Source organism: Pagrus pagrus (genome assembly GCF_965226575.1).
Source record: "Pagrus pagrus genome assembly, chromosome: 2".
NCBI classification, from domain to species: Eukaryota; Metazoa; Chordata; class Actinopteri; order Spariformes; family Sparidae; genus Pagrus; species Pagrus pagrus.
This window is the reverse complement of record NC_140186.1, coordinates 34052825-34169094: the sequence shown is the minus strand read 5'-3', so window position 1 is coordinate 34169094 and position 116270 is coordinate 34052825. Positions and strand designations below refer to the sequence as shown.

Genomic DNA, 116270 nt, shown 5'->3' with positions numbered 1-116270 from the left:
GCATCTGCCATACGCATTTTAAACAAGTTTTGAATAAAAAAAATCAACTGCAGACTACTGCTTATACTATCTCTACTTGCTGAAAAAGATAAAATGTCCCAACTACAAGATAACATGACAGACACTGTCTACTTCTAACCTGGGTTATTCATTTACTAGTTTTTGACTTGAATGCTGGGTCATCTATTGTGCCCATCCACATGAGGATAGGTGTAGCCCACTTTCTTAGTCATGTTTCCAGAAGGCTAAATGTAAACTAGAACATCATAATAATCTTATTATTAGGATTTCTTACTTTTTAAAATAAGAATTCCTGAGTCTGAAGTGAGGCTCAAAGGGGGAAGCTGGAAATGACTGGTCAACCATGGTTCAATCAGCACTCGCCATTCTGTACACCTTCATAGCTTGTGTGACACATGTAACTTAATGTGATTTTGTGTATCCTTCCTTCCCTGCTTACATTATTTAAGGCCTGATACGTTGTAGCGATTTATAAGAGAAATTATTCTGTTGTGAAAAACGACGTCTTTTGTAGTTATGTCCCCTCTTGACGAAAATAAAATGAAACTGTTATTTATTTTGCCTTTAAGTCATTAGTTACATTATGTTTCATTTGTAGTGCGCGTCACAGTTTGGCATCTTCCTCTCGCTCGCCGTATTCTAGCTGTACGCGTTTGACAGACAAGTCACGGCTACCAATCACAAGAGCTCTGCAACATCTTCCAGCCAATCGACAGTAGTTTGGTCACAGTGCACTTCCATTTATGGACCTGCAAGCACTTCCTTGTTAAGGTGAAGGCTACAAAACGTGTCCCTCCGCTGCGAGCCGTTTGGATTGAAAACACACGACAGAGAATACGTCACACATCTCGGATTACTGAAGGCGTGTGTAAGTGGACGGGCCTGTGTAAATATGGGGGTAAGCATTTTAAAACGTATTATTTTTTTTAGCTAATTCTTGTTATCTATGAGTGATGACTAGCTATATTGGGAATGGGACGGTGGTTAGCGCGTTGTACAATCGTGTGATTGGCCTCTTCTCTTGACTGACTGTGTGTTTGTCCACTGATTAACGTTATTGGAAAATATTGACCAATGAGGTATAAGCTCGTTTTTTGATCGCGCTGTTATTGGTGGCTTGCCCGCTGCTATATGTGTCTATTGGTTCTTCTTGTCCAATCACAGTTTAAAAATCGTTCAATGTGAATGACACTGCTGTAGTCCAATGAATGCCTCGCCGGCACGTCTGCGATTGGTTCAGTGTACGTTTGTGGGCGTGACATTGTGTTGTTTTGTGATGGGATGGAAAATGGCGGCTGTTCGGAGACCGCATTAACTTGAAACCATACTAGTAATAACTACAGTAACCATATACGCCCTTATCTTGCAGTGTATCAGAAATATTTAAATGTTCTTATTTTAATAAGACTGATGAGTTTTCTATCGATGTAAGTAAGGCGCCTTCCAAAAAGGTGACATTAGCTGGACACGACTTGGAATGGTGAAGGCAAGGAACAAAGCTCGAGTATTCATGTAGGCTTGATTTCATGATCATGATATAATTTTTTTAATACGTTTTCAGTTGTATTTAGTGTAACGTCAGTAAGAAGCTGCAGTTTCCCTCTTTAAATCATTGGGGCTGCACATTAAGCTCCCCATATCCAGCCGACGGTAGTTCACCAAACCCAATATGAAGTCAGTGAGTGTAACGTTTAGGAATCGTTAAACAAGAAACTATTAATATTAACGTTGGATGAACACTCCAGAAAGAATATACTCCTCTCAGTCCCCTTTGCCTAGACACTCGTAAGGTGGTAGCCTAACTTTTTCTGTGGGAACTCAAGCTAGGTGAACTGACCAGCATGCTACCGTTGTGAACACACGCCTTTCAGCCGCTTGTTTACTATCCGATGGAGCCAAGTGGCGCCACGGTACTGCTGAAAATGTTTGTCTGATGGGTCCACGGTAATAACTCTCCGTCGTTATATATCTGCATTTAGTTAGACAAAGCCTGGTTTTCCAGTGATAATGGATGACTCGAAGCCACGGTACAGCAAAAGGCTGGTAAGTTTAAAGAGAGTTTGGCCATACTTTCACATTTTCTCTTGGTGTAAAGTTCTATATATGTTATTGGTCCATATATTCTCATAATCAACACGGTCGAAAGGTGTTAATTCACCAGCTAATGCCATGTCATATACAAAAAATGGACGTTTTCCATTGGTTTAAATGCTAAATCGCACAAAGTTAAGCCCCTGGCTGAGTATCTGTGGTTTCATACAATACAGTATTGTACACAGCTTTCATTTTTATTTACATGCTGTCCTGCATTTACCCAAAGGGACAAAGACCCATGTGTACACACCATGTCTGTTAAAGAGAGTGAAATTAAGATGGAGATATTATTATTATTATTATTATTATTATTATTATTATTATTATTATTTATTGATGCTGTTCAGATGGAGTTGGAAGTGAACCACTAAGTGTAAAATGTGATTCTATCAATTGCTATATGATGGCCCTAGAGAAAGAGATGGGTAGGAAAGTGTGATGTGTTCATGATATTTCTAATGCCTAAATTGGCCAGGCAGATATATGTTTAAATAGTAGCACATTGCAGTCATTTCAGTATCAGCATGTAACATATGGCTCATGAATGACAAGAAATTGAAGTACAGAAATGTAAAAAAAAAAGAAGTTTTGCTACAGTGTAACCATACTATAGTTTCTCTACCTGAGAGGAGACAGAAGTTTCTTTGATAACTGTTAATTGTCCTGTGTCCAAGTGTAACTCTTTAGCTTTGTTTTCTGTGTGGTTTGTCTCTTTTTTATAGGAAGGTGGAGAGTTTGTAAACATAACTGTAAATTAAAAAAACAAAGTGTACAAAAAGAATAATTACCATCAACTCAATTACTAGTGAAAAGACAACCAGATGAACTCGTACACAAAAGACGCACAAGGCCCAACAACTAGATTATCCAAATTGGATTGAATGGATGGATTATGTGTTTTATTACCACAATGTTACGGTTATTGTGAATATCGCGATATTGCGACACCCCTAGTTCAGACTAAATATATTTCCCTTATCAGTGTGTGATTGCAAGTGGAGGAAACAGCTATTAAATTAGTTCTATGTGATCTCAAAGTCATAAATTAAATACAAGCTTTCAGAGGTTTAATTGCTAATACAGGCTAATACATTGTACAGTGTGAATCATTTTTCCCATGTTAATTTTTTTTTTTTTTCTCAATATGGCTAGTTTTTCATCACTCAAATCAAGGGTATAAGGACAAAGGATGTCGCTCACTCTACAGATTGTAAATTTGATTTTGGGCTATATAAATAAAAATGATTTGATTTGAATAATGTTTTATCAAATCCTGCACTTTAATTTCGATTATTAGTGCACCACTTCAGACCGTCATTACAGACTGGCCGCCGCTCCACGGGTGTAATGGGGGGGTAATTTATTTATTTTTTGTCGTTCCCTTAGACACTCAGTGTTTGGCATTATGAAATCTTGATAGTTTGAAATCTGCATGGGTGAGAGCTGATATCTTAATGCATTATGACAGTTGAAATCCACACTGACTGGCAAGCTGGCGCTGAAGTACACGTGGGCGAATGTGACAGCAGTGTAATAAGAAAACACGGTATTAAGCTAAGCTTATTGCATGGTTGAGTGCCGATGCAACTAAAGAGGTGGCAGAGATTATGGAGCACAGGGGGTTGGGGGCTCTGCCTGGGATTATCCCTGCATCACCTGCCATGACCTGGGGCCCACTGAAGCAGTATTCTTTGACCATCCATCAGGAATGTTAAGATTTGAAGGAAAGCACACTTTATGATGAAAAAGAATTAATATACTTTGTGACATTTTAATCTACGGTTGTTGTTATTAAGTATACAGTGGTATTTAGAAATATACACTGTCTAAATGTTTTAGAGTATTCCTGGTTAAACGGAATGTCCAGTTTAGTGTAAAATCGGCCTTCAATCTATGTGTTTTACAGACTGTAGTTTGTAGACACATCAGTTGTTTTGGGAATACTAGTAGGAATAATTGACAGATTTGGTTCTGGTCCCAGTTTGATTGTCTCATCCTTAGATCGTTTGTCCTTTCTCTGTCATATGTCTTTTCCATGCCTTACCCATCCACTCTTTCAAATTCTCCCTAGCGGGCCGGCACACGGCGCCGTTACCATGATGACGGCATCTCAGATGAGGAGATTGATGGGCGGAGAATGTTTGACCTGGAGGAGAAAGTTAGCAGTCAGAGGTTCAGCTCTGACCGAGTCATACGCATGGAGGGAAAAGGTAGGCAAGCACAGTCATTTCTCGGATCAACATGGCAGACATATCTGGTTTTCTGCAGTGTCATTTCTATCACAACAACCATTTTCAGCCAGGAATCATACATTTTGATAAATGAAACGTCACTTTTTGTTGGCAATGTTTTTTGTATTTTTTAGACTTGACATATGAGTACATCCAGAGATGTGGCCTGAGGGACCCCATCATCCTTGAAAAGCCTGATGGACTGGGACTCAAGTAGGCATCTTCTTTTTTTTGCTTCTCATCTGCACAGCAGCTACACACTACTACTATTTAATTATAAGCTTTTTGTGAATTTGCTTGTTCTTTTTTTCTTCATGTGGGGGGAAATCACTTGCATGAGCTGATGTTTAAAGCGAACAAACAAGATGAAACTTGTAATATGTCACCTCTTGTTCTGTAGGATGCCCGATCCTGATTTCAGCGTCAATGACGTCAAGATGTTTGTTGGTAAGTCTTCAGACATCACGTTTCCTTCCTTTATTGAATTAGATGCTACTGCAAGTCTTGATTTAGTACTGACAGCAGCTGTCTGTCCTGTCAAAATGTCTCGAATAAGGTTTTTATGGGAGCAGATAGACTAACGAATGGTCTTCAATTTTAAATAATACTGAGAATAATTTCTTGAGAAATAATTTGGTCAATAAAATATTTAAAAAAATATTACAATTACTTTTTTGTTTGACTTGCAGTCAATACATCTAAAACCATAAAGTACTCAGTTACAGTAATACTTGTGTTTTATGTTTTAAGTTGATAAATTACTTCAGGATAAATTGATCATCAAAACTGCCTATGTTCAGTTTACTGTCAATCATCTAATTACTTAATTAACATATTTCCTCTACTTAAAAGTGAGGTTAATTGTTTATTTCCTTTGGGAATGGACCCATGTACACTGTTTGATTTAGGACAGTTCAAATTGTGTTTTCTATTTAATGTCCTTTTTTAATTTTACATGTACAATTTTGGTCTAACATCAAATGAAAGCTTTTAATGAGTTGATGGAGTGTCAGCACTCCATCTGTTTGCTTAGTGGACAGCCAATGAGAGAGAGTAGTCTCAGTAGCCCCATTCACACTGCCCTTTGAGTGCGGGGATCCTGCGCCAATTCTCCCCATCCTCCTCCGTGTGAAAGTTTCAGATGCAGTGAAGGGTGAAAGTTGGCTGCGCCTCAGGATGTAGCATCGGAGGTAGCGTTGGAGGTAGCATCGGAGGTAGCATCAGAGGTAGCATCAGAGGTAGCATCAGAGGTAGCATCAGAGGCGCAGTATTGGTGAACAGAACCTGTGTGAATGGATAAGCTGGCGGTGCGGAGCGGGGGCGTGTCGGTCTGACAGTCTGATAACTAAACAGATCCTCCACTCAACAAAATAAAGAGAAATGTCCCACAAAGCAACGTTACAGGGCCAAACAACAGTATCATAGTAACTGGTAGTGTCTGTGGCAACTTATGTGAGGAAAAAAATACAGCAGTTATACGTGGAGAAGTGTCTGTCCTCCTGTCTGTCCTACCGACTCTTCGTCACATTTCTGCCCGAAAAACAGCGTCTGTCCCCGGCAGAAAACTTTAACTCACCATGTGTTTGTCTCCTTCCACTATTGTGTTGCTGTAGTTACTGTCTCATGGTGACGGTCAGCCCTCCCGACCGAGACTTCAGTGAACTTTCCCCCAGAAAACAGCCTCCCTCCCCGCGAGTGAGAGAGTCAGAGAGCGTCCTGTTTACTGATGGCGATTATGTAATTATGTAATTTAGAGCGAAAAACATAACTTTGTCACTTTCCAGGATGTTTGGTGGGTCAGGATCTCAATCACAACACATTATAACAGCATCCATATGATTATAAACAGTCAGTGGGTACATGTTTAGATTAACAGGAGGACACCAGGTGAAACATGTTCGCTTGTTCACATCATCATGACGTGTACCGTCACGCCTCTTTTGGATCAGCAGCGCCAGCTTTCTGTATGAACTGACACACTGGTTCGTCTTTACGCCGGAGCTGCTTGGCTCTGTGTGAACAAACAACGGTGGAGAATTGGCAAACTTCCGCTGTGGCGATAATGCGGTGACTCTGTGTGAAAAGGGATACTGACTCGCTCCCCCTCCGATTCAGCATGCTCAATCGGCCAAAAAGCCGCCGACACAGGCTGACTTGTGCAAACTGTAACACAGACGGCCATGACATTGGCTGATGGCAGACTGTCGGCCTGGTGTATCAGGGCCATTAGAGATAGGGTGAGGAGCCGAGACACCCAGAGGGAGCTCGGAGTAGAGCTCCTGCTCTATTGTGTCTAAAGGAGCCAGCTAAGGTGGTTTGGGCAATTGATCAGGATGACTCCTGGGCAACTCCCTGTGGAGGTTTGCAGGGCCTGTCCAAGTGAAGGGGGCCCTGGGGAAGACCCAGAACTCACTGGAGGGGACTACATATCTCATCTGGACTGGGACTGTCTCGGGGTTCCCCAGGAGGAGCTGGAAAGCATTGCTGGGGAACGGGATGTCTGGAATACCCTGCTTAGCCTGTTGCCACCGTAAAGCAATCAGATCAGCGGCGGAAGAGAATAGATGGAAAACTGTGTCCCAATGCTGTTTTGACAAGATTTATTTGGCATGCTGTGACTAATCATTGCCAACAAACCCTTTTTCAGGTAGCAGACGTATGATAGATGTGATGGACGTTAGCACTCAGAAAGGGACAGAGATGTCCATGGCTCAGTGGACACGTTACTACGAAACCCCTCCGTCTCAGAGAGAGAAGCTCTACAATGTCATCAGCCTGGAGTTCAGCCACACCAAGCTGGAGAACCTGGTCAAGAGACCTACCACAGTACGTTTACACTCCATGAAGACTTCATGTTTGTTTGTATTATCAGAGAAACAGTAAATGTAGCTTCTCTCTGTGTAGGTAGATCTAATAGACTGGGTGGACAACATGTGGCCTCGTCACCTGAAAGAGAGACAGAGAGATTCCACCAACTCCATCAATGACATGCAGTACCCTAAAGTTCAGAAGTAAGTTCTCCCTGTTTTCTCTGGAGTAAAATTTGTAGAGGATGTGGTGGGAAAAATGACTTCAGTATTCCATGTAATTGTCTTCCTCTAATTCCTGGATTGAATTGACCTGACATTTTAAAATAACTGTTGCTGATGTTGGTGTGACTCTGCAGATACTGTCTGATGAGTGTCGAGGGCTGCTACACAGACTTTCACATTGACTTTGGAGGGACCTCAGTGTGGTACCACATATTGAGAGGAAGCAAGGTGGGGCGAGAAGTGGTTCAGTCTGTTTGGGAAACATTGTCTCATCTGTTATAGTCTCATAGCTTTTGATTCAGGGGTATTTAAAGAGTGGATTTTGAGCCAAATACATGAATGCTATTTTATGTTGCAGAAATAAAAAATAATTAAAACATGCACAGTCCAGAAGATGAGGGGCACTTTAAATGATTTCTGTTCTTCTCTGTAAACAACTAGAAGGTGTCATTATGTTTTTTGAATTTGCAGTTGTGTGTTTTCAGGTGTTCTGGCTGATCCCTCCCACCCCTCAGAACCTGGAGCTGTATGAGAACTGGGTGCTGTCGGGGAAACAGGGAGACATTTTCCTCGGAGACCGAGCATCTGACTGCCAGAGGATCGAACTGAAGCAGGGCTGCACCTTCATCATACCCTCAGGTATACATTTCATTTCTCTCACTGTAAGATGAAGGATATCATTGATGTGACAGAAAAACATGATTAGTGTGTGTGTGTGTGTGTGTGTGTGTGTGTGTCTGTGTGTCTGTGTGTGTGTCTGTGTGTGTGTCTGTGTGTGTTACACTCAGGTTGGATTCATGCCGTCTACACCCCGGTGGACTCTATGGTGTTTGGAGGGAACTTCCTGCACAGCTTCAACATCCCAATGCAACTTAACATTTGTAATATAGAGGACAGAACGCGGGTAGGTGCAAACACGCTCTCTAAGCTGTGTAAGACAGCAAGTGTTGGATCTTGTAACGGTAACGTGACTTTTTTGCCTTCCCTGCAGGTTCCAGTAAAATTTCGTTACCCCTTCTATTACGAGATGTGCTGGTACGTGTTGGAGCGTTACGTCTTCAGCCTGACCAAGACCTCCTACCTAACACCAGAATTTCAGAAACACTCCCTGGGCATCGGTATGAACCCAGATGTAGGCAGTAGATGTATGAAGAGAACTTTTTCATGATCTTTCTTTTATTGTTGTAGATTGGTTGTAAATGGAAGGTACGACTCATTCTTTCTGCCAGGTCTGAAGAAGCCGCCTGGCGCTGAAGCAGCCAGTGAGCAGGTGAAGGAGGAGGAGGAGTCTCATGGCAGTGATGAAGAGGCTTCAGAGCAGCAGGCTGACAAGCCTGCAGTTAAAGTTCATCTGACTCCCCTTGAGCTGGAGGGAATTTGGAACCTGCTGGGTAAACTGGAGGCTCTGCCCTCCAACAAGAAGTGTGTCCCAGCAGGGATACACAATGCCCCGGCCCTCATCACACACATCAAGGTATGACTTGTGTGTCTGTCTTTTGTCTTCTTCATACATAATGCTGTCCTGTTAACAGTGTTTGTCCATTCCGCTGCTCTCTCCCACCACTCCTGTCTCTTCTGCAGGCTCTACTAAAGGAGCACGCCAATGACAATCCCAAACTGTCCTACACAGGAAAACCCATCATCAGGTGGCCAAAGAGAGTAAGCATCTTCACTTTGAGACACACAGCACATTATTAATGATGATAATGGTTTGTCCAGAAGTGGTAAGTCAGAGGCAACTGGACTTGCTCAAGAAATCCTTGACCTGGATGACTGGGAAAAAAACAAACTTTACTTTTTTTGTTTCCTTTTAAAGGTAAAAGTAATGAATGTGCTCATGTGGAGCAGCCGATACTGTATAATCAGCAAATACCATATGAAAAAATACATTTCACAACCATTATTGCTGTTAGAATACCATTTTTCTGCTTGCAGTTCCATAATTTATGCAATATACTTTATATTTGGACCCAGTGTTTCTAACAAATATTGGATGTTCTACTATTCCGTTTTCTTCTGAGCCATTGTCTCTTCTTCACCTTCTGCTCCATTCCACCAGCCCTCGTGGTACCAGCCTCCTCCACCTCCACCGCCTCCTCCTCGCCCTAAATTGGCCACCACTCCCATCATCCCACGACCACAGAAACCAGCCTCCTCCATGTCTGTGCTGAGACGGCGCAGGGTCAGGTAAAACCGTGTGTGTTTGTTTGCATGCGTGGGTTTTTGTAAATCTGTGATAGGTTTTAGTTTGTTGTTGATGTTTTTGTTAGGTTGTAGGTTAGTCAACACCAATTATATTCCCCCATTTTTGTTTTATTGAAATAAACGGTGTAATGTTATGTTTTCCTTCTGTGTAGGTGTAAGCGCTGTGAAGCCTGTATGAGACCAGAATGTGGAGACTGTAACTTCTGCAGAGACATGAAGAAGTTCGGAGGACCAGGGAAGCTTAAGCAGACCTGTGTGCTACGACAGTGTCTCTCTGTAAGCAGCTCTTATTCATTTCTTTAATTCTATATGTTGAATGTGTCTGTTTTGTAACTCCCCCTCTGTCCCCTCCAGCCGGGCCTTCCTCTGTCTGCAGTGTGTGAGATCTGCAAGGAGCCCAATCAGGAGGAAAGTGGAGACTCCTCCCTCACTCTGATGGAATGTTCCAACTGTGCACAGATAGTCCACCCTGCCTGCCTCACGGTAATACACATACACACTTTTGCCGTGTCCAAAAATAGTCCCCGTTTACTATACAGTGCACTTTATTTACTGTCTGTCATTTAGTGTCTGATTCCTGAGTGTAACATAGCTCTACACAGTGCCTTCACAAATTCCCACAGTGGAACTAAAAAGTAGTGTTCATGGGAAATGATAAGACAAATCAGCTCCACTAAAACTAAAGCTCTTTCAATAAAAGAACAAAACAACTACAGAAAAAATACTACACAACCTTGAAGTTTTTGTTTCACTTCGGCTCTTTCTAACTAAGACACAATTGGCTTTTCATTATGGGAAATGTAGGATCCAGTCTTTTCTTTGACCCATACTAGAGTCTCCATTGGTCTGCAGGTTCAGGGTGAAGGACTGGTGAATAAAGACCTTCCCAGCTGTTGGGAATGTCCAAAGTGTGTCCAAGGGATCACTGACCCAGAGGTACACACGCTTGCATGCACACACACACACACAAACACACACACCTACTTCTTGTATGTACTTATATTGAATACACTGCACACTGCACACACTTGTGAGTGTCTATGCAAACACATACGCTCTCTCTTGAACTCATTAACCCGGCCTTCTCGCACAGAAACACCCACACACTTGGTTGCAGTGTTAAAGCTAACGGGTAATGTGTATCTCCTGTGTGGTTTTTCATTATTTATTTATTTTTTGTTTTGTTTTTTTGGTTTCTTTATTTTTCTGTTTTCTTTGAATTTAATTTAACTCCGTCAGTCATCAGGCAGTGATGAATCGTTGGCTGCAGGCCACCAACAGCACATCCGTCCCCACGGCCCCCTGGTCCTCAGGCTGGGCCCCGGGCCCTCTGCTACCATAGGGGGTCCTTTGGGCTCCCAGCAGGACGGGGAGGTGATCCGCTGTGGTTTCTTCCCTCCTCCTCCTCCTCCTCCTCTTCCTTGCTGCTCCTCCTCCTCAGCGTCACTTCTATTGGTGGCGGCCCCTCTGCCTTCTCAGCCAATCAGCTCGAGACTGGTGAGAGGTGCCGCCTATTCTGCGTACATCCACCCGTCTGTTGCGTGCACCCCACCCCTTTTTTCCTTTCCATCTTTTCAAGAGAACAGACACAACTCTTGTTGTAAAGTTTAATATTTAAATCATCTGGTCAGTGATGGAGAATATTTTTCTAAGAGGTCTGTTTTCACAGTTCCTACAAGAGTAGTGCCTCTTCTCTCCGACTGTCTCTCTGACAGCTGTTTTAATTTTGGAGCTGCCTTCACAGCTCACTTAGTTTCTGTCCAGTTGTCCCCTCTCCATACTCTCTAAATTATTTTTTTCATGGCTCATTTTAATGGACAGTGTATAGCCTGGTTTACACAGTTCAGAAAATAAGCTGTTGTTTGACAAAACCACAGTTTGGGTCACACTCAGAACTTTTGCTGAATTAAGAAAAAAATATGTTTTTTTTTGATTGCCTGTGAACACAGCATACATTATTTGCTGTAAAGTTTTGTGTTTCATTTTAAATGCGTGGATTTAAGTACCTCTTTTAAAAAATGTATAATCAGTGCACAACTGGACACGATCTCCCCTTCTTCAGTGGTAAAAAGGATGTTAGAGAAGCTGATATTGTCCCACTACACTTAACTTGACACTTGAATCCCTGGATGAACCACTTTTGTGACACTGTTTGTGCCTCTTGTTCATGTTTTTTTTTTTTTTGATTGTTTGTTTTTTTCATCATCACTGCAGTAACTGACTGAAAGTTTGTTCAGTTGTTAACAGGGAAAAGGTGTGTGTGGAGAAAAGGGGTAGAAAGATTTCTGGTCGTCGGATACAGCTGTTGAGCCAGAGTCAGTCCTAAATATTGAAATACACATAAAGGAAGCTGTTTCTCTGACCACAGCCATGTTCCACAAATCAAATATTGAACTCACCGCTAATGCTTGTTTCACATGTCCTAGTTTAATGTAATTCAACAACAACGAATATTTTCATGTTCAAGATGTACAACTTTTGTACACTGCTGAGTCAAAAAGCTTATTTTGTTTCAGGCTCCATCTTGTTATTTCCTTTAAAAAGTACTTAAATGTACGACAAGTTTTCATGATGGCGTTCAGATTCTGATGTTAATCATATGCAAATGAATGTTGACCAAGTGTCTGTAATTCAGAACACTTTACTTTATATAGGTTTGAAGAGCGCTGGCAATGAAATGAACTAAATCTGTGTAGAATATATAGACTTAACTACTCAATTCATATACAGCATCAGTATAGTTATTATGGTTATCAGTTAAATGTATGTTCAACTAAAAGTTAGACCAAAGATGCTCTGTATAAGCTTATCACTTGTCTTGTTTTGGTTTGGTGCATGGTTCATGATGATGCACTATGAGGAAGATACACTACATGACTTTATGTTCACTCCCTTCACCTTGTTTTGTGATGCTCTATACAAACCTTACCATGAGTAATGCTGCAACTATACCTTTACTGATGGATGCGAGTAGATGATAGCAAGGCCTTGAGTTTTGGGTAACCTCTTCCTTCAATGAGACACAACCAAAAGTATTATCATGGCTTTCCATGGAGAAGTGTATACAGAGGCTTCTCCTCTCTGGCAATGCAAATATTGCTCCTTTTGTGTTTTTCCTTTTGGATTACATATTGATTGTGCACAAGAACTTGTATTAACACAAAGCCAAAAGAAGAACTGACAAGAAAGTGTTCTTGAACTCTAGCAGTGAGTTTCTGATTTTTCCTCTTCCTCCCACAGTCGAAAGGAGACAAAGGTGAAGGCCTTCCAGTGGTGAGTGTTCATTGTGGAGCCTCTACTCAAAGATGTTGGGTTTTGTTTCAGAATACACTTTTAATTTAAGGTTCAATAACTTCCTTTATGCATCTACATATGTCTCCATCCTCTCCCTCCCCCATTCTCTTTCCCCCCTTTCCTATTTCCCTGTATTTCCAGAAGCGGAAATCTTCCTCCTTGCTGGATGCTCGAATGGCTAAGATTTACCGACGTCAGAGACACAGCCGAGATGGAGACGACTCTGCCAGTGATGATGATGATGAAGGTTTGTCTGTGCTGAAAGATTAACTTGAAGCATTTTGTTTGCATTTTCCAGTTTGTCTGCTTACTGCCAGCCAATGACAGCTATTTAGTTATTGTTCAGTCACAAAGACACAGAATGAGAGAATGTTTCTCCCAAAGAAAAAAAAGAAATCTACTTGAAGTTTGACATCCACATATCTTAAGTTGTGGTTGTGATCGCTTCAATCTGACCTGATCGTCTGTCACATTCATGTCCTCAGCCTCTCAGAGAAGAAAGATGGTGCTCCATGCGCGAGGGGGGGCCCACTCTTCTAGGAGGGGGTTTGGTGCCAACAGGAGAGGCCTGCTGAGAGGAGGCTCGGCCCACAGAGGAAGCAGAGGAGGCCTCATGACTCCTGGCTCCTCCTCTGTCCTCAAGCTTAAGCGAGGGATGGGCATGAGGGAGAGTGGACGAAGGGGACGAGGGGTGAGGCTGCGGGGAGGCTCCAGGATGCAGCGAAGAGGAGACGAGTCCGAAGAGTCAGACGATGATGACGACGACGACGATGACGACGATGAAGAAGAGGAGGACAGTGAAGAGGGAGGCAAAGACAGACGGCATCGTCAACGTAGGAGGAGGCGCAGGACTGATGACGATGAAGATGAAGATGAAGATGAGGACAGTGAGGGGCAGGAGTTTGACCCTGAAGAGGAGGAGATGGACACGCTGGAAGATGACGAGGAGGATGAGGAAGTGGAGGAGGAGGAAGGGCACTGGGATTCAGACCCAGAACCCCCAGTCCTCCTGGTGTCTGATCTGAGTGATGACCTGCTGAGTGGCTCCTATCTGACTGTCACACTACAGCGCCCCCACAAGGCCAAGAGACAATCTGGTAAGACTTCAGATGCCAACAGTTACACTGTAATCACTTTAAAAAGTAAAGGATATATTCACTGTACAGTCGAAATGAATGAGCTAAATTCTGATCGACATGTCGTCACTATTCAGGCTCCATAGTTCCAAAGCTAGAAGCAGCGATGGGTCCGAGGACGGCTGCAGTGGGTGCTGGTGGGCAGCAGGGCTTCATCCAGAGAAAGACAGCCCTGTCCAAACCATCACGTCTCAAGAGTGCTGACACTACAGCTGACAGTATGACCCCGAGAGGACCTGGCAGGTAGAGCTACACACATGATCCACTTCACTTTAGTACAGTGCTACTCATGATGTCAAATGTTATGGCCCAGTGTGAGCTGAGAGACTTTGGATTATTTAGACAAAACATGACCAGTCAGTCTGATTGAGACCAAAACTGCCAACAAACAGACCAGCCACAATAGAGGATGTTTTCACTTAACACTGCACAGAAAGGATGGGTTCAGTATGTCCACTTTTGTGTTTTTGTGATCACAGTCACATAAGTAAGCTTAAGGAAATACGTCACTATAACTCCAGTTTAAAGTACAACAAATTTACAAATATCACTGACTAATCATATATCAGTATGTCACCTGATGAATAACAAACTTGAATATGCCAAAGATTTGTTTGAGTTAGAGACCGCATCTCTGCTCATTCCCAGCTGCCGGAATGACTCTCCCAAAAGCTTTCTGTAAATTCCTGTCCTATAAATGCTCTGCCCTTTCCTTCATAAGAAAGTGTACTGAACATCTAGTACCATGCGCTGTCACCTTGACTTTTTACAGTTGGGAAATAATTATTTAAAATGTGAGTATGTATGTATGTATGTATGTATGTATGTATGCATGTGACCTCATTAACCCAAACACCTTTTGATATTTTTTATATTTTAGGCCACGTCTGCGGGGTAACCATGGCGACAGAGGCACTAGAGATCGCTCTGCATCTTCCTCAGAGGAAGAGGAAGCTGCTGCTCCTTCTGCACCCTTCTCCCTGTCTCCTCCGTCTCTGCTGTCTCTGCCGTCTTTTAAGGATGTAGGCAATGAGAGAGGAGGAGAGAAGGAGGTCTGGGTGTCTGTGTTCACATACTTGAACAGAGCCGAGCTGCTGGCCTGCATGACCGTCTGTAAGGCATGGTACAAGTGGTATGTCTCACACTTTATTCTACAAACAAAACACTCCAACATACAGTATGCGAGCAGGAAGCAGAGCTCTGACAATCATGTGTCACTGTCCTGTGCAGGAGCTGTGACAAGCGTCTGTGGAGCCATGTGGACGTGAGTCGTTGCAGTCCGCTCACTAACCAAGCGCTGGCAGGCATCATCAAACGCCAGCCCACCTCTCTGGATCTGTCCTGGACTCCTCTGGCCAAGAGACAACTCAACTGTATGCTCACCAGGCTCCCAGGTACACACACACACACACACACACACACACACACACACACACACACACACACACACACACACACACACACTCATCTCCCTGTCCCTACATGTCCGGTTACACCTCCTGTCTCTGTCTTACTGTGTGTCTCCAGGTCTCAGGGAATTGAGGGTGACTGGTCTGTCCTGGTCCTGTCTGTCAGCCCTGGTCTCTCCCACTCTGCCCTGCCTGCGGCTGCTGGATCTGCGCTGGTGTGAAGGCCTTAAAGACGCCCAGATCAAAGAGATCATCAGCCCACCTGGTCAGTAGCAGCAGACATCACACAAACCCTTTTACTGATGTCTTTCCACTTTAATTCTACCAGCCGACATGTGTTCATGCAAGAAACACAGTTTTATTCTGATTCTGACATTAATGAGTGATTCTTACAGCTGTCTGATCTGAGACAGTTATTAGTTTACACTGAAAGCCTTTTCTTTACTCTGCTGACTCTCTCCAGCCACCTGAAGAAGGCAGGTATCTGTTCCGTCTGCACACACCCACTGGTTAAATTCTTTGCAAGTTGCAGCATACTCTTGTAAAATCACCACTACGCACATCAAACTACTGCTGCTGTAAAATCAAATAAGACTTCTCTCTCTGATAATAACTTACGAACTTATGATGGTCTGTTCCTGCCAGTCACCACCTGGCAGTCCAAAATACTGGGTAACCATGGTAACGCCTGGCCAAAGTGTGACACTATGGTGTTTAACTTCAGTTGCTTATCGTATGAATCATGTGATTACAAATCAAACCGAGCACTATTAGGAATGGAGAACATGACGACAGAAGGCTCATCAACATGACCAACAACAATACGTTTCCTCTGAGGGAAAACTCTGCACAGGAATCCTAAACTGTTGGTGCATCATGACAGGCAGAATCATGTATGTAAAGAGGATAAAAGTAGTGACTGTTACTGGCCACGATTGTCACAGCCTCGATCATGTCAACCTATAATGTGTGCAGGGTGTATGTGGGGTCTTTAAAAAAAAGTATTATAAGTTAAAAAATCTATTTTGCAAAAATGAAGGCCCTTAAAAAGTATTAAAGTCTTACAAGGTTTTACAAGGTATTAAATTGTATAGCTTGTTTTCAGTGTTTATTTATCCCAGTAGGTCAAGTTTGCCTGAATTTAATCATTGTGTGACTATGAGTTGTTACTGTTAGCTTACAGTATACTGTTGTACTGTTCTAATATATTCTGTTAGCCAAATATCAGCCTGTATGGAAAAGATACCTTTAATTGTGTATTGGAAGTAAGTGGGAACTTTAATTGTGAAGGAACCAGAGGTTGTGTGACTGGCGATGTTCGTCAATAAAGGAGTTGTTGAGCTACAGTAAAAGTTTGTATTCATCCAGTAACAGTTACCAGACATTTCCCCTCTTAACTCCTCATATGGTTTAATTTAAATAGATATCTGAGGCTCTTAGAGGTAAAACTCAACTTTCACAGAAAAGACAAAATCAGACTAGAGAAGTTCCAGAAAAATAATAAAATTTGTGTGGCAGAACCTTTTTTCTTGTTTTCTACCTCATTAACAATCTCGGCACCCCTCAGATTTATCTTGTGAACATTAGGAGGGGCCCGACCCCGAGGTTGGGAACCACTGGATGGAACTACCTCATAGTATATGAAGTAATTACAGCTACAACAGAATTGATGCAATTATGATAATCAAATGATAAATGATCAAATAATATATCAGTCACAGGGCCAATTTTCTACAGAACAAGTTTTACTTTTGATACTTTTAGCAGGTAATGCAGGACTTTTACATTGTTGTATTGCTGCTTTGACTTGAGTAAAAGATTTTAATACTTCTTCCACCACTGGGTATTTGTGAGGGAGTTCCTACATTACATGACCCTCCTGAAGCTCACCAGAGTTTAAAATATTTCATTTTAGTTTTGTCATTGTTTCATTTATTGGTCAAATAATGTTTTCTAATGTTTTTGTTCTAATAAACCTTGCATTGGGTTAGTCTCTCAGTTCATTCTCTTATGCTTTGTTTCCACACCGCCTATTTGAATTTTGTTGAATAATGTAATGAAACTAAGACTGTTACGACTGTGCTATCTTACAATCAACATATATAGTAAATGTAAGTTGAAGTGTGTCACTGAAGTAACCGGTTAGAACTCGAAGTGGCAATGAGGCCTTAAAATGTATGGACAAGGTCTTAAAAGGTACTACATTTAACTTGATGATTCTTGCATATACCCTGGTGTGATAACATATTCTCTGATCTCAACATGTATCAAAGTGCTGCTGGCCACTGCCCCACTGGTACAATGAAGCTCATAATCTCTGCATTGACCTTTCCAGCTCAAGTGACCATTTCTGCCATCTGTCTCTCCCTGTAGGTTCTGAGTCGTCTCGCAGCAGACTGAGGAACATGGTGACGCTGCGTCTGTCCGGCCTGGATGTCAGTGAGTCCACTCTAAGGCTACTGCAGCGCCACATGCCACAGCTGGAGAGGCTTGACCTGGCGCACTGCAAAGACATAACAGACTCGTCCATCGCCCTGCTGGCAGCAGCTGGGACCCACACCCGCAACAACCTCACTGAACTCACACTGGCAGGTGGGTATTAGAGCAAAATCACGGTCCCACTGATGGATCACATTGCCTTTCATCTTGCTGGTTCTCTGTTGGAGGTTAAAACAGTTTCTGCTTCTTTGCACAGGCTTTAACCTCCCGCCTGGGCTTTTTTCCGAAATCATTACAAAGAGCTGCAACTTAGAATGATCTCCTGTCAGTACCGACTAATTGATGATTCATCAAACCAGTCATTTTACTTTATAAAATAACAAGCACACGTTTTATTTTATGCTCTATAAAAAAATGTTTAAATTATGTCTCAAAGCAACCTATTCAGTATGAACTGTCAGAAAAAAGGTTTTGTTGATATGGTTAGTTATTAGTTCCAGTTGATGAGAACCTTTTTTAATATTGGATATCTACTGATACCAACTCTGATCCAGTCCTTATATTTACACAACAGCAGACAATGAACTATGAAGTAAACGGTACATTCTTCTGACTTTAAACTACCTTATTTTTCATGAACTACTTTATCCACATTAACTTGACATGAAGCACTCTGCTTGAGAGGAAACCCTTCATTCAGTTTCATTTGTTGGAACTAACAAATTGCTCACCTTTTGCTTTTACCTTTATAATAAATAATCTTTGTAGTTTGGAGTACAGACACCAGCCAGCCACCAGCACAGGGTACTTTAACAAGATAACAGCAGAGTTTTATTCAGGATGAGAGCAGTTCCTGATATCTGTCTGTCTGTCTGTCCAGGTTGCAGTGAGCTGACTGACGGCTGTCTGTCCTACCTGAAGCGTCTCTCCTCTCTGACTCTGTTGGACCTCAGAGGCTGTAAGAGCATCAGCAGACGAGCCTGTGACGCCTTCATCTCTGACCTGTCCCACGTTGCCCTCTTCTGTATGATGGAGGAGAAGCTCATCCAGCGCATAGACTAACACACAGCTTGAAATAGCTGTTAGAGAGGGGAATGTATTTTTCTATATGCTCAGCCTGTGTATCTTGTTCTTCCAAATATGAAGAAACATTAAGCTAAATAAACTGGACCCTAAAGCAAACGGCTCCACAGGTCCTTAAGTCATATCTTCTGATTCAACATGTAAATAAAGACCTCTGTGGAGTTGTGGGAAGGTGTGATTTTTTTTCACTGATGATGGAGCCATGCTAGCAGTTTCCCCTTGCCTCAAGTCTTTTTATTTGCAAGACCACAAAGATTTACCTTTGAATATTCCTTTCAAAGGTCTCAATCACATGGACTCCAAAGACTTTTGTGACCTCGGACCTTTTATTTTATACAGACACAGGATGGAGAATTACTTGTAAAAGACGTCTTGTAATTGTTTTTGGAGTATAATTTTGAAGAAAAAAAATAGAACCTGTTTGTCCACTGAACTTGAACAAAGTGGGCGTTAATGTATTATTCAGTGCTATTCTGTGTGTGTACAGTGATTTCCACGTGTGTGTTCATTTTTTTATGTTCCAAAACTGAGTTGTTGAACTTTGTATTTGTTTAGTAGCTAAAACATTACGTTTACCACATAAAGTCATTTTAAATATAATATACTGTGTGCCTACCTTCTCAAAAATTATTAAGTGTGTGAGCAGGAATTACCGCCAATGATGGCCATACATACCATGAACTGACTGACTTTATAAAAGCTTGTAAGGTTCACAGTGGGATTAAATTAAGTACATACGTAAACAGAAGCTGCCAGTGTACATTAGTACTAGTAAATCGTTGGTGAAATCAATGCCAATGATGTCCATGTAGGATAAGTGAATGTTTTTATGATTTGGGTGAACTGCTCCTTTTATTAACAGCTTTGCTGTTTAAAAATCCTGACAAAAACACAGATGTTCCAAACTCACCTTTTATTACAAACCAAAAATTCTTTTACATCTATGAAGAAACAAGTGTACAGTGTGCCTGTGCTCATGTCATGTCATCAGTACAGTGTGTGCTGTGTTTCTGTTGGTCTAGTAGCTCCTGGTGGCCTCATATGAATCTGGAAAAGGGAGGCTGACGTGTCCACTTCCAGCCACCAGAGGCAGGATTCCAGCGTTGGGAACAACATTCCATGACAGTGTCAGAGTGATGTTCTTATTGGCCCTGGAGACAACACAGACATGACATTAGCCAATCATATTAGTAGCATGCTGTATTTTTGTGAGCTAACCAGGATGTGGTTCCCTCCACCAAAGGTTTATGGGATTAATAATCTGTGTGTCAAACACCAGTATATGATCCTTACACATTTTGTTCAGCAAGATAATCTTCACAGATGAACACCACTTTAAGGATTTTTGAGACATAAATGCAATCACCAGAGGTAAAAAGCTAATGTTAGGCTTTAAATGTGATTGCATGACAAACATCACCACCACTAAGCTTCCTACTATACTATACACATTTTACTATAAGCTGATCAACGTACAAGTTGTAAAGTCAGAGTTAGAATAGTTTGTAACTGGAGTCGGCCTGTAAAGTCGGACTAGTGAGTAGATGAGTCTGCTTGTTCGCTGTAATGACATTTAATGTCCCCGACAACCTCTGTAGTCTCATTGAGACGCTTTGTTTTTAAAACAATGAACGCTTTATAATTCACATGTGGGTCACTTATTGACTTATATTGTAGAACAAAACATGAACATCTCTTAATCTTGTATTAACCACAAGAAAATAACACACACAAAAAAGAACTTCAAGACAAGGGAACCAGAGGTGCAAAACTGCCAACTTAATTCTGGGTTTTATGACTCATTCTTTCAGAACACTATATAAGATGCAGATGCATATTGTATTGTGGGAAATGTAGGATTCAGTATGTTTGGAGATTGACCCATATGAGGGACTAAAAGTCAGGATATGTCAGCCTCTGTCCTCCTTGATTTTGACCTTAAAAAAAAACAACCTCTACTGTCAGTCCCCCAACTTTATGGAGTGACAATATTCAATTGCTGGATTATTCCTTTAAACTTGGCGGTTTTCAAGTCTGCGTAATGACTGAACAAAACTCCTACTTATCTTTTTTCTGTCAGAATGGAAACACCTTTTGATTGTTTTTTTTTCAGATTTCTAAAGACAGTCTGATTTTGCTAGCCTAAACTATTCGGAGGTAATATTGAAACGCCATCTGTATAATCCAGTAAATTCAAATGTTTCCTTTTCAATCAAACATCAGGGCATGTCACAGGCCATCATTACACCACACATATTGTTTAATTTGGAAGAAGCTACAAGATTTTGCTGCACAGGTCATGTGGATATCACTTTGGGATCTGCACAATTTTGTCAGCAAGAAACATTTGTAATTTATAGAATGATCAAGAGTTTAAAGCATTCACGGATATTAACTTAGAGATCTCCCCCAATCAAGTGCCATGGTGAAGTAACCTCTAATTCAGGAGTGTGTGTGCATGTGTCTTACCTTAGTCCGTTCCCATCATCGAAGAAGAAGTATTTGGATTTCATGTCTCTGAGGTTCAGTTTGGTGTTTTCACCTCGAAGGACAATCTTATCCCAAAGCACCACCTGGTTCAGAGACTGACACACACACACACACACACACACACACACACACAAACACAATGTTCATTGATCAACAGAAACAGAGGCAGCTCATTTTCTTCTGTTGTCCCAAACAGCCACGTTGAAAATAAGATAACATTTACTGCAAGCACATGCATCTGTTAATGAATCCTGATATATACTACATGTTTTATTACAATATTATTACATATAGTAACCCATATACTCAGTGCCCACTTTATTAAGTACACCTGTAAAATCTAATGCAATCCAGTAAAGCAGCTTGATTTAACACTGTCAGAGTTGTCATGGGGCATTTCTAGGGTTTGTCCACACTAGCAATACCTGTGTGTGTGTGTGTGTGTGTGTACTATGACTTACATTGCTCTTTGTTGCGTACTCGGCAGACAGATAGAGAAACAGCTGTTTAACGTTCCAATCAAAAATTGGCTGCAAATGTGGGAAAAGTTGAGGAAGAACAAGAGAAGAGACATTCCCCTGCAGGAAGCAGACCTGCTGGGTGTGACTCTCATCACACACAGATCATGTCAACACCACACAACCACAGTTTAACCTCAGGATTGCTGTAGAACACAGAGACAGGCACTTCTGCAAACAGAACTGACACTAAAATAAGATTTCTTTCCTCTTTTTCCACGTGCCGTACACTAAAGCACATGTCATTTTGAGTAGCAATATTTTAAAGGATATCAGCTGAGAGGTCAAAGGTGATGAAGCCCAGATCACTGCGCTCTCTGGGTCCTGTGAAGTCATCAACATTCTTCCTGTGAGACAGAGAAAGGAGGAGGATTAAGCACTCTTCATAATATATATCACAGAAAAGCAAAACATCCTATTGTCCGATTTTGTTCCAATGTGGTGCAGCTCTAGTTATTATTACCATAACTCTGTTCAAAAAGGTGGAAAAGCTAGAGCAGATCATAAATAAACAACACCTTTAAAGCTTTAGACCATTACATCTGATGTTGATTCGTTTTTATGCTCTCCACATTGATTTTACATTCATTTGACTTGGGTGGGTGCTGTGCCTAAGTCTTATAATGGTTAGGAAAACCCAGCCATACGTACAGACACTCAGTTCATCTGCTAACATGAATTTCAGTAATTTCAGGTTAACGTAATGTTAACTTAATGTTATAATGAACCAGTGTATGTAGTTTCATAGTTTAGGCTGAGTGCTATATATATATGTCAACATGATTGAACTAATTAAGCTTTTTCTATATACAAGCTGTCATAAAAAAAAAAGTTGACCAAAATGCAATATTGTGAAAAATGTATAATACAGTGATCGAATTCTGGAAATGTGTCATCACAAAGTAAGTAAACAAGAATGTTACTGAGCAGTCAGTGACAGTTGTCAGTGCTGGACAGTTTCCTGTACAGATGGATTTCCGTGTGCCATGAATTCATCAGCAGGTGTGAGATGTTCATTGAAGCAGTTCAACAGTGTTCCTCACTATACCAACATCAGTTTCTCTGATTTCACTCTACATTCATAATACAAATTGCTAAAGCTGTCCGCTGGGTCTATATAATTCCAACTCCAACAGTCACAAATGTTTCAAACTGTTAAATCGACCCCAACACCAGCAGCAGGCCCCTCAAGCTGCGTCTGTATACACGATTAGCATCCGAAAGCACCGAGCACCAGCTGCTCTTTTACCGTGCACAGTTTAGCGTTGAGGGTAATAAATGGATCATCGCTATAATGCAGTAACGTAACATGCACAGCAGCACACTTAATGCTAACAGCTGTTGAACGACGATGACTCTTACAGCATGACTTTAGCGACGTGGATGTCCACAGGAACTCTTCTGTCTTTGAAAGCTGTCGTGATGAAACAGCCGAAAGTTAAGGCCGCCATGACGCTCAGAGAGAAGGCGAACAAAGAGTTAGCTCTGGAAAGTACCGTATTCATCTTTCACTACCAGCTACAGCTACAGGAATGATAAGAATAACTGATTCAATAGCAATTGTATTGTACGCGGTAGCTAGCTGCTGGGTAAAAACGGAAGTGTCGCGTTTCTTAGAATTACCACGTACTTCCTGTTCATGCATTTCAAAATAAAACTATTTTTTTTGGCTCTGACCGTTTTTGTCATCGAAAGAAATATAGTGAGGAAAAAGAAAAGATATATCTATGAAGCAAATGTTTGCAACAGAATCGTCAAACACCACTGCTGGAGGAGCAGCTCGAAAAGAGCCTGCCGCAATGAAAATGTATTGAATTCACTGCAGTGGTAGTTAGTGTTTTATTGTCCTGTGGGTACGGATGTACTACCATTTCTGTGTGTGTCACCGTGAACTTGCGCAACAGCAAACCAAAAGGAAATTTAAATACGAGCGATGAGTAGGCGGAAGTACAGACAGATATATATATATATACATATATACGTTGACTGGTCACTCGCTGCATTGTACGCTGATCGTACGTCGACGTCGCCGCCATATTGGATGTGGCAGGCTGGAACGATGCCTCACTCTTGTGCTGCTTGGGGCTGTGTACACCGTTGCACTATCCAAACCAGATCCCGGGGAATTACCTTTCACCGGTAAGATCTTTGTGGTTGTATTTCGCCATTATAACAGCATGTAGACAAGTACATTTGCCAACGTTGTGGATAATGCTATAAATCCAAGCGGTCAAGCCAGCCTCCAGTCAACATTTTGGCTAAACTTATTTTGACTGTTTTCATAAGTGGAGCCTGGCCGAAGTCTATGAAATTACAGATTTTATAAGAAATTAGCCATATTAACCTTAATTGCCCTGAACTAACTACTCTGATTGTTGCTAGTTGTTTAGCTCACTTTTCTCACACTTTGAAGGTTTCCCAAAGATCAAGAACTGAGGAAGCAGTGGGAAGAGGCTCTCAGGAGGGAAGGGTTTTGTGCCAGTCAGTCGTCCACGCTCTGCAGTGAGCACTTCAGACAGGAGGACTTTGACAGAACAGGTCAAACGGTCAGGATCAGAAATGGAGCTATTCCATCTGTCTTCAGTTTCCCAGCTCATCTACAAAGGGTAGGTATAACACTAGGCTGTACACTTAAATCTGTTCAAGTTGTTTTTTTAAAGTATTTTGTCTTTCACTTTAGCCAGTGGCAACCAGGACATCCCAGACCTCAAAGAAGGCTCTAGAGAGCCCATCAGTGGACAGTTCCCAGCCTGTCCAAGAGACTGAACCTCTTCATGTGCCCAATGTTGTGAGTACTTGGTATTAGCTATGCCCCAAACAGCTGTGTATCATGACCCTGGTCATAATCAAACCTCTTGTCAGATATGCGGGCCTCCTGACAGCACATTGTGCTAGCTATGAATGGACAGGCTGTGACTGTGAGTGATGTGATATAAATATGACTCAAAATATTTTCATCCTTGTTTCTACTAGGACCACTCCTACGCACTGCCTACATCCCCTGATGATCTAAGGGCCAGACTCACTGAAGCCTTGGCTAGGGTAGAGAGTCTGGAAAGAGAGAAGAGGAATGCGAAGGATCGAGAACGGAGGGCAAAGAACACATTGCGTGGTCTTCTGGAGGATCTGAGGGGGAAGAACCTCACAAATGATGAGCTGAAAGACAGGCTCGATTTAAACTCAGGTAAAATAAAAGTACAAATTTGGAGACATATTTGATGAACTTAAATGTAAAACACTTTCCCATCTTTGTTAAGACTTCATAGTTATTTTTTCAAGGGTACTTATTAATTAGCCTGTGCTAACTGAATTTCAGATCTTCCAGTACACCTCCTGTCAAAACAGGGCCATGAGTACACAAAAGACCAGAAGGAGTTTGCCCTCACTCTCACCTACATGGTCCGAAAGCTTAGTACTATCAGAGAGTCTCTTCATCTTAATTTCCCACATCCACACACATTGCACTGGTATTCTTCATGTCATTTGAAATCTTTTTTTCTATCTAAGCTGTGCATATTATTTTATCCCGTTATCATGACTGAACAGGGTGAAAGGCGGACATAGCTACACTTATCATTAATACAATAAATAGATAATGATACACAATAAATAGAAGGCTTTTAATAGATCCCCCTCTCCATGATCAATTGGTTGCCGATTGGTATTGACTGGTACTGCTTCCAGTGATTAGTGATCAGCCCCAAAAATCCTGATCAGGGCATCCATATTAAATAACTGCTTTTTAATTTTACTAAGGTGGATGCGTTCTGTGGATGCCAAGCCTGGCCTCAACATGATGATGTTGGACATGTTTAAAAGAAGACAAGAAGAAGACCCAACAATAAACACTAAACAATTCCTCATTTTGCTGGGGACCCCCTGGAACCACTTCAATGACCCCTGGGGGTCCCTGGACCCCACTTCGAGAACCACTGCTTCAAACATGCCGACAGTAGACAGTGACATGTAGTAACACTGGTACTGTCCTTTAAACACGCTGACACTTTGTCTGTTACTGCACCAAGTGTATGTATTTTTAATGTGGCAGCTTTTATGTCCGCTAAAATTCCCTCGGGACAAATAAAGTAATGTTGAATTTTGAATCAGTCTGTTTAGTATGAATTATTCCGGTACTTTTCATCCCATATCCCTTAACTTGTTTAACCAGTCTAGGTGTCTCAAGCACTTAGTCCTCATATGATATTGATCAAACAAAGTATGGCCAACTGACTTGCATAATATATTGTGGATATTTATAATAGTACCCTCCTAGCACCCTAAAAAGTTTACTTTTTTTTAATTATTTTTTTTACCATGAATATTATTCTATACAATAAAATAAGTGTCTATAATTTTGCTGTCATGGAGTATGGACAATTATTTTTAATCATTTTAATGTTTTTGCTTTAGATCTGACTGTTTTTTCAAGTTGTTCGCCCACATTGTAATGCTGCAGTGTATTTTAAGCTCCAAAATGTCAGAAATATTTTACAGTCCTTAATAACTCCATAAAATGAAATTATGCATTTAAAGGGGGAAAATGTGTTAATCCGTCTGACTGAAATTGTTAGGCTACTTGGTATGACACCTAATGAGTTTCCTCATTCATTTTGTTGGAGCTTTGAATTGACAATGAATTTCTTTAGCCTCTGTACATTACAAGCCCATGGTGCAGTGGCTCCTTGATTTTTATCATGAAGTTTGATTTAAAATTTTATTTAGATTATTCAACAAATGGCCACTACAATAATAATAAAAATGTTGATGACAGTAGTAGTCGAGCAGGGCCACAGCAGCAGGGCCGACCATGGTCCATGGGAATCTGTGAGATGAGAGAGCACAGAGACTCCAGGGAAGAAACCAAGTTAATAACATGCTTTAATGAGATGCTTAATGTATGCAGATATTATGGCTATTTATGTAGTTCAAAATGAAGTGAGTAATTCTATCAGGTTGTAAATTATCAGAATGGAATATTGTATCTATAAAATGAGTTTAAAAAAAGATAAATCATTGTGTCAGGCACAAAAATTCTGTCAAAATTGCAACTATGTCTATATATATAGTTTAAAATAGGCTAGGTCATTGTGTTGGGCACAAAATACCTGACACAGTCGACTACTATGTCTATATACATAGTTCAAAATAGGATAGGATTCAAAATACCAATTACAAACAACTACAATGTCTCTATATATTTAAATATAGGACAGTTCATTGTGTCGCGCACAAAATACCTAACACAATCGACTACTCTGTCTATATAATTTAGCTAAATATAAGAGAGATCTTTGTGTCTGGCACAAAATATCTATCATAATTGACTACTCTGTCTATATAATATAGCTAAATATAAGAGAGATCTTTGTGTCTGGCACAAAATATCTATCATAATTGACTACTATTACTACATATATAGTTAAATATAGAATGGATCATTGTGTCAAGCGTAAAATATCTATCACAATCGACTACTGTGTCTGAACATATAACGTTAAAAATAGGATAGATCAATGCGTCGGACAGAAAATATATCATAACTATGTCTATATAATATACCTAAATATAAGAGAGATCATTGTCTCTAGCATAAAATACCTATCACAATTGTCTACTATTACTACATACATAGTTAAAAATAGGATAGATCATTGCGTCGGACAGAAAATATCTCGCAATCGACAACTATGTCTATATAATATACCTAAATATAAGAGAGATCATTGTCTCTAGCATAAAATACCTATCACAATCGACCTCTTTGTCTATATACATAGTTGCAAATAGGATAGTTCATTGTGGCAGGCACAAAATACCTATCACAATTGTCTACTATTACTACATACATAGTTAAAAGTAGGATAGATCATTGTATCAGAAGCAAAATATTTATCACAATCAAGTACTATGTCTATATATACAGTACTGTGCAAAAGTTTTAGGTAGGTGTGAAAAAATGCTGTAAACTAAGAATGCTTTCAAAAATGGAAATGTTAATAGTTTATTTTCATCAATTAACAAAATGCAGTGAATGAACAGAAGAGAAATCTAAATTAAATCAATATTTGGTGTGACCACCCTTTGCCTTCAAAACAGCATCAATTCTTCTAGGTACACTTGCACACAGTTTTTGAAGGAACTCGGCTTGTAGGTTGTTCCAAACATCTTGGAGAACTAACCACAGATCTTCTGTGGATGTAGGCTTCCTCACATCCTTCTGTCTCTTCATGTATCCCAGACAGACTCGATGATGTTGAGATCAGGGCTCTGTGGGGGCCATACCATCACTTCCAGGACTTCTTGTTATTCTTTACGCTGAAGATAGTTCTTAATGACATTGGCTGTATGTTTGGGGTCGTTGCTGCTGCAGAATAAATTTGGGGCCAATCATACGCCTCCCTGATGGTATTGCATGAAGTATCTGCCTGTATTTCTCAGCATTGAGGACACCATTAATCCTGACCAAATCTCTAACTCCATTTGCAGAAATGCAGCCCCAAACTTGCAAGGAACCTCCACCATGTTTCACTGTTGCCTGCAGACACTCATTATTGTACAGCTCTCCATCCCTTAAGCGAACCAACTGCCTTCTGCTACAGCCAAATATTTCAAATTTTGACTCATCAGTCCAGAGCACCTGCTGCCATTTTTCTGCACCCCAGTTCCTATGTTTTCGTGCATAGTTGAGTCGCTTGGCCTTGTTTCCATGTCGGAGGTATGGCTTTTTGGCTGCAACTCTTCCATGAAGACCACTTCTGGCCAGACTTCTCCGTACAGTAGATGGGTGTACCTGGGTCCCACTGGTTTCTGCCAGTTCTGATCTGATGGCACTGCTGGACATCTTCCAATTTCGAAGAAAAATAAGCTTGATGTGTGTCATCTGCTGCACTAAGTTTCCTTGGCTGACCACTGCATCTGCGATCCTCAACGTCGCCCGTTTCTTTGTGCTTCTTCAAAAGAGCTTGAACAGCACATCTTGAAACCCAAGTCTGCTTTGAAATCTTTGTCTGGGGGAGACCTTGCTGATGCAGTATAACTACCTTGCGTCTTGTTGCTGTGCTCAGTCTTGCCATGGTGTATGACCTGTGACATGAAACGGTCTTCCACAACCTCACCTTGGTAGCAGAGCTTGGCTGTTCCTCACCAAGTTTTAAGCCTCCTACACAGCTGTTTGTTTCAGTTAATGACTGTGTTTCAACCTACATGTGAAATTGATGACCATTAGCACCTGTTTGGTATAATTGGTTGATCATACACCTGACTATAAGCCTACAAAATCCCTGACTTTGTGCAAGTGTACCTATAAGAATTGATGCTGGTTTGAAGGCAAAGGGTAGTAACACCAAATATTGATTTGAATTAGATTTTTCTTTTTTTCCACTCACTTTGCATTTTGTGAATAGATAAAAAATAAACAATTATTATTTATATTTTTGAAAGCATTCTTAGTTTACAGCATTTTCACAATCGACTACTATGTCTACTGTACATTTATAGTCGAAAATAGCATAGATCATTGTGTGGGGCAAAAAATACCTATCACAATTGACTACTTTGTCACCATATATAGTTAAAAAGAGGGTGGATCATTGTGTCACAGACAAAATACATAACACAGTCGACTAGTATGTATATACCTATATAGTTAAAAACTGAATATATCCTTGTTTTGGGCACAAAATACCTATCACAATCAACTACTTTGTCTATATTTCAAAATCTTTCTGTATTTTAAAAGAAATTTAAAATATGTTACTCTGTACTTACCACCTACTTACCATAAAATGTGCACACCTGGGAGATGAAGTATTACCCAGCATTAATTGAAATGCATATAAATACAAGATTAACGTTAAAGAGTGATTTCAATCATCTTGAAAACGGCCCATCTCAATAGGACAAAAGCAGCCTTTGTATTTCAAGACGAATGAATTGCAATACTGAAAAAAAAAAACCTTGAACAAAGATTGAATGTAGGATACTTGCGAAAGTTCGTTATCCTGAGATCCACTGTCGATCAAGGGGATGAAGGCATCACTCTTCTGTGTCTTCTGAAGTTAAGGGTGTTGATCCATTCCCCGGGTGGACGACCTCACAAAACCCAGTCAGGTGCGATCAGCATTGTAGTTTGTCTTTAGTTTTCTCTGTGAATGTCAGTGTTGATGTGTTCACTTGCCTTTGATTTGAGTTAACAGTGTGACTGTAGAACACTAGTCATAATGGAGTAGAACTCCTGATTTGTATTTGTAAAACAACAGAGTTTTTTCTCATATATTGTATATTTAAATGCACACACACACACACACACACACACACACACACACACACACACACACACATTCATAAACATTAAATTGCATTACCTTAAATATGTTCTTATCAGCAGATGATGAGCTTAAATTTTTTTTTAAGTTGAATTTATGTTTCAAAACTGAGATTTCTGTCCATGTGCAAAAACAGATATATGCCTGCACTGGGGGAACATAGTCACTTATAGTTCAATAACATATTTTTGCATTGGTTGTATCGGTTGCCATGTTTTGTTGTCGTTAACCTGAAAGATTACAGAGCTTATGTTCAGTATATGCGTATGCACACATTATATTGCATTTATTGGGAGACTTTTAAGCAGCATCACTAAAAACTAGTTTGTACTTTTGCTGAAAACAAAGATGTTTTCACAGCTCTGTTGGAGCTCAGCACTCCTGCTGCTATGTGATGGCTACTCGTATATAATGTGACACTAAGTGAACATCAGGAACAACAATTTCCCAAAAACTGTGTTTAGTTATATTTCAGCTAGAATCTGAATTCAACTCCGCTTTGAATGCATTATAAGTTGTATTGATCTACAGTCTCCTCTGCAGTAGATGAGAAATTATAAAGAAAAGTGAAACAGGCCGAACTTAATAAACATTTAAGGTATTTTCGATAGGTCTGTCATCCTAAGTTATGCAAATTGCCTATTTTGCTGTCTTATACACAAGTCTTGGTAAATACACCTCTACTCTAGGATCATGAGGAGCTAAGGGACATAGACTGTAGTAACCATAAATTAAAGTACATGGACAACAACGTCAGTTGCAAAATGTAATTTTTAGTATTCAATTTGCAGGTGATCATAAGCATTTGAATAAAAGATGAATGAAAATGAAAAGTCTTTAGTCTTTCGGTTTGTCAACAGTCTTTAAAGTCTGTGTGTTCTGTGATCACGTTCAGTATTTGTCTTGTCAATCCATTGTCTGTGGTTAAATGTTTGTAACTCTTCCTGTGACAGTTTCTTGAAATGGTGTGTGTAGCAGTCCTGGCAACTGGTATCGCCCTACCACCAGGTGGAGTGTTGGATGAGTCAATTCTGCGTTTGAAGTACACTGGGAATAGGATTGGATCTTTAAAGGTGGTTCTCACTCTTTCCATAAGACCTGACATGTTTTTTGCAAACAGAACTTCAAGATTTCATTCTATTTGTTGTACAACAATCATACTAAAGCGTAACAACAGAGTAACACCAGGTGTCACATACAGTATAATACTCAATGATAACATCTTCAGGCCTAGTTCAGAAACTTTCAGTTTAGTGTGAGTTCAGCAAGCAGAGTTCCAGTGTGTGGGGTCTGACGGCAAAAGCCTGATCACCCTTTGTCACTGACCGTGACCAGGAGTAACCCGCAGGGCTCCATACGTAGGTCTCAGTGGGCGTGAGAGCACATACCAGGTTAGTAAATCTGAAATGTATTTAGGTACAAGGCTGTTCAAGGCTTCAATGGGCAGCCAGAGTAGGGAGGCAAGCCGTAATGTGGTCATTCTATTTTGTCCCTGTAATGAGCCAAGCAGCAGCTTTTTGGATCAATTTTGGTAGGATCTAAAATGAGAGTTAGTGAAATGGCAAGAAAACAGAACACATAATAGAAACGGAATGATGAGTTGGCTGGAGTCATGGCAAGAAGAAACTTAAGTAGACACTGTTGGGTGCAAGTGGTTGAAAGAGACCTGTTAAAAGAATGGCAAGTGGTCAGATGGACATATACAGGGTCAGATAAAGTCAGACAGTCTTTTTGGTCATTTTCTTACAATAAACAAAGAGATAGTAAAATGTTTTGTGCTGTATGTTCTCCCACTTAGCCACTACGTTTGTCATTCCACTGTATTTTGCCTTTATCACAATTAGGTATACACATCTCAATTAACCTTATAGATGTAATAACAAAACTAAATCATTAAGATCAAGGCGAGGTTGGTGTCGAGCTTGTTCACCTGCCAGAGAGAACTTTTTGATCGTTCATCAAAAATAACAAATGGGAACCTGTTAGATCCGAAATAGATTCCTCTTCTAGAGAGTCACAGTGCTAAAGAGGTGAGTTGTGATTCGTGATTTAAACGTGGACAGGCTGGAGTGTTTAGGAAGAGAGCTCCAGATATATCCATAAGTACAAAGAGCACTGCCTTTAAAATAAATGGGAAACAATTAAGAGCACTTATGGGAGTTAAGCTGTTGTTTTTCAGTGTGTTCATGACATTCAGACAGAGGCTGCCACAGTTTGACCTACTTTAGAAAGTGGCAGTCAGTAGCTTGAGTCTATACAGCAGCTGCTGCTCAAGTTACACTGCTATGTTGCATATGTGTAGTGGGTGGCTACACCTACTACGTACCAAGCCTTTCTGAAAGAGAGGCTGTTCAGTTAGACTGATATGTAGGGCTGATGGTTGCTGTTGGTTATCTGGTGTGCCTGGTCCACTCAGTCCCATTTCATTTTGGATTAATTTATCAGAGGCAACTGATGTGTGTAGATATGCTTTAAATGTGTAAGCTTTGTGGGGTGATGTGGTAACATCACCTGCCCCTGAATGTGGCCACGACCAAGGGGAGGTAAAAAGTGGGGAAACAACAGACCTTAATAAACCCAATTTCCATTCTAGGAGAGGAGGTGGAGGTGTTGGAGGGCTGGAGCGATGTACTATAAATGTCTCAGAGTCAGTAGAATAAGGATGTTCACAGTAATGCTAGACTGTACTACCTGAGGAAACTCAAGTTCTTCAATGTGCGCAGCAAAATATTGCAGATCTTTTAGTCTGTTGAACAACAGTTTTTGCTGCAGTCTGCTGGGGCAGCAGCACCAGAGCCACTAGTCTAAATACTTCTATTTTGTCTCTAATGTGATACTATTTTTCATTACAAAAGATAATGTCAGATTACGAGTGAGTAAAAAGGTGAATGTTTGAAAAAAAAAATGTTAATGAATGTCAGATTATCTCAGTATTTGATTTGTCCCCTTTTTGCTTTAATGACAGAATGAACTTGAGCTGCATGGACTCCACAAGTTAGTGTAAAACCTGTGACTCATGTCATCCCAGCATGATCTGACAGTGTTCCACAAAGTGCCCCCTTTAATGTTCAATGGGGTTTAGGTCAGGTGACTGTGGAGGAAAGTCCATGACGGTCAGGTCACCTTTAAAAAGTTATGATGACACACAATATTGACTATATGAAAATTCAGTACAAAACTAAATGTATGTATGTGGTGTATAGTTCAACTGGAATCTGATCATTAGTCAGATTTGATGAGATTCAATCCTATGATCCTATGTGAAACACAAAGAGTTAAATGGGCACTATGTAGGGTGATCTGGGACATTGGGTAATGTGGGACACATAAGCTCAAGTATTATAACTTTCTGTTTTAACAAAATGAAATCAACAGGACTTTTACTACAAGTTAAATATGGATGCCATGTGCATGAAATCACATGACTTTATGGAGGTGATGTCACAGAGCACTTGTTAATCACAAAGCATCCCAGGGAATTGCATGACAAGGTCATGAAAGATTAATCTCAAGGATATAAATCTCATCATAAATAAAAATGATCTGTTTAAGAAACAAAATATTCATTAAAATGTTGGAAATATGTTTTAGTTTTTATTTTCTAGTTGTCCCACTTTATCTAATGGGAATGAAAATATAGGACAGCATGGTTCAGGTAATCTGGGACAGTCATTTAGCCCTCATTCTACCAACAGACAACATACAAGGACTACAAGAAATGTTAACTTATTTCCTCCCAAATTTGTTATTAATAGTGTAATTATTGTCATCAAATTAAAAAATTATCATTTTAGGAAGGTACTGTTACTGTTGATTTGCTTATTGTGTAAAAGAAAACATACTGAGAGAATTTAAATGAAAATCCAAATTAATAATAAGGTTATCTAATTGTCTCTTGCGATTGCTTGATTTTTTGTGTGTGTTTTGAATGGTATGCGGCCCCAGGTTCAAGTCCTGGCCTGAGGTCCTTTGCTGCGTGTCGCTCCCCCTGTTTCCTGTATCTCTCAAGCTGTACTGTCAATAAAAAAGCTGTATAAAGGCCAAAAAATAAATAAATGAATAATCAGTTAATCTAATTGTTGCTTCCTATTGGTAGAATTTAAATAGATTATTTAAAATGTTATGAAATTGTATTGTTTTTTTGTGGCATCTGACGCTCTCTGTCCTGACTGAATGCGTTGACTATGTGCGTCTGTTGTCATGGAAACACATCATCTGTACTGGAAAGTTGTAAAGAAATAAACAGAGAAAAACACTTTCATGATCATTTATTCAGGCAAGAATATCACAAGTGTTATTGCTGTAGAGAAAATACTCATGTGATGGTATCAATAATGTTTTGAAGACTCTCTTTTGCCCTTTTAAATTACTGTAATTTTGTACAGAGAATGGCGAGCAGGTCGACGACCCTGACCGTAAACGCCTCACTCGAGATTCGCTGAGCCCGCCTTCCGGTCGCCTGCACTTCCTTGATTAGCTACAACTTCCTCCAATCAGCTACGGCGGAGCAGGTGTCGCTATGGTGACGGCGAAAACCGGCCATATGGTCACATGACTCATGACTGTCAGCTGACCACGTGCAGCAGAATGGAGGAGTTGTAAACATTCCTCTGTAACTATTCTCTGACTATTTACTCGGGACATTTCTTTTCATTGACATTGACTCTCTTTAGTGTGTTAATAGTCGTCAGGTTGGCGCCATTTTATGCACGCCCTCTAAAGAAGTCAGCTGAAGGAGCCCAAAACGTAAGAGAAAAGTACTTTCTTTAACAGTGGGGTCAGTATTTAATGGCGTTCTTGCCAAGTTTGCTACATTAAAATGTAACCGACGTAACACTGCGTTATAGCAGATGTCATGTTTCAGTGTGCTAGCATTAATTTCATCACTGTAGTTTGTTCTTTTATATTACGACACTCAAAAATACTAAAACAGCATCAGTGTAATAATGCTACATGACTAAATTTACAGTAATTGTACTACATGTGACGTTTTAACGCAGCCACAGTGCAGGCAATTCGTAACTCTTTGCTTTCGTGACTGAATAAACTGAATAAACAAGCTGACCTTAAAGGACAACACAGTTTCATACTGTTTTAATTTGTTTATATGTGGCGGACCCTGCCACCTTTCTAGCTCCAAACAGTGTTCTGGGGACCTTATTTTCTTCTGAGAACAGCTTGTTTATTCAGTTATAGAGAAATTAAATATGTCTGAGTTTGTATTATTACTTCATTAAAGGTACCTTATGTAAGAAATATAGTTGAAAACATTCAAAGCATCACTAAGATTATCAACAAATGATAAGGAAGAACAGTTTTGACGTCATGACGTCTGTGTATTTTGTCAAAGCACATTCAGAAAGCTAACCAGCTAGCCCCATTCCAGTCCAATACGCCAACACTTTCCCGGTGCTTTGAGCTCCCAGTCCGGGCCGCTAGCTGCACAGCTAAATGAGCTAACTAGCTAAAAGCAGCTTCAGTTGTTTTTCAACAGGTCACTAATTCTTACATCTTGCACCTTTTTAATATTGTAATTATGAAAAAAATACCTCTCTCTCTCTCTTTTTAAAAGTGTTGGGTAGGACAAATAGTCCAAACAAGGAACCAAGAAGAGGAAGTGCCTTACAGAAGAGATGTCCTCCTCCTCCACTACACCTTCTGTCCTCCTAAATACAGGGGTTCAGATGCCCCTCCTGGGTTTGGGGACCTATAAGTTGCGTGGTGCTGAAGATGTCTACCGGGCTGTGGATGCAGCACTGGCTGCTGGTTATCGGGCGTTTGACAGCGCAGCCGTCTACAGGAATGAGGCTGACTTGGGCCGAGCGCTGAAGGAGCTTCTGCCCAAACATGGCTTAACCCGAGAGGATGTGTTCATAACCAGGTGATACATACAGGCTGATGTGTCTTCCCGAAGAGCACATCACTGTGTACAATTCTTAATAACCCTCCTCTCTCTCCTGCAGTAAGCTGGGCCCTAAGGATCAGGGTGAGAAGGCCATGGAAGGAGCCCTCCACAGCCTGTCTCAGCTGGACTTGGGTTACATTGACCTCTACCTGATCCACTGGCCTGGCACACAGGGTCTGTTGGTGTCTGACCAGCGCAACCCAGGTAAAGATTCCAGATTGAGTCATGCTTTCCTTTAAAACATCACTTGAAGTAACTCTTTGCCATGGCCAGGTGTATCAAGTGTTTTATGAATAAATAAATACATTCAAGCCGTCTTCTCACTTTCCTCCTCCACTATGTACTTGAGTAACAATGATGACGAGGTCCTAATTAATATTTGATTCCAGGCAACAGAGCTCAGAGTTGGGCCACACTGGAGGAGCTGCATGCTCAGGGGAAGCTGAAGGCCATAGGAGTGTCCAACTACACACCAGCACACATAAGAGAGCTGATGAAGAGCTGCAAAATCCCTCCTGCAGTGTTACAGGTATAATGCATGAGAGTGAAAGGAGGATAGATAACATACTAATATACACAATAGTACACAAATCTATTAAAACAAGTCTTGTCTTGTCCTGTTTTGTTTTTTTCCTTCAGGTGGAGTTTCATCCTCGGTTTTGCCAGACAGAGCTGAGGAGTGTGTGTGAGGAGTATGGAGTGTGTTTTCAAGCCTACTCCTCCTTAGGGCGAGCAGAGCTGTTCACTGACCCTGTGGTCATGGAGGTGGCAAAGAATTGTGAACGCACACCCGCACAGGTAAACTCTCTAACAAAGCATCTTGACTAACGATTTTTTGGGTCATTCTTGCGAACACTCAGGTCTTTTGTTTTCCTGCAGGTCTTGTTGCGCTGGGCTGTGCAGCAGGATGTCCCAGTGCTTCCCAAGTCCTCAAGTCCAGACAGAATAAAGGACAACTCCAGGATTTTTAACTTCACACTCAGTGGTACAGACATGGACAGACTGTCAGCTTTGGACTGTGGGCACAAGTACTGCTGGGATCCATCCGAGGTGGCTTGATGGAGCACTAGCAGAAACAGACTTTGTCTACCATGCTGCTTGTTTAATGAACACTGTTTGAAGCTAAAAAGGTGGCAGGGTCCGCCACGTATAAACAAAGTAAACAGTATAGATTGTGCTGTCCTTTAATGTCAGTGTGTTTATTCAGTCATGAAAAGGAAGACCGTTTGTTTATTTAGTCTGTTTAGGCAGAAAAAAAGGCAATTCCAATCTTTCTTCTCACTAACATTTCTTCACCTAAACTACTGAGTGCTCCTATAAAGATCAGACTGTGTGTGTGTTTGCAGTCAGATATGCTTTCCCTGCTCCACAACACGCACACACACAGGGCTGAAAGCTATGTGGAGGCCAGCTTTTGTCCACTTGAAGGACGAAAATAGTCTCCGTCTTCCACACGTGGGGGCGCATGTGAGATGGTCATGTGCGCTGAGCACAACAACAACAAAGCCGTTCGGCCAATCCGGTTGCTCCGCTCGCACTCAGCCCTGCCTCGCGCCGCTCCGCTCTGCTGCAGTCGTGTTATTTGAGCGATAAACGCGTGAGGTCCGGCCGGGGGAACATGCCAGAGGTTGCGTCTGGAGCTACGGAGATGTCCCGGAAAAGAGGCGCTGAGCCCGGACCACTGCCTGAGCACGTCCCGGAGAGGAAGAAGGCCTGCTGGGGTATTCTGACCAGCCAAGGTCGGTGCACTGCCGTGCTGTGGTTAAAGCACACGCTGTTTATGATGCAGGTAGAAAAGATGGTCAGAACTCGAAAATATTGTGTAGTTGTAGGCCTATATATTCTAATAAAGTAGGCTACTGGAAGCGTGTAAATAACACCACATTGTTTAGTTATTGGCAGCTGTGTGGGCTGAAGCCTCCAGTGTGTCTGACATCTGATGCTGGGTCTGGGGGCTGCTGACAGCCTGATTCTTCACCAAGCTGAAAAAATAGAGTAAAGATCAGGCCTTTCAACTCTGTCAGAGCTGCTTCTGATATGTCCTGTCTGGCGTTACAGTATTAGAGCAATTGACGATGCACAGTGAAATGCTTTCTCTTTTGAATGGTCGTTCTTTCAAATTGAATTGGGTACTTTTTAATCATAACATTTATAGTTATTAAACTTTAGTAAATAGTTATTTCACTGTTAACAAAAATGAAATGCTTTATAAACCATTTATTAAGCAGTTGTTTATTGTAAAGTTGCAACTGATGTTCATAATACTTTACAATTGCTTAATAAAGTAAACAACATTTAATTGTTAACAGTAAAGTGACTATTAACTAAAGTTAAATTAAGTGTACATTTACCATTTATGAAAGATGGTTACTATTGAGCGTTAGGAATGCTAAAGGCATGTAATAAATGACTGAGCCCTCATAGTGTGAATCATGCTATGCATTGTTCTCGCCTAAAATAAAAACAGGTTTGTGAAACTTTTTCATTGTGTATTCAGGATGGTCTCGAACCAAAAGCTTAGTACTGGAATGGCATGGGTTCTTCTGACTGCTAATATCTGTGTAGCACTCCCCCTGATCATGTCACTTTCTGTTTCTCCTTGAGCATTTAAAGTCCACACTATCTGCAAGCACTATCTGTTGACCTAGTAGAATATCATGATTAACAGAGGCACACCTTGACCCTGCTGAAAGCTCTATAATAGCAATGTTGACTGCTTTTCACAATGTCTGACAAAGTTGTAACGCATCTTCGCAGATTAGATTGTGGTGGGGGTGCGGCCAATATATTTGATTCTCAAAAGTGTCCGCAGCAAATTTTCAGGAGTGCCTTGCCTGACAGGGGGCTCTGAATTGCCCTGCAGTGCTGTAAAAGTTAATTCCTGATGTATGATGTTTAATGAAATGTGGTCTGCAAAAAAGCAGATTAATAAGGTTATAATTATAGATTATTATAATATTCAGGATTTAAACTGGACTTGAATATCATAATATGGTCAGTTCAGGATTATTTATCTTAGACAGTGATACAGTTAAGAAGTAGCTAATTAGGATGCTTTCACATTCCTCATATCAGAAGTGGATAATAATGACAAAATCATATGTGACTTTTGGGCAATATCAAACCAATCCATCAGCCTGTATTCTTTACCTTTCTGCTGTAAAGGCTTGCAGCTCACATGTTCTGACCAAATTATTCATGAACAGTGAGAGAAAAGGTGTGGGGGTGGGTTAGAGACAGAAGCGTTCACTTGGAATAAGCAAAAGAGGAAAGTAAAGAAGATAAGGCTGGGCTTCATGCTGCTGGAGCCCATTTGTAGATTATATTCATGTATAACTTGGCACATGGTGTTAAGTGGGCCCTTACTGTCAGCTTGTACGGGAAAGTTAGTTGGTCTTCTTTGTGCAATCGTAGATCGGAACATTGGTACATTTTTTTTAAGAAGGCCATATTGCATGAACTGCCTCCACATTTGTGTCTCTACTGAATACCAGCAGCTGCAATCTTCAGTCTTGTGGACAAATCGTATATGTCAGTCCTCAAACCTGCACTGTCTTTGGTCAAAGTGCTTTTAAAGATTTTGCACCTTCCTCCTGGTGTAAGTTACAATAAGCATGGAAGATTATAAGAACAGGATTAAGGGCTATTTGAGCACTGAATGCACATGTCCTGTTACTGAACGCTGCTGAATTCATTGTCTTAATATAATTTGCTTCTCTGCTTATGTGATTTTTTTTTTTTATGCTGCTGTCCTAGCCAGGACCCCCTTGTATAAGAGATTCTGAATCTCATTGCTAATATTCCTGATAAAATAAAGGTAAAATAAATACAAACTAAAATAGAGTTTATTTTACAGTTTGTATCTGTCCATATAAAAGTGTAAACAGACTTGTGTTTCCAAGTGGTATTGTTGTCTGTGCTGCTGTTCCTAAACATCACATCACTTTCATTTTTAATCGAAGTAGCAACTACCAGGAACACAGGAAAAAACATGAGCTTATTTATGTATTTAGTCTATAATGGAGGCGTAAAAGCCAATAGAAATGGTGCAAGGCTGCCAGCCTGACTGGATCGCCAGTCAACCTTCATTTTCCCAGGAGATCTCTTACCTTGTGGTAAACAGGATTGCGTAACAAAAGCAAGGGAACCAATCTGAATGCAGATGGAGTCATTATTCTATAGCCATTAGTTTTGCATTCAACACTTACTTTCTAAGATACATTAAAGCAAATGACTTGTGTATTGCCAGTTTAGAAGAGCAGCCTGCTTCACAGGTTTAGCATTGCACTTGTATAACGTTGCTGCTGTCATGATGCAGTTTAAGACAGAACCAGAGATCTTCTGTCTTTGTTCCACTTTCTTCTTCCTTACCCACAATCCAATTTGGGAAATTGGGGTGTGCAATTCTAGTAGCGTTTTTTGGCCTACAGCATAGGGTTTAGGGTGCCAATCATGAATTGCAATGTCCCTGGTTTGAGTCAAGCTAGGAGCCTTTGTTGCATGTTACACCCTGTCACTCTTTCCCTCACTCCTCTTTATTGTCAGCTCTAATACAGTTGTGAAAATGCCCTCCAAAAATACAATATCTCTAACACTGATCAGCTCTGAATTGTGCTTATTTTCACAACATAACTACATAATATAATAATAACTACAACAGATTCAAAGGGTGTAAAATACTTGCAGGTATACATGTGGGTTGAGAGTTTTAAAAGGTGGAGAGCAAACATCCCCTTGGTGCAGTAAATACATGTCAGGCTCAATCTATTGTTAGTTGGCATTTTCTAAAATATAGCCCAATAACCAATATTGAATTTTCCCTACATAAACATTATTAACCAGAATGGCACTCAAAAGGGAGCATACCTCCACCAAGGCCCAACAGTCCCCTTTAATTCAATCAGTACAAAATCAGATAAAACATGTTTAAATCTGTTAAATCCAGATTTGTATTGGGATCTGCGTCAAATTGTAGTCATTCATAGAAACCAACTTCTTAAATACACCAGATTTGTTGCATTATTCCATGCATTATTCCCTGAGAATTACATGAAACTGTAAAAACAAAATTAATTAAAAAAAAACGCCAGATCTGACAATGATAAAGAAAGTGAGAAAACATTCCTAGATCCATCTATTTCTCCGAATCTTTCTCTGAATCTGGTCTATTCTGGGCCGAGACCCATTCTCCATCCGAGCTTGGTGGAAATCCGTTCAGTAGTTTTTCATGGACACAAGGGAACACATGACTTTCTCTGTTGAGGTAATAAGGATCCCTTAAATTAGTTTTTTTGAAGAATTGTATGTACCATGTTGAGTTTAGTAAGAGCAATGCAGACTGATGTAAAACAAAGCAAATTGAAGGACACAGTAGTTGACGTTTGAGGTAAAAAAGGGAGAAACTTTTCTGTGGCCATCAGTGTTGTTGTTGTTCATGACCTTTCCAAAATGGCTGCCGGCATGTACCATCCAGAGGAGGCCGAGGACGCCAAGGACCTCACAGACCATCTAAATATGGCATCCTGCCTCTATAACTGTACACTCTCAGCAGATTAGATGAGCATGAGAAGGCTTTCTAACATGTTCTCCCTGGTAGCTTATAGCAGAGTCAGTGACTAACAGATAGGTTAGCCTGTTAGGTTTAATCTCAATACACTGATAATATTGTTCTCCCTGCGGCAGAGGCAGTCAGTCAGTTATCCAGCTACTTGCTCAGTTAGCTAGTAAGCTAGCTAGTAGCTATTTATAGCATTTGCAGTGTGTTGTCAGTGTGGCTGCTGAGGTGGTCTCTGACAGACGTAGGGACAGCAGAGGGTGTGGAGGTCCTCTTACTTCCACTTCAATCAAAATGTCTTATACTTACCAGTGGCTGGATGTGCCATGGGGAGACGGAGATATGGGTATGTTATAGATAAGACGGTGTGTGTCTCTGTGGTGTATACTGAGATGCAGCTACTGCTGCCACAGAAGCTCATAACACTAAATATAACCACAAGGAGCAATGCTGAAGGTCTGCCACAGATTCTGTTTTGAGCACATACTTTCCTTTAAGTAAAAAAGAGTGTGGCTACAGCTACTACAAGTAAATACTAGATTATTTTACTTCTTTACTTACTACTAGCTAATATATGTACAATTGAATGTGATGAAAGCATCTCTCTGTTTTGACTTATAGAAAAATAAGAAAATCCAGGTGAAAATGAGTTCACTCTGTGTTTTGCTCTCAGCCCATTCATCTCAGTGTTAGGATGCCCATAGCTGTTTGCCACACTGTCTTATTTGATAATACTCCTGGGTGTCTGAACTGTTCACACATGATTCATAGCAGTTGTTATGCCAGAACAAAATTGACTGTTCTTTTGTCTCTCTCTCTTTTTGTCTTTGTCTATATGTGTGCGTTCGTGTGGTGTCCAGGGTCCTGGGCAGATCGCTCCCCTCTCCATGAAGCAGCTTCCCAGGGTCGACTGCTTGCCCTGCGCACCCTGCTGGCCCAGGTAAGGCCCCAATATACTCTGATCTTTTTTGCTTCTTTTTTGGCCTTTTCAGCACAAATGTCAGCACATTCACAGTGTACGCTGCTGGTTGCCATCCATGTTTGTTTATGGTACGAGAACAAATGACGGTGTATTGTCCAGTGTATTTTCTCAGTCGCAACTTTTGTGCTCCTAGCTGACAAAGAAGAATGTCAAAGAATAAAAAAATCAGTGCAAGTTGGTAGAAATGTTATGTTCACCTTTGTACCAAGCTGTATGCTTTATGCTTAAGTGATGTTTCCTCTGACTTCTTAAGTTGAAAGTGAAGCGCACCATTACATAAATATGACACCAGCTCAATCCATTCATCAGCACCAGGTATTTCTGGCCTACTTCCTCCATCAGGTCCATCAGCTTTGAACTGATAATAATCTTGGTTTGAAAGCTCGTTTCCAGGATGCTATAACTCCAAAATATAATGAAAGCTGGAGACCATCTTGTGATGGGATCACACCAGCCACGACACTTGTCAACATGTTGAAATTCTGACCCATGACTAGTCAGTAGTCATTACTACATTGTTTCATGAGTTAACAGACATATAAACACAAGTATCTAAACAGCTTCTGTGGTTGTTCCTGGCTGCTAGAATGGGTGGAGCAAGCTGTGTGCTTCTTAAACAACTAAAGTCATAATGTTGTGTACTTTTCTTTTAAGGGATATCATGCCAACATCTTCACCATTGACTATGTGACCCCTCTCCATGAAGCCTGCCTGTCAGGACATGTAGCTTGTGTCAGAGCATTAATAAATGCTGGAGCTAATGTAAGTATGCTGCTTATCACCACCTTTATTACATGTCAACTGCGTGTGCGTGTTTAAACAGCTGCTGACAGTGTCTCTTGAATTTATACGCAAATATGTGTGTGTGTTAGTAGAAACACTGACTGTATTGTGTCTCTCACCTGTATGTTCGTGTGCCTAGGTGAATGCTGCTACCATTGATGGTGTCACTCCTCTGTACAACTGTTGTGCCTCTGCGAGCAACAGTTGTTTGGAACTGCTGCTGCAGAATGGAGCACACACACACACGCCACACACACACTTCCCCTCGGCCCTGCACGAAGCCTGCAAGAGAGGTAAAGACTGTACACAGAGCAGGAACCTTGTATGTAGTATATGATGTCTGTCTCTTATGCACAATATCTCAAACATCACATCACCAGAATTGGTGGACTTTGGCTGAATGACTCAACTCACATCTGCATGTTAGTGTTGTCAGCTGGAAATGATCTGCTGAAGGCTGCGCCACTATGTATGGTTCAAGTTGTAATGTTTAACTACAGTTGCAAGGTCAAGTCCTGGTGAAAACATCATAACAGAGAGCACGAAGGCACTGCTTACTAAGATGTTACATTGAAACCAGCAGGGTATAAACTACACTATACAACCACACTTCAGTTCAAACATCTTACTTAAACATTTTTTTATTAATGTCTCTCTCTCTCTCTGTGTGTGTGTGTGTGTGTGTGTGCGTGCGCGCAGGTAGTAGCCAGTGTGTAGAGTCCCTGCTGTCTCATGGAGCTGATCCAGACTATGAAGTGTCCCACTTGGGCTCTCCTCTCTACATGAGCTGTCTCCACCAACACACAGCCTGCTCAAAGATTCTGCTGCACAGAGGTAATGCAACTGTCTCCCATTTTAACTTGTAGCACACCTGTGTTACCTCCTGTACTGGGAGCAGGTGCCCACAGTTTAATCTGATTCGCCATTGTTTTGACCTCTCTGGTCCAGAAAGTTAGCAGTTTTAGCCAGAATTCTCAAAGCTTTGTAGAGTTCATGCTGTAAAGTGGGCCAGTCTGCACCACTAAATCCTTTCAATTAAATGTTTTGATTCAGTGTTACGGATTGATTTTGAATATTTGAAATAATAATAATATTAATAATAAACTTTATTTATATAGCACTTTTTAAAAACACAGTTTACAAAGTGCTTTGACAAAACAAAACAAAATTGTAGTGGACAAACGAAATAAATGGCATTTATAGTTAGGCAATTTGAAAGAAATAACTGGAGAACAGAAGTAATGAAAGAAAATGAATGAAATAAACAAAATAAATAAATGGAAATAAATCAAATAGGTAAAATAAACAAAACAAATAAATGAATATCATAAACTCAAACAGTAGGAGCAAAAGCAAAAGGACGACATCACATAAAGGCAAGTCTATACAAATGGGTTTTAAGAAGTGATTTAAAAGAGGTTACCGATCCTGGGTGCCTTATCTCCTCAGGCAGGGCGTTCCAAAGCCGAGGGGCCCTGATGGCGAAGGCACGATCACCTTTGGTTTTTAGACTCGACTTTATAACAGTTAGAAGGGCCCCGCCCGAGGATCTAAGGCTGCGAGCTGGCTCATAGGGAATTAAAATGTCTGCTATATAGGTCAGAGCCAGGCCCACGAATGCTTTAAAAGTGATCTGAAAATCTTAAAATCAATTCTAAAACGGACAGGGAGCCAATGAAGGGAAGTTACGACTGGGGTAATGTGATGTCGTCTGTTAAAACCAGTTAGAAGCCTAATGGTTTCAGTAGTCATTTTCCACAGAATCAATGAACCAGTACCAGCTGTGCTTCCTTGCTCTCTCTTCTCTCCCAAAGTGGGTTGACACACACTGCTGCAGTGTCAACGTAGCCCTCACTCACAGTACTTGTCTCATTTGCTCACAGTGTTAGCTCATTAAAGATGGAAAGTCCAGAGTCTCCGTGCTTGGTTTTGATTGACAAAGAAAACAGCAGGAATGCTGTTTGGAAATACTTAGCATTTGAGACAAATGAACAAGGAAAGGCAAAAGATGCAAGCATGTCCATATGCAAGTGATGCTACAGAGCAGTGCTATGTAAACATGCTAACACAACAAGTTTAGCGAAGCACCCGAGGGACAGACACACCAACATTTAAAAAAAAAACCTTTTCAGCATCACTCAAGAATTAAATAAAATGACCCAGTACACTGTTGCTGATCATTGTGTGGTCCTGCTGTTGGCCTTACAGTCATTCCCCTCAGAGCTGTCAGGCCTGAGTCTCAGACAGCAGAGCTTCAGTTGATGGGAAACAGACTACAAACAGAAGTAAATCAACTTAGAAGCCGTTGTGCTTTACACACAGCACACAAGACATCTTACATTTATCTTTAAATGTTGCATACATTTTCGCTGTGTATATCGAACATCAATATTTTTCAAGGTATTGTATCAAAGTTAGAATTTCCAGTATTGTGGCAACACTAAAGTGTTGATATAGAAAGTACTGCTTAAAGATACAGTGAGTGGGACATAGTGTCATCTAGTGGTTCAAGAGATTCAAGATTCAAAGTGTTTATTGTCATATGCACAGTAAGGAAACATGTTTCTCTGTACAATGAAATTCTTCCTTTGCTGTCCAAAGAATGCCAACAATGTAAAAAGAAATATATACAACAAAAATATACAAAATAAAGCAGTTTTTACAAGGCACATGTGATAAACAAAGAAAAAAACAACAACAATAATAATAATAATAATAAACGAGTGCAAATCTGAGCCGTGCAATTATGCATGTGCAAAATGTAAACAGTTATATGAGGTAGAATTTTTTAACCTGGTTGTAAACTCCTATCCGCTGTTTAGGAGTCTGATGGCAGTGGGAAAGAAAGAGTTCTTTAGTCTGGTGGTCTTGGATTTAACACTTCTGTACCTCCGGCCTGAGGGTAGAAGTGTGAACAGTCCGTGCTGGGGGTGGGTGGGGTCTTTGAGGATGGAGGCAGCTCTCCTGTGGACTCTGCGGTGGTAGATGCTCTGCAGAGAGGGCAGTGGAGTCCTGGTGATCTTCTCAGCAGTCTTTACCACTCTCTGCAGGTGTTTGCAGTCCATAGCAGAAGTGCTGCTGTACCACACGGTGATACAGCTGGTCAAGATGCTCTCAACAATGCAGCTGTAGAAGTTGCTGAGGATCCCAGGCGAAATGCCAAACTTCCTCAGCCTCCTCAGAAAATACAGCCGCTGTTGGGCCCTCTTTACCAGCTGTGTGGTGTTGAGTGACCAAGTGAGGTCTTCACTGATGTACAGTGGTCGATGAGGTCTTCTCTTTTTCCTCGTATCCACTATTATCTCCTTCATCTTGTCCGTGTTGAGGGTGAGGTTGTTGTCCTCACACCATGACACCAGACTGGCCACCTCCCTCCTGTAGGCCGCTTTGTCCCCACCAGTGATGCATCCTATCACTGCGGTGTCGTCCGCGTTCTTGAGGATGATGTTCTCCTTGTGGGAGGTGACACAGTCGTAGGTGAACAGGGTGTAGAGGATGGGGCTGAGGACGCACCCCTGTGGAGTGCCAATATATGTAATAATGCTGGCTGAAGTCCTATTACCAATCCTGACAGACTGGGGCCTGCCAGTCAAAAAGTCTAGGAGCCAGTCACAGAGGGTGGGGTGCAGACCAAGTGTAGACAGTTTGTGGGTGAGTTTGTAGGTGATGACTATATTGAAGGTGGAGTCTTTATTTTCCAGGTGGGAGAGGGAATAGTGGAGAACAGCAGCGATAGCGTCTGAGGTGGACCTGTTGGGCCGGTAGGCATACTGCAGGGGGTCCAGGGGGTCTGGTGTGCTGCTCTGAATGTGGGTCGGCACCACTCTCTCTAAACACTTCATGATGATTGGAGTGAGTGCTACTGGTCTGTAATCATTCAGGCAGGTGGGTGGGCTCTTCTTGGGAAGGGGGACGATGGTTGTGGTCTTGAAGCAGTAAGGAACGGTGCTGTGGCTGAGGGAAAGGTTGAAGATGGAGGTGAGAACATCAGCCAGCTCGTTGGCACATGCTCTGAGAGCCCGCCCAGGGATGTTGTCTGGTCCAGCTGCCTTGTGGAGGTTGATCTTCCTCAGGACTTTGTGTACCTGGCCTGATGAGACGGTTGGTGGAGCGGGGGGTCTGTGATGTGCTGCAGGCCTTGCCACATCCGCCCAGAGTCAGCAGAGGAATAGAAGCCGTCCAGCTTCTCTCTGTACTGCCTTTTGGCTGCTGTGATGTCTTTATTCAGTCCAAACTTCGCAGCTTTGTACTCATTGCCTGACCTAAATGCAAGAGAGCGAGCACGCAGCATGTGATGTACCTGACTGTTTATACAGGGCTTCTGGTAGGGAAACTTTTTGACTTGTATGGTGGGCACTATGTTGTCGACACAAGTGCTAATAGTGGTAAGGTTGCAGATTACAACCAACTATATACCCCTCTACTCACCTTCCTCTTCCAAAGCCTGTATGTGAACCTGTGGTGTCCATGAAACATGCAGTTATTGCAAAAGGCCCTCTCTAGAGTCAGTGTTTGGTTTGTCTGTTCTGGGCTAGTGTACTCCCTCTGTAGATATAAAAGGCTCATTCTTAGACAGCGAAAACACAATGATGCTTAGTTTCAGCTGGTTTAAATACATGAAAACATAATTATGAGTATTATATTCCATTCCTGTCAATAGATCTAACTAAATCCTACACACTGGACCTTTAGTGTAGCCTCACATTAATACTAATCTGGTGGTTTTCCTGACCATCAAAAATCATCCCTGGATTCTTCTCATTCTATTCCAGATTATTGCAGAGATTCCAAAACTCATGGCCAGTTGTGTGGAAGTCTTTTGGATTGTGACCCCTTTAAATCAAGCTATGTTTATTTGTGAACACTCATCACAGGTTGTGATCAGGTCAACCACAGAGCATGCTTTTTCCTTCAGGGGTTGTGTCATTTGATGAATTTTTAGAGGCCTGAAGAGATGAAAGTATACAGTTATTAACTATGTATCCCTGTAATCATCTTGTGACCTCTCAGGAGTATTTAAGCACCCCATTGTTGACTGTGGCCCCTAGGTTGGGGAGCACTACTCTAGGCTGTCCACTGTGATGTTTCATCATATTCCTCTGAACTCTGTGCTGTGGTATAAAGGGTGCAATTATGTTTGTTCCACTGAAAAGAGATCACATTCTGTGATAGTTCTTTGATTTTCTATCTACACTATGACTACATTTATATTCAATCTAATTTATTACATTTCCCTCTCCTCTGCTCCTGCCCTGTCCTCTCTCCTCGTCTTCTCTAGGAGCCAATGTCAATGCAGGCAGAGGAGGTGACAGTCCTCTGCATGCAGCTGTCAGACAGGACAGTGCAGATCAGGTGTCAGTGTTACTTGACTATGGAGCTGATGTCAACATCAGAGACAGTAACAATCAGCGCCCTTTGGAGCTAGCCCCTCCTGGTGGAAAAACACAGCAGCTGCTACAGACATTTGAAGGTACTGCAATATTCTCTACTGTTGTGATTCTTAATGTGGATGGATGCATGGAGCCACTGGAAGCTTTATCAAACAGTCAAAGGAAATTACTCTGTCTTTCTGTAGTTTCTCCGAGGAGTCTCTGTCAGTTGTGTCGTATCCAGATCAGGAATCTGATTGGTCGATCCAGACTGAAGCTGCTCCCCGTCCTTCCTCTCCCTTCCCTGCTCACTAACTATCTGGAGCACACGTAGGATGATGGGCACACATGCAGCATGCCAGTGAATTCAGATGCCATTATTTCAACATTTTGAATTTGGATGTGCCAAATTAAATACATTTCATGTTAACATATCACCATGGTTTGAACTGTATGGTCGAGTTTGTCTACTACAACATCACTGCATCAAAATACACTCAAGAATTTCACACTGTACAAAGTACAGCCCTGATTTAAAATGTTTGGACGCTGTGTAATAATCAAGTGTGATAATTAGCTAATGCATTTTGGCAGAATTGAAAACAAGGACAAGGACAATATATTTAATGTAATGTGTAATACTCCAAGAACACCTGTTTGGAACATTCCACAGGTAAACAGGTTGATTGGTAACAGGTGAGAGTATCATGATTGGGTGTGAAAGGAGCGTCCTCTGAAGGCTCAGTTGTTCACAGGCAAGCATGGGGCTGGGGAACACTTACTGATTTATGTTTTACTCAGCATCCAAACTGTTTTGGAATCAGCGTTGTACATTGTTTTTGTTTTGGCATAACTAGCACAGTCTCTGTAAACCTTATGTTTATTCAATGGCATTCAGTGCTTCCTCTCAGATGATTGTCTGGGTGATAATGATAGCTGATCCACACATTGAACAAATTTTGTTGGTTAAGCACAAAATGTAATTTTGTAAATATTGAAATGTATTTTCCATTGGCATGTGCTGGCTTTCAACTATTTGTATGTATATGTAAATACCAATAAATGATCCACAACATGACCTCAGTGACCTGTCCAATTCACCCACAGCTGTTAGCCTGGAGGAGGGTTACATTGTGAAACTGGTACTCTGCATTTAACCCATCCTGAGGGAGGAGTGGGCAACTCCAGACGCCACTCCTGTACCTTGGTCGAGGGCACTGACTGGAGATTTAACCTGGTGTGCGTGTTTTTTGATGATGGGGAAAACTGGAGTACCCAGAGAAAGTCCATGCAAGGAAGGGGAGAAAACATGCAAACTGAGGCAGTAACCACTGTGCCACCAAGTTAGTTTGCTGAAACCTTAAATGGGGACAGTAGACTGTTAACTTAAATGTATCTGAGTTTCCATGATTATACTGTTTGCATATTTTGTCAACATTAACAAATAATTTATCAAGGGTTTCATTACATGAATAATCACTTGTAGTTGACTGCAGACTTAAAGGTCCAGTGTTTAACAAAGATCATTGTTGAGTCTTATTCCTCATTGAATAGCCCTGGGTTTAGGTTAATCCCGGGTCAACATTATGTGAGTGAAAAGGGGCTAAATTATGCTGGGGACAACTGTTAGCCCACAGCTAAGAATATGCAGTCAGACAGTCTGAGTCAAGTCATACTTTGTATAAATAACCAAAAACCTGTTCTGTGGTGGTGCTTGACAATGTAGTACTGTCTAAGGCCAGCTAGGTGATAAATGACTCCTGAGGTGATGCTGTGAAAATAATTACCTGTGCACACCTACAGTATGATCCACAACTACCCTATCTGACGATTGGGTTGAAGTGGATTGTCACAGAACATATATAAACACTCAAAACTCATTTATTAGTTAGCAGTGTTTTTTTTTTATTTTTTTAAATGTTTTAATTAATACTATTCTTCCCTGCGCACTGCCTGTGGGTTCTCCTTTATTCTATATTCAATCTTGTGCAGGCTATAATTGTCCTAACACCGGCTTGCTGTTTTCTTCCCTCCACGGGAGTGACGGAGGAGTGTTAGATGTACATTCCTACAGAGGTATGGTCTGTGGAGGTACAACAATGAACCACAACCCCACCTAACTCAACTGGACAGACCTGTCATATCCGTGAGTGCATGAGCGAGACATTCTGCACCCTAAGCCACGGATGGGAACTGATTGACACTGAATATTAACAAGTGGGATGTTGATAAATAGACTGAAAATGTTACAATAATATATCAGGCAACACGCTGTTCAGTGGTGAGCTAGAGTTCCGCCTCACACAGCCACACCGCGGGGGACTGCTACGCTGGAGCTGGAGCAGTGTCAGCAGTAGCAGGTCAGGAAGACCAACTGTCAAGGAGGAGACAGGGATCAGAACCGGAAAAGAGCAGTTTTCGGCACCCTGGTGGAATACAAAATCAATTTTTTGACAGAGTCGCGGCAGTACCGCTGCCTGTCGTCGAGTTGGCACCAACCTTGTTATTTAAACTTGCAACATCAGCAGATAACAAGTCGTTAACGTTAGCTGCCCTACCAGCCGGTTAGCCGTTCCTAGGTGTTGTAGCAGCTAAGCTAGCTTAGCTGTTGGCTGCACGACTACCAGCGAGGAGCTTCCAAGATGAGGCTGAAAGTAGGATTCATTCTACGGAGTTTGCTTGTCGTTGGGACGTTCCTTGGTCTAGTGGTGCTCTGGTCTTCTCTGTCCCCGAAACCCAGCGATGAAAACCCTTTTGGAAAACGGGTGAGTTGACAACAGCGAACAGTTAACCCTCAGTGTCAAACAGAGGGACGCACAGGGAACAGTTATCAGTGCTAGCATATCTCCAACCCTACACGCCATAAATGTATGACAAATTTAGCAAATGTGACTGGACACTGAGGGGGTCGTAGTAGCACATTAGCATCTTCATCATCAAAACCATCACTCCTAATGTACCTAAGTACGAGACACGCTTTCATTCAGATGTTGGGCTAGCTTTACTACATTGGTTGTCATGGAGATTGGTTCCTAGCTAGCCACAAACGCTAGGTTAGCTGTCTTGCTACCGTATTTGAATGGATAGACACATTTGGATGTAAGTTACAGTTGTATCGTCCCTCGTGTGTCACCTGCATTGTTACTATTAACAATACAAATCAAATCAAAATCATACACATCATTCCAGGATACATATCCGCATATGTCAGCACAGGGCGGAACTGTGTTGTAAGGTAACAGCTCCATGAGGGAAACTTTATAAAGACAGTTTTTGAATGATCAGTTATCATCAACAACTTTCTTGTTATATAAATGAGACCGTCAGATTATGTTTCCTCTTGTTTTTGCTACGGAAAACATGTCGCAACTAACATTTACTTGAAAGCAATGACAGCAACATGATGAGGAACCCTTGGTAAATAGCCTATTGGTTTGTGGTGTGGGTATTTTCTGAAGAGCAACTTACTGTATTTATAATGGATGTTGTGCTACCCACATCTGAAAATGATGCTATCATTAACACTAGCTGCTTCTAATCTGAAAATATATTGAAATCATATTAAGCCTATTGTATTAAAGATTGTGACCTAAATGCTTTGCAAGGATAGAGAAGATTGTTGTCTTTTCTCTACTCTATCTGTTTACTGATCTAGACATCAGCATTGATGTGTACATGTCTGTGAGTATGTACAAGAGAGTTAAAGTGTGTGCCTACAAGCTCTCTCTTTCTTCTCCACATATCATACAATGTCCAACAACAGAATTTACATTATATTTACATTTATTTTGTGCTTTCTTGTACCCAATATTAATTTATTAGGTTATTGACATGCCATCTGGATAAACAGTTCATTTTGTGTTGTCACATGTAACTCAGGGTATTTGTGAGCTGGTGGAGGAAACTTTAGGAGGAGCAACAGAGCAGGAATCTCTCTCCCAGGACAGACGGACAGACATGCAACAGTTGTATGTACAGAGCAGTCCAACATAGTCAAATTAAAGTTGTACAATCAGGACACAATAATTCATAGAAGTCACACAGTGAGCCCCCATAGGGTTCAAGGTTTACTGTTTTTTCAGGAATTCAACGGTGGTTCACTTCTTAGGAGGGTACACCACCAAAGTAACTTCTGCTGCACTTCTAACCTGCTTTGGAGCAGGTTATTTTCAAAATAATGATCAGTGCATATAAAAGCACCTGGAAAATACTTTGTCATTGACAGAAGATCAAATGAAGCTCAGTGTGCAGAATGTTAGCAGGTACTACTGGCTTCTTCATTTAATTTGATTCCTGTCAAAGCCATTTCATTTTTCTTTTGTATATTGGTAATCATCCTACAACAGACTGATTGAATCATTAAAGCCTTGTTGCAAGATCAACCTTGTGTTATGTTTTTAGGTTGTGTGAGATTGGGTCAGACTCTATTCAGCAAAGGTGCGCCCTTTCAAACACATAAATGAAAGCAAAATGAGCCTTTAAAAGTTCCATAGGCTTGTTCATGATTACAAACCCACAGAACACGATGTGCACTCACTCCTTCTGTGGGGTACTGCTTGTCACAGGCTCATATCTCTCTAATTAACCTTCCCAAATGATACATGTAGCTGCTTTGTGCTAAACCAAGTGTGTTGTGTTGTCATGCTCACTGTAACTTCACTTTTATTATTTCTCATTCATTTCTTTGTCCCAGCAAATTCTAACCATGGTATTATTATTGGATTAATTGCTGTTGTGTATCTGTAGGACCCTAATACCCTCTGTTGTAACCCTCCAAACAGGATGACAGTTTGTTGCCCAAAGGAGACCTAGTAGATCAGTTTAAGCCTGTGGTGCCATGGCCTCACGTGGAGGGGGTGGAGGTTGACCTCAACTCCATCAGACTCAAACATGGTGAGACACAGTTTCATTTCTTAAACTGAAAGGAAACTGTAACGTAATTGTCCTGAAAAAGACTTTTATTGACAGTGGCTAAAGCAGGTGCAAGTGTACAGGTGAACTGCTATTTGATAGGTCTTGATACACATGCACATGTTTTATTTGTGTGACTTTTACCAGCAAAATGGGTTGGCAAGCTAGTTTTTGGGTAAACCTTTGTTTCTGGTTATCATCTTCAGGAGGTGCCAACAACCCACAGAACCCTGACCAGCAGCCCAACCAGAAGCAGGTGATCCAGCAGCAGTATGTGACATTCAAACCCCACACTCACACCTACAGCAGCCCTGTACTGAAGAAAGGTATCCTGGGAAACCTCGAGCCAAAGGAACCGGAGCCTCAGGGCGTTCCTGACGGTCCTGGAGAGGGGGCCAAGCCTTTCATTCTGGGTCCTGAGTACAAAGATGCCGTCCAGGCTTCCATCAAAGAGTTTGGCTTCAACATGGTGGCTAGTGAAATGATCTCACTGGACAGAACCATCAATGATATACGCCATGAGGAGTGAGTTCATACTGACAACAAGTTCACCTCATTTACCTGATATCAGCCCTAGATTAGAACTTTATCCTAACTAGTTAAAAATGTGCTGTTTGACACAGATGATCTGGTAATGTGAAGGTTTTACAGGTCCACTCTTAAGTCTCCTGAGGTGCTAGCAGATGATCGGGGCTGCCCTGATCATATAAAGCACATTTGATATTTGCGATTCAAAATCTGGATGACATCAATATTTTCGGAGCTGTAACACAGTAACCAATGAAAGAGGCCTCCCACAGCAGCTGACGGTGCTGCCAAAGAAAAAGGTAAATATTGTAGCCCTTGGCTAACGTTAGCTAGCATACTACTGTCGTCAGAAACATAAAATCTCAACTCCAGTTCTCACTGAAGAATAGAAAACCTGTGTTGACCTTGTCTCCCCATTCATCCAGACTTGTTTAACCTCCTGCCTTTTCTTTTTCAACACTGCACAAAGCAAGTATTTCCAGGCTTATTTTGTGCAGTGTTACATTTGGTGTGGTTTGGTTAACAACATGTTCAATATTAATACATTTTGAATAAACATTGAACACCGCTCTGTGTCGCAGTAGGTGCGTGGCTTCAGCACTGGGGCTTCATGTACTGTAGTAATGCATTGCGGTGAGAAAAAATAAAGGAAGAAGGTTAAACGAGTCTGGATGAATGGGGAGACGAGGTCAACACAGGTTTTCTATTCTTCAGTGAGAACTGGAGTGGAGATTTTATGTTTCTGTCGACAGTAGTATGCTAGCTAACTTTAGCCAAGGGCTACAATATTTACCTTTTTGTTTGGCAGCACTGTCAGCTGCTGTGGGAGGCCGCTTTCAAAAACAATTAATGAATTCTTCTTCCTCACTTTGATTGAATCTGTCGTTTCTCAAATAACTTCAATCAAAGTGAGGAAGAAGAATTCATTAATTGTTTTTCAACGTTTAACTCATTAATCTGCAAATACACACATACACACACACACACACACACATATATGCAGTCACTTGCTCACCTATTGTGTAATATGTGGATCCACACCAGCCCAATTACGTGGTGGTTAACTTGTAGTTTAAGCACACCCAAAGACACACAGAAGCCACAAAGGTGTGACTCCTACACACCCCACTGAACAAACTAGCTTCATCTGCTTTTAAAGAGACAGAGTAAACAGGACGATCTAACCGGTACTTTGGATTACAACATCATGGATGCATTGTTTGCCATCACTTTTCTTCACTGATTCCCACCCAGGGTTATCATAAGCTGTAAAATAAGAGGGCTCAGTCCTCAAGTGACTCCACTATTTTTTACCATTGCTTCTATGTTAACATCCAGCATTAAACACAGAGAATATCTAGCCTAAAAGGAAAGGAAGGCATAAAAAAACCCCTCATTTACCCTCCAATATAAGAGCACTGCTTTTCATTGCATTGTTGAAAACAAAAAATGAGCACCGACAAGTCATTTGCACAACGTGTCTCAAGTAAAGTCATGATTATTTTACATTTCAAGTCCAAGTATGTTATCAAGTAACTTATTTTCTGGCAAGTCAAGGTGAAAGTCATCAAAACAGTAGCTGTGTCCCAATTCAGGGGTCCTTCGGAGGTACCTTTGAAAGCCGCGTCAACCTTTGTTAAATGGGACGGTCTAGCTTTCGGAATATTTCCTGGTTGCGTCACCAGATGTTCCCGCCCTTACCCTTACGTCACGATTTCTGCCGCCCCCGGCCTGCGTAGGTGAAAATACAAGTAGAGAGTTTGACTGAAAAAAGTTGTAGGTTTTAAGGTCCCTTGAAGTTTAATATATCTGGCGATGTTCAAATGAGTAAAAACTGAGTATAAACCCAATTCCTACATTTAAATGTCAGATCTGCACCACTTGACGTCGCCATTTTCTCTTTCTTTCTTCGTTTTCGGGATTGAGCAGCTGTGCGCAAAGAATCTTGGGATACGGGAGGCCGCGAAAGATAGTAGCGGTGCATTCTCCAAAAAGAGGGAAAAGAAGGCTGCATTTGGAGGAGCCTTCGAATTCGGACAGCCTTCGTGCAGCGTTGTGACGTAATTGGCCTTCAAATGCGTCCTTCGAAGGATGAAGCCCCTGATTTGGGACACAGCCAGTGACTTCAGTCATCTCAAATCTATTCACAATGACTCAAGTCCACATTTCTACCCCCTACAGGCAAAACGCATTAGACAACAGCAGTGTACATGCTGTGTTTTAAACATTACAATGCTAAGAATCCACAAGTGAATGACACGTGAAACTGTATGTCCAAACACACCTTCCACTACAAGACTAGCAGCCAGATACAAATTCATTATCATTGTGTATTAAGGGTGTGTCCATATCTATGATGCCTTACAAAATTGTGTGTTCTGTTTTATCACATCACTAACAGTGTGCTGAAATGAGTGCACTGACAGTTTAGCTTTATGAGGGCAGACAGGTGATCTTCTGTGTCAGTAGTCTGTCTAAGCCCAACTTAATGAGTTAGTGGATGTTCAGACTGGAAAAGGATTTTTTTTTAATTAAAACTCTGGAAAATTATAACAGCTCTAACAGAAGCATTTAACTGTGATACAACTTCCGCCTCTCATGGCAAGTCTTGAATTAAGTAGTAGTAGTTTTTATACAAAGCAAATCCAAAGAGAGCCTGGTTCCATATCTCCAGTTTGTTCAATGATTCAATTATGTAGGTCTGTTGTTGTGATCATAGACGGCTGTTTCCTCCAGTTTGAGAAACAGTCATCCAATCAGAGCTTTGAAGAATAATAATGGGGATATCATCTTCCTTCATAGCTAGTAGCTTAGTATCCCGCTGTACTGATGAGAAGTAACAACAGAAAAATGGAAAGAGAAATGGAAAGAAGTGTGTATGTGATTAATTGTTGTTATAAATCAACTTACAGAGATGACGATTCTTAGGTAACAAAAAACAGCGATTGTTGTTTTTAGGTGATTGTAAATTAATAGAAACATCTAACTATAAAGCAAGGAATGTCTGTCTGTCTGTCCGTCCTGAAGTGTGAACTGTTCATCCAGCTTCACATTTGGCATGTTTGTTGCTGAGGACCCAAGGAAGTGCAGTGTCAAATTTGGTGCAAATTTGTACATGCAATATTCAAAATTAATATTAATGTTTATATAAATATTTTGAATTAAATGTGAACACTGCTCTGTGCAGCAGCGGGGGTGTGACTTTAGTGCTCTGCAGAAGACTGTGTTCACACTACATGACTTTCAAATCTGAACCGATTCCAAAGATTATCTTCCTAACCTTAAATATGCATGCACTACAAAATTTTAAAATATTGGCACATCACACTCTGCAGAAAGGTTATGGCACCAGAGGGAGTAATGCTCCACCTCACATAATCTAATGGGGAGGCAGACGTAGACAAAAGAAATATTGTGGTGCAACAACTTACTGCAGTAACACAGATTTTCTATTCTTCAGCAGGAACTGGATTCAACATTTTACGTTTCTGTCAACAGTAGTATCCTAGCTAATGTTAGCCTCAAGGGCTGGCATGTCAGCTGCTCTGGGATGCCTTTGGCTTGGAAAAGTTAACTAGGCCTCATTGAAGTTCCACTTATTTCTGCACAGTGACATCTGGTTGCATATTTGCACTTTTCAAATGGGAACCTGTAACATTTCAGAATGAATGTAACTGATGTACTCTTGGCATTGTGCCCCACCTCTCTAGGTGTAAGTACTGGCATTATGACGAGAATCTGCTGACCTCCAGTGTGATTATAGTCTTCCATAATGAAGGCTGGTCCACACTGATGAGAACCATCCACAGTGTCATCAAGAGGACTCCCAGAAGATACCTGGCTGAGATAGTCATGATCGATGACTTCAGCAACAAAGGTGAGCTTGCTTTCCTCCATACTGTGTAGGGGTTGGAAACATGTAATAATTTTGATTATCTCTTGAACAGTTCAGCATCAATGCAAAAAAATAAGTAATCAGTTGTTAGAGGGCTCCTTCAGCACCGGTGTCTGGCTAACTTCTGTCACTACTGCTCAGTTCTGTCACCATGGTGAAGCCACATTTCTTTGCAAGGTTACTGTGGTATTTATCAGCTCCAGCTTGTTTGTGCAGTAAAAAAGAAACGTGTTTCATCCTGTGAACCAAGACAGAAGGTCAGAGTCTGGATATGATTTTGCTTGTGATACATGAAATGTCAAGTTATATGCACACTTATTTGTTAACTGTGTTGTTGTCATCAGTTTCTCACACTAATAAGAAGATGGATATATATACTAGTAAAGCAGAGTTGATGAAGACGAGTTTAAGACAGTGAGATAAGCAGAGATAATCTGACCTTGTTTAAAGATTACAACTTGACTCATTGTACTAAATCCAAATTTTGTCAGGTGTGAAATATATACCTCTGTTGGTGGTTTACAAAGTGAAATATAATGGTGTAACATGTAGTGTTCACAAGCATTTTCATCACAGTGTCTGTCTCTCTCTTTGTCTCTCTCTCTCTCAATTCAATTCAAATTCAAAGGGGCTTTAATGGCATGAAAGTTTAACAACGATGTTGCCATTACATTTTTCCCCCTATACCACAGTGTAGAAGCCTCTAATAGAGCTTTTCATGCCAAATAGAGTCGAAAGCTTTCTTGAAATCAATGAAACAAGTGAATATTTTATCATTTTTTGTTTGGTGTACATGTTTGTTGATTAAAGTGTGAAGGGTATATACATGGTCGGTGGTGCAGTGTTTTGGGAGGAAGCCAATTTGACTTTTACTCAAGATGGAGTGTTCCTCAAGGAAATCTAGTATTCTTTTATTCAGAGTACTACAGAATAATTTACCTAGACAGCTGCTGACACAGATGCCACGGTAGTTATTAGGGTCTGATTTGTCCCCACTCTTATGAATGGGGGAAATGAGCCCTTTGCACCAGATGTCAGGAAAACATCCCGACTGTAATACAATATTGAAAAACTTTAACATTGCACCCTGCATCTCTGGGGTGCTGCATTTGAGCATTTAGTTTTTAATGCTGTCTGGACCACAAGCTTTCCTCGGCTGGAGAGATTTTGTCTGTGTGGTCAATTCTTCCCAAGTAATTGGGGAATCAAGGGGGTTTTGGTTGTCTTTAATTGTTTCTTCTAATGTTTGGAGTTTTTCTTGTGTAATACATTGATCTGAATTGATTTAAATTTATTGGTATGTCTTTGTACAGATTTTCAAAATGTGCTCTCCAGATGTCACCATTTTGGATGGGTAATGTCTGTTGCTTTGTGTTGAAATTGTTCCACATATCCCAGAATTGATTTGATTAATGGCATTCTCAATATCTTAATAATTTTGCTTTTTGTGCCTAATCGTACATCGTACACAAAATTTCATTGTATCTAATGCCTAAGGCTGGGTTGTTTGGTTGGCGATGTTTTTCATTAGCTATTTTTCTCAGGTCTTTTCTGACGGTCTTGCATTCTTGATTAGGGATGCACCGATTGCCATTTTTTGGGCTGATTCCGATTTCCGTTTTTTAATGGAGTTTCACCTGCCGATACCGATTTTAGCCAATTCCGATTTCATTTTTTCAAACCACTTTACAGCACACAGAGATTTATTTTCTATCTTTTCTTTAATAGAACATTTTAACATAGAAATACAATCAACTTTTCAGTAATGTAATGTTTGTTAAAAGAAATGGAACAGGTGAACAGACAAATTCTTCAAGTCTAACTTAAGGTGCAATATCAAAATATTATGCTTCCCAGTGTGGTACATTCACACACTATTAAATGCACTGTAACTGTAACACTATAAAATAGACCTTTATAAATTATGGTGTGGGAAATTCACACACATCTTAAAAGTGCAGTGTTATGGAACAACCATTTTCTTCAGTTCACATCCAATATCCAACTAAAAATACAAAAACGATTGTCATGATACAGTTGAACATGCTGCCATCGAACATAATTTTCAAATTTGGAAAACTAAACTAACAGTAATGTGTGACATTTTTTGAACAAATAATCGCTAGAAAAAAGAGCTATGTAAATTATGGTTCATTAATTAATTCATCCATCAATAAAATAAGCTTAATAAATACATAAATAAAAGTATAAATAAATAAAAAACCAACATGGGGTTAAGAACTTCTCGATGTCACTAAACCTTCTCCGTACTGTCTCCAACAAGGTGGCTTTTGTAGTGCCTACTCCGAAGTCTGTATCAGCTCTTTTCTCCAAAAACCATTTCAGCACGGGGATGGCTGGAATGACGTCTGCAGCTGTTGCTGTCGATGAACTTATTTCCTTTGTAAGTTCTTCGAAAGGAGCGAGGAGAGTGGTCATGTTCTCAATTAACCCCCACTGGTGCGTAGTGAGAGTGACAGATAGCTCATGATCCGTAGCGAAAGCCCCTAGCGCACATCTCTGCTCAATCAGCGATTGAGCGATATAGAAAGTGCTGTTCCATCTTGTGGTGACATCTTGCTGCAGGCATTTCCTCGGTTGACCGAGTTGATCCTGGATACCAAGAAGTAGGACGTAGGCCTGTGGTGAGTGTTTAAAATAGGGATGCACCGATTGTGAAATTCTGGGCCGATACCGATACCGATGTTTAACATAACAGCTTGGCCGATTGCCGATGCCGATGTTTTTTCTTTTTGTGATTTATTCCTTTTTTTGTGCCACGGAAACATACAAGTCTTTCAGCTCTTCATCACACTATCCTTGAATGAGCACAAATCCAATCAGACCAATTTATGAAACAAAAACAACCTTTAATGTCACTTTCTTGTTGAAAGAAAGATAACCTTAGTTCACATGACAAGTTCTTTTCTGAAAAATAACTTTCAAAAACCCTCTTGGACTGCTAACTAATCAATGAAAAGATTGTTTCAGTACTTACATTGCCAAACAGAATTATGTGGTTTTAGCCTGATTCAGATTCCGAAAACCCACGTCCTCCACTACAGAGAAAGGCTGGTCATCTAAAGTGATGAACTCCATCACCTTGTTCGTTATTTGTTTCGCTTTGGCGCTGTCTGGAGGCATCTGTTTGGCTTTCTCAAACGCCGTGTCAATTGAAGGCTGAGTCTTACCGGAGGTGGTTTGTGCTTTCTTGGTGGCTTCATTTTTCTGTTTTTGGTCAGCTTGCAGGCTGTACACCGCCTCGTGCCTGCTTTTCAAATGTCCAAAGAGATTTGTTGTGTTAAATGACTTTCTAGCAGTCCCCCCTCTTGAAATCTCAATGGAGCACGTATTGCAAACTGCATAACGCTGATCTTTCTCCGAGACTGTAAAGTATTGCCAAACGACCGCCATCTTCTTAGTTTACTCTACTGAGGAAAGTGCGCGGGTGCCCTCTTCCGTAGTTCGGCAGACTATTACATCTCAAAAAAAAAAAAAAAAAAGAGTTTCTCCATGAGCACAGCGTTCATGCCACATGTAAATCAAGATATAATCATCAGCCACGGCCATCGACGAATGTCATTGTTATTTGCCGATGGCCGATGGCAGTAAACGAGGCAAACATCGGCTGATACCGATGTTCAGCCGATAAATCGGTGCATCCCTAGTTTAAAATGCCCAATCATTTTCCTCACATTTTTCACTAGGTCAATGATGCTTCGTTGGGACCCTCGTTCACTTCCAACTGTAATGTGTGCGCCATGCAAGGCAAACTTGCCAAGCTGACTTGTCTTAGTGCTAGCTGTAGCTTGGCGTTTACCTTTAGCCCCTGAGTGTTGGCCTTTGCTAGCTTCGTCAAACTTTGCAAACTCCGCCGGGTGATGTTGTTTTAAGTGTCGGATGAGATTGGTTGTGCCAAAAGTTTTTGTTGTTGTCCCTCCACGCCCAACTTTGTCCTTGCAGGTGTTGCATATTGGATACTTATTGTCTTCTTCACTCACGCTGAAGAATTTCCATACAGCTGAAATGTTGTAATCCGCGAGGTCTGCTCTACTACATGTGCGTGCACATGTGGTGCTGATGCTGCGCGATTTTGATCATGCAGCGCGCGAGTGCATTAGGACCGGCTTACAAAAATCGGCCAATTCCGGTCACCGGCCGATCAATCGGTGCATCTTGATAAAAACCATTTGTCAGCGTTTTGCCTTTTAACAGGCTTCCGTTTTTGTTTGATGAGGTCAGCTTTAATAGCTGCCTTATGAAATATCATATTGATATCCTCAATGGCCTTGTTTACACCATCTCTGGTAGAGACATATTGGTATTGGTCATATATTGATATGTCATTCATCAGATCAGGTGAGTTCAAGGCCATAATGAATTTGTCTCCACCGTCTGGGGCCCATCTGTAAGTAGGATTCAGAGTCTAGGTTGTTTCGACGGGTGACGGTTGGTGTGGTAAACAGGGGGGCCTGACCAAATACATGGTTGTTGCCCTGTGGGTCCATGACATCAGGTTCGATTCCTGTTCGTCCATTCAGATCTCCAGTTAGAAGCATGTTTCCCTGGACCTGAAGTAGGCAATTTCTGAATGGAGAGTGTCAAAAATGTCTTCTTCAAAATAAGGAGAATCTACTAATCTACTACTAATATCTCTCTCTCTCTCTCTCTCTCTCTCTCTCTCTCTCTCTCTCTCTCTCTCTCTCTCTCTCTCTCTCTCTGTGTAGTCCATCTGAAGGAGCGTTTGGAGGAGTACATCAAACAATGGAACGGTCTTGTTAAAGTCTTCAGAAATGAAAAGAGAGAAGGACTGATCCAGGCCAGGAGTATAGGAGCCAAGGAGGCCACTAAAGGACAGGTATCTTATGATCTTACTGCTGCTGCTTCATGACCAACATACAAAGTTTCACATACAGTTTCTACCTCTGGGCCCTCAACTTGAACCAGATGTGAAACACTATAATCATCAGTAGTTGATCATTATTATCATCATTGCTGACGCCATCACATTCTCCTTTAACAGAGAACATCGACATCAGTGTTTATGTGCGCTTGTTTTCTAGGTACTGATTTACCTGGATGCACATTGTGAAGTTGGAATCAACTGGTATGCTCCTCTGATTGCTCCTATTTCAAAAGACAGGTAACACGCGCGCACACACACACACACACACACACACACACACACACACACACACACACACACACACACACACACATAAAATTAATCGGTAACAGATCACATTTATTTTACTTATGGTACACTTTCTCTATATAGTTGATTAGTAATCTACTGTGGATGCATGTGGATGACAGTTTTTACACATGACATTATCAGTCTGTATCTGTACTCAAACACTCAAATTTGTTTTGTGATCTTACCTTTATTCAAAAACTAATGGGTCACTGTGCAGCCCATTAAAGACATGATAATCCCTATGTTACATATAGTCCTGATCAGTAAGCGATTTGCAGGTTGCTTGTATTTTACAAATGTCTACACAGTTGTTCCAGATGTTTCACTCAGTGAAAGTTTGTGACCAGTTGTCCGTGAGTGTATTCCACGCCTTGTGGCCCACCAGGCATAAGTTGACCCCTCACCAGGCCTACGCATTGGGAATTATGGGCAAAATGTTTTTTTGTTTTAAATATTGCTTCAGGTCAGGTTTTGATGATGGAAGGAGAAAGGTGAGGGAGTGCAGCATGTGGACAATGTACAAAGTGCACACGCTAGATCTGGCTTGTAATTCATCTTCAAAAAGTATTGTGATACTTTTAAATTGTGAAATAAGTGTAACATAGGCCTAATTTTTGATATGTTGTTTTAAACTACACTTACAGTGGGGCAGCTCAACTGAAAATCTCCCCAGCGACATCTGTACGTTCAACCCACACCAGTCCCCCATCAAACGATACTTGCCACTGGGCTGAATAACTTTTCCAGGGGAAAACCTGTCTTGTTTCTTATTACTACATTAAATCTGCTTTTGCTTGCAGCTCTGAAACCTGAAACATTTTTCTGCCGGCTGAGCGAGAGGTTTAAAGAAAACATCTACATTGATTTTGTTCATACATGTTCAGCAACAGTGTTTTAGTACACCTGTGCCGTTCTATAGCATGCATACAGTGTATTTATGGATGAAAGGGTCAGATCACAAGTGCAAATAAGCATCATTCATCAAGACACTTATAAGAGATGTCTCCACTATCAATATACTAATAATATTTATCTATACCACAGCATTGAGTACTGTATCTGCTGAGAACATTTAAGGTATTGTATATTCTTCAGGAATTATCCTGTGATATGACTTGCACCTTAATTTGCAGTGCATTTACCACCTCCTGAAGGGCTCTCTAACAGTGGTTTCAGTCCTTCAGTAGTGTATGAGCCACAGAATTGTAAGGTCTGCAACACTTCTTATCATAATACAGAACAAAAATGATGTGCTGTCAGATTTAGTAATGACTCAAGATATGTCTGAGCTCTATCTTTTCAACAGGGCATCAAAAGGAATTCCCTCGTGTGTAGTGTTCAACTCATCATCACAGCCCAATACAGACAAAAGTGTATGTTTTTTTTGTGTGTGTGTGTGTGTGTGTGTGTGTGTGTGTGTGTGTGTGTGTAGGACAGTGTGTACAGTGCCACTGATAGACTATATAGATGGTAATGAGTACAGTATGGAGCCTCAGCAGGGTGGAGATGAGGACGGCCTGGCTAGAGGAGCATGGGATTGGAGCCTGCTCTGGAAGAGAGTACCACTTAGCGAGAGAGAGAAGGCCAAGAGAAAACATACCACCCAGCCCTACCGGTACACACACAGCAGTCAGCATGCTAACATTCATCCCTGTTCTGTTTGTGTCTCCATCTCCCATCCCTTCATCCCACCTGTCCTATCTCCACTGTGTCTCGCTCTGTCTTGGTCTCAAATACCCCACCCCATGTTTTTGCGTTTTCACTGGCATTGCCATCCGTATTTGCCTGTTCTTTTTCCTGCATGTACACCATGCCTACAAATCCCCCCCCTCCCCCATGTATCTTGTATGCATGGTCCCACCCCTACTCTGTCAGAACGGTGTGTACGGTGCCTCTGATTGACTCCATCCACGGCCAGAAGTTCACCATTGAGCCCCAGGGTGGAGGAGACCAGGACGGCTTTGCTAGAGGAGCCTGGGATTGGAGCATGCTCTGGAAGAGAGTTCCTCTGGGAGACAGAGAAAAGAGACAAAGAAAAACTCGGACTGAGCCATATAGGTACAGATGTCTGACTAATCTGGACAGCTTCAACACAATAGACAAACACGTCCCAACTAACTGTGATAGATGCTAATGATGTATGACAATACCTCAACTAATTTAAAGAACTGCTAATCAAAAACCAAGTGGTCAAAAAATACAGAAAATCATCTCATGGCAGCAATAGAAATATTAATAGATGTTCCTAAATAAAATTATTAAATATTAATAGATGTTCCTAAATACAATTATTAAATATTAATAGATGTTCCTAGAACATCTTAATTAATGTTGCTCCAGGAATCATTTTAACTTACAAAAGAGTGACAAAGTCTTCTTCAGAGGAAGCTGTTGTGGTTGAATGGGTCAAATACAGGACTCTCACCCAAGGGACCGGGGTTTGTATCCCATTTGGAACAAACTGTTCCACTGCTCACTTACTGTTTTTACAGTAAATTCACTTATCACTTCTCTTTTTTCAGTTGTCACAGGCTTAGGCACCAAAAACACTTTGTTAGGTTTAGGCAATACAATTTCTTGGTTAAGTTTAGGCAGCAAAATACCTGGTTAAGTTTGGTAATATGTAAATGTAATTGGTCAGCTGCTATGACAGCCCTGGAGCAACATTAATTATGATGTTGCTGGAAAAACACCAGCAGAGCAATATCAGACCGTGCATATGGGTACCACCAGTTGATCTTTAATACCAACTCTTATTATATTTACATTTGGGAAACTTCACATATATAAACAGTCTAATGCTTGCTGCATAACACACCTAACCAACTAAACCAACTAAATGTGATGGGGAGTAGCTTACTACTGTCCTGTCCACTGACTGCCTCTGTGCTTTAATGTTCCTACTATTTGGAGTTAATATTTGTTTTGTGGGCCCAGTTTGTTTCATTTAGTGTGATTTATGGGTGCTGCTTTTAGTCTGACATTCTGATGTTTTCAGTGTAAACTATTAAGGGCAATTTAGCTCATCATTTCCAGTGTTTCTGTTAGCCTGCTTGAACCACAGGGAGTTGGTCTATGACAACTTAAAAGCCTCCCAAGAGAAATGACGGGTCCTACTCTAAAAGCTGTAGGAGTGGTTGGTTTGTGTTGGGACATTTTTTCGGGTCTACAGGGGTGCTTCTGGTGTGAATCGGGTTCGGAATGGGGCACCCTCATCCCCACCATCCCCCAATCACTTTCTCATTCATCATGTCTCCCTGTCAGTTTTTCTTTCTCAGCGTTGCTTTCACTAATTTCTCATCATGCTTGGACTTTGTTTCTCCGTCAGTCTGATCTCATGTGCTCCTTGTTCTCATTGTGGTTATTAATACAGTAACTGACTGACTGAATGCTGTATGTAAAGGCAATGCCAGTGTTTATGCAGAAACAAACTGTTAAATGTCTGATTTTATGACCAAGCTGAAAAGAATAGACGAGAAGATTATTGACTTTTACAGATCCCAGGAAAACAGAGTAACCTTTAATGTGAAGAATTATGTTGCAATGATGCACCTGTTTTAGTGCGTTTCTTTTATGTATGTTTCTGGGTGTGGATGTGTGTGTCTGTCTTTATACCTGTAGGTCTCCAGCCATGGCGGGTGGTCTCTTTGCTATAGAGAGAGACTTCTTCTTTGAGCTGGGTCTGTATGACCCTGGACTGCAGATATGGGGAGGAGAGAACTTTGAAATATCATACAAGGTAGGCAAGGAGTAGTCCAGTTTGTACACTGTGAGACTGAATGATCTCACTCACTGTTTAACCATTAATGTACATTTCTCTGTGTATATATAGATCTGGCAGTGTGGTGGCCAACTGCTCTTTGTACCATGTTCTCGTGTTGGCCATATCTACAGACTTCAAGGATGGCAAGGCAACCCTCCACCTGCACATGTTGGATCGTCACCCACTCTGAAGGTAGAATAGTTCACGACTACAACTCTGCGTGTGACTAAAACACTGTGTGTAAGCATTGTTCTATCTGTGCCCACTTATTCTGTTAAGTGGGCATGTGTACAAGCAGTGTCTGAAATTAACTTTTTCACTCACCTGCCAAGTTGACTGGCAGATCAAAAAAAAATCACTGGTTAGCAAATGTTTTTTCTGGCCAAAATAAAGAATGTTTTGTTTGTGTCATAAGTGCACTAATTTCAGTACGTATCGTTCAGATAGTATGTAAGTATGAGTAAGGAATAATGTTGGATACAAACTTAAAAAAGAGACCAGAGCTAAATTTGAAGCAAAATTATTTTCAGAAATTGATCAGAAATTGACCACAAAAAGTAATCAATCAACAATACATTTATACATGTTGCTCTGATTGGAATGTTACAAATCTCTGTGTAGACTGCAGTAAAATCACACTCTCAGTGAAGATGGTGATCAGCCCAAATATTTTATTAGTACATTCCATCTCTCACCTTACTTTCCGTCTTCATGTTACTCTGTCACCCCCTGTGGCTGTAGTAGAAAAAGTCTGCATGGTGGGAAATCTGACTGAGGTGTGCACACATTTTTTCATAAATATCACTTTATGTGTGGATAATGGTGTATGTATGGATTTTGTATGCATCATCTGGTGTGCAGTTACAGAGCCACTGCAGCACCAATTGGGTGTACTGTAACATCTAACATGTAGGCCAAGTAAATGTAATTGGTTATTATAGCATATTTGTCATGCAGTATGAAGCATAATACTGTGTGTGTGTGTGTGTGTGTGTGTGTGTGTGTGTGTGTGTGTGTGCGTGTGTGTGTGTGCGTGTGCGTGCGCGCGTGTAGAACTATGTTCGAGTGGTGGAGGTATGGTGGGATGACTATAAGGACTACTTCTACGCCAGTCGTCCTGAAACTCTCACTCTAGCCTACGGAGACATCAGTGAGCTTAGACGCTTCAGGTACAACACACTGTACATACAACTACATATGCATGCTTTGTGTTTTATTTTTGGTAGATATTTGGACTTCTAATCCTTTGTCATACCTGATCACACTTTTCCATGTCGCTGACATTTTCATTTTACTACTACAATTACCCATCTAAAGGCACCTGTACACTGCCTCAGAATCAGCAAAAATCGTAGGATCACAATATCACACTCGAAGAAAAGTCCACAGACAGCTGATTTGGAGCTTTGGCAACCAAAACTGGACTGTGTCCAAATTCTGACAGTATCACAAAGTTAGGGCCAAATCTTGACAATGTGAGTGCTGCTACGACCTACATCTACAAACCCACCAATCAGAATATTGCATGAAATAACACAGAACATAAATACAGATATACTTGCCATGACCAAAGCTTGTTTAGTCATTTAGATACATTTTCAAAACATAAGTGGTGGAGATGGATGACACATGTTGATGATATGTCTCTGCCTACACTTACATTTACACTATAGTCCACCACATAATCATTGCACAACCTGACATGCCTCGAAATTGATGTGATACAGTCTGACACAGCCAAAACTTCCCAAGATCTTGCTCTTTATGACGTTGAATGGACTTTGAAGAACTTTTAAGTGTTGGACAACACAGTGAATAAGCTTCACTTAATGTTTCGTAAGGAGAAATGTCTGCAACAACGTTAAGTTTTTATACTTGAGCTCCTTAAAGGGTTAGGAGAGTCTCAAATCATCAAATTATCAGTTTTAATGTTTCAGAAGAGACATTCACACATGAGCGAGCGTTTATATTTGTTTTTGTTTTCCTGGTCATATCAGTTGTGAAATTGTTTCGCACTGAAGTTTCAACATTTGAAATAATAATTAAATAAGCAGAAATTTCATGCAATTCCTTTGCTTATTCTTTAGAAATGGTTCTGAAACTCATGTATTATTAGCTCACAATAAAAATGTAAATGATTGTTTTGCTGTTTGTTGGCTGAACTTTTTGTCAGGGAGGACCATCGATGCAAGAGCTTCAAGTGGTTCATGGAGGAAATAGCTTATGACATTCCAATGCACTACCCTCTGCCTCCTAAAAATGTAGAATGGGGAGAGGTAGGCACTCACAGACACACACACACAAAGACACTAACACACACACACACACACACACACACACAGCATGTTGCGTAACTGTTTCTTTCATGGTTGTTAGATGAGTCCTTTTAATCATTTTGTGTGTGTGTATCCTGTCTATGTGTAGATTCGGGGCTTTGAGACAAGTTACTGTATCGACAGTATGGGACACACCAATGGAGGCAATTTGGAAATAGGACCTTGCCACAGGATGGGTGGTAATCAGGTAATGAAACAATGGGGCTTCTGCAACAGCATGGAAGTGGGTCTGGTCCGCGCTCCTGATTTTGAGCTGTTTGGAGCATTCTGACCCAAAGCCTGTTGGTTCTTAGCTGGAATTAAAATATGGCAGCTTTACCTTGACCTGAAGTATGAACTGAAATGGACAGTCATATCCTTGATACAAGAGTTCTGCTCAAACCTGGTGGAAAAGTTCACTAGCCCGTTGTTCCAAGATTCTTAATCAGAGCTGGTTTAAGAAGCTAATTATGTGGAAAAGGGTTATCAGTGTCTCAATTGGTGCATTGCTTTATCTCCCGTAGCTCTGTTCAGTGCAGATGAAGATGATCTTGATCTGGTTTGGTTCAGTCTTTAGCTTGTAGGGCAGAGTATAGTAAACTATATGCAGCCTGTCTGATGTACTTGAGACAATAAAAGTCCTTTCTTTTTCTGCCCCTGTCTTAATTTGCCATGTTTAATCAGAAATGAACTTTCCTTCCTGGTTTAAACACTTACAACTATTTATTGTAAGAGTGTAAGAGTAGTATTTGTTTTTATCCGACAGGTTATTTTCTTCTTCTCTCAGGTCAAAGTGTGCATAGCTGTCTACGACCTAGTCTTTCTGTTTTACTTTTAACTACCACTAGGATTCACCACAGTCACAGTCCTTTCTTTATCTTACAGATTGCAGCATTTCAAGAAACATGTCAGTGAGCAAATTATCTAGCAAAACCTAAAACAGACAGATTTTTTGCTTAGTTTGTACAAAACAAAGCAGCAACCAACTCTGACGCTCTGTCCGAATCACTCCGTGTTTGCTTTATGGCACACTACATTCACCAATGGTTACCATTTAGCTGTTAGAGTTAACGTCATCTCTAATATGATACGGTAATTATGATAGGAATGTTCCATCAGTCACAAATGTCCATAGACACGAAATGAACAGAGGTTTTGTTCTCTCTTTGTGAATGTGAACCTCTGCAAATGAATGCACTTTTATATGGACTGTGTGTCTGACAGCTTCTTCTGCCAGCTAGCAGGTTGGGTTCAGAGTTAAGAGGGAGTTTTCACCATGACTTGGCTTTCAGTAGAGTGATGGTTGCTTTCTGGAACAGACTCCTGACAATGTTACAGAATCCAAAGAATGCAGATTTTTCCAGTTTTTTCGTGGCTGTGGTCAAGTTTTGCCTGATTTCAATGAAAACACTGACCCAATTAACTTAAGGTTGGGTTGTGTGTGTGTGTGTGTGTGTGTGTGTCTGTCTGTCTGCATGTGTGTGTGTGTGTAGTTGTTCCGCATCAATGAGGCCAACCAGCTGATGCAGTATGACCAGTGCTTGACCAGAGGAAGTGATAATTTAGCTGTCATCATCACACACTGTGATCAAAACCAGCACACTGAGTGGAAGTACTTCAAGGTGAGACACGCACGCGCACACACACACGCACACACACAACACAACACAACACAACACACACACAGACAACACACACTACTGATCAAAACAACAAATCTCTTCTTTACTCGTATTTGACTTTGCTCTGTTCATCAGCACACTGATCGATCTGATACAGACTAGACAGAAAGTGGAATAAACAAGAGTAAACCCACTGCCCCTGTTTTTTCTGTCTATCTAGGATCTCCATCGGTTCACTCATGTGCCAACAGGTAAATAAATACATTATTTTTTACATGGAAAACTGTTGCTGACAATCATCATGTTTCCAGTAGAGGAAAGATCAGGGAGTCTTCATTTTGATGAAGTTATTTCAAATAACTACAGTTACTGACTGTCACACTCCTGCTAATGTGGTCTTTAGTACTGTAGTTTGAACTGGAGCCGCTGTCATCCAAGTGGATGTGTATCCATGTCAGCGACAGCTGATAAGAAACAACTTGCAGCACAGGAATGTCAGAGATACAGAGTGGTGTGCAATTTGCGGTTTTATTTGGTGTGAATGTGTGCATGCTTTTGTCTGTTTGATATAATTTGGTGAGATCGTAAAGGCGCTAATGGACACATTGTGCAGTTGCTTAAACTAGATGAGCTCCAATATCCAAAATAGATCCATATTGGAGGCCACCTCCCACTCAGTAAGGTTCTCCTCCAGGGATCTGTATGGAAGGAGATGTAAGGGAAATTAAATATTCCTCCTGTTTCTGGGGACTTCTGCAACAGGAATACCAAACACTAGTAGTAATGTTCATCTGTGTTCTCCTAACAGGGAAATGTCTGGATCGCTCCGACCTGCTCCACAAAGTGTTCATATCAGACTGTGACACCAGTAAAACCACTCAGAAATGGGAGATGAACAACATAGTGGCTGTATGAAGACGGCAGGGAGCTAGGAGAAGAACATGGTGACTGTATGAGGACATACACACTGATTAACATACGCCAAGAAACACATCCATGCTGTAAGTTTACAGATATCTCAAGCTGATATTGTCCTTTCAAAGAAAACATGTTTTTGATATGAGCTAGTCAGTGTCAGTTCACCTCCGACATAATGAAGCCAGAATGGTCCAATAAAAAGATACTAAGTATCAGTAGTTAACATCTTCAACCCAAAACTGTTCAGTATCGGTATTCGGCATCAGCCAAAATCTGCCTTTGTCAATCTCTGGTCCATATGCTCATGCATTATACCAACACATACACTCCAGATGGTAGAAGAAGAACTGTAGTGGCTGAAGCAACTAGTCCTCAGAATGACCTGTTGAACAAACACTTAACTGGAAACATGTTGCGCTCTGTCTCTGTCTTTCATTGTGTTTACACATGTCTCTCTCTCTCTCTTCTTTTGGGCTCTCAGGTCTTTTCTGAACCACTACACTGATTTATAAAATTAATCACTTCAATTCAAACTATTGAACAGTCATGCTCTCATCGGACATTTTCAATCAACTGTTAGCCAAACTGATTAACTCACTCACCTTTTTAGTGGTGGAGGATTCAATCACATCATCAACCAGGTGAAGTGTTGGTACATACACTGGCTGGCATCATGTTTGCTTCTGTCTGTGAGTCAAGGACAGATTCAGGCTCAAATAGTCAAGAACAAGTCATTTGATAGATGTATTAAAGAAAGAACACTTGACATGTAAAATTGACAGCCTGTCAGTCTGCCATCTGCTTTTTAAAGAGCCATCAGGCAAATGTCAAAAACAAAAAGGTGACCAAAGTGAGAGAGGCTGTCCTCAGATCACAGGGAGGTATAAGTAAAGCTCCTACAGGCACATGCTGAACAATTTACCGAGGACATATTGTATTATATTTATTTTTTCTTCACATTTGCACTCCAGAGTCTGTGAAGGGAATTTAATAACCCAAATTCAAGTGCCACTTTTAGCTTGGAGCTAACGCAGTGAGCTAACAGGCTGAATTTGGTTGTTGAATAGGCAGAATTTAATCACCACACTGTATCAAAAGCCTGACCAGGGATAAAAAGCACGGAAATGACAAAGCCAGCAATGCTTGTGTGTTCCTGCATCAAGCTTCATACAGCGTTAGTTTGTCATTCCGAGTGGGCCGTGTCTGACTGTGTCATGCCCTCCCACAAAACACTTTGAAATGGACAACAGCATGGATAAAAGTAACTATATTTTCTTAACTTTGATTGGTTGCTGATTACTTCTCTTGTCCTCAACTGACCTAAATCCAACTTCATCAACTTCTACAAACACTAAGATGCTTTAGAGGGACTTAAACATGTTGAGAGAGCAAATCTGTGAGAACAGTGATCTGCCTGCCTTACTGACAGTCTTGATGAGTATTTCAGTAGCTGACCAGTTGACTGTGAATTAGTAACTGCCTGTCTGAAAAGGGGGAGGGATTAAAGAAAATGCTGGATCATTGGGGTGGGGAATGATACCAGCAAGAAAAAAAGACTTATTTTTGGGAAACAGCAAATGAAGAAAATGTGACTGCTTTTTTGTTTGTTTTTGCAAGGGAAAAGGGTTTGGTGTATGGATGATCATGTATGCAATGTTTTATACAATGTAAATAGGTTTCTTTGTAAAGACGATCATGATGCATTTTGTGAGGGGCCTTGAATGATGTTGTAAATATCTAACTTATAGCAGAGTTTTAATATGGGCTGAATGGTGGGTGATGGAGCAAATAAAACACCTGATTTTTATTACTACCACTGTGTTTTCTTTGTTATTGGTATTTCAGAGGAAGTCACTCTACTTTGAGATGGTGCTGGAGTGGGGTCATTCAATTCAATTAAAAAAACTTTATTTGTCCCCGGGCGGCAATTAAAGGCATGTGGAGTAGTTGTACACAGATGTCGAGGTCGTACAGGGTCATGCATACTATCACACCACAATGTCCCATGGATATTGGTAATGTAGGCATCATGTTTTGTCAAGGATGAACATTTTGTGGAATTAAAAGGACGTTACCCAGTTTTAACATGTTTGTTGTGCTTGGTAATGTGTAACGTCTAAAACCTGAAAAGGACAAAAAAAATCCAAGTGTCAACCTACAGCCTCCAGTCAACACATCTGGATGTTGCCATGCATTTCCCTTCTCAAACAGTAACGGACCATGCAGGCTACCTTCAGTTAAGGACTTCAAGTCCAGCTGTCAACGTAAGAAACTCAAGCCTTCCATTAACTCTTAGTTGTATTTAACTCTTGTAAGTCTTCAGCAAAAACGGTAGTCAAGTAACTTAATAATGACCAGTATTCACGACGCTGAAGTTAGCCTCCGATTCGCGACTGTTTGTACACTGATTGTCTGTTTTTTGTGACACTAATTGATGTAAAAACATTTTAGACATTTTAGGTAAGACATTAACTTTGCCTGACACCCGCTATTGTATTTGTGAAACGTTTATTTTATTTGTGAAAATGCTAAAGGGGAGATTTCATCGTTTTTGTTTGATACCTACAGACCTCATTAGACCAGGTCCAGATCAAAAACCACTGTACCCAGACTTCTCAAATCTGGACTAGATTAATCTACAGGCCCTGAAGATTAATTCAGACACAGTTTCTGATCTGTGAAACCTTTATTCTATTTGTGAAAATGCAATAAAGGCAGATTTCACCGTTTTCTCATCATATAGACCACATTAGACCAGGTCCTGATCAAAAACCACTGTACCCAGATTTCTCAAATCTGGATTAGATTAAGCTACAGGCCCTGAAGATTCACTCAGACACAGTTTCTGATCTGTGAAACCTTTATTTTATTCCTAACTTCAACGTCGTCCAGTATTCCTACATTTTTTTTTACCTTGTGTACTCATATTTAATAACAAAATACAGGTGAAAGTGTTACATATACAGTATATTTGTGTAGAAATGCTATATTACATCAGCACAGTGAGTGACTTATTACAGATTTCATACATTTACATCATGCTGTACTCTGAGCTCAGAGCCTCTCTCAACAGTCGTGCACGTTTCCCATTGGTTGTGGCGACAGGAAAAACAGATGACGCAACACGGAAGTAAAGTTTACTTACTTTCACCACAACTCAGGGCTAAACGTAACGCTGACATTTTATTAAATGCTTTAATCATTTGTTGAAATTGTAGCACAGCAGAGTCATGAAACAGTTTTTTACAGTTTTATTGCAGTTCTTGTTGCTCGGACACACCAGGAGTTGGGGTGACGGTAGGTTTGGCTTCCGTGGACTTTTGCTTTAGCACCTTTTGAATGTGATGTCGGAGTTGTGTTTTTATTCACAGACAGACGAAACACACGACTTCCGCTCACAGCACAGTTCGGAAACTAAATGGCAATTAAAATCTAAAATAAGTTATTCTGAATGCAAAACGGAGCATAGTTAGCATTAGAAAAAAAGAGACCCTGCAGGTGTATCTATAGCGCTGCTAACACTGTATTTACCTCAGTGTCAGAGTGTTAGCTAGCCTGACTGTGGTGTGTAGGACGCAGCAGTGACACTTGTGCTCGGTAGTCCTGTACTTCCTGTCACGTCCTGCCACTTTAGCTCACATTTTGACCCGCCTGTGTCAATATTATAATGATAAGTACGTCACGGCTAAAATAAACATACTACTTACGTAACTACTACTTATGATAATAATAATAATATTAATAATAATGACGACTTACTCATATTTTTTATCTCTTCAATTTCTTAGCTCAAAACGAGTCAATAGCAACAGCACAATAAGCTGTTTGGCAGAGAAGATTTGGCAAATGTTTCATGGATGCAACCCACATACTCCGCTCTGCTGCTCATCCCACAAATGCATGTTCCTTACAAATGTGGCACCATTTAAAAGGGAAATAAACAGGCTTTCCAACGGTATAAGATGTATTGCCAAGAAGCATTGTTACAACAAAGAAACAATCTACCAAACACAATTTTCCTTACTTTTTGTGCTATGCAGGAGCTTTTCCGTGTTTCCAAATTGATTTTTAATCTTATAATGAAAACAAGTTTTTTTCCCTCTTCTCCCCACTGCAGGCAGTGTGCTGCTGCGGGATGTCCAGGTGTTGACTCTGTACAAGGGGCGCTACACCACAGCGAGACGCTCCCACCCTGTCCCTCAGCTTCAGTGTGCTGGAGGCTCCGCAGGCTGCCACGCCTTCGTCCCAGATGTGGTCCAGTGTCAGAATAAAGGCTGGGATGGAGTGGATGTACAGGTGAGGAAGGAGATGAGGTGGAGTATAAGATTTGCTCTGAGTAGGGCTGGAACTATTCATTAATCTGCAGATTATTTTCTCCAATAATCATTTGGTCTACAAAGTGTCACGAAATAGTGATTAATGACCATCACAGCTTTCCCAAGTCCAAGCTGATGAATTCAAACAACTCATTTCATCAGACAGACTGTCTAAAACACAAAGAGCTTCAATTCACGGTAATGGGGGGAGAAAAATCACTTTCAAGAAGCTGCAGCCAATTAATTTTTGGCTTTTTGGCTTAAAAGTAATACTGTAAAGTCACTTATTACTGTCAAGTTAAAGTAACTAGTAATCTCTAATACACTACAATTTGGAAATAACTTGCCCAGCAATGATCCACATATATGGCATGTCAGCCTGTAGCTAACAAGAATTGTTAGTTGAGAATTGCCAAAGGTCAGTTTGTGGTCATGCAGAAACAGCATGTCCATTAAAGCGTTTGTCCACCAGAGAGATCTGATACGTTGATAATTACACTGTAATATGTTCTGCTCAGTACACAGCTTGGTCACAACTCTTCAAATGTTAATGCAAACACATTTTGTTGGGCCTTTATAAACTCTCAAATATAGATATTGGCACAAGCCTCTCAAACGTGGTGTGAGTCAGGCTATAACTCAAACAGACCCAATTTACTGTTTGTCAGTGGGAAGCAAATGAGGGATCTTTTCCTTGTTGCCACACCGGTCGCTTTTGTTTTGGGGTGGGCTTCATTATGTCAATCATGGCTTCCCCTAGGTGCTGCTAGTCCAGAGTTTCATTCTTGTTTTCCCAGTGTCAGAAATTAGTTGAAAAAAGTTTGTAATTGTTTAATAATATATGTGTATTGAAGAACTAGGATTAATATTTTCCCTATATTTTATGACATCACACAAGCTGTAACTTGCAAAAGTCCTGAACCTAATGAAAAACACTCGTTTTAGGTATCACACATAGAAAAACTGTACAACTATCTACCTTTGAAATAAAAGCTCTGAATGTAATATTATAGCCAGTGAAAAGTATGAAAAATATCTATTTTCAAAAATTATTGAATGATGATGAAGTAACATAACATCATTTTCATATATCTGCACTCTGCAATGACTTCTATCCCATCTAAGAGTTTCAAATAAATTAAAATAAGCCTTCTTGGGAAATGAAACAGTTAGAAATTATATATATATATTGAAATCTGTGGCACTCAGGTTTTTATGCAGGACACGAGAATGTCTACTTGTGACAGAACTACAGTGCATTAATACTCCACAACATTATGTTGCAACAAAGTGAATTTTTGAAAATGAAATATTCTTTGTTTAGCTAAAATCAAAATATCGATTATTTTCTCAAGAAAATCGATGCCATGAACTGGGAGGCCCAAGCTGAATTGGTATGGAATGACCCAATAAGGGTCTTGAATATTATGGTCAAAGGTTGTAATTTCCCTCCTTTTCCCTCACAGTGGGAGTGTAAAACTGATATGGACAACAAATACAGATTTGGTCGCATTGAGGTGAGCTGTGAAGGCTACAGTAACCCTGATGATGCCTACATACTGAAGGGCTCCTGTGGGCTGGAGTACACACTGGAACTGACTGAAGAGGGTCGGAGGAGGACTCAGGGCAGCTGGGGTTCCCAGAGTGGATTCAAGGGATTTGGAGGTGATGGATTGATTCATTAAGCTTCATCTCCACACAAGGACTACATATTTAAAAAAAAAAATTCTCTTTCTGCTTGTCTGTCTCAGGTCTTGGGGACTTTGCCTCCAGTTTCTTCAGCGGTTTCTCTGGAAAGAAGCATCAACATCAACATCAACAGCACCACCAGCAGAGCTCGTACCCATCAGGTGTCGAGGACTCAGGAGGCCTGCTGATGGTCGCTGTGCTTCTGCTCTTAGCCTACGGCGTCTACAAGATGTTCCTCAGCGGGAACATGGCCCAGCAAGGACAGGACGACGGACAGGCTGGTTACCCAAGAGATAATCACTACGGCTCCACTGCAGGACCTCCACCCCCAGGATTCAAACCTGATTACACAGGTAGCTGATGCAGAATGAAACAGTGTGGATAGAGCAACAACAGACGCCTGGTTTGCACTGCATATTCTGCTTGGAAAACAAGCTAATTCAAAGCATCCCTTTTTTAGGGAGGTTGTGCAAGATTGTAATTTTCTTTTCTCTTGTAAAAATAGCTGGATACTCGCTGTACTATGAAAATATATGAAAATAAGACTACAGCTACCTTCCTAAAACATTGAATGTGTTCTGCTTTTGTGTTCAGGCTATTCTGGTGCCAATCCTGGCTACGGTTTCCACAGTGACTACACACATGGACAACAGTACCCAAGAGGACAAGCTGCTCCCGGCACAGGCGGCGGCTTCTGGACCGGCATGGGGACGGGAGGGGTGCTGGGATATCTTTTTGGTCGTCAGAGGTGAGTGTAGAGATGAAGAGAGAGAAATGAGTGGAAAAAGACCAATATACCAAACGTTTGCATGATTCCACTCAGAGCCTTCATGTTGTTCTTGCTGTGTTTGTTTTCTAGAAGTCAGCCCCACAACTACAACTACTCCAGTTACAGTGGCAGCAGAGCTCCTCCTGCTGGAGACCACTCCTCTTCCTCTGGGACACGCACTGCTTCAGGTAGAAGGACTGCATGTTCGCTAACAGAGCCACACACCCAGATATTGATGAAAAGATTGCTGTTGACACTAAATATCTAGTTGACTTATTGCCTTTAGATTGTTTGTTTCAGGGAAACCTGAGTTTCCTGAGACTATGAGCAGATTATATTAACATCACCCACCCCTATGAGCATTACTATAGACCTCCTAGAGACCTCCCTTAATTATAGCATGGATGTGATAGGTTGGTGGTTCCTAAACTTTTTCTTCAAATGCACACACCCACAATTCTTTTGCTTGCTCCTATAGAATGTATTTTAAACATTGAATGTCAATAATAGAGAACTGCAACTTCAGTGTGACATCTTGTTGAAAAAACTAAATAAGAAAAAAAGCACCCTTTATAGTGGAAGCATTTGACACAGTATCATATATCTTTTCTTTGTTCTGTGTATTGCTTTAAACAGATGTTCTCAAAATTCCCTGTACGGTTTAATATAGTTTATAATACTGCAGCTCAGTGAGGATACAGAGGTTTAATATAGTTTATAATACTGCAGCTCGGTGAGGATACAGAGGTTTAATATAGTTTATAATACTGCAGCTCAGTGAGGATACAGATGTTTAATATAGTTTATAATACTGCAGCTCAGTGAGGATACAGAGGTTTAATATAGTTTATAATACTGCAGCTCAGTGAGGATACAGAGGTTTAATATAGTTTATAATACTGCAGCTCGGTGAGGATACAGAGGTTTAATATAGTTTATAATACTGCAGCTCAGTGAGGATACAGATGTTTAATATAGTTTATAATACTGCAGCTCAGTGAGGATACAGATGTTTAATATAGTTTATAATTGACTTTCAGGTTTTGGAGGAACCAAGAGAAGATAGGAGCTGTGGAGGTGGACAGATTCTCGACAATGGATGGCACTGGCAGAGTTTGAACTGGTGCAGTACCAACAGACAAGCTGAGAAGACCCTCTCTTCACACTGAGATGAACTTGTCCAACAGTAACATCGCTCATCAGGTCGTTTTGATGTCAGCTACTGACAGGAAGCTCTTGTTTTTCTGTGAATGTGTGGTTTGAGCTTTAGCCTGAAGGCCTTGTTTTTGAAGAACATTTTATGACGGCCGTTTCAGTTTTTCATTGTTTTTTTTAGCTAAGATAGACATATTTCAGTGGGAATCCACTCTATACATTTTACTTGTGGTCTTGTAGAGGGGATAATTATCTCTCCGAAGTCTCTTCTCTATGGACACTTTAGTTTGGTCAGTGCTTTAATTGACTTCACCTGCAGGCCCATACTATGCTTTCTGTATTTACATTTACATTTAGGGCATTAAGCAGATGCTTTTGTCCATATCATTGAATACTCAGTTTAAATGTTTAAATTTTGATGCTTATTAAGAATCGTCTTAGCTGCAACAAGAGCAGATACAAAATAGCAAATTATGGTAATCATGAATGATTCACTCCCACATCCAGTGGGTGTGGGAGTGAACATTCAGGCAACATAGGATGCAAACAACAAGATACAAAACAAGGTCTGGACACGTGCAACACACAGGACAACTATAAAAAGCAATAATTAGTTACTGGTTTTTTAGCACCTAAAACAAAGTTTAAAAAAAAGTGTACCTTTTGTGATGATTGATTAATGCACTCCAATCTTTCAGTCTCAGATTGGGCCTATTATGAAGCTGTGTTGAAAATAAACTTCCTTGTTAAAGCCCATTTGTTTTGACTGCTTTATTGTTTTACGTTGCAGCAGATTCTGTAGTGTAAAGGACTGCTTTCCCAACTTTTCAATGATTATAATGCAGCTGTGATTAGTATCGTTTCAATACTGATACCCATAGCTGTCATTTACAACAGTAAGGCTGTCACAACTTTTTGAAATGGCAGATTTAGTCTCCATCACTTTGTAAAAGCATAATTAGTTTAAATTGTTCAGCTTGCACTAAGAAATGTTACCTCACACATAAGGATGCTTTGCTCTCCATCAAGACCTGCTGAAACAGGCTGTTGCAAATGTATTTTAACCAAGGCCATGTGTAGGGAAACTCTTATTGTTCATTAGATAATAGATGTGATCAGCATACACTGTAAAATCAGAATGTGATACATTAAATGGACTGACTGCCAGAATAGCCTGAGGTTCGCAAACATATTAAGATCATTGCGTCTTGTTTGTTGGATTTTACAGTAGCCTCCATAATAAGATAGTGACGTACAGGTTTTCCTCTTGGACATGGTGCAGTTTGAGGTGCTGTAAGTCAGACTGCTGCACAGTTGTTTAAAAAAAGCGTGGCAAGCTACTGTACTTTTCTTTGATTGATTATCTTGTGCATTTTATGCCTAGTATTGTCATAATTCCAACTCCAGAGTAACCAAAGCTATGCCCTATGGAGGCATATATTGAAACTGAGTGATAAAGTTAATGGTTACCCTTACTGTTTGTACACATTCGCTTAATCATACCATACCGTTCCACAAAAAAAAAATCAATATGTTTTGGCTTTGTTGCAATAATGGTTAAACACTGTGAATAAAATGGATGAAGCATCCTCTACTTTCTTCTGTCTTCCTTTAGCTGTGCTGTTATCTGCATGGTTTTATCCTTCAGAGCCATCCTTATCTTGGCCAGGGTTCTGGGACTGCTTCCTCCAGACTGTCACACACACAGACAAGATATTGACATCAGATGAAGAAGATTCATCAAAATACTGAAATATGGGTTCCTTACACTAACCTTTACTGTAGAGGGCTGTGCCTCTCCTCCTGAAGCTGGGACATTGTAGAAGATGGAGGCAGGGAAGACTTGTGGAGAGGTGGAGGAGGGAGCCTGGCCAAGGGTCCCTGCTTTAAAACAAGACTTGTGTCACTTTTCTACATTTACTTTTTGCATATTCACTCATACAAAAATATATTCCATTACATTTTCTATTATTTAGTTTTTCTACCCTCTGTGAGTCAGTCTTTAGCGAGGCATACATCATATGTGCAGTAAAAAGGCTAGATAGTAGAGTTTTTCTAAGTAGATGGATATTATTAAAGAGATGACCATGAGTCTGACCATGGCTGTGATCATGACGACGCATCCGTGGTGCTCTGTGTTTCCTCTTCTTGCTCAGCTTGATGAGATACTTCTTAACTGCACTGTCCAGAAGCCCCTGAGACTGGCAGAAGAGACAATTTAATCCGACAGTAAAAAGTGATCTGATATTTGACACAAAATATAAAATTGACACATTGTTTTGAACCTCTTACCAACCTTAGTATCAGAAAAGTTCATGTCAGTGTCTGCAGGCAGCATAGGCTGGATTAACTCCACGGTGTCGTAAATGTCTTTGGTCCTCGGGCCTGTTTGGAACAATCAAGACAGTAACACTCTGCAATGCCACAAATGATTCTGAGCATGCAAAATAAAGATGGATTGTAAAATTCTTTTTTTTTCAGACATCAATCATTGCTAAGAGAGCCACTGCACGTCGGTCAGTCAACTCAAACTGATGGCTTCAGTGCACCACCATAATTAAATGGGTATGTTGGAATATAATGCTATCATGACTGATTAGAGTGATGGACAAACCTACAAAAATAAAACCAGACGTGTAAGAAACCAGTTATCATTTAAACCTGCCATGTAGCCTTATTTACCATGTCCTAAAGTTATAATTGTAAAGATTTCAGTCCTGGTTGACTTGGGACACCAGTAGTTACCGTGGTAATATCCATTTTAAAGGGTAGTTCTCCCAATTTACACATTACAGTGTGTTTACAGGTCTTGGGGAGTACTACCTATGTGAACAAAGCCTTAGTTTAGTATAAAGCCTTTTGTGGCTCCAGTGGAAGCTGCATGTAATCTGATGAGTTGCCTCTAGTGATGTCACTAAGTTGCATTGTGGGTAATGTAGGCTCCGGGTTTTGAAAGGCAGTCCACTGATTTACCATTACACTTACTGTTGGATTATGGAGAGTTCAAAAACAAATGATCCAAATCAATACAGCAGGACCAGAGATATCACCTTTTTATTCCACACATTCCTTCCACATTCCTATTCCTTTTCAAAACGTGGTATCTACATTACCCACAATGCAACTTAGCCACTGAGTGACATCACTGGAGGCAGTCTATCAGATTATGCATGTGTTTATCAGATATGTGTAAAATTGGTGGAGTTACCCTTTAATTATACAGCAAGCAGATGTTGCAGCCAAACAACCTCCATCTGATTTCACGCTACACACACAGCCAGTGGTTTTCCACACAACAGCAGGATGCAGTCACAGGAGCTGGAGGTGTGTCACTCTTCTGTCCCTCCCTGACAGATTTGCAACAAGTCTGCTTTTAACCACATCAACTAAATGACTGATGTCTTCTTTTGTATGCATATTTATGATGAATGATGGCTGGCAGTACTAATGTCTGTGACAAATACTGACAATAATAATATTTCCTGTGACTACACTTGAGTGCTTCCATGTGGATCAGTAGCACTAACATATTGGGTTAGCATTAGCATTAACTTATTTCAGCTCTGACATAGGTGTAGGAGATTTACAGTAAATGCTGAGGCTAATGGCATACAGATCAAATAATGCTGGATTACATGCTGCATTGTTTCCTGTGAATCCCTTATTAATGTGAAGGCAGTGTGAATGGCGGACTCTGCCACAAACAATGAAAACTAATACTATATATAGAAAGGCACAGAAATACATGCAGCTACCGCAGAAAAGAAAAAAAAAAGACTTTCTACCTCACAAAATATTATAAAAAACTAACATGTAAGCTACTGAATGTCAGCAGACGTCTCTGCAGGTTTTTATACAGCTTCAATCTAAAGTGACAGGGTTATCTGTGTTCCTGTGCATTACAATCACAGGATAATCCATCATCTTTCCTCTAATAACAGACTTAAGACATTGTCCACCCTGGGTTTACTTACTCATCTGATCTGCCTCACTCTCCAGTATTATCTGTGGTATGGCATTAATGGACACTCTCTCCATCTCCCGTTGCTGATGAGTTTGGCTGTCTTCTGTGATTACATTTGGCAGATCGATATCCTCATAAACAGATTCCTCTGGAACAGCAGTGTTGCCTTCAAACACATCCAGAGCAAGGTCCAGTTCAGCAGTAGAGTTATATTGGGAGTTCACACTGAGCTGTCCCATGTCATCTGAGTGTGTGTGGCATGGAGCTGGGTCATGATGGGAGTTCTGGTCTCTGTACAGGAACTGTGACCACTCATCAGCTGACAGCATCTTCTCCACCAGCTTTACTGGACTGCACACTTTGAAGGAGCTGAATGGACTGTGTAAGATGGAGAGAAATAGTAGTAGCAGTATTCACATAAATACATGTTGTGTCACATCACCCCCCTGGTTAAGAAGCACAGAAAAGGCTCTACTTCCTACACAAACTAAAGAGGCTCAATTCCGAAGCCAGATTCTGGTCAACCTTTACAGAGGAGCAACAGAAACCCTTCTGACTGGAAACATCACAAACTGGCATGGTTCATCACGGCCCAGGACATGAAGGCTCTACAGTGGGTGACTCATACTATATCTTTAAGTGTTATACCGAATGTATTTTTTTCATTCTCATGTTCAATGAGTGTATTTGAAGTTGGTTTTCTGTTATGGAAACTTTTTACATTTACCCCTCAGATGATCAACATTAAAAAGAACAATGATCATGTGCAGGAGTTTTAGGTCAGGTGAGTAAGGAGGTGAGAGAGATAATGTGGGGGATAGAATGTGTTCACCTTTCAGATGTTGCATCTCTTCTTTTAATCCTCCTCTCCATCAGGTCCTGGCTCTGTGTCTCCATCACTACTGATCGGTCCACAGTCACTTCTTCCATCCCTTCTTCTTTCTCCCCATCCTTCATCCCTCCCTCCTCCACATGCCTCCTTTCATCCTTGATAATAAGCATGCAATAGGAACGTTTATTTTTGAGAAAAAGGGGTTAAATATTACAACATATTGTTCATCACTTTTACAAAGTGAGATGTAAAGATAATAAAGACAATAAACTTTCTGATTTTAAAAAAAGAAAGAAATAATCCAATAATTGATTGTCCATTAATTCTAGGTTCATGCTACAAGGCGTACTCTTTGCTGAACTTGAAAGAATAGCATGCGTTGGTTGTTTGGGAAAAAGAAGGGTGGGGTTATGGTGACAGCAGGGTTATGGTGGCAGTGGGGTTGTTGGTGGCAGTGGGGTTATGTTGGTAGTGGGGTTGTTGGTGGCAGTGGGGTTATGGTGACAGTGGGGTTGTTGGTGGCAGTGGGGTTATGGTGACAGTAGGGCTATGGTGGCAGTGGGGTTATGGTGGCAGTAGGGTTATGGTGGCAGTGGGGTTGTTGGTGGCAGTGGGGTTATGGTGACAGTAGGGCTATGGTGGCAGTGGGGTTGTTGGTGGCAGTGGGGTTATGGTGGCAGTAGGGTTATGGTGGCAGTGGGGTTGTTGGTGGCAGTGGGGTTATGGTGGCAGTAGGGTTATGGTGGCAGTGGGGTTGTTGGTGGCAGTGGGGTTATGGTGGCAGTGGGGTTATGGTGACAGTAGGGCTATGGTGGCAGTGGGGTTATGGTGGCAGTGGGGTTGTTGGTGGCAGTGGGGTCGTTGGTGGCAGTGGGGTCGTTGGTGGCAGTGGGGTTATGGTGGCAGTGGGGTCGTTGGTGGCAGTGGGGTTATGGTGACAGTGGGGTTATGGTGGCAGTGGGGTTGTTGGTGGCAGTGGGGTTATGGTGATAGTAGGGTTATGGTGGCAGTGGGGTTGTGGTGGCAGTGTAAGGTTATGGTGGCAGTGGGGTTGTTGGTGGCAGTGGGATTATGGTGACAGTGAGGTTATGGTGGCAGTGGGATTATGGTGGCAGTGAGGTTATGGTGACAGGTGGCAGTGGGGTTAGTTAAACATCCCAATTCCTGCGTGGCCCGCTTACTTACCAAACATGTTAGACATTGAGCATGTTTGGGATGCTCTGGATCAATGTGTACAACAGCATGTTCCACCTCCTGCCAATATCCAGCAACTTCACAGCCACTGAAGAGGAGTGGACCAACAATCCACAGGACACAATCAAAAAACCTAATTACCCCCTAATTACTTCACATTTTAGCACTGTCTTTTACTGTGACCAGGCCAAACACACCTGTGCAATAATCATGCTGTTTAATCAGCATCTTACCATACCTGTCAGGTGGATGGATGATTTTGGCAAAGAAGTGCTCACAAACACAGATTTGAACAAATTTGTGCTCATTATTTGAGAGAATTAAGCTGTTCTTGTGTGTGCAGAAAAAGCCTCACATCTGTACTTAAACTTAAAATATGAGCAAAAACAAAAAGTGTTGATTTCATATTGTCGTGGAGTGTTCATTGGTGATAACCATATCGTCCTCCCTAACACATAGTACTAAAGTTAATAGCAGAATTACTGGGGGGCTGAAGTCTGAATCAGAGACAAACCAGAGTCCATGTTTCTAAAGTTTTTAAAACAGACAATTTAACTTTAAGTGCTCCCATACTGATCCCTTTGCCTAAGGCACTACCCTTACATGCTGCTGTAGAACTGCTTGGTCACTAACAGCAGAAAACAATGAAGACTGTGGTTGTATTGATAAGCCCTTTGGTATGACTGACAATGTAAAGCCTATGTATCAGTCATTAACAAGTGGGTGCTATGAGCTGGCTCCTTTAAGTGAACGATGGGAGTCGACCCCAATCTGAGAGATGTTTTTTTTTTTAAATAAATGTATTTTTAAACTAAAACATGCATACAAATAAAACAAACATAAATGGCAAAAGATACAGAAGTATCTGCTGCCGTACCACCAGACTTCCGAGCAACTTCCTTTCTCAGGCTGTGAGACTTCTGAACTCATCATCACTCCAACAAAATAGTTAGTTTTTGTTTTGTTGTTTCTTTTTCTGTGATGTAGCTGAAAGGGATTCAAACTCGATTTCATTTTTCAATCCTGGTGTTGTTAAATGATAAACACATTAACCCTGTAACCTTGAAAATGAATACAAGATGCAATGAGATCTGGAAACATCTTGACTGGTCAAATCAAGACCCAAGCATGGTGAGACTTGTTTTTCTGGTTGCCAACATACAAGACAAGGTTCAATATAAATAAAACGTTCACTACACATAATAGTGTTTGATGTTTTTATATTATCTAAGGTTTCTACACCAAACATGAAGTAGAATTATGGTATTCTGGAAATTAAAAGGTTAAGTATAAGTACATTGATTAATGTATGTAATATATGTGTACCCATACCTATCATAGGTCAAAACATTTGGCTGAATTGTAAAAGGCAGAAGTGACACTAAATAAAGAGCCAGTGGGGATCTTTATGACACTGCAGACAAAATAGGTTTTAAAATGATGGTGACATATTCTTTAAGAAGTAATTTCAATGAAACTCACCTGTGTCAATTCAATATCATCCTCTCCTCTTCCATCAGCTTTGACTCTTCTTTTCTCTTCTCTTCCCTGTTTCAGTCTATTTTTCACTTTCTTGGCCAGCTGTTTCACTTTTCCTTTTGCATTAGTCTTCTGGCTTGTTTGCTTCAGTTTTCCATCTGGACGTGTCTCAGCAGTTTTCTGTGTGTCCTCTAATAGCCTCTTCAGCCCCAGCTGACATGGATCTGACTGTGACTCCACCACCTTTGTCCCTTCCTGATGTCCAGAAGGCAATTTAGAAATCACCTCAGAATCTTGCACACCTTGCCCACACATCTGGATTTCTTTGTTGTTTTCTGTCCATTTGGCTGTCCATATAAGGACCTCTTGTGGGAGAGGACCAGGTTGGACCAGTCCATTGTCTTTATTATGGTGTTGTTTCTCTGGGTGCTGAGGCTCATGATAAAGACATGAAGACATCTCAGCTGTGATTACTACCATTGGTCTGTTTCCACAGGGTGGCTTAAGACAAAATCTTTCACTACCTCCTGGCAATTCTATCTCCTGATTCACTGAAGACTTGGGGATGTACATGACTACTTCTCCTGGCTGGAGAGATATTTCTTTCATGTTTGGAGTGGTTGACTCAGTATCATTTACCTTTCCTCTGTCCTTCCCTCCTCCTTCCTTTTCATGTTTTCTCTTGCCTGTCAGGTCCTTGTTGCTCCACTGTTCATCCTCCTGCCTCCTCCTCTCCTTTACCTCTTCTTCCCCAGCACTCATGGCACTGAAGAGCTGTGAGGGATTGCTGGCCAGTTTTGGGGGATATTTTCGAGGTGGCTTTGGAGGAGGCAGTGGTGGAATCATTAGTTCTGGTTTTGCTGGAACTGTAGAAGTACAGGTTCTGTTGGTTGAAGCCATGTCTGGTTCTTCACCTGGCGAAAGGTCTAAGAATTCCATCGCTTGCAGGGTTGAATTTTCTGTCATGGCAGGAGTGTTCAACCAAATATTACTACGACCTTCATATTCGTTCCCCTTGTCCTCTCCTTCCTCTCCAGCTCTCTCCGTTTCTGTAAATGATACTAATATCTGTCGCAGTGGTTTACCCATATCCAGATGACTTTCTAATCCAGATGTATCTTCTTCTGTCTTCTCATTTCTTTCAGTCGGATCTTCCTCTTGCCTGTTCTTCTTGTCTCCCATCTTTTCTTTAAGTGTCCTCCATTCTGCCTCTTGTGCCCTCCCTTTTCCTTCTTCTGTCTCATCCCTCTTTGAGTTATCAGGCCATGGAGGTTTTACAGTAGATTTAAGAGGAGGTCTTGGAGAAAACTGCATTTGGCATTTTAGTTTCACTTCGGGTAAAATTCCAAATATGCAGCTAGGTTGTATGACAGGTACTTTCCCTGGAACAAGATCCAAGCATTGATTATTTCCCTTAACTTGACCTAATATAGGCAACAGGCGGCATGCCTGTGAAGTCAAGGCTTTATTTTCTATAGTAGTGGGGTATAGTAAAGGCTTGCTCAGTTGTGGGCCCTGTGTTGACGTATTCTCAAATGTGGGTGACCTCTGGTAGCGTTTGGGAGGTAACGGGGGAGGAACTGCCAACATGGACGGAAGCATTAGTGCTTTTTTGTAGTCCTCTTCAGGACTGTCAGCAGAGGTGGAACCCTTCAATCCCACAGCAGTACAAACGTCGAGATCTGGATCTGACATGAGATTCACTTCTTGATCCTGTTCAGTCATTTCCCTGTGCAGAGCCAGAGCCTGGATCACTTGTTTGAGTGTGTAGTTGTGTACAGTGGTACTCTGAGTGTCACTTGGTGAGTGTTTAGATTTTTCTTGTCAGGGAAGATTTCTGAGCATGTATCAGTTTGGTGTCTGCAGACTGTGATACTCTGTGTGGGGTATCATAGTCTAATGTGAGAGAGGCAGATAGAAGGAACATGACTCATTATCCATTCAACACATACTGTAGTATCATCAGAAGCAAAAACAGCATAGTGCAGCAATTAATGAATGAACATTAATGATTCAGATACTGTGCATTCACAACAGTCTGATCTACAGCATATGTACTGTATGTTACAGTCTGTATTTGTTAATGACTGGTACTATATCCAGTGGTGGAAACTAAAGCAACTATTATGTTTATTGCACTTAAAGTACAATTTCAGAGTACTTTTCTTATCTGAGTACTACGTAAAGTATTTCCTCCATTACATCCCAATGAGAAATATCATGCTTCTACACCACAATTACATTTATGTGTCATCTATAGTTACAAGTTAGTTACTTTACAGATAAAGATTTGATATTTTAACTCATATGATTCATATCAAACATGATGCATGTTTACAGACTAAACTGTCTTGATTAGGGCATCTTTTATTTGTGATATAGAATTGTGACATTGTTAGTACAGTGTCTTTTCCACCACGGCTAAATTTGATCTGTTGAATAGTGTCTCTACTAGTTCATACCAATCTCCCCACAGAGCATCACGAACATTCCAGCTTACCCAGCGTATGTTTTGATAAATACATGAAGGTGCAGTCTCTTACCCCTTTACTACTCAGCAGGTGTCCTTCTCTGCATGTGTTCCTTGGTCACTCTCTCTTTGCCCCTCTGCCACCTGTTTGCATCACCTCCGATTTAATGCTGCCTTTGTTAGTTTTTTTCCATTCTTCCTTCTGTCTCAGGTTTTCCTCATTCTCTGTGGTCACACCGTGGTATTATTAACTGACAAAACAAGTTCTGCCTCATTCACTTTTTTGAGTCACTCTCTCTCTGATGCACGCTTTGATTTGGTCATCCTTACAGTGGAATTACCCTTCTCCTTACATTACATCTCCTTTTGTGAGGCTTGAAAGCTGGAGCTCACTCTTCATGATGTTAGGGCACCTTGAGAGAGAGAGGCCGATGAGCACAGCAGACACATCTGAGTATGTCTGCAGATGATTCATCCTGGAAGAACGGTGATTATTGTAATGTCTCTAGTGTCCTGTCCTGTCATGTCATTACACTTTTCTATGTCACTATAAGGAAGTTTGACAGCAAATAACTAAAGCCCAAAGGTGAGTGGGAAAACAAATAAATAAATAAAAAACAGAACATTTAGACATGTAGAATGTGTTCTTTTTGGACGAGTGGAAAGAGAAAGCAAGTAAAGTCTAGAGACAGCTGAGTATTGGAGAGGTTACATCCTTACATATGTGTCTTCATAACCTAATAGCTATATGTATATGTGTATGTTAACAGTGCTGCTGACACCACATAACACATGTCTAATATTGTCACTTCAACCAGGAAATAATCAATAATCAGAAAGTTTGAGGATTCAGAAAGTAGGTAAAACATCAGAAGTCAAACTGTTCTTCTAAAGAGGAGCTTTGTCAGCATCAAATCATGTCTAGCAGTGCATGGACTAAAACAAGCAATATGTCAATCAGCAGTGGTCCTGTCAGAAGGCCGTCTTGTAGTGTCTCAGGACCAGCAGCAGTTTCTAAACCACTTCTCAGGAGGGAAACAAGGACAAACACTTGAGGTGGGCTAGGAAATACCAGAGTTTCACAGTGGATGATGAAAAAAAATTATGAAAATCAACTTTTTGGCCAAAGAAAGTGCCAGGAATATTTTTAGCGACCAAAAAGTATACTGGAAATGGCTTTAATAGCTATTTAATTATTAAAAATGCGTCCATGAAACAACCTCAGGTAGCCTACATGGGGCCCTGCTTGGCACAATAGTATGTATAGCTGATAAACTGATTTTTATAGAGTATATACTATGCTACAGCGATGAAGGGGGCAGGGTGAACAGCGAGGCAGCCAGTCCGAACCCTCCATTTTCTACCATGTGATCCTGAAACCGGAAACAACACAACAGCTGCGACCTATGATCCCAGTCCGTCAGCACACTTTGAAATCTCACAGCGGTCAGAGCTGGACATGAAGTCGGCCCTGCTCCACGTCTCGGTCCCCTTCGTGCTCTGTGTCGCCTTTGCGAACACCAACCTGTTTGACGAAGTTGAGGTGGACTTGTCTTACGAGCATTATGCAGAGAAACGAGTTGATTCTCTGCCCGCTTTCCTTGCGATGCCCTGTAACTGTGTGGTGAACCTGGGTTATGTCTACATGGGACTGTACTGGCTGCTGTGGCACAGAGGCGTCAGAGACACGGAGCGCAGTCGGTACATGAGACAAGTGTTCGCTTTCATGGCTGTCTTTTACGCGCCTGTGCAGTGGACGCGCCTGGCGGTGCTGCGGCGCGCTCCCGCCGTGCTCGATCAGTGGTTCACGCTACCGATCTTCGCGTGGGTCGTAGTGTGGATCGGCTTCATTGAGCGGGGCCCGGCGAAGTGGCGCGCGTCGCACGCGGCAGCGCTCGAACTGGTCTCTATCCTCAGCTACGGCCTGGCGCTGCTGCACGCGCGCGGGTTCGAGGCGGCGCTGGCCTGTCACGTCGCCCTCGCGGTGTACAAGGGAGTGTGCGTGCAGCGGGAGCTCGGCGACGGGCGCACGATGAGGTACCTGCTGCTGGCGTTGCTGTCGTGTGCAGGGTTCGTGCTGTTGAAGCTGCTGGACCACTGGCTCGCACGGTACTGGCTCTTCCAGCGGCTCACCGGACACTTCTGGTCCAAAGTGTGTGATGTGCTTCAGTTCCACTTCAGCTTCTGTTTCCTGAGCACTCTGACACAGAGGGCGCAGGGGGAGGCTGCAGCACAGCACAGTGACTGAGAAACCAGCAGGAATGAGGAGCCCTCATGATTTTGTACTAAAAGGAAAGTCTTAAAGTGTTTTAATTCTACTGTGATGAAAAATAATGAATTTCCTCCCCACAGATTTATTCCGACATGGTATATGGACATATGGAGACAATACATAAAGTTAAACAAACTTAAGGGCATGTCACAAAGAGGAGTTACGTATAAACTGACGAATGGAACTGGACACCAGAAAGTGAAACCCACAGACCACTGAGTCTGCCACAGTAGCATACTACAAGGAACTTCTGACAGGATATAGTACCATCTCAGTTCAATACTGATCCCTCTATAGAAGCAAACAAAACCATAAGTGAGAATATTGGCTATTTCTGTATAGTTAATATACTGTAGTTCTGAATGTCAGATATCTGAGTCGAAGTCATAAAATTAGAAGTGTTTTTATGGTGGAGTGCCGAGTCTCAGCCTGAGGAAAGAAGCTGCTCTGTAGTCTGGAGGTACCGCACTAAAACAAAGTTTACTTTGAGCCACTCAAACCAGGCACCCAGTGGACACGGAAGGATATTGTCAGCACCCAATGGACAGTGAGGTTCACTGGTTCAGGGTTCTCAGTCAAACAGCGCTAAAATGCTCAGCGACGCCATGCAAAGTGTTGGAGTGCAGTGGATGTGTTGTTGAAAGGCCAGACCACTCAGACTAAAGCAATGCAATACTAATGTAAACCACTGTTAGTGAAATAGACTTATAGACTGATTTATACAATGCTTTTCCAGTCTACTGACCACTCAAAGCGCTTTACAAGACTTGTCACATCCACCCATTCACATTCAGTTTACTTTTATACATTCAGAAATTCATCCTCTTTCAATTTTCTATAATAAATACAAGTTTTTAAACCTCTTTGAAACAGTCATGAATTCAGACTGGTCTTCAGTACACTCAAACACTGACCATGTAGGCATTTACACACATTTAACCATTAATCATATTTAAGCATTTTAATTATTTAAATTCAACAATGTTTTATATAGTTTATACACAAGACATCTTATTTTGTACAATCTGTAAGCAAGACTGTTGTTGCTGGAAAGCCCATGGTGATAGAAAATACAGTTCATAGTGGACCAACATCTCAAAGTTAAATTTACATTCACTATAGCAAACGCTCATATCATGTACTTCATGTTGTCATGTTTGTTTGGATGTGAAGTTGTGTTTATTTTCACACCTAAGGTTAATTTTGATGTTGCATGATGGAGCACAGAGATGGAGCATGTTCACGTTCCCCAGGTGTGAAGCTCCATTTCACATGTCAACATTCACAAATCGCATGTAATAAATCGACATGTTAGAGACACGTGTCTTTCACATTTCTCCAAAATGAAATGCGAAACGTGACAACTAATTTTATATATATGTGCAATGCTGTTTCATGTGATTATTCACAAACAGGCAGAACATGAATCTCACATATGCAATTTTCTTTTTTTAATAAATGAAAGATTTATATTTTTCTACCAGATTTTTAATGGCAACATGAGGGCAATGAAACGAAATGAAAAGTATGTAGACCTTCATGTTGGGAAATTAAATGAAGCAACTGACTGAACAGATAAATGATGAAAAATCCCATTAATTACCAGAAATATAGGGAAGAGGGACGTGAACTTTTGGGGCCCTGCTGGTGGCCTTGTGCACAACAATTATCATGGCACACTGACACAGAAGATCCTGTAACTCCTACATCTTGTTATCCACACTTACCATCTGTCAGATTCCTAAGAGTTGCCGTAAGCCCAAAGGTAGCTGTTGTCCACGTTCCTGTCTGTTTCTGTGCAGTGGAGACAGTGGACAGGGGAGCTCAGAGTTCCTTCATTCTGAGGTTGAGGTGAATTGAGGTTACATTTGGCGACATTGTGGTTTATAAATAACTAAGCTCCCGGTGATGATGATAGTGATCATCATCATCAAGGCAAAGAGTTGTCAAAGATTTGTGTTGTCATTTTAAGTTACTGCCACATCAATTTGTTTGTAATTGCATTAGAAGTAGGAATCAGACGTTTCAGTGTTTTACTAGATTTGATAAAAACAAAATCAGTTTAGAGGTGTGACTAAGTAAAACTTTACTGTGCACAGAGGAGCCTGACACAATACTCTGCATCATCCGCACTAAGAGCGTGTTGTAGAGGAGGAGAGAGCCTGTCACCTTTTGCTTTGACTTAATTTCCTCAGTACATCACAGTCACTCTTTTCCATATTAAACTAAATAATAATCAATAGTAGGCATACATGTATTAAAGTAGAGGCAGGTATTTATCAGTGTCAGTGTATGAAAAAAAATAGGAAGTATAAATGAATGAATAAATAAACAAGTTGTCCACTGTGGGCAGGACAGACTGATGATAAGTCTGCATCATGTAGCTCAATCACAACTTTGCGATGCCTCGTTCTGCTCAGTCGTCCTCCTGGAGCTACATTCTATTCTCATGTTAAATACAATCCACTTGAATCACACAGTCTGTCAATGAAATCTGTATACTCTGTCATTTGTTGTTCTGCGTATGCGACACCGACTGCTAGTCTGTCTGTCCTGGGAGAGGGATCGGGAATTTTTCCTTACTCTGATCAAGAGTCTAAGGACAGAGGGTGTCCTTCACTGTACAGACTATACAGCCCACTGAGGCAAGTGATTGAGATTTAAACTTAACTTTAACTATGTTTGAGTCCTTTGTGCTTCATCTATTAAATTTATTTTTGATGATGAGTTCAGCAGTCTCAGCCTGGAGAAAGAAGCTGCTCTGTAGTCTGGTGGTACAGCAGCAGATACTTCTGTATCTTTGGGTGAACAGACTGTGTCTGGGTGGGTGTTGTCTTTTAGTATCTTTGGGCTCTGTGCAGACATCTCACTTCACTGATGTCACTGATGCTCTGTTGATGGTACCAGTGATGTTCTGGTGGTTTGAGTCACCCGCTGTAGAGCCTTCATGTCCTGGGCCGTGATGAACCATGCCAGTTTGTGATGTTTCCAGTCAGGAGGCTTTCTGTTGCTCCTCTGTAAAAGTTGACCAGAATCTGGCTTCAGAATTGAGCCTCTTTAGTTTGTGTAGGAAGTAGAGCCTTTTCTGTGCTTCTTTAACCAGGGTAGTGATGTGTGATGACCAAGCTAGGTTCTCAGTGATGATAATTCTAAGGAACCTAAAACTGTTCACCTGCTCCACCTCAGCTCCACTGATGTAGACAGGGGTGTGTGTCTTTGCCTCCTTCTTTCTGAAGCCAACAATCAGCTCCTTGGTTCAGCTGGCGTTGAGCAGCAGATTGTTCTTGTGCACCACTCCTTAAGATTGTTGATTTCCTCCTGATATGAACTCCCATCACTGACACCACCATCATCGTCCACATACTTCACAACAGAGATCTCTTGATGTCTGGGAATGCAGTCATGGGTGTACATTAAAGTTGACTTGACTTGAAATGACCAAAAACAAATAATTCATCCTGAACTACTTTTTTTCAGTGTCCTGTTTTTCCAGTTTAAAAACAAATGCACCATGTATAAACCAGACTGACTATCTCAATAAAGGTTATATCACTCTTAACCAAACAATGAGGGTTAAATGGGGTAATGTTGTGTCGCCCCGTTTCATGTAAATAATGGTGTTCGCCAAGGTGGCATTTTGTCTCCTATTTTGTTTAATGTCTATATGGATGACCTGTCAAGACAGCTGAACACATGTAACACAGGCTGTCATATTGGAAATACTGTTGTAAATCATTTAATGTATGCTGATGACCTGGTTATTTTTAGTCCATACAGTGCTGGTCTACAAAGTTTGCTAAGGGTGTGTTCACAGTATGGAAATGACTATGACATTAAATATAATGATAAGAAGAGTAACGTAATGATAGTCAGGAGCAAAGAGGACAAGAAATTAGTGTTTCCTCAGTTTTCTCTAGATGATAATCCGCTCATGACATGTCAGCTAATATGCTCCTTCGTAGGTTTAGTATGTGCTCAGTTGATGTTAAATGTTCCCTATTTAGATCTTTCTGTACACCTATGTATACAGCTCACCTCTGGTGTAGCTATAGGAAAAGCAGTATGCGGCGGCTCATTGTGGCCTACAATGATGGACTGAGGTTGTTGCTTCAGGTGCCCAGGTAGCACAGTGCTGGCCAACTCTTTGTTTCTTCAAATGTACCCAACTGTGAAGCACTTTCAAGAAATTTAATGTATCGTTTTATGTGCCGCCTGGATGACTTGGAGAACTGCATTATTGGGGCTCTGACAAGCCCTAATAGGAGCTGCTATAGATATTCATCCAGGCTTAGAAAACACTGGTGGGATAGCCTGATTATGAATCATGTAGAGAGTTGATTCTCTATCTGTCTGTCTGTCTCTTTCTCTCTCTCTTATTAATCTGTTTTATCATGTTTGTTGTTGATGATATGGACCACTTTTTGTGTCTGCAATAAAGATTAATAATAATAATAACAGGCTACGTAGCCCTGATCAGAGTCATCAGAGTCACACTGCTGACACAAATGAACTGTTAACTTTGGAGTACAAGCCTCATGTGTCCACTTGTTGGATCAGTTGGTGCATTGCATATGTATATTGGGGCAAACCTCAGCTCTCAGTGACATGTCAAGAGCAAAATGACTTCAGAACAGTAAATGGCACATGGAACTATTTGCCAAGCACCCGGTGGAGTAAAATTGGATCATTGTATCAAAAATGGATCAAAAATTTCTCTGAAATCTATAAAAACATGTGCTTCTTATTACATACTCATGTTAGATAAATGCAGCTTCTTATGAGGTTGTCTCCTGATGAATAAATATAGAGCAGTACAATTAATAGAAATATTATTGAAATCACAATATGGCCAAATGCAATATCTAATATTTGATAAGGGTAAAATGTGTGCCATACCATGTAACATACCATTATAAAAGAAGCATTGCGGTGCTACAGAGAGGCCCCAGCCTTCAAATCAAATTCTCCAGAAGTAAGGGAGAGGAATGCTTTTTTAATAGTTTCCTCAGTGGAAATGAAATGCAAAAATTAGCATTCCCACTAAAATAGTGGCTTATATCACCATTGCAATATCTGTCAAAATAATGGCAGTATAATGTTTTTGCATATTGTTCAGTCCTAAATAAAAGTGGAAGCCCTCACATGTTTACAGGTGAAGTTTAGTGATAGCAGTAAGGACAGGCTCTGACTGTGGTTTCCTATTAGTCCACAGCAGGGCCAGGCCCGCCTCCCGAAAGTCCTGATGGGAGCAGTAGATGAGAGGGTTAAGGCCACAGTCTAGGTATGACATCACTGATGACAGCGTCCTTAACCAATCAGGTGCCGGTGACAGGTCCATCCTGCCCAGCAGGATCAACTGATTGGTCGATGGAGAGAAAAAAACAAAGACAGTCTGTGAGTGGACAGGTGTGTCTTCACTCTCATGTGTGCATTTAGTGAGTGAGTCTCACCTCAGACACAACAAAGGGCGTGTAGCAGAGCACGTAGGAGGCCACCAGCAGGGGAGTGACTGCAGACAGATCTGCGTCATCATCACTGAGACAGACAGGGAGAGAGAAGGAAGTAACACTGGCTTTATTTATAGCACACAGAATTCCTTTGTATAACCCGTACACTCAGCCTGCTTATTTTTGTTCTGCTATTATTGTGTTGTCTACATGTAGGGTATAGCCCCAGTCAAACTGCCTTTTCAAGGTGGGAATATTGTGCTGATATTCCGCCCGTGTGAAAGTTACAGAGGTGGAATGGGGGGACGTTCAACTTTAACTCACCGTGTCTTTGTCGCCTTCCACTATTGTGTTGTTTCAGTTACTGTCTGTGACAACTTCAATAGAAAAAAATCACCAAATATAATGAAGGAAAGTCACCGCGACGGTCAGCCCTCCTGACCGAGTCTTTGGTGAACTACCTCCCAGAAACATTATCCTTCTCCTGGGATAAGAGCCAGACGGGGTCTGCTATTTACTGCTGGTGATTATGTGATGTCATTTAGAGCAAAAAACTCTGTCAAACAGTTGGCGGATACATTGTTAGATACAGGGGGAAACATGTTTTTAAAAAACCCACACAGATCTCAGTGTTATGATGTGTACCATCACACCTCTTTTGGTTCCGCAACGCTGGCATGCTGTATGAAATGGCACACTGCAGCGGCTTTATGCCGCCGCTGCTTGGTTCAGTCTGAACAAACAAAGGCGGCGTAGAGGCGAGCCTTCATTGCGGCACTATTGTGGAATCTCTGTGTGAAAAGGCTGATGTTTACACATTATTGCCCCTGTCAGGGCAGCTAATCTTTCCCTGGGTTTGATGGTTGTTGGAATTGTCTGCTCTTCTCTTTTTTCATTTGTGAAGCACTTTTAGCTGCTTTGTATGAAGGTTGTAAATAAATATAGTTTATTATTTATTACTACTAGTTAGCTTGGAAACAAAATGAATGAATTACATATTTTGTGACTGATTCTTTGAACTGAACTGAGTAAAATGATTTGAATCAGCAAAGTGATTTATACTGTCTACATCTATGGATCACACACCTACTTTGAAGGAAATAGTATACACAGAGTAGTATTCAAGTATAAAGTATTTAAACTTAGTATATACGTTTTTCCTACTCTGTTTCTACTCATTTGTGTCTTGTATTTTAAACACAAAAAATACATTTTGTGTCTCATTTGTATACATATATCCACCTGGGTTTGTTTTAATGGAGCTATAGGCAAACAGTTTTTCCCTACCTCCAGTCTTTGTGCTTAGCTACGATGAAACATGTCATTGAGTTATCTATGTATGTGCTGGTAACAAGAAGATGATGAATCATGAGCTTGAACTTGAATCGGCATAAGGCAGCAAACTAGACCATTTCCAGATGAATGTACCTTTAAAGTTCATGATCATTTTTCAAAAATGCCAATTACAGTTAGAGGTGTAACTCACCCCTGATTTTCCTCCCATAAAGCAGCACTGATAACACAGTTCAATACCAAATCAATAGCAACTAAATGAAATCTGACCTAACTCTGAGCTGAGCTTATGGCTTATCATGAGTCCATTTTAGATCCACTAGCATAAAACATCAAACACTGTATTTTTAACTGACTACACATTATCTGATCAGTTTCCATTGTGTATTCTGTCACTAGAGCTAACCTCTCTTGGATGGTTTACCTGGTGCAGCTCAAATGACAGCCGAAGGCACTCAGTAGGGAGCAGAGGAGGATGAGGAGGAAGGGGAGGAAGATACAGATGGAGAAAGCACAGAGGATATAGACCAACATGTCTGAGTAGCTGCTCTCCCAGAAGACAGCACAAAGCATCTCAGCAGGGTCATACCTGACAAGAGAGAAGACATGATGGAGATGAACAGAGCAGAAACAACTAAATTAAACTACACTACATACTTGATCCAGGCGTAGACAACAGGGACACTCCCGAACACCACCCCTGTCACCCAAGAGGCCAAGCACACTGTCACAATGACAACGAAGCAAGCACTTCCTGTGGAGACCACACCGATCAGCCGCTGCACACAGAGGGTCGCTGTGAAGGAAAAAAGAAACCCTCAAACTGACTGCATTCAAGGAATTAGTTTGGTTCAACAAGAGTTGTGTGTTTTATGGGCTCTGCGAGGGGCAACTAGTAATTTTTTATTCTGTATTGTTCCATTCAAATCTTCTAATTTCTGTGTGAAAAGTGAACTAGCTTCCATTTTTCAGGAGTTGGAGAAGAAGATCTGAGACTGTGTTCTTACAAGTTTGATCAAATCTGGCTGTGACCAAAAACACTCACTACCCACCACATAGTGGACAATATAGTGAGTTCGCCATTTTGTAGTCGTTAAAAGTAGTATACAACCGATGGTCACTAACCAAGCATTATATATACCATCATGCATTGCGCTGAGGAGGAAAAAACAGCCCAAGCACAAGCAGTGTCCAGTGTTTTTTTCATTAGACGGATGAGCTCACTACCTGGTCCTCTATAGAAAACTCCTGGTGTAGTGAATAGGGAGTAGTGAATGAGTGGGTGATTTCAGCCTCTGTGTTAGTGAGCACTTCTCCTTTGCCAAGATAATCTGTCCACCTGACAGGTGTGGCTTATAAAGATGCTGATAAATCAGCATGATTAGAGGTTTATCACACAACACAATGTCACAGATGTCACAGGTTTTAAGGGGGTTAGTTGTTAGTACCATGCTGACTGGAGGAATGTCAACCAGAGTGTTTACCCATGACTTGAATGTTCATTTCACAACCATATACTGTTGTTGGTGGCCTGAGGATTGTTGCTCCACTCCTCTTCAGTGGCTGTGAAGTTGCTGGATATTGGCAGGAAGTGGAACATGCTGTTGCACATGTGGATCCAGAGCATGCAGGCCATGCAAGAACTATTTTCAGTGTCCACGGTGTTAGCTGGCGATTTGTCCAGGGTGTACCTCGCCACTTGCATAATGTCAACTGTATAATGCCAAATTCTAAGAGATGGCATTGGAGACAGCTCTGGAGGACACTCCTGTAGTCAGCATGCCAACTGTACACTCCTTCAAAACAGACAATTTTGGTGTTGTGTTGTGTGATACAACTACACATTTTAAAGTGGCCTATTATTGTGAGTCCAAGCACACCTGTGCACTAATCATGCTGTTTAATCAGCATCTTGATATGCCACACCTGTCAGGTAGATGGGTTATTGGTGCGTTTCATTGCACTCGGATTTGGGAAAAAAAGCAATGGAACGGTCATCCAAGTCGGAAACTCAGGCAAGATCTGTGTAGCCCGAGTTCACTGACATTAACACAGATGACATCACTTTCTACCTCCTCATCTCTTTTAGTAGTGTTTGTAGTTATCATTTTCACTTTCATTCAGTTGATCTGTGCTCAACAGAAGTATTTGAGAGTACCTCGACTGTTAAATCAGCTGCTGCGAGTGTCCATGTTTTTCCAAGCAGATGCACTGGGACGCTTTCAGATTGGAAGTCGTGAATACTGACTCAGTAATTCCGACTTCCGACTTGCAATGGGACACACCATATCATGACAAAGAGGATATGTTAATATCTTCTTTAATGTCTTTTTTTGAACATTAAATCCTAAGTCCTATTTTTTCATTTTATCTGAGCTACTACTTTACCTGGGGTAAAAGCACCTGTGGCGGGAATCACTGCCCTACACTGTCACTTAGAATGTACATTTGTTAAATAGCAGCAAATACTCAGTAGTTAGAGAATCAGTGACTCTTAGAGTCTCAACCCAGTTGTGTTCAGTGGGAAAAGGAATTTCAGCATGTCTAATAGTTAGCTGCAAAGAAGCAACTCATTGTGGATTTTAAATTTGAAATAAACTAATTTCAAATAACCCAGTTCTAATTTATATTAACACAAGTTACAATTTTCACAAACTACGGTGTAGCCTAACTTTAATCTACACAGATGTGATCATATACTCCCGATTCAATATGGTGACTAATGATCTACATCTGTTAACTAACTGAAACAAAGAAAGAAAAAGTTGGATCAATAAATCTGACAGTATGTCTAAACTCAGAGTGACTGTGAGCCTTAAAGCTGTTGTAAGTGATATAGTTTTATTAAAATAAGGGCTAGATATCTCTGTATTCCAACAGTAATCACTGTGAGAGAGTGTTTGGTCATGTCTCTCCTCCTCCACTCATGCAGTAAGAGAAAATACATTTTCGGGTATCCATGCCCACTTTATCCAATCAGGACATAGAACTCCATAACATCTTCTATGCTGTTGTGTGCTGGGGCAGCAGGCTGAGGGTAGCAGACGCCAAAAGACTGAACAGACTGATCTGCAAGGCCAGTGATGTTGTGGGGGTGGAGCTGGACTCTCTGATGGTGGTGTCAGAGAGGACGATGCTGTCCAAGTTACATGTCATCTTGGACAATGGCTCTCATCCACTCCATGAAGTGGTGTTTCAGCCACAGGAGTACATTCAGCACTAGACTGATCACACCAAGATGCACCACAGAGCGCTCTGAGTGTCAGACACTCTGAGTCAATAGCAGGACTCTGGACGCTTTGTTTCTCTCTAATGTGCAATAATTAAGACAAACAATGTGCAATAACCCATATATTTACAACTGTAGCATTATTTATTACATTGTATTTATGGATATATTCTAGTAGAATGCACATTTCTTGTATTTTTGCTCTGTTTTTTTCAGCTGTAATGCAAGCAATTTCCCCTCGGGGATCAATAAAGTATTTCTGATTCTTATTCTGATTCTGATAAAGAGGAGGTCCTGTCAGAGAGCAGGATCCTCCTGTTTGCTGCTGTGTCCGGTGATGTAGAGAGGGCAGGGACTGCTAACTGCAAAACGGACAGGAAGTTAGCTAAAACGCAGCTTTAATGTAGGACTATTACTGTTGCTTCCACTGTATGGAGAACATAATGAAGTGGTCTCTATGTGTATTGAGTTGTGTGGTACCGATGCTCCCTATAGAGGAGGAGATGAAGGCGAACTTCAGCAGGCTGACGACCTCACACCATGGTGACCTCTGACCTCCTGTCAGCATGGCCAAAAGGGAGCCGGAGATGATGAGGAGGGAGCAGCCTTCACGACAAAATAGATCATTATGAGAAATTGTGAGTTCCTGCACTGAGATGACATGTCACACACTGTGAACAATGTGTTGCATTACTAGAATCAAATGAAATGATGAGGTGGGGTAAGTGATAGTGGGATACACCAAGAGAGTAAACCACAACATATAATCATATAACATAGTGAGCTGTACCGAAATCTGACAAGGTGAGACTGATGAAAGGAAACCAGTAACGACAGCAGAACTGACCCCTGCACTGAAAATAAAGGACAGAGGAAGAGAGGTGAACATACATGTTGAGATGTGGACAGTATAAATCACTGCACAGACTCAGCTGCTCTGATATTTAGTGGGAATTTTGTTCCACAGTGTTGGAGCGAGAACCATAAAAGCATGATCCCCCTTTGTTTTGAGTCTGGACCGTGGTACTGTTAGCAGGATTTGGTTCTCTGATCTGAGGAGTCTGGGAGCAGAATAAGGGGTGAGTAGTTCTGAAATGTAAAGTGGAGCGAGATCATTTAGGGCTTTAAAAGTAATCAGTAAAATTTTGAATTAAATTCTGTAATGGATTGGTAATCAGTACATGTATGTATGTATATATGTATATATATATATATATATATATATATAACATAGCACAAAAAGCACAAAAAGTAAGGAAATTTGTGTTTGGTAGATTGTTTCTTTGTTGTAACAATGCTTCTTGCCAATAAATCTTATACCGTTGGAAAGCCTGTTTATTTCCCTTTTAAATGGTGCCACATTTGTAAGGAACATGCATTTGTGGGATGAGCAGCAGAGCGGAGTATGTGGGTTGCGCCCATGAAAAATTTGCCAAACAGCTTATTCTGCTGTTGACTCTTTATTTTCACTTTATAATTTTTTGACTACGCCATTGTTTTTCGTTTTTGAGGAGTTTAAAGTAGAACCCTGCTACAGATATACAGTATATATATAGACAAAACACAGAATATACAAATATATATAATAATAATATAATAATAATATATATTAATATTTATTTAAGTGAATTCTTTTGGCCACGATTATCGTCCAGCGAAAATACGACATTGTGATACCAATATACCACTGCAACCTCGGCCCATTATAGTCCTCTGTACTCAGACATACCTAACATAATTTCACACCAATATAAGGAACAACCTCACCATGACTTTGACCAGCAGAACTAGACCATTTCCCACAACTCCCATGACCATCTCCAGGCCCAACACAGCCACCAGCAGCCACTTCTCTCTCTCCGGCCATGGACGTTCAGTGAACACAGTCCCATTAAACCACTCGCTCACTGCAAGACGAGGAATACAGAGCGAAGCACAGTTTATTAAAGTAAACACCTCCCCAGAGTTGGGGGAACTCATGTCCGCCAGACTGAGCTGGTATTGCTGACTGAGGTTTGATGGAAACCTGCTCCTTTCAGTTATGTAATAACCACGACATTTTAAAATAGAGGGTCACATTGTGGCTTATATATCCTAATTACAAGATGCTTTCATAAACTATTTTTAGAATATCAATGGTATTTTATGGACTTCAGGTGACATCAGCATCTTTACATCAAGATGGAAGCCTTGGTATTTTTTGTGTGATCCTTCACATTTTTAGTTGTGTGTGATTTAATGATCTCCATTCCCATAATATCGCAAACTAATTCACAAAAGCGAAAGTGATAGAATACATAATTCATGCCAAAACAGCAGGTAGATTGCATAAGCTAAATGACATCATACAGTAAATAAAAAACAAGGATAACAGGACAAACAACAAACAAACAACTACTAACTACATAAATGAAAAGCATGAATAATTATGAATGAGTGCATAATCTGAATGTGTTCGAATAACAGCAAAGCAACAACAAAAGTACCTTGAGAAACTGACATCTAAAATATATGTGCACTTTAAATATGCAGCTTTAAATACTGTAGGTTTAACAGAGATATAAAACACATGAATGTTAACATCTGAACAGGACATATCATATGAAAAATAAAGACAGATGATATGGATTAGATTCAAGTGCATCCAGTTTTCCATTTTTACACCTAAATATACACAGTACATTTACAGAGACGATGGTACAGTTAGATAAACTAGAAGCAACTGATGGATAGTACGTGAGCACAGGATGAGTGTGTTGTACTTGACATTGATGCTTTACCCTCCTTATTGTCCAGCTTTTGAATGAAAATAGGGTGAGGTGGTCACCGCCTTATGATATCAGAACATTTTCTTTATCTCACAGCCCGGATGCTTTCATACAAAGACAGTTTTCATCGGCACAGACAGCAGGTTAAATCTCAACATCAATCTGACAGCATGTGAAATTTGAGAAAAAGGCTAAACTTACTTTTATGGTGAGCTGCAGTCCACAGCCTTCAGCAGTGGTTACTAGGCATTTGTAGTGGAGAGCTCAGATGAAAGTGTCATCAAAACCATCTTCAATTAAAATTCACATGCTTCATTTAACACAGCTCACAAGGCTCTGATGCACTTTGTGTGTGCCTACTATCATTAACCTGGAGGTGATTATAGGATCCCCAGTAAGGAGAAAGCTACTATCGTGAATAAAATGCAAACTAGCATGGCACTCAGTAGAGCACATACCTCCACCAACAGTCCCCTTTTAATTCAATCAAGTCTTATCCAGTATCAAACCCTGGATCACTCTAAATTTTGAACCACCCAAAACTGTTTAACCACAGTTTAAACTCACGAGATCTAGGATCCATGCATTATTCCTTGAGAAATTAATGCAGATGTTGAAAAATGTCCTATCTGGCAATGTTAAAGAAAGTGAGAAAAACATCTTGAATCTGTCCCTTTATCTGGATCTGCACCCAATACAATGAGGTCTCTAGGAACCTTTGAAAGTTCGCAAATAATTTTAAAAAATCAAATGCAAATCTGGTGCCTTTCCATAAACTGTTTTGAGCGAATGAACTAGGCTACGTAAAGCGTAATTTCGTCAGAGGACGACGCGATGTAGGCTGCATGGCTACGTAATGCGTGGGTGTGGACGTAAACAGAGGCTATTGGTAAACAAACAAAATGGAGAGAAGTCTTCAGGAATCACTTTCAACAGGGCAGGCTGTAATTGTTCTTGCATGTCAGCTAGAATTGGTCATGTTGCATGCTGTCCGGAGACGACGAAGAAACACAGTGATAATACACGCAGCATACAGCGGGAACAGCTGATCAGTCATGTGAGTTAATGTTCGCTACGTCAGAGTTTATTCAGCAAATCGGATTCCATCAAGCATTACTGACCTCTGATTCGCAAAAGTTAAAAAGCATCTCAAGCAAGGTACAACTTTTTTAGAATTTTGCCGTTTCCCAAAAAACTCTAAAGCGATATACTTCAAAATGAGCATCCAAATGCTTTATGGAAACACGGCTGCAATATCTTTAATTGTAGTAGGGACATGGAGTTATTTCCCTCTGCAATCAACTGTGACAGCTGTGTATTTAAGCAAAGTTATAGCAGAATTACTACCACTAATACTTTCCCTGCTGCTGTCACTGCTGCTACATCTCACCTTTACCACGCAGGTTGACACATATGACTTGATCAGAGATAAAATGTCGCTGAAATGATAAACCCTCAGATACTCAGATACTAGTACAGTTAACTCATAAACCGTACAGGAAGCTCTGTACCCTTTTTCTGACATAGGCTGGTGAAGAGGGACGAAAGGTATAGATCAACATTATCTTCTTGTATGGACTGTTATTACACTACTATTATATCAGTATTATACTAATATTATATTATTGTAATGCTGCTCACAACCTCCAGTGTCATTCTTATTAATTATGGTTGTAGTAGTTGTATCGGTGGTGTGGGTGGAGTTGCATGGTTCAGGTTGCCGCCTCAAAGACGAGACGTTTTGGCGGACGTCCATGACGTGATCACGTTCTGTAACTTCCTGTACACGCAGGGTCCGTACCGCAAATAGTCCGCTGTTCTGGTTCAGAAGGCCAAATAGCGACATATCGGTGAGTTAAAACTATTTAAATCTCTAAAATCAAATTTCTTACAAAGTTCCTCTTACGTCATATCAAGTAGTTAAGTTATTATAATTCATATCTAACTTTGAAAGTATTAGTGTTACCTTTAAATCCCCTCAAGCGACCATTGTGCAAAAGTCCTTGACAGTAACGTTATGTGCTCTAACCTGGCTACTAACCAGTGCTAACTCAGTTTAGCAGTAAACCTTTACCTTTCACAGTTCAAGCCCAACTACAATTTATTGTGCACGTTACACATGTGGCCACATGTGCATTTTGTATGTGCATTGCAAGCTAATGTTGGTTAGCTAGGCAATGTCATGCTATCGAGGTGGTTAGCGTGAGTGTTAGCGTTAGACCATGGTTAGCTTAGGTCAAGAATTCGAATCAGCCGATACATGAAGAGGTCACATCAAAGTTAGTTTGCCGTTTCTCAGTTTATGACTTTGTGACAAAAAGGGAGATGAGATGATCGTTAACAGATAGGAAACGGTGATGTTACATCAGTGAGAGCAACAACTCGTGTTTATCAGTATTCAGTGAGTGTTGTGAAGGTGCGAAGCAGGTTTAACCTCAAAGCCTCACGTTGAATAAGCCTTACACTGTTTAAGACTGTACATGGCAATATTTCATTAAAGGGCACTGTGTAGTTTTGGAGAAGAAATTCAAACTCAGAATTTTGATATTTACAATATTAATGAAGTGATAATACAAACTCAGAAATATGTATTTTTTCCATAAGTGAATAAACAAGCTGGAAAATAAGGTCCCAGAACACTGTTTGAAGAGAGGTGGCAGGGTCCGCCACATATAAACAAAGTAAAACAGTATAAATTGTGTTGTCCTTTAAGGTCAGTTTGTTTATTCACTTTATTCAGTCATGAAAACAAAGAGAGTTTGTTTATTTAGTTTGTTTAGGCAGAAAAAAATCAGCCAATGAAGATCTTTCTCTTCTCATTAACATTTCTTTACCAATAATACAGAGTGCTCCTTTAAACATGTAGGGACCAATTACTGTTTCAAATAAACATCTACATAATGTGTTGATGCAGTCGCTATTTTTACTTTTTTCCTCATTGTTATTATCTGTGGTTTCAGCTTTGAAGACAGGATGGCTGCAACATTGCGTTTACTTTACTCTGTGTCAAGGCCAGGTAAGAAATCCCAGCTAGAGGGACAGAAACATATTCAGCTGCACTTAAAAGAAATGCTCATAATTTGAGTACTCACAGATTAACGCAATATTCCTGTCCAGCCATTAACATTAAAAAACGGTTGAAGTAGATACAATTGAGTCATAGTGACAATTTGACAAATAATCACATATAGTTTGATTCCATGTCTGTCTAGTTTCTGTGGTATGTGTACAAAACAGACATTATTAAGCACACATCACCCTCACATTACTTGTATAGTTATCCTATACTCACATACAGTAGCCAATGTAATGTATTACAGCACTTTGCTACAGATGTCTCTGCTGTAGCAAGCTTAGCGATAAACCACATTTTGTTCTGTCTTTATCGTCAGGCACTTTTGTGGCTAGCCAGAATCTAGTGAGGTCCTTCAGTGTGTCCGCACAACGGGAAGGATTCAGTAAGTACCACAACATCACACAAACACAGCTGTTGTGTCACTAATGTGTGTCCTGTTGAAGAGCTTTTGGACGCCTGCACTGCAAAGTACGATTAGTGGGTTAGCCAGCTCTCTTTGGGGCAAACTCAGGTTTTCTGGTATCACTGAGCTGGATCACTTACTTTTAGCCAGAGTAGATCACCATGGTAACCTATGCTGTCACTAAGGGCCAGTGTCCAAGTTGTGTTTCTCTGAGTGTCAGTATGTTTTTCAATTGTTCGCAATGATGAAAGAGTTTCACACCAGGCTTCAAGCTATGTGCCTGTGGCCACAAAGAGGTGCTGACCAACCCGTGTCCTTTGTGGAACTGCTGGCCGGCACAGGTGTGGTTTAATCGTGTTGAAGAGTGAAAGAAAAACATTGTCATTTGAAAACCACAATAGTGGCCTCTGAAGAGTTGAGTGTAGATGCTGCTAGTATCAGTTACATCACATCTGGAGAGTATTTCTTCACTGAAAGTCAAGCCTTCACAAGCCTAGAACCTTGCAGTCATGTTTAGCACTAACAGTATACATTGTCAGCTCTGTTTGTACGCCGATTGTCTCACAAACATCAGTGTGGTTTCCTAAATGATGTGTTTCTATGCATCCTGGTCAACTTGTTTCTGTTGTGGAGAATTTTGAAGTAGTTAACTCTAACAACTTGCTATTCCTCTGTTGTGTTTGAAGAACTTTTATATAGTTGAGTCGGAATAGAAAAAAAATCTGCTTTTGTTTTACAAGAGAATGAAAATAAGTTGTTGAGATGGTATTTGCATGAAGTTGAACCTTTCTCAAATCCCGCACATTGTCCTGCTAGATGAGTATTGAGTCATGAGCTGGGCGGCTGATGCTTCAACCTATAATATAATAATATACGACATCCTATCTCTTGGCTTTCTTTGTTTTGGACTGCCTGATTGTCTCCAATCCCTTACAGGTCAGCCCTAACAAGATTGAATACTATTGGCCCGTTCTCTGAAATTCACTCTGAAAGTGAATCCAAATTATACATTCTGCAACTGCCCAACAGCAAGTCCTCAAGAGAGTATATCACAGAAGTGTCAAACATATAACATAACCAAAAAGCAGCCCGCTTTGGACAAACGTGGAACATAAAAATACAATTTTGTGATTTTGGAATGTTGTTAAATCTTGATATGCACTCATAATTGTGCAGATTTCAAACATATATCATCATATGTTATCCTGTCACAGTAAACACACAGCACTCATTAACCCCAGCTGTCTCACTTGTGTTGTATTTGTGTGTGCAGAGTATGTGAATGCCCAGGAGATCCCTACAGACATGAAGTCCATCACAGACCGAGCTGCCCAGACGCTGCTGTGGACAGAGCTCTTCAGAGGTCAGCCCATCTGCACACACATAAATAACAGTATAACATATAAACAACATATTTTACATACAGGACACACTGAAATCATGAAATAATGTTCGCAGCAGTTTATTTCTTATATTAACCTGATTTACACATCAGGAAGAAAGAATAGTATTCAGTCACAAATAGACTAATAAAGTTTTTAAAGTTCTTTCAAGCAACAATTCAAGTTTTATAATGAATCAACACGGAGCTGCTGAGTTGTCTTTATTTTTTGTCCTTCCACACTACGTTTCTTTTAGAACAATTTCAACATCAAAATGTATTTTACAGTCGCAAAAAAAAAAAAAGCCTTCATGACATACATTTTCACAGGGGATTTATTATGATGACCAAATGGGTCTCCACCACTGGAGGTGGTTTCGGGACTGTTTTCCGTGGAAAATGTTTGTCCATGTGATCTGTGATGTTTCTTATTCACACATGAATGACTGTGTCGTCATGTCAGGTCTGGGCATGACAATGAGCTACCTGTTCAGAGAGCCCGCAACCATCAACTACCCATTTGAGAAAGGCCCATTGTCGCCACGCTTCAGAGGAGAACATGCCCTGCGCAGGTGATGATGACCACTCAACGACAACCACTCAGTTGATTGTGGATAGCATTATTAGTTGTGGCTGTTTAGAACAACTTTAGAGCAACACTTTTCTTATCAAGATACATCATCAGGCAGACAAACACATTTTGCCACTGTTGGCTAGCTCATTTGGATGCAGTGTCACAAACTGGGTCTGTTTTCGAAAATACAAATTGATGTGGGAGACAACCCTGTGCCAGTAAAAGCTCCAAAGCGTGTGGTGAGGGTACTTTTCCCCCCTACTTTATTTGGGAAGGTGGTCGTCGGAAATGTATTAAAAATCAGAAGTTGGCCATGAGTTACAAAAGGGTGAGAACCCCTGGTTTAACTCCTGGAGGAACCTCTGGAAAATGTCATGAAAAATCTTCCGAGACTGTAAAATGTACTGTAGAGTTTTACTTCAACTATGATGTTTCAACTTGTTTAACTAGCTCCTGTGGCTCACTTTGTGACCATGGCAACCACATGAACTACAGAGAGGGAGACAATATAGAATCTGACTTTACTGAACCTGAGGTCACTGAGTGATTCACCAGAAAGCAAATATATTTATGAGGAGAACCAGTCTGTGAGCAACATTAGCTTCAAAGTTCTGATTGTGATACTAATTAACTAAACTTTCTAAATTCATATTTGAATGAATATATTCAAAATCACTGTATAATATTAGCGTGCCCCTGTGCAGTAAAAGCACTCTAAATCTTTACTCTAAATTATGTTACATCAGGTATCCTTCAGGAGAGGAGCGCTGCATCGCCTGCAAGCTGTGTGAAGCTATCTGCCCTGCTCAGGTACACACAGACACACACACACACACACACACACACACACACACACACACACACAGAGCTAGACTTGCATCATGTCAGCCTTTAACATGAACTAAATTGGCTATCTGTATGTTGACGCTGCAAGCTACTCACATGCTATGTATAACTGTCTGCCTTTGAATAATCAACATGTTTGTGTCCAGGCCATCACCATCGAAGCAGAGACTCGTGGTGACGGCAGCAGGAGGACGACTCGCTACGACATTGACATGACCAAATGTATCTACTGCGGCTTCTGTCAGGAGGCGTGTCCTGTGGATGCCATTGTAGAGGTGTGTGTATTATCCTGTGTTACAGCACAGTGGGTGTCTGAAGTTGCCTGTTCAATGCTTCAGAAAGCTTCCTCCCTGTAGGTAGTAGCCCTTTTCGCACAGTGACTCTGCATTATCTCTGCAGCGAAAGCTCGCCATTTCTCCGCCTTTGTTTGTTCACACTGAACCAGGCAGCTCCAACGCAAAGCCACACCAGTGTGTCAATTCATACAGCAAGCCGGCGCTGCGGATTGAAAAGAGGTGTGACGCCACACATCATGACTCCTCTGGTTTTCCACCTGTTAATCATATGGATGCAGTTATTGACCTGTTGCAGACACGTCACAATGATCACGTGACACGGGAGGCGATGCCATGACGGACGGCAAAAGAACACTGGACTCAATAGAAAGACAAGGAGGCTCGTTAAATTCAATGTAGTTAGCTCACGTAGCTAGCGTTAGCTTATAAACTCAAGTAGTTTATAAGCTAAAAGGACTAGCCAGCTAGCATCGCTAGTAGGCTAGTAAACAAACCCTACTTGAGTTTATTAGCTAACTGTAGCTACGTGAGCTAACTACATTGAATTTGTTTTGACTGACTCTAACATAACTTTGATAACGTTTTAATATGAAACTTACCTTGTACAAAATGCTCGCTGCAGATCCTGGAGTATTTTGAGGGCTGCCAGTCCTTGCGATTAATTGCAGCTATCCATAGCCGTCTTCTGTCCTTCTCAAAGGGAATTCTGTAAAAGGCTAGATCAGGATTGCAGCCTTGTCTGTTGGTACACTGCACGGCACAGCAGGAAATACCCATTTTAACAACATAACATTAAGTTAAAACCGATAGAAAACCTCAAAATGTCAGGAACAATAAGGAGCCTCCTTGTCTTTCTATTGAGTCCAGTGTTCTTTTGCCGTCCGTCATGGCGTCCGTATCTCACGGGAGTGGAACGTGACGTCACGTGCAAAGGGTCAATGTGTTGTTTTTGAGATCCTGACCCACTGTGCATCCTGGAAAGTGTCAAAGTCACGTTTTCTGCTCTAAATTACATTTTTATTACATAATCACCATCAGTAAACGGGACGCTGTCTGACTCTCAGTCGTGGGGAGGGATGCTGTTTTCTGGGGTAAAGTTCCTTGAAGTCTCGGCTGGGAGGGCTGACTGTCGCTGGGATTTTTTTCAATACAAGTTGCCAGAGACAGTAACTACAACAACACAATAGGGGAAGGAGACATGGTGAGTTAAAGTTTTTTGCCATTCAGCTGCGGGAGCTGCCTGGCTCTGCTGTTGGAGACAGAGCAGTGCAGAGTCAGTAGGACAGACAGGATGACAGACAGGATTTCAGAGGCTTTTCCACATATGGATGCAATATTTTATTCCTCATATATGATGCTGAGAACACTACCAGTTACCACATTACTGTTGTTGGGTCCTGTAACTTTGCTTTGTGGGTCATTTGTCTTTTATTTGATGAGTGAAGGATCTGTTTAGCTGTCAGACTGTGAACACCATCAGACCGACACACCCCCTGACCTGCGCCTCCGGCTTATCCATTCACACAGACGCCAGCTCGCCTCTGCTGCAGCTCTGATACTACCTCCGGTAGTAGCTGCAGCCAAACTGTCCCCCCTCTCCGCATCTGAAACTTTCACACAGAGGACGATGCGGAGAATCGGCGGATGATTCCCGCACCGAAAGGGCAGTGTGAATGGGGCTAGTGACTGGGGAAAATTGTTTTGGTGACGGTTTACTGTGATTTTTAATGTGATGATCCTCATCATTTCTTTCATATTATTTTATTTCACTCTCCATCCTCTGTCTCTTTTTTTTCTTCCTTCAGGGTCCTAACTTTGAGTTCTCCACTGAAACCCATGAAGAGCTGCTCTACAACAAGGAGAAGCTCCTCAACAACGGTGACAAGTGGGAAGCAGAGATAGCTGCCAACATACAAGCTGATTACCTTTACCGATAGATCCCCCCCACCTACACACACCACAAACACAGTGTACAGTTAGCACATACCAACATAACCTCTCTGACACACATACGTCCATAGTGTACATACTGTAAGAATTCAGCAGCTGTCGTGGATGTGCTTCAGGGTGGATTTGCTGAAAAACATTACCAACACATTTCCACCGGTGTCAGTGTCGTCCCCTTCTCATATGATGAATATACTTTGATATGTTCCTGATTTTTACCTTGACATTGTTCAGATTCCTTATTTATTGTTAAAAAATATATACTACACTGGCTGTCAGTGTGATAGTGTACATCAGTCCAGCTGGCTCAGCATGGTCCGGTCTGTGTGTTTCTGTCTGCACAGTCCCTCTGGAATAAAAAGGAAGGAGACTGGCTCATGCTGTGACAGTATCAGTGCTGTACACTGAAAGCAGACTACATCCTGGGTTGATTTCGATTCTGGTGTCCCACACAAGTATACATGGATTATTGTTATTATCATGGGTGTCAGTGCAGAGTTTTATGGTTTTCGTGCTGTTTCCACCCAGACTCAAATAATAAAATTCTGGGAAAAACACTAAATGTGTCACGTTCTATGTTGACTTTGGAAAAAGTAGTAAAAAAATTACACTACAGTACAAACTGAGTAGATGCAGTCAGTTGATGAAGACTGTGACCCCCATGAATGTGCAGCTTGAATTAATCTGAAAAACTGATTTAAAGATTACATCAGGTATATCAAGTATAAATGGTTTTAAGTGTATACAGTGTATGTGTAGCCTTCTTGCAGTGGGAGAATATCAGAACTGAAGAAGCCTCTTGGATGAGAGGGAAAAGGTCTTCAAGAAACTGAAACAAATCTAGTTGCCTATGATACAGCACTTAAAATTACCATGACCTGGATGACTGAGAGCCTTCATCAACAATAACACACCTGCTTGCTAGTGTTTGGAATTTTGCATATTTTAAAGGTTCTATATGTGAGATTTTAAACATTAACATAGCAGCAAACAACTATTTGCTACAGTATATAAAGATATATTGGAGTAATGGCATCCTGATCCTGACGGTTTGTTATCCAAGCTTCTCTATTCTTTGTTTTGGTAGCCAGGCTGACCTTGTGTGCACGTGCTTACAAGATGCTAAAGGGTTTCAGCTTGACTCAGCTGTTTTTTTCTTCTCAACGCACAAGTAACCAGATGTGTACAAAATGTTACTAGTGATAGTTAATTAGCTGTTACCGATATACATTTTTCTGCTTTTTTGCTGGATGTCAAAGCCCGTTTAAGGTAACTTGACCTAATGTATACTTATTCTCAAGGATATGCATGTTTGACAAACGCCTATCAAACATTCTTATTAAAGTATTAGGAGATTCATGTGGAGAACTTCTCATCAGCTAGTACAAAATACATAACTAATTCTAAAAATTCTGTAAATTAATATCTTGTGTAACACCGCCCTCTGTGAATTGGGACAAAAGTGCACTCGAAAGCATCCACCATGGGTGGACTGAAAAACAAAGATTATATTTCCATTAAAGGAAAGAAAATAATCTCATATTGTTACTGGCTAAAACCTGCTACTTACACCGAACACTCAGAAAAAGATGAGAGGTGAAGAATAAACCAGACTTTTATTGAGATTGTAGAAATAGTGAAAGTATAACAATATTGTTTGAGGTAAATGTATTTGTTTAAGGCCCATAGCCTTCAGAGCTTAATTCATTAAAGTAGCCTTTTATCAACTAATTTACTCAGTTTAAGAAATCATCAGAACCAACAACCACAACAAAGGAACAAATTAACTTGATTAGATCTTTTTTTTATTTTTTTTTATTCGTTATGCAATTTATGATATCTGTAGACAGTTGGGGCTCTGCTTTAAAAAAACAAAAGAACATTTAACCTTTAATCATCACAGTACCTTCAAACTGGGTTGGCTCATATATGAGCTTACTGTTGATACTGAAATCACACATATGCTGAATATCTTATCCATACTGCTGCCTGTCAGACTGTTGTGTCTGAAAAAGTTGGTATTGTATACCCTCCTGCAAAAAAGTGTGGGGTTGCTTAGAAATGTCAATTCTTTGAAGAAAAGCTCAGTTTTAATGACATTGAATAATATTAAATGGATCAACAGTAAAGTACAGACTTTAATAATGTGGTAAATGACTATTTTAGCTGGTTTCATATCGAATATCTAGGCCAGTGTATTATAGAGGACCATTTTCAGCAACCGTGACTCCTGTGGTCCATTGGCACTGTGTTGTGTTGGCTAATCCAAATTTGTCTGAAAACGGTGGTGCTGACAACAGAAGCAATACATTTGGCCTTCCTGAGGCTAGTTGAGTGACTGAAGCATTAGTCTCAAAGTGGCCAAAATAAAAAATAACCTTCCCCTGAAGCACAAACCGGCTCTAACCAGAACAGAAAGAGAAGTAAAAATTATTATTTCTAACCTTGTCAATGTCTTGACCATATTTTCTATTCATTGTACAACTCATTTGATGAATTACAGTGTGAGTTTTCATGGTACTCATGGCATTTTTGGGCAATCTGTTGCCACTTTTCTGTTTATCAACTCCAATTAATTATACTGGGATCCTCCAAGGAGAGAAGTGAAGGAAACAAGGAAATGTGAAAGCCCTGAATGAATAAATTAACTGAAAAATACTAGTCACTGTTTCTGGATTTGGTACAATGTAAATGGTCTCCAATAAGCCTAGTAAGGGACATTTCATTGCATGTTCTCACATCACCACAGACTTTGGTTCAGTGGCATCAGGAGATAAAAGAAGAAGCTTCTTATTTCTTCCCTGTGAGAATCAGTTCAGAGATGTTGCTGATGTAAACTGCAGCTTCAGTCA

General features: G+C 40.9%; 11 protein-coding genes across 15 annotated transcripts; 8 read left to right on the top strand and 3 right to left on the bottom strand.

Annotated features, from left to right (window-relative positions):
• The first annotated feature begins 1311 nt into the window (after nt 1-1311).
• Nucleotides 1312-19109, top strand: kdm2aa (lysine (K)-specific demethylase 2Aa). Its single transcript, XM_084376221.1, has 26 exons — nt 1312-2064; nt 4187-4325; nt 4481-4559; nt 4747-4793; nt 6994-7172; nt 7251-7357; nt 7513-7606; nt 7864-8017; nt 8167-8282; nt 8370-8496; nt 8608-8852; nt 8960-9037; nt 9438-9565; nt 9736-9859; nt 9938-10066; nt 10436-10519; nt 10823-11080; nt 12824-12856; nt 13019-13124; nt 13363-13974; nt 14091-14256; nt 14894-15145; nt 15244-15407; nt 15541-15687; nt 17796-18014; nt 18742-19109. The coding sequence occupies exons 1-26, from the start codon at nt 2029-2031 to the stop codon at nt 18921-18923; spliced, it is 4005 nt and encodes a 1334-aa protein (XP_084232347.1). The 5' UTR covers nt 1312-2028; the 3' UTR covers nt 18924-19109.
• Nucleotides 19110-19842: 733 nt separating this feature from the next.
• Nucleotides 19843-23566, bottom strand: spcs3 (signal peptidase complex subunit 3). Its single transcript, XM_084376243.1, has 5 exons — nt 23315-23566; nt 22226-22299; nt 21896-21972; nt 21414-21529; nt 19843-20095 (listed from the first exon to the last, which is right to left on the bottom strand). The coding sequence occupies exons 1-5, from the start codon at nt 23455-23457 to the stop codon at nt 19963-19965; spliced, it is 543 nt and encodes a 180-aa protein (XP_084232369.1). The 5' UTR covers nt 23458-23566; the 3' UTR covers nt 19843-19962.
• Nucleotides 23567-23874: 308 nt separating this feature from the next.
• On the top strand, nt 23875-26050 carry LOC311270526 (THAP domain-containing protein 6-like). Its single transcript, XM_084375446.1, has 5 exons — nt 23875-24091; nt 24366-24558; nt 24633-24740; nt 24926-25136; nt 25709-26050. Exons 1-5 carry the CDS (start codon nt 23886-23888, stop codon nt 25747-25749), a joined length of 759 nt encoding a protein of 252 aa, XP_084231572.1. The 5' UTR covers nt 23875-23885; the 3' UTR covers nt 25750-26050.
• Nucleotides 26051-34618: 8568 nt separating this feature from the next.
• LOC311263813 (glyoxal reductase-like) lies at nt 34619-37364 on the top strand. The gene is made up of 6 exons (XM_084364134.1): nt 34619-35022; nt 35849-36157; nt 36240-36385; nt 36571-36710; nt 36821-36979; nt 37061-37364. Exons 2-6 carry the CDS (start codon nt 35910-35912, stop codon nt 37238-37240), a joined length of 873 nt encoding a protein of 290 aa, XP_084220260.1. The 5' UTR covers nt 34619-35022; nt 35849-35909; the 3' UTR covers nt 37241-37364.
• A 265-nt stretch (nt 37365-37629) lies between these two features.
• On the top strand, nt 37630-49947 carry asb5b (ankyrin repeat and SOCS box containing 5b). Its single transcript, XM_084364144.1, is given in 8 exon segments — nt 37630-37749; nt 37755-37920; nt 42596-42675; nt 43372-43479; nt 43640-43793; nt 44200-44334; nt 48779-48970; nt 49076-49947. Coding segments are annotated over 8 exon segments (1059 nt in total). The 5' UTR covers nt 37630-37653; the 3' UTR covers nt 49204-49947.
• An 894-nt stretch (nt 49948-50841) lies between these two features.
• galnt7 (UDP-N-acetyl-alpha-D-galactosamine: polypeptide N-acetylgalactosaminyltransferase 7) lies at nt 50842-73834 on the top strand. 4 transcript variants are annotated; one of them, XR_014624152.1, is made up of 17 exons: nt 50842-51634; nt 53651-53762; nt 53987-54305; nt 58019-58185; nt 62931-63061; nt 63267-63346; nt 64833-65015; nt 65276-65458; nt 67022-67139; nt 67233-67355; nt 68217-68332; nt 69337-69439; nt 69588-69686; nt 70972-71100; nt 71321-71351; nt 71909-72101; nt 72500-73834. XR_014624152.1 is itself a non-coding variant. In XM_084374245.1 (16 exons), exons 1-16 carry the CDS (start codon nt 51512-51514, stop codon nt 72013-72015), a joined length of 2124 nt encoding a protein of 707 aa, XP_084230371.1. In that variant the 5' UTR covers nt 50842-51511; the 3' UTR covers nt 72016-73834. The 4 variants fall into 4 exon arrangements, 3 of the variants coding, with proteins under 3 accessions (XP_084230371.1, XP_084230373.1, XP_084230372.1); XM_084374245.1 differs by having other exon boundaries at nt 71909-73834; XM_084374247.1 differs by lacking the exon at nt 64833-65015 and having other exon boundaries at nt 50844-51634; nt 71909-73834.
• A 1294-nt stretch (nt 73835-75128) lies between these two features.
• saraf (store-operated calcium entry-associated regulatory factor) lies at nt 75129-80703 on the top strand. Its single transcript, XM_084374288.1, has 7 exons — nt 75129-75315; nt 76136-76314; nt 77801-77999; nt 78086-78376; nt 78618-78771; nt 78883-78980; nt 79833-80703. The coding sequence occupies exons 1-7, from the start codon at nt 75249-75251 to the stop codon at nt 79856-79858; spliced, it is 1014 nt and encodes a 337-aa protein (XP_084230414.1). The 5' UTR covers nt 75129-75248; the 3' UTR covers nt 79859-80703.
• LOC311269834 (uncharacterized protein) lies at nt 79977-85970 on the bottom strand. The gene is made up of 7 exons (XM_084374293.1): nt 85929-85970; nt 84744-84898; nt 83922-84289; nt 82244-82332; nt 82046-82148; nt 81722-81831; nt 79977-81640 (listed from the first exon to the last, which is right to left on the bottom strand). Exons 2-7 carry the CDS (start codon nt 84866-84868, stop codon nt 81539-81541), a joined length of 897 nt encoding a protein of 298 aa, XP_084230419.1. The 5' UTR covers nt 84869-84898; nt 85929-85970; the 3' UTR covers nt 79977-81538.
• A 5305-nt stretch (nt 85971-91275) lies between these two features.
• tmem187 (transmembrane protein 187) lies at nt 91276-93586 on the top strand. Its single transcript, XM_084377924.1, has one exon. It carries the CDS (start codon nt 91346-91348, stop codon nt 92132-92134), a length of 789 nt encoding a protein of 262 aa, XP_084234050.1. The 5' UTR covers nt 91276-91345; the 3' UTR covers nt 92135-93586.
• Nucleotides 93587-97104: 3518 nt separating this feature from the next.
• LOC311273026 (uncharacterized protein) lies at nt 97105-105133 on the bottom strand. 2 transcript variants are annotated; one of them, XM_084379867.1, is made up of 8 exons: nt 105097-105133; nt 103895-104034; nt 102918-102981; nt 102608-102733; nt 99556-99694; nt 99323-99487; nt 97609-97693; nt 97105-97514 (listed from the first exon to the last, which is right to left on the bottom strand). In XM_084379867.1, coding segments are annotated over exons 1-8 (930 nt in total). In that variant the 5' UTR covers nt 105098-105133; the 3' UTR covers nt 97105-97304. The 2 variants fall into 2 exon arrangements, with proteins under 2 accessions (XP_084235993.1, XP_084235992.1); XM_084379866.1 differs by lacking the exon at nt 105097-105133 and having other exon boundaries at nt 103895-104242.
• A 1505-nt stretch (nt 105134-106638) lies between these two features.
• On the top strand, nt 106639-113980 carry ndufs8a (NADH:ubiquinone oxidoreductase core subunit S8a). Its single transcript, XM_084342966.1, has 8 exons — nt 106639-106745; nt 107856-107911; nt 108288-108353; nt 109648-109737; nt 110219-110327; nt 111076-111139; nt 111322-111450; nt 113277-113980. Exons 2-8 carry the CDS (start codon nt 107869-107871, stop codon nt 113406-113408), a joined length of 633 nt encoding a protein of 210 aa, XP_084199092.1. The 5' UTR covers nt 106639-106745; nt 107856-107868; the 3' UTR covers nt 113409-113980.
• Nucleotides 113981-116270: the final 2290 nt, after the last annotated feature.

Excerpts from the sequence above, each read along its gene's own strand:
- saraf (XM_084374288.1), top strand. The coding sequence starts at position 75,249 with ATGAAACAGTTTTTTACAGTTTTATTGCAGTTCTTGTTGCTCGGACAC. Across the intron at positions 75,316-76,135 it reads CACCAGGAGTTGGGGTGACG|GCAGTGTGCTGCTGCGGGAT; the intron begins GTAGGTTTGGCT and ends TCCCCACTGCAG. Across the intron at positions 76,315-77,800 it reads GGGATGGAGTGGATGTACAG|TGGGAGTGTAAAACTGATAT; the intron begins GTGAGGAAGGAG and ends TTTCCCTCACAG.
- tmem187 (XM_084377924.1), top strand. The coding sequence starts at position 91,346 with ATGAAGTCGGCCCTGCTCCACGTCTCGGTCCCCTTCGTGCTCTGTGTC.
- ndufs8a (XM_084342966.1), top strand. The coding sequence starts at position 107,869 with ATGGCTGCAACATTGCGTTTACTTTACTCTGTGTCAAGGCCAG. Across the intron at positions 109,738-110,218 it reads GTGGACAGAGCTCTTCAGAG|GTCTGGGCATGACAATGAGC; the intron begins GTCAGCCCATCT and ends TCGTCATGTCAG. Across the intron at positions 111,451-113,276 it reads CTGTGGATGCCATTGTAGAG|GGTCCTAACTTTGAGTTCTC; the intron begins GTGTGTGTATTA and ends TTCTTCCTTCAG.
- LOC311270526 (XM_084375446.1), top strand. The coding sequence starts at position 23,886 with ATGAGTAGGCGGAAGTACAGACAGATATATATATATATACATATATAC. Across the intron at positions 24,559-24,632 it reads TCCCAGCTCATCTACAAAGG|CCAGTGGCAACCAGGACATC; the intron begins GTAGGTATAACA and ends CTTTCACTTTAG. Across the intron at positions 25,137-25,708 it reads CAGGCTCGATTTAAACTCAG|GTGGATGCGTTCTGTGGATG; the intron begins GTAAAATAAAAG and ends AATTTTACTAAG.
- kdm2aa (XM_084376221.1), top strand. The coding sequence starts at position 2,029 with ATGGATGACTCGAAGCCACGGTACAGCAAAAGGCTG. Across the intron at positions 13,125-13,362 it reads CAGTGATGATGATGATGAAG|CCTCTCAGAGAAGAAAGATG; the intron begins GTTTGTCTGTGC and ends TCATGTCCTCAG. Across the intron at positions 15,408-15,540 it reads TATGCTCACCAGGCTCCCAG|GTCTCAGGGAATTGAGGGTG; the intron begins GTACACACACAC and ends GTGTGTCTCCAG.
- LOC311273026 (XM_084379866.1), bottom strand. The coding sequence starts at position 104,107 with ATGAGTTCCCCCAACTCTGGGGAGGTGTTTACTTTAATAAACTGTGCT. Across the intron at positions 97,694-99,322 it reads TGTCATTTGAGCTGCACCAG|TGATGATGACGCAGATCTGT; the intron begins GTAAACCATCCA and ends TGTCTGTCTCAG. Across the intron at positions 97,515-97,608 it reads CGCCCTTTGTTGTGTCTGAG|TTGATCCTGCTGGGCAGGAT; the intron begins GTGAGACTCACT and ends TCGACCAATCAG.
- LOC311263813 (XM_084364134.1), top strand. The coding sequence starts at position 35,910 with ATGTCCTCCTCCTCCACTACACCTTCTGTCCTCCTAAATACAGGGGTT. Across the intron at positions 36,158-36,239 it reads GAGGATGTGTTCATAACCAG|TAAGCTGGGCCCTAAGGATC; the intron begins GTGATACATACA and ends TCTCTCCTGCAG. Across the intron at positions 36,711-36,820 it reads TCCCTCCTGCAGTGTTACAG|GTGGAGTTTCATCCTCGGTT; the intron begins GTATAATGCATG and ends TTTTTCCTTCAG.
- LOC311269834 (XM_084374293.1), bottom strand. The coding sequence starts at position 84,868 with ATGAAGGATGGGGAGAAAGAAGAAGGGATGGAAGAAGTGACTGTGGAC. Across the intron at positions 81,832-82,045 it reads TCGTCATGATCACAGCCATG|CAGGGACCCTTGGCCAGGCT; the intron begins GTCAGACTCATG and ends CTTGTTTTAAAG. Across the intron at positions 81,641-81,721 it reads CACAGCCCTCTACAGTAAAG|TCTGGAGGAAGCAGTCCCAG; the intron begins GTTAGTGTAAGG and ends TGTGTGTGACAG.
- galnt7 (XM_084374245.1), top strand. The coding sequence starts at position 51,512 with ATGAGGCTGAAAGTAGGATTCATTCTACGGAGTTTGCTTGTCGTTGGG. Across the intron at positions 53,763-53,986 it reads CTCCATCAGACTCAAACATG|GAGGTGCCAACAACCCACAG; the intron begins GTGAGACACAGT and ends TATCATCTTCAG. Across the intron at positions 65,016-65,275 it reads CATACCACCCAGCCCTACCG|AACGGTGTGTACGGTGCCTC; the intron begins GTACACACACAG and ends CTACTCTGTCAG.
- spcs3 (XM_084376243.1), bottom strand. The coding sequence starts at position 23,457 with ATGAATACGGTACTTTCCAGAGCTAACTCTTTGTTCGCCTTCTCTCTG. Across the intron at positions 22,300-23,314 it reads CACGTCGCTAAAGTCATGCT|GAAGAATGTTGATGACTTCA; the intron begins GTAAGAGTCATC and ends TCTGTCTCACAG. Across the intron at positions 20,096-21,413 it reads GATGATGGGAACGGACTAAG|GGCCAATAAGAACATCACTC; the intron begins GTAAGACACATG and ends TGTTGTCTCCAG.